Source organism: Sprattus sprattus (genome assembly GCF_963457725.1).
Source record: "Sprattus sprattus genome assembly, chromosome: 4".
NCBI classification, from domain to species: Eukaryota; Metazoa; Chordata; class Actinopteri; order Clupeiformes; family Clupeidae; genus Sprattus; species Sprattus sprattus.
The window spans coordinates 47,360,511-47,486,319 of NC_137923.1; the positions used below are offsets into that span (position 1 = coordinate 47,360,511).

The following is a 125,809-nucleotide window of genomic DNA, read 5'->3' on the forward strand; positions in this document are numbered from 1 at the left end:
CAAGTTTGAAGTCATTCGCATGAAATCTGTAGGAGGAGTTCGATCAGATGCGAGGTATGTAAACAGGCCAAAACGCAGTCAAAACGCACGTTCCACTCAAAATTGCAAACTTCCTGTTGACCTGCTACCATTTCGTCAATACACTTTTTGGTGCGTCTGGGCATGACAAAAAAGTTGGCAGATTCCTTTTTTTGCTATGCCAAACTAACCCCAATGCATAGGGGTATTTGCAGTGTTCTAGGGGGCGCTACAGAGCCATTTTGCCCCGCCCAAAAATTCCAACAACGCAAAAGTTCTTACATTTCCCGGCATAACATCCCTGCCAAATTTGGTGAGTTTTCCAGGAGGTTTCGCACAGAAAAAAATAATAATAATAATAATAAACCTTAGGAAAACAATAGGTCTTCGCTGCCTACAGCAGCTCAGGCCCTAATTAAAACTGCAAGCAGTGATGAGCGGGCCTGAGCACGGCGCTGGTCGATGGCAGACGTGCACCGCACAGCCGTCCGTCAAGCGTGGAGCGAGCCGTGAGAATGCCAAGTACATCGGCACATCACAACAATACAGCGCAAAGAATATAGAAAGTGACGTTCATACCACCAACAGGTGGCGCTATAGGCGATTGACATTATGGGCATATATCTGAGTTCAGAACGGGTCCAGCGTCCACCCTATGATGTTTGGTCAGGATCGGAGAATGTGCAATGTTTCCATCCACCAGCAGGTGGCGCTATAGGTGAGTGGCATTATGGGCATATGTATGCGTTCAGGCCGGGTCCAGCGTCCACCCTATGAAGTTTGGTAAGGATCAGAAAATGTGCAATGTTTCCAACCACCAACAGGTGGCGCTATAGGGTCCAGCTTCAACCCTATGATGTTTGGTCAGGATCGGACAATGCAGGCTGGAATTATAAGTGATTTTGCGTTTTGTGGCGAGCAACGGCGAGTCGTAAAACTTTGAGGCTCTGCCACGCCCACACCTTTGAGAAATTCAAAAATCTGGTAATACAATTTCATCCCCCATGGCTGAAGAGTATCCTGACCAAGTTTGAAGTCATTCCCATGAAATCTGTAGGAGGAGTTCGATCAGATGCGAGGTGTGAAAAGGGCCAAAAACAGGTAAAAACGCCACTTCCACTCAAAATTGCCGACTTCCTGTTGACCTGCCACCATTTTGTCAATACACTTTTTGGTGCGTCTGGGCATGACAAAAAAGTTTGCAAATTCCTTTTTTTGCTATGCCAAACTAACCCCAATGCATAGGGGTATTTGCAGTGTTGTAGGGGGTTGTAGGGGGCGCTACAGAGCCATTTTGCCCCGCCCCGAAATTCTTTGAACGCAAAAGATCTTAGAATTCCTGTTTTTATGTCCCTGCCAAATTTGGTGAGTTTTCCCGGAGGTTTCGCACAGAACAAAAAGAATAATAAACCTTACAATTCCAATAGGTCTTCGCTGCCTACAGCAGCTCAGGCCCTAATAAAACTGCAAGCAGTGATGAGCGGGCCTGAGCACGGCGCTGGTCGATGGCAGACGTGCACCGCACAGCCGTCCGTCAAGCGTGGAGTGAGCCGTGAGAATGCCACGTACATCGGCACATGACAACAATACAGCGCAAAGAATAAAGAAAGTGACGTTTCATACCACCAACAGGTGGCGCTATAGGCGATTGACATTATGGGCATATATCTGAGTTCAGAACGGGTCCAGCGTCCACCCTATGAAGTTTGGTCAGGATCGGAGAATGTGCAATATTTCCATCCACCAACAGGTGGCGCTATAGGCGAGTGGCATTATGGGCATATGTAAGTGTTCAGGCCGGGTCCAGCGTCCACCCTATGAAGTTTGGTCAGGATTGGAAAATGTGCAATGTTTCCAACCACCAACAGGTGGCGCTATAGGGGAGTGGCCTTATGGGCATATGTATGCGTTCAGGCCGGGTCCAGCGTCCACCCTATGCAATTTGGTGAGGATCGGACAATGCAGGTAGGATTTATAAGTGACTTTGTGGTTTTGGCGAGCACTGGCGAGTCGTAAAAGTTTGAGGGTCTGCCACGCGCACACCTTTGAGAAATAAAAAAATTTGGTAATACAATTTCATCCCCCATGGCTGAAGAGTATCCTGACCAAGTTTGAAGTCATTCCCATGAAATCTGTAGGAGGAGTTCGATCAGATGCGAGGTGTGGGAACAGAGTAACGATTCCAACCACCAACAGGTGGCGCTATAGGCGTGTGGCATTATGGGCATATGTCTGCGTTCAGGCCGGGTCCAGTTTCAACCCTATGATGTTTGGTGAGGATCGGACAATGCAGGCTGGAATTATGAGTGACTTTGCGTTTTGTGGCGAGCATCGGCGAGTCGTAAAAGTTTGAGGGTCTGCCACGCCCACATCTTTGAGAAATTCAAAAATCTGGTAATACAATTTCATCCCCCATGGCTGAAGAGTATTCTGACCAAGTTTGAAGGCATTCCCATGAAATCTGTAGGAGGAGTTCGATCAGATGCGAGGTATGTAAACAGGCCAAAACGCAGTGAAAACGCACGTTCCACTCAAAATTGCCAACTTCCTGTTGACCTGCCACCATTTTGTCAATACACTTTTTGTTGCGTCTGGGCATAACAAAAAACTTTGCAGATTCCTTTTTTTGCTATGCCAAAATAACCCCAATGCAGAGGGGTATTTGCAATTTGTAGGGGGCGCTATAGAGCCATTTTGCCCCGCCCGGAAATTCCATCAACGCAAAAGTTCTTACATTTCCCCGCATAACATCCCTGCCAAATTTGGTGAGTTTTCCAGGAGGTTTCGCACAGAAAAAAAAAAAGAAGAAACTATAGAATAACAATAGGTCTTCGCTGCCTACAGCAGCTCAGGCCCTAATAATAAACTAAGGAAAACAATAGGTCTTCGCTGCCTACAGCAGCTCAGGCCCTAATTAAAACTGCAAGCAGTGATGAGAGGGCCATCGCCACACCGACACATCACCTTTGACAAACATAATGGGCATATATGCGAGTTCAGAACGTGTCCAGCGTCCAGCCTATGAAGTTTGGGCAGGATCAAACAATGTGCAATATTTTCAACCACCAACAGGTGGCGCTATAGGCGAGTGGCATTATGGGCATATGTAAGTGTTCAGGCCGGGTCCAGCATCCACCCTATGCAGTTTGGTCAGGATCGGAGAATGTGTAATGTTTCCAACCACCAACAGGTGGCGCTATAGGCGAGTGGCCTTATGGGCATATGTAAGCGTTCAGGCCGGGTCCAGCGTCCACCCTATGCAGTTTGGGGAGGATCGGACAATGCAGGTAGGATTTATAAGTGACTTTGTGGTTTTGGCGAGCATCGGCGAGTCGTAAAAGTTTGAGGGTCTGTCACGCCCACACCTTTGAGAAATTCAAAAATCTGGTAATACAATTTCATCCCCCATGGCTGAAGAGTATCCTGACCAAGTTTGAAGTCATTCCCATTAAATCTGTAGGAGGAGTTCGATCAGATGCGAGGTGTGGGAACAGAAAAACGAGTCGAACCACCAACAGGTGGCGCTATAGGCGTGTGGCACTATGGGCATATGTCTGCGTTCAGGGCGGGTCCAGCTTCAACCCTATGATGTTTGGTGAGGATCGGACAATGCAGGCTGGAATTATGAGTGACTTTGCGTTTTGTGGCGAGCATCGGCGTGTCGTAAAACTTTGAGGGTCTGCCACGCCCACACCTTTGAGAAATTCAAAAATCTGGTAATACAATTTCATCCCCCATGGCTGAAGAGTATCCTCACCAAGTTTGAAGTCATTCCCATGAAATCTGTAGGAGGAGTTCGATCAGATGCGAGGTGCGAAAAGGGCCAAAAACAGGTAAAAACGCACGTTCCGCTCAAAATTGCCAACTTCCTGTTGACCTGCCACCATTTTGTCAAGAGAGTTTTTGGTGCGTCTGGGCATGACAAAAAAGTTTGCAGATTCATTTTTTTGCTATGCCAAACTAACCCCAATGCATAGGGGTATTTGCAGTGTTCTAGGGGGTTCTAGGGGGCGCTACAGAGCCATTTTGCCCCGCCCGGAAATTCCATCAACGCAAAAGTTCTTAGAATTCCTGTTATTATGTCCCTGCCAAATTTGGTGAGTTTTCCATGGAATATCGTCAAGAACAAAAATAATAATGAACATATAGAATCCCAATAGGTCTTCGCTGCCTACAGCAGCTCAGGCCCTAATTAAAACTGCAAGCAGTGATGAGCGGGCCTGAGCACGGCGCTGGTCGATGGCAGACGTGCACCGCACAGCCGTCCGTCAAGCGTGGAGCGAGCCGTGAGAATGCCACGTACATCGGCACATCACAACAATACAGCGCAAAGAATAAAGAAAGTGACGTTTCATACCACCAACAGGTGGCGCTATAGGCGATTGACATTATGGGCATATATCTGAGTTCAGAACGGGTCCAGCGTCCACCCTATGAAGTTTGGTCCGGATCGGAGAATGTGCAATGTTTCCATCCACCAGCAGGTGGCGCTATAGGCGAGTGGCATTATGGGCATATGTATGCGTTCAGGCCGGGTCCAGCGTCCACCCTATGAAGTTTGGTCAGGATCAGAAAATGTGCAATGTTTCCAACCACCAACAGGTGGCGCTATAGGGGAGTGGCCTTATGGGCATATGTATGTGTTCAGGCCGGGTCCAGCGTCCACCCTATGAAGTTAGGTCAGGATCGGACAATGCAGGCAGGATTTTGAAGTGAGTTTGTGGTTTTGGCGAGTAGTGGCGAGTCGATGTTTGAGGGTCTGCCACGCCCACACCTTTCAGATTTTGGACAGTCCCTCTATACAATTTCATCCCCCATGGCTGAAGAGTATCCTGACAAAGTTTGAAGGCGTTTGCATTAAATCTATAGGAGGAGTTCGATCAGATGCGACGTGTGTAAATGGCGAGCAATGGCGAGTCGTAAAAGTTTGAGGGTCTGCCACGCCCACACCTTTGAGAAATTCAAAAATTTGGTAATACAATTTCATCCCCCATGGCTGAAGAGTATCCTGACCAAGTTTGAAGTCATTCCCATTAAATCTGTAGGAGGAGTTCGATCAGATGCGAGGTGTGGGAACAGAGTGACGATTCCAACCACCAACAGGTGGCGCTATAGGCGTGTGGCACTATAGGCATATGTTTGCGTTCAGGCCGGGTCCAGCTTCCACCCTATGACGTTTGGTCAGGATTGGACAATGCAGGCTGGAATTATAAGTGACTTTGCGTTTTGTGGCGAGCATCGGCGAGTCGTAAAAGTTTGAGGGTCTGCCACGCCCACACCTTTGAGAAATTCAAAAATCTGGTAATACAATTTCATCCCCCATGGCTGAAGAGTATTCTGACCAAATTTGAAGTCATTCCCATGAAATCTGTAGGAGGAGTTCGATCAGATGCGAGGTATGCAAACAGGCCAAAACGCAGTCAAAACGCACGTTCCACTCAAAATTGCCAACTTCCTGTTGACCTGCCACCATTTCGTCAATACACTTTTTGGTGCGTCTGGGCATGATAAAGGTGTGTACCGAATTTCGTCGAGCTGTGCCAAACTAACCCCAATGCAACGGGGTATTTGCAATGTTGTAGGGGGCGCTATAGAGCCATTTTGCCCCGCCCCGTTATATCCTTTCCGCCAAAGTTCTTAGAATTCCCTGCATAAAGTTCGTGCCAAATTCGGTGAGTTTTCCATGGAATAACCGCAAGACTAAAAATAATAATTAAAACTGCAAGCAGTGATGAGCGGGCCTGAGCACGGCGCTGGTCGATGGCAGACGTGCACCGCACAGCCGTCCGTCAAGCGTGGAGTGAGCCGTGAGAATGCCACGTACATCGGCACATCACAACAATACAGCGCAAAGAATAAAGAAAGTGACGTTTCATACCACCAACAGGTGGCGCTATAGGCGATTGACATTATGGGCATATATCTGAGTTCAGAACGGGTCCAGCGTCCACCCTATGCAGTTTGGTCAGGATCGGACAATGTGCAATATTTCCAACCACCAACAGGTGGCGCTATAGGCGAGTGGCATTATGGGCATATGTAAGCGTTCAGGGCGGGTCCAGCGTCCACCCTATGCAGTTTGGTCAGGATCGGAGAATGTGTAATGTTTCCAACCACCAACAGGTGGCGCTATAGGCGAGTGGCCTTATGGGCATATGTAAGCGTTCAGGCCGGGTCCAGCGTCCACCCTATGAAGTTTGGTCAGGATCAGAAAATGTGCAATGTTTCCAACCACCAACAGGTGGCGCTATAGAGGAGTTGCCTTATGGGCATATGTATGCGTTCAGGCCGGGTCCAGCGTCCACCCTATGAAGTTTGGTCAGGATTGGACAATGTGCAATGTTTCCAACCACCAACAGGTGGCGCTATAGAGGAGTGGCCTTATGGGCATATGTATGCGTTCAGGCCGGGTCCAGCGTCCACCCTATGCAGTTTGGGGAGGATCGGACAATGCAGGTAGGATTTATAAGTGACTTTGTGGTTTTGGCGGGCACTGGCGAGTCGTAAAAGTTTGAGGGTCTGCCACACCCACACCTTTGAGAAATTCAAAAATCTGGTAATACAATTTCATCCCCCATGGCTGAAGAGTATCCTGACCAAGTTTAAAGTCATTCCCATTAAATCTGTAGGAGGAGTTCGATCAGATGCAAGGTGTGGGAACAGAGTAACGATTCCAACCACCAACAGGTGGCGCTATAGGCGTGTGGCACCATGGGCATATGTCTGCGTTCAGGCCGGGTCCAGCTTCAACCCTATGATGTTTGGTCAGGATCGGACAATGCAGGCTGGAATTATGAGTGACTTTGCGTTTTGTGGCGAGCATCGGCGAGTCGTAAAAGTTTGAGGGACTGCCACGCCCACACCTTTGAGAAATTCAAAAATCTGGTAATACAAATTCATCCCCCATGGCTGAAGAGTATCCTCACCAAGTTTGAAGTCATTCCCATTAAATCTGTAGGAGGAGTTCGATCAGATGCGAGGTGTCTAAAGGGCCAAAAACAGGCCAAAAACAGGTAAAAACGCACGTTCCGCTCAAAATTGCCAACTTCCTGTTGACCTGCCACCATTTCGTCAAGAGACTTTTTGGTGCGTCTGGGCATGACAAAAAAGTTTGCAGATTCATTTTTTTGCTATGCCAAACTAACCCCAATGCATAGGGGTATTTGCAGTGTTGTAGGGGGTTCTAGGGGGCGCTACAGAGCCATTTTGCCCCGCCCCGAAATTCTTTGAACGCAAAAGATCTTAGAATTCCTGTAATTATGTCCCTGCCAAATTCGGTGAGTTTTCCAGGAGGTTTCGCACAGAACAGAAAGAATAATTAAAACTGCAAGCAGTGATGAGCGGGCCTGAGCACGGCGCTGGTCGATGGCAGACGTGCACCGCACAGCCGTCCGTCAAGCGTGGAGTGAGCCGTGAGAATGCCACGTACATCGACACATCACAACAATACAGCGCAAAGAATAAAGAAAGTGACGTTTCATACCACCAACAGGTGGCGCTATAGGCGATTGACATTACGGGCGTATATCTGAGTTCAGAACGGGTCCAGCGTCCAGCCTATGAAGTTTGGTCAGGATCGGACAATGTGCAATATTTCCAACCACCAACAGGTGGCGCTATAGGAGAGTGGCATTATGGGCATATGTAAGTGTTCAGGCCGGGTCCAGCGTCCACCCTATGGAGTTTGGTCAGGATTGGAAAATGTGCAATGTTTCCAACCACCAACAGGTGGCGCTATAGGGGAGTGGCCTTATGGGCATATGTATGCGTTCAGGCCGGGTCCAGCGTCCACCCTATGCAATTTGGTGAGGATCGGACAATGCAGGTAGGATTTATAAGTGACTTTGTGGTTTTGGCGAGCACTGGCGAGTCGTAAAAGTTTGAGGGTCTGCCACGCCCACACCTTTGAGAAATTCAAAAATCTGGTAATACAATTTCATCCCCCATGGCTGAAGAGTATCCTCACCAAGTTTGAAGTCATTCCCATTAAATCTGTAGGAGGAGTTCGATCAGATGCGAGGTGTGGGAACAGAGTGACGATTCCAACCACCAACAGGTGGCGCTATAGGCGTGTGGCATTATGGGCATATGTCTGCGTTCAGGCCGGGTCCAGCTATAACCCTATGACGTTTGGTCAGAATCGGTCAATGCAGGCTGGAGTTATAAGTGACTTTGCGTTTTGTGGCGAGCATCGGCGAGTCGTAAAAGTTTGAGGGTCTGCCACGCCCACACCTTTGAGAAATTCAAAAATCTGGTAATACAAATTCATCCCCCATGGCTGAAGAGTATCCTCACCAAGTTTGAAGTCATTCCCATGAAATCTGTAGGAGGAGTTCGATCAGATGCGAGGTCTGAAAAGGGCCAAAAACAGGTAAAAACGCAACTTCCACTCAAAATTGCCAACTTCCTGTTGACCTGCCACCATTTTGTCAATACACTTTTTGGTGCGTCTGGGCATGACAAAAAAGTTGGCAGATTCCTTTTTTTGCTATGCCAAACTAACCCCAATGCATAGGGGTATTTGCAGTGTTCTAGGGGGCGCTACAGAGCCATTTTGCCCCGCCCAAAAATTCCAACAACGCAAAAGTTCTTAGAAATCGTGTAATTTGTTCCCTTCCAAATTTGGTGAGTTTTCCAGGAGGTTTCGCACAGAAAAAAAAAAATAATTAAAACTGCAAGCAGTGATGAGCGGGCCTGAGCACGGCGCTGGTCGATGGCAGACGTGCACCGCACAGCCGTCCGTCAAGCGTGGAGCGAGCCGTGAGAATGCCACGTACATCGGCACATCACAACAACACAGCGCAAAGAATAAAGAAAGCGACGTTTCATACCACCAACAGGTGGCGCTATAGGCGATTGACATTATGGGCATATATCTGAGTTCAGAACGGGTCCAGGGTCCAGCCTATGAAGTTTGGTCAGGATCGGACAATGTGCAATATTTCCAACCACCAACAGGTGGCGCTATAGGCGAGTGGCATTATGGGCATATGTAAGCGTTCAGGCCGGGTCCAGCGTCCACCCTATGAAGTTTGGTCAGGATCGGAGAATGTGCAATGTTTCCAACCACCAACAGGTGGCGCTATAGGCCAGTGGCCTTATGGGTATATGTAAGTGTTCAGGCCGGGTCCAGCGTCCACCCTATGCAGTTTGGGGAGGATCAGACAATGCAGGTAGGATTTATGAGTGACTTTGTGGTTTTGGCGAGCACTGGCGAGTCGTAAAAGTTTGAGGGTCTGCCACGCCCACACCTTTGAGAAGTTGAACAATCCCTCAAGACAATTTCATCCCCCATGGCTGAAGAGTATTCTGACCAAGTTTGAAGTCATTCCCATGAAATCTGTAGGAGGAGTTCGATCAGATGCGAGGTGTGGGAACAGAGTAACGAGTCCAACCACCAACAGGTGGCGCTATAGGCGTGTGGCACTATGGGCATATGTCTGCGTTCAGGCCGGGTCCAGCTTCAACCCTATGATGTTTGGTGAGGATCGGACAATGCAGGCTGGAATTATGAGTGACTTTGCGTTTTGTGGCGAGCAACGGCGAGTCGTAAAATTTTGAGGGTCTGCCACGCCCACACCTTTGAGAAATTCAAAAATCTGGTAATACAATTTCATCCCCCATGGCTGAAGAGTATCCTCACCAAGTTTGAAGTCATTCCCATGAAATCTGTAGGAGGAGTTCGATCAGATGCGAGGTGTGAAAAGGGCCAAAAACAGGCCAAAAACAGGTAAAAACGCACGTTCCACTCAAAATTGCCGACTTCCTGTTGACCTGCCACCATTTCGTCAATACACTTTTTGGTGCGTCTGGGCATGACAAAAAAGTTTGCAGATTCATTTTTTTGCTATGCCAAACTAACCCCAATGCAGAGGGGTATTTGCAGTGTTGTAGGGGGTTCTAGGGGGCGCTACAGAGCCATTTTGCCCCGCCCGGAAATTCCATCAACGCAAAAGTTCTTAGAATTCGTGTAATTTGTTCCCTTCCAAATTCGGTGAGTTTTCCATGGAATATCGCACAGAATAAAAATAATAATTAAAACTGCAAGCAGTGATGAGCGGGCCTGAGCACGGCGCTGGTCGATGGCAGACGTGCACCGCACAGCCGGTCGTCAAGCGTGGAGCGAGCCGTGAGAATGCCACGTACATCGGCACATCACAACAATACAGCGCAAAGATTAAAGAAAGTGACGTTCATACCACCAACAGGTGGCGCTATAGGCGATTGACATTATGGGCATATATCTGAGTTCAGAACGGGTCCAGCGTCCACCCTATGAAGTTTGGTCAGGATCGGAGAATGTGCAATGTTTCCATCCACCAGCAGGTGGCGCTATAGGTGAGTGGCATTATGGGCATATGTATGCGTTCAGGCCGGGTCCAGCGTCCACCCTATGAAGTTTGGTCAGGATCAGAAAATATGCAATGTTTCCAACCACCAACAGGTGGCGCTATAGGGGAGTGGCCTTATGGGCATATGTATGCGTTCAGGCCGGGTCCAGCGTCCACCCTATGAAGTTTGGTCAGGATCGGACAATGTGCAATGTTTCCAACCACCAACAGGTGGCGCTATAGGGGAGTGGCATAATGGGCATATGTATGCGTTCAGGCCGGGTCCAGCGTCCACCCTATGAAGTTTGGTCAGGATTGGACAATGCAGGCAGGATTTTGAAGTGAGTTTGTGGTTTTGGCGAGTAGTGGCGAGTAGATGTTTGAGGGTCTGCCACGCCCACACCTTTCAGATTTTGGACAATCCCTCTATACAATTTCATCCCCCATGGCTGATGAGTATCCTGACCAAGTTTGAAGGCGTTTACATTAAATCTGTAGGAGGAGTTCAATCAGATGCGACGTGTGTAAATGGCGAGCACTGGCGAGTCGTAAAAGTTTGAGGGTCTGCCACGCCCACACCTTTGAGAAATTCAAAAATCTGGTAATACAATTTCATCCCCCATGGCTGAAGAGTATCCTGACCAAGTTTGAAGTCATTCCCATTAAATCTGTAGGAGGAGTTCGATCAGATGCGAGGTGTGGGAACAGAGTGACGATTCCAACCACCAACAGGTGGCGCTATAGGCGTGTGGCATTATGGGCATATGTCTGCGTTCAGGCCGGGTCCAGCTTCAACCCTATAATGTTTGGTGAGGATCGGACAATGCAGGCTGGAATTATGAGTGACTTTGCGTTTTGTGGCGAGCATCGGCGAGTCGTAAAAGTTTGAGGGACTGCCACGCCCACACCTTTGAGAAATTCAAAAATCTGGTAATACAAATTCATCCCCCATGGCTGAAGAGTATCCTCACCAAGTTTGAAGTCATTCCCATTAAATCTGTAGGAGGAGTTCGATCAGATGCGAGGTGTGAAAAGGGCCAAAAACAGGTAAAAACGCACGTTCCGCTCAAAATTGCCAACTTCCTGTTGACCTGCCAACATTTCGTCAATACACTTTTTGGTGCGTCTGGGCATGACAAAAAAGTTGGCTGAATTATTTTTTTGCTATGCCAAACTAACCCCAATGCATAGGGGTATTTGCAATGTTGTAGGGGGCGCTATAGAGCCATTTTGCCCCGCCCAAAAATTCCATCAACGCAAAAGTTCTTATAATTCCCGGCATAACATCCCTGCCAAATTTGGTGAGTTTTTTCATGGAATATCATTAAGAACGAGTCGTAAAAGTTTGAGGGTCTGCCACGCCCACACCTTTGAGAAATTCAAAAATCTGGTAATACAATTTCATCCCCCATGGCTGAAGAGTATCCTGACCAAGTTTGAAGTCATTCCCATTAAATCTGTAGGAGGAGTTCGATCAGATGCGAGGTCTGGAAACAGAGTGACAATTCCAACCACCAACAGGTGGCGCTATAGGCGTGTGGCACTATAGGCATATGTCTGCGTTCAGGCCGGGTCCAGCTATAACCCTATGACGTTTGGTCAGGATTGGACAATGCAGGCTGGAATTATAAGTGACTTTGCGTTTTGTGGCGAGCATCGGCGAGTCGTAAAAGTTTGAGGGTCTGCCACGCCCACACCTTTGAGAAATTCAAAAATCTGGTGGTAAAATTTCATCCCCCATGGCTGAAGAGTATCCTGACCAAGTTTGAAGGCATTCCCATTAAATCTGTAGGAGGAGTTCGATCAGATGCGAGGTGCGAAAAGGACCAAAAACAGGTAAAAACGCACGTTCCACTCAAAATTGCCAACTTCCTGTTGACCTGCCACCATTTCGTCAATACACTTTTTGGTGCGTCTGGGCATGATAAAGGTGTGTACCGAATTTCGTCGAGCTGTGCCAAAGTAACCCCAATGCAGAGGGGTATTTGCAATGTTGTAGGGGGCGCTATAGAGCCATTTTGCCCCGCCCCGTTATATCCTTTCCGCCAAAGTTCTTAGAATTCCCTGCATAAAGTTCGTGCCAAATTCGGTGAGTTTTCCATGGAATAACCGCAAGAATAAAAATAATAATAAACCTTAGGAAAACAATAGGTCTTCGCTGCCTACAGCAGCTCAGGCCCTAATAAACTATAGAATAACAATAGGTCTTCGCTGCCTACAGCAGCTCAGGCCCTAATAATAAACTATAGAATCCCAATAGGTCTTCGCTGCCTACAGCAGCTCAGGCCCTAATTAAAACTGCAAGCAGTGATGAGCGGGCCTGAGCACGGCGCTGGTCGATGGCAGACATGCACCGCACAGCCGTCCGTCAAGCGTGGAGTGAGCCGTGAGAATGCCACGTACATCGGCACATCACAACAATACAGCGCAAAGAATAAAGAAAGTGACGTTTCATACCACCAACAGGTGGCGCTATAGGCGATTGACATTATGGGCATATATCTGAGTTCAGAACGGGTCCAGCGTCCACCCTATGAAGTTTGGTCAGGATCGGAGAATGTGCAATGTTTCCATCCACCAGCAGGTGGCGCTATAGGCGAGTGGCATTATGGGCACATGTATGCGTTCAGGCCGGGTCCAGCGTCCACCCTATGAAGTTTGGTCAGGATCGGAAAATGTGCAATGTTTCCAACCACCACCAGGTGGCGCTATAGGGGAGTGGCCTTATGGGCATATGTATGCGTTCAGGCCGGGTCCAGCGTCCACCCTATGAAGTTTGGTCAGGATCGGACAATGTGCAATGTTTCCAACCACCAACAGGTGGCGCTATAGGGGAGTGGCATAATGGGCATATGTAAGCGTTCAGGCCGGGTCCAGCGTCCACCCTATGCAATTTGGTGAGGATCAGACAATGCAGTTAGGATTTATAAGTGACTTTGTGGTTTTGGCGAGTAGTGGCAAGTCAATGTTTGAGGGTCTGCCACGCCCACACCTTTCAGATTTTGGACAATCCCTCTATACAATTTCATCCCCCATGGCTGAAGAGTATCCTGACCAAGTTTGAAGGCGTTTCCATTAAATCTGTAGAAGGAGTTCGATCAGATGCGACGTGTGTAAAAGGCGAGCACTGGTGAGTCGTAAAAGTTTGAGGGTCTGCCACGCCCACACCTTTGAGAAATTCAAAAATCTGGTAATACAATTTCATCCCCCATGGCTGAAGAGTATCCTGACCAAGTTTGAGGTCATTCCCATGAAATCTGTAGGAGGAGTTCAATCAGATGCGAGGTCTGGAAACAGAGTGACAATTCCAACCACCAACAGGTGGCGCTATAGGCGTGTGGCATTATAGGCATATGTCTGCGTTCAGGCCGGGTCCAGCCATAACCCTATGAAGTTTGGTCAGGATTGGACAATGCAGGCTGGAATTATAAGTGACTTTGCGTTTTGTGGCGATTCTTTTCGAGTCGTAAAAGTTTGAGGGTCTGCCACGCCCACACCTTTGAGAAATTCAAAAATCTGGTAATACAATTTCATCCCCCATGGCTGAAGAGTATCCTGACCAAGTTTGAAGTCATTCCCATGAAATCTGTAGGAGGAGTTCGATCAGATGCGAGGTGCGAAAAGGGCCAAAAACAGGTAAAATCACAGGTTCCACTCAAAATTGCCAACTTCCTGTTGACCTGCCACCATTTCGTCAATACACTTTTTGCTGCGTCTGGGCATGATAAAGGTGTGTACCGAATTTCGTCGAGCTGTGCCAAACTAACCCCAATGCATAGGGGTATTTGCAATGTTGTAGGGGGCGCTAGAGAGGCATTTTGCCCCGCCCCGTTATATCCTTTCCGCCAAAGTTCTTAGAATTCCCGGCTTAACGTTCCTGCAAAATTCGGTGAGTTTTCCATGGAATATCGCACAGAATAAAAAGAATAATTAAAACTGCAAGCAGTGATGAGCGGGCCTGAGCACGGCGCTGGTCGATGGCAGACGTGCACCGCACAGCCGTCCGTCAAGCGTGGAGTGAGCCGTGAGAATGCCACGTACATCGGCACATCACAACAATACAGCGCAAAGAATAAAGAAAGTGACGTTCATACCACCAACAGGTGGCGCTATAGGCGATTGACATTATGGGCATATATCTGAGTTCAGAACGGGTCCAGCGTCCACCCTATGAAGTTTGGTCAGGATCGGAGAATGTGCAATGTTTCCATCCACCAGCAGGTGGCGCTATAGGTGAGTGGCATTATGGGCATATGTATGCGTTCAGGCCGGGTCCAGCGTCCACCCTATGAAGTTTGGTCAGGATCGGACAATGTGCAATATTTCCAACCACCAACAGGTGGCGCTATAGGGGAGTGGCATAATGGGCATATGTATGCGTTCAGGCCGGTTCCAGCGTCCACCCTATGCAGTTTGGTGAGGATCTGAAAATGCAGGCAGGATTTTGAAGTGAGTTTGTGGTTTTGGCGAGTAGTGGCGAGTCGATGTTTGAGGGTCTGCCACGCCCACACCTTTCAGATTTTGGACAATCCCTCTATACAATTTCATCCCCCATGGCTGAAGAGTATCCTGACCAGGTTTGAAGGCGTTTCCATTAAATCTGTAGGAGGAGTTCGATCAGATGCGACGTGTGGAAATGGCGAGCACTGGCAGGTCGTAAAAGTTTGAGGGTCTGCCACGCCCACACCTTTGAGAAATTCAAAAATCTGGTAATACAATTTCATCCCCCATGGCTGAAGAGTATCCTGACCAAGTTTGAAGTCATTCCCATTAAATCTGTAGGAGGAGTTCGATCAGATGCGAGGTGTGGGAACAGAGTGACGATTCCAACCACCAACAGGTGGCGCTATAGGCGTGTGGCACTATAGGCATTTGTCCGCGTTCAGGCCGGGTCCAGCTTCCACCCTGTGACGTTTGGTCAGGATCGGACAATGCAGGCTGGAATTATACGTGACTTTGCGTTTTGTGGCGAGTATCGGCGAGTCGTAAAAGTTTGAGGGTCTGCCACGCCCACACCTTTGAGAAATTCAAAAATCTGGTAATACAATTTCATCCCCCATGGCTGAAGAGTATTCTGACCAAATTTGAAGTCATTCCCATGAAATCTGTAGGAGGAGTTTGATCAGATGCGAGGTATTTAAACAGGCCAAAACGCAGTCAAAACGCACGTTCCACTCAAAATTGCCAACTTCCTGTTGACCTGCCACCATTTCGTCAATACACTTTTTGGTGCGTCTGGGCATGACAAAAAAGTTGGCTGAATTATTTTTTTGCTATGCCAAACTAACCCCAATGCATAGGGGTATTTGCAATGTTCTAGGGGGCGCTATAGAGCCATTTTGCCCCGCCCAAAAATTCCATCTACGCAAAAGTTCTTATAATTCCCGGCATAACATCCCTGCCAAATTTGGTGAGTTTTCCATGGAATATCATGAAGAACAAGTCGTAAAAGTTTGAGGGTCTGCCACGCCCACACCTTTGAGAAATTCAAAAATTTGGTAATACAATTTCATCCCCCATGGCTGAAGAGTATCCTGACCAAGTTTGAAGTCATTCCCATTAAATCTGTAGGAGGAGTTCGATCAGATGCGAGGTGTGGGAACAGAGTAACGATTCCAACCACCAACAGGTGGCGCTATAGGCGTGTGGCACTATAGGCATATGTCTGCGTTCAGGCCGGGTCTAGCTATAACCCTGTGACGTTTGGTCAGGATCGGACAATGCAAACTGGAGTTATGAGTGACTTTGCGTTTTGTGGCGAGCATCGGCGAGTCGTAAAAGTTTGAGGGACTGCCACGCCCACACCTTTGAGAAATTCAAAAATCTGGTAATACAATTTCATCCCCCATGGCTGAAGAGTATCCTGACCAAGTTTGAAGTCATTCCCATGAAATCTGTAGGAGGAGTTCGATCAGATGCGAGGTATGTAAACAGGCCAAAACGCAGTCAAAACGCACGTTCCACTCAAAATTGCCAACTTCCTGTTGACCTGCCACCATTTCGTCAATACACTTTTTGGTGCGTCTGGGCATGATAAAGGTGTGTACCGAATTTCGTCGAGCTGTGCCAAACTAACCCCAATGCATAGGGGTATTTGCAATGTTGTAGGGGGCGCTATAGAGCCATTTTGCCCCGCCCCGTTATATCCTTTCCGCCAAAGTTCTTAGAATTCGTGTGATTATGTCCCTGCCAAATTTGGTGAGTTTTCCATGGAATATCGTCAAGAAGAAAAAGAATAATAACTCTTACAGTTCCAATAGGTCTTCGCTGCCTACAGCAGCTCAGGCCCTAATTAAAACTGCAAGCAGTGATGAGCGGGCCTGAGCACGGCGCTGGTCGATGGCAGACGTGCACCGCACAGCCGTCCGTCAAGCGTGGAGTGAGCCGTGAGAATGCCACGTACATCGACACATCACAACAATACAGCGCAAAGAATAAAGAAAGTGACGTTTCATACCACCAACAGGTGGCGCTATAGGCGATTGACATTATGGGCATATATCCGAGTTCAGAACGGGTCCAGCGTCCACCCTATGAAGTTTGGTCAGGATCGGACAATGTGCAATATTTCCAACCACCAACAGGTGGCGCTATAGGCGAGTGGCATTATGGGCATATGTAAGCGTTCAGGCTGGGTCCAGCGTCCACCCTATGAAGTTTGGTCAGGATGGGAAAATGTGCAATGTTTCCAACCACCAACAGGTGGCGCTATAGGGGAGTGGCCTTATGGGCATATGTATGCGTTCAGGCCGGGTCCAGCGTCCACCCTATGCAATTTGGTGAGGATCGGACAATGCAGGTAGGATTTATAAGTGACTTTGTGGTTTTGGCGGGCACTGGCGAGTCGTAAAAGTTTGAGGGTCTGCCACGCCCACACCTTTGAGAAATTCAAAAATCTGGTAATACAATTTCATCCCCCATGGCTGAAGAGTATCCTGACCAAGTTTGAAGTCATTCCCATTAAATCTGTAGGAGGAGTTCGATCATATACGAGGTGTGGGAACAGAGTGACGATTCCAACCACCAACAGGTGGCGCTATAGGCGTGTGGCACTATAGGCATATGTCTGCGTTCACGCTGGGTCCAGCTTCAACCCTATGATGTTTGGTCAGGATCGGACAATGCAGACTGGAATTATAAGTGACTTTGCGTTTAATGGCGAGCAACGGCGAGTCGTAAAACTTTGAGGGTCTGCCACGCCCACACCTTTGAGAAATTCAAAAATCTGGTAATACAAATTTATCCCCCATGGCTGAAGAGTATTCTGACCAAGTTTGAAGTCATTCCCATGAAATCTGTAGGAGGAGTTCGATCAGATGCGAGGTGTGAAAAGGGCCCAAAACAGGTAAAAACGCACGTTCCGCTCAAAATTGCCAACTTCCTGTTGACCTGCCACCATTTCGTCAAGAGACTTTTTGGTGCGTCTGGGCATGACAAAAAAGTTTGCAGATTCATTTTTTTCCTATGCCAAACTAACCCCAATGCATAGGGGTATTTGCAATGTTCTAGGGGGCGCTATAGAGCCATTTTGCCCCGCCCAAAAATTCCATCAACGCAAAAGTTCTTATAATTCCCGGCATAACATCCCTGCCAAATTTGGTGAGTTTTCCATGGAATATCATGAAGAACGAGTCGTAAAAGTTTGAGGGTCTGCCACGCCCACACCTTTGAGAAATTAAAAAATTTGGTAATACAATTTCATCCCCCATGGCTGAAGAGTATCCTGACCAAGTTTGAAGTCATTCCCATTAAATCTGTAGGAGGAGTTCGATCAGATGCGAGGTGTGGGAACAGAGTAACGATTCCAACCACCAACAGGTGGCGCTATAGGCGTGTGGCACTATAGGCATATGTCTGCGTTCAGGCTGGGTCCAGCTATAACCCTGTGACGTTTGGTAAGGATCGGACAATGCAAGCTGGAGTTATAAGTGACTTTGCGTTTTGTGGCGAGCATCGGCGAGTCGTAAAAGTTTGAGGGACTGCCACGCCCACACCTTTGAGAAATTCAAAAATCTGGTAATACAATTTCATCCCCCATGGCTGAAGAGTATTCTGACCAAGTTTGAAGTCATTCCCATGAAATCTGTAGGAGGAGTTCGATCAGATGCGAGGTGTGAAAAGGGCCCAAAACAGGTAAAAACGCAACTTCCGCTCAAAATTGCCAACTTCCTGTCGACCTGCCACCATTTCGTCAAGAGACTTTTTGGTGCGTCTGGGCATGACAAAAAAGTTTGCAGATTCATTTTTTTCCTATGCCAAACTAACCCCAATGCATAGGGGTATTTGCAGTGTTCTAGGGGGTTCTAGGGGGCGCTACAGAGCCATTTTGCCCCGCCCCGAAACTCTTTCAACACAAAAGATCTTAGAATTCCTTTAATTATGTCCCTGCCAAATTTGGTGAGTTTTCAAGGAAGTTCTAACAGAAGAGAAAGAATAATAAATTAAAACTGCAAGCAGTGATGAGCGGGCCTGAGCACGGCGCTGGTCGATGGCAGACGTGCACCGCACAGCCGTCCGTCAAGCGTGGAGTGAGCCGTGAGAATGCCACGTACATCGGCACATCACAACAATACAGCCCAAAGAATAAAGAAAGTGACGTTCATACCACCAACAGGTGGCGCTATAGGCGATTGACATTATGGGCATATATCTGAGTTCAGAACGGGTCCAGCGTCCACCCTATGAAGTTTGGTCAGGATTGGAGAATGTGCAATGTTTCCATCCACCAGCAGGTGGCGCTATAGGTGAGTGGCATTATGGGCATATGTATGCGTTCAGGCCGGGTCCAGCGTCCACCCTATGAAGTTTGGTCAGGATCAGAAAATGTGCATTGTTTCCAACCACCAACAGGTGGCGCTATAGGGGAGTGGCCTTATGGGCATATGTATGCGTTCAGGCCGGGTCCAGCGTCCACCCTATGAAGTTTGGTCAGGATCGGACAATGTGCAATGTTTCCAACCACCAACAGGTGGCGCTATAGGGGAGTGGCATAATGGGCATATGTATACGTTCAGGCCGGTTCCAGCGTCCACCCTATGCAGTTTGGTGAGGATCTGACAATGCAGGCAGGATTTTGAAGTGAGTTTGTGGTTTTGGCGAGTAGTGGCGAGTCGATGTTTGAGGGTCTGCCACGCCCACACCTTTCAGATTTTGGACAATCCCTCTATACAATTTCATCCCCCATGGCTGAAGAGTATCCTGACCAAGTTTGAAGGCGTTTCCATTAAATCTGTAGGAGGAGTTCGATCAGATGCGACGTGTGGAAATGGCGAGCACTGGCGAGTCGTAAAAGTTTGAGGGTCTGCCACGCCCACACCTTTGAGAAATTCAAAAATCTGGTAATACAATTTCATCCCCCATGGCTGAAGAGTATCCTGACCAAGTTTGAAGTCATTCCCATGAAATCTGTAGGAGGAGTTCGATCAGATGCGAGGTGTGGGAACAGAGTGACGATTCCAACCACCAACAGGTGGCGCTATAGGCGTGTGGCACTATAGGCATATGTCTGCGTTCAGGTTGGGTCCAGCTTCCACCCTATGACGTTTGGTCAGGATCGGACAATGCAGGCTGGAATTATAAGTGACTTTGCGTTTTGTGGCGAGCATCGGCGAGTCGTAAAAGTTTGAGGGTCTGCCACGCCCACACCTTTGAGAAATTCAAAAATCTGGTAATACAATTTCATCCCCCATGGCTGAAGAGTATTCTGACCAAATTTGAAGTCATTCCCATGAAATCTGTAGGAGGAGTTCGATCAGATGCGAGGTATGTAAACAGGCCAAAACGCAGTCAAAACGCACGTTCCACTCAAAATTGCCAACTTCCTGTTGACCTGCCACCATTTCGTCAATACACTTTTTGGTGCGTCTGGGCATGATAAAGGTGTGTACTGAATTTCGTCGAGCTGTGCCAAACTAACCCCAATGCATAGGGGTATTTGCAATGTTGTAGGGGGCGCTATAGAGCCATTTTGCCCCGCCCCGTTATATCCTTTCCGCCAAAGTTCTTAGAATTCCCGGCATAAAGTTCCTGCCAAATTCGGTGACTTTTCCATGGAATATCGTACAGAACAAAAAAAAGAATCACCAGAAACAGTAGAATAACAATAGGTCTTCGCCTGCCTACAGCAGCTCAGGCCCTAACTATAGAATCCCAATAGGTCTTCGCTGCCTACAGCAGCTCAGGCCCTAATAATAAACTAAGGAAAACAATAGGTCTTCGCTGCCTACAGCAGCTCAGGCCCTAATAATAACTCTTACAGTTCCAATAGGTCTTCGCTGCCTACAGCAGCTCAGGCCCTAATTAAAACTGCAAGCAGTGATGAGCGGGCCTGAGCACGGCGCTGGTCGATGGCAGACGTGCACCGCACAGCCGTCCGTCAAGCGTGGAGCGAGCCGTGAGAATGCCACGTACATCGGCACATCACAACAATACAGCGCAAAGAATAAAGAAAGTGACGTTTCATACCACCAACAGGTGGAGCTATAGGCGATTGACATTATAGGCATATATCTGAGTTCAGAACGGGTCCAGCGTCCACCCTATGAAGTTTGGTCAGGATCGGAGAATGTGCAATTTTTCCATCCACCAGCAGGTGGCGCTATAGGTGAGTGGCATTATGGCCATATGTATGCGTTCAGGCCGGGTCCAGCGTCCACCCTATGAAGTTTGGTAAGGATCAGAAAATGTGCAATGTTTCCAACCACCAACAGGTGGCGCTATAGGGGAGTGGCCTTATGGGCATATGTATGCGTTCAGGCCGGGTCCAGCGTCCACCCTATGAAGTTTGGTCAGGATTGGACAATGCAGGTAGGATTTATAAGTGACTTTGTGGTTTTGGCGGGCACTGGCGAATCGTAAAACTTTGAGGGTCTGCTACGCCCACACCTTTGAGAAATTAAAAAATCTGGTAATACAATTACATCCCCCATGGCTGAAGAGTATCCTGACCAAGTTTGAAGTCATTCCCATTAAATCTGTAGGAGGAGTTCGATCAGATGCGAGGTGTGGGAACAGAGTAACGATTCCAACCACCAACAGGTGGCGCTATAGGCGTGTGGCATTATGGGCATATGTCTGCGTTCAGGCCGGGTCCAGCTTCAACCCTATGATGTTTGGTGAGGATCGGACAATGCAGGCTGGAATTATAAGTGACTTTGCGTTTTGTGGCGAGCATCGGCGAGTCGTAAAAGTTTGAGGGTCTGCCACGCCCACATCTTTGAGAAATTCAAAAATCTGGTAATACAATTTCATCCCCCATGGCTGAAGAGTATCCTGACCAAGTTTGAAGTCATTCCCATGAAATCTGTAGGAGGAGTTCGATCAGATGCGAGGTCTGAAAAGGGCCAAAAACAGGTAAAAACGCACGTTCCGCTCAAAATTGCCGACTTCCTGTTGACCTGCCACCATTTTGTCAATACACTTTTTGGTGCGTCTGGGCATGACAAAAAAGTTTGCAGAATCATTTTTTTGCTATGCCAAACTAACCCCAATGCATAGGGGTATTTGCAGTGTTCTAGGGGGTTCTAGGGGGCGCTACAGAGCCATTTTGCCCCGCCCAAAAATTCCATCAACGCAAAAGTTCTCATAATTCCCGGCATAACATCCCTGCCAAATTTGGTGAGTTTTCCATGGAATATCATGAAGAACGAGTCGTAAAAGTTTGAGGGTCTGCCACGCCCACACCTTTGAGAAATTAAAAAATTTGGTAATACAATTTCATCCCCCATGGCTGAAGAGTATCCTCACCAAGTTTGAAGTCATTCCCATTAAATCTGTAGGAGGAGTTCGATCAGATGCGAGGTGTGGGAACAGAGTAACGATTCCAACCACCAACAGGTGGCGCTATAGGCGTGTGGCACTATAGGTATATGTCTGCGTTCAGGCCGGGTCCAGCTTCAACCCTATGATGTTTGGTGAGGATCGGACAATGCAGGCTGGAATTATGAGTGACTTTGCGTTTTGTGGCGAGCATCGGCGAGTCGTAAAAGTTTGAGGGACTGCCACGCCCACACCTTTGAGAAATTCAAAAATCTGGTAATACAAATTCATCCCCCATGGCTGAAGAGTATCCTCACCAAGTTTGAAGTCATTCCCATTAAATCTGTAGGAGGAGTTCGATCAGATGCGAGTTGTGAAAAGGGCCAAAAACAGGTAAAAACGCATGTTCCGCTCAAAATTGACAACTTCCTGTTGACCTGCCACCATTTCGTCAATACACTTTTTGGTGCGTCTGGGCATGACAAAAAAGTTTGCAGATTCATATTTTTGCTATGCCAAACTAACCCCAATGCATAGGGGTATTTGCAGTGTTGTAGGGGGTTCTAGGGGGCGCTACAGAGCCATTTTGCCCCGCCCGGAAGTTCCATCAACGCAAAAGTTCTTAGAAATCGTGTAATTTGGTCCCTGCCAAATTTGGTGAGTTTTCCATGGAATATCATTAAGAATAAAAATAATTAAAACTGCAAGCAGTGATGAGCGGGCCTGAGCACGGCGCTGGTCGATGGCAGACGTGCACCGCACAGCCGTCCGTCAAGCGTGGAGCGAGCCGTGAGAATGCCACGTACGTCGGCACATCACAACAATACAGCGCAAAGAATAAAGAAAGTGACGTTTCATACCACCAACAGGTGGCGCTATAGGCGATTGACATTATGGGCATATATCTGAGTTCAGAACGGGTCCAGCGTCCACCCTATGAAGTTTGGTCAGGATCGGAGAATGTGCAATGTTTCCATCCACCAGCAGGTGGCGCTATAGGTGAGTGGCATTATGGGCATATGTATGCGTTCAGGCCGGGTCCAGCGTCCACCCTATGAAGTTTGGTCAGGATCAGAAAATGTGCAATGTTTCCAACCACCAACAGGTGGCGCTATAGGGGAGTGGCCTTATAGGCATATGTATGCGTTCAGGCCGGGTCCAGCGTCCACCCTATGAAGTTTGGTCAGGATCGGACAATGTGCAATGTTTCCAACCACCAACAGGTGGCGCTATAGGGGAGTGGCATAATGGGCATATGTAAGCGTTCAGGCCGGGTCCAGCGTCCACCCTATGCGGTTTGGCGAGGATCGGACAATGCAGGTAGGATTTATAAGTGACTTTGTGGTTTTAGCGGGCACTGGCGAGTCGTAAAAGTTTGAGGGTCTGCCACGCGCACACCTTTGAGAAATTCAAAAATCTGGTAATACAATTTCATCCCCCATGGCTGAAGAGTATCCTGACCAAGTTTGAAGTCATTCCCATTAAATCTGTAGGAGGAGTTCGATCAGATGCGAGGTGTGGGAACAGAGTAACGATTCCAACCACCAACAGGTGGCGCTATAGGCGTGTGGCACTATGGGCATATGTCTGCGTTCAGGCCGGGTCAAGCTTCAACCCTATGATGTTTGGTCAGGATCGAACAATGCAGGCTGGAATTATAAGTGACTTTGCGTTTTGTGGCGAGCATCGGCGAGTCGTAAAAGTTTGAGGGTCTGCCACGCCCACACCTTTGAGAAATTCAAAAATCTGGTAATACAATTTCATCCCCCATGGCTGAAGAGTATTCTGACCAAGTTTGAAGTCATTCCCATGAAATCTGTAGGAGGAGTTCGATCAGATGCGAGGTGTGAAAAGGGCCAAAAACAGGTCAAAACGCACGTTCCGCTCAAAATTGCCGACTTCCTGTTGACCTGCCACCATTTCGTCAATACACTTTTTGGTGCGTCTGGGCATGACAAAAAAGTTGGCAGATTCATTTTTTTGCTATGCCAAACTAACCCCAATGCATAGGGGTATTTGCAGTGTTCTAGGGGGTTCTAGGTGGCGCTACAGAGCTATTTTGCCCCGCCCCGAAATTCTTTGAACGCAAAAGTTCTTAGAATTCCTTTAATTATGTCCGTGCCAAATTCGGTGAGTTTTCCATGGAATATCGCACAGAATAAAAAGAATAATTAAAACTGCAAGCAGTGATGAGAGGGCCATCGCCACACCGACACATGACCTTTGACAAACATAATGGGCATATATGCGAGTTCAGAACGGGTCCAGCGTCCAGCCTACGAAGTTTGGGCAGGATCAAACAATGTGCAATATTTCCAACCACCAACAGGTGGCGCTATAGGCGAGTGGCATTATGGACATATGTAAGCGTTCAGGCCGGGTCCAGCGTCCACCCTATGCAGTTTGGTCAGGATCGGAGAATGTGTAATGTTTCCAACCACCAACAGGTGGCGCTATAGGCGAGTGGCCTTATGGGCATATGTAAGCGTTCAGGCCGGGTCCAGCGTCCACCCTATGCAGTTTGGGGAGGATCGGACAATGCAGGTAGGATTTATAAGTGACTTTGTGGTTTTGGCGAGCAGTGGCGAGTCGTAAAAGTTTGAGGGTCTGCCACGCCCACACCTTTCAGATTGTGGACAATCCCTCAATACAATTTCATCCCCCATGGCTGAAGAGTATCCTGACCAAGTTTGAAGGCATTTGCATTAAATCTGTAGGAGTAGGTCGATCAGATGCGACGTGTGTAAATGGCGAGCACTGGCGAGTCGTAAAAGTTTGAGGGTCTGCCACGCCCACACCTTTGAGAAATTCAAAAATCTGGTAATACAATTTCATCCCCCATGGCTGAAGAGTATCCTGACCAAGTTTGAAGTCATTCCCATTAAATCTGTAGGAGGAGTTTGATCAGATGCGAGGTGTGGGAACAGAGTAACGATTCCAACCACCAACAGGTGGCGCTATAGGCGTGTGGCATTATGGGCATATGTCTGCGTTCAGGCCGGGTCCAGCTTCAACCCTATGATGTTTGGTGAGGATCGGACAATGCAGGCTGGAATTATGAGTGACTTTGCGTTTTGTGGCGAGCATCGGCGAGTCGTAAAAGTTTGAGGGAGTGCCACGCCCACACCTTTGAGAAATTCAAAAATCTGGTAATACAAATTCATCCCCCATGGCTGAAGAGTATCCTGACCAAGTTTGAAGTCATTCCCATTAAATCTGTAGGAGGAGTTCGATCAGATGCGATGTGTGAAAAGGGCCAAAAACAGGTAAAAACGCACTTTCCGCGCAAAATTGCCAACTTCCTGTTGACCTGCCACCATTTCGTCAAGAGACTTTTTGGTGCGTCTGGGCATGACAAAAAAGTTTGCAGATTCATAATTTTGCTATGCCAAACTAACCCTAATGCATAGGGGTATTTGCAGTGTTGTAGGGGGTTGTAGGGGGCGCTACAGAGCCATTTTGCCCCGCCCCAAAATTCTTTGAACGCAAAAGATCTTAGAATTCCTGTCATTATGTCCCTGCCAAATTTGGTGAGTTTTCCTGGAGGTTTGGGACAGAACGGAAATAATAATTAAAACTGCAAGCAGTGATGAGCGGGCCTGAGCACGGCGCTGGTCGATGGCGGACGTGCACCGCACAGCCGTCCGTCAAGCGTGGAGCGAGCCGTGAGAATGCCACGTACATCGACACATCACAACAATACAGCGCAAAGAATAAAGAAAGTGACGTTTCATACCACCAACAGGTGGCGCTATAGGCGATTGACATTATGGGCATATATCTGAGTTCAGAACGGGTCCAGCGTCCAGCCTATGAAGTTTGGTCAGGATCGGACAATGTGCAATATTTCCAACCACCAACAGGTGGCGCTATAGGCGAGTGGCATTATGGGCATATGTAAGCGTTCAGGCCGGGTCCAGCGTCCACCCTATGAAGTTTGGTCAGGATCGGAAAATGTGCAATGTTTCCAACCACCAACAGGTGGCGCTATAGGGGAGTGGCCTTATGGGCATATGTATGCGTTCAGGCCGGGTCCAGCGTCCACCCTATGCAATTTGGTGAGGATCGGAAAATGTGCAATGTTTCCAACCACCAACAGGTGGCGCTATAGGCGGGTGGCGTTGTGGGCATATGTAAGCGTTCAGGCCGGGTCCAGCGTCCACCCTATGAAGTTTGGTGAGGATCGGACAATGCAGGTAGGATTTATAAGTGACTTTGTGGTTTTGGCGAGTAGTGGCGAGTCGATGTTTGAGGGTCTGCCACGCCCAGACCTTTCAGATTTTGGACAATCCCTCAATACAATTTCATCCCCCATGGCTGAAGAGTATCCTGACCAAGTTTGAAGGCGTTTCCATTAAATCTGTAGAAGGAGTTCGATCAGATGCGACGTGTGGAAATGGCGAGCACTGGCGAGTCGTAAAAGTTTGAGGGTCTGCCACGCCCACACCTTTGAGAAATTCAAAAATCTGGTAATACAATTTCATCCCCCATGGCTGAAGAGTATCCTGACCAAGTTTGAAGTCATTCCCATTAAATCTGTAGGAGGAGTTCGATCAGATGCGAGGTGTGGGAACAGAAAGACGATTCCAACCACCAACAGGTGGCGCTATAGGCGTGTGGCGCTATAGGCATATGTCTGCGTTCAGGCTGGGTCCAGCTTCCACCCTATGATGTTTGGTCAGGATCGGACAATGCAGGCTGGAGTTATAAGTGACTTTGCGTTTTGTGGCGAGCATCGGCGAGTCGTAAAAGTTTGAGGGTCTGCCACGCCCACACCTTTGAGAAATTCAAAAATCTGGTAATACAATTTTATCCCCCATGGCTGAAGAGTATTCTGACCAAGTTTGAAGTCATTCCCATGAAATCTGTAGGAGGAGTTCGATCTGATGCGAGGTGTGAAAAGGGCCAAAAACAGGTAAAAACGCAACTTCCACTCAAAATTGCCAACTTCCTGTTGACCTGCCACCATTTGGTCAATACAATTTTTGGTGCGCCTGGGCATGATAAAGGTGTGTACCAAATTTCGTCGAGCTGTACCAAACTAACCCCAATGCATAGGGGTATTTGCAATGTTGTAGGGGGCGCTATAGAGCCATTTTGCCCCGCCCCGTTATATCCTTTCCGCCAAAGTTCTTAGAAGTCCCGGCATAAAGTTCCTGCCAAATTCGGTGAGTTTTCCATGGAATAACCGCAAGAATAAAAATAATAATAATTAAAACTGCAAGCAGTGATGAGCGGGCCTGAGCACGGCGCTGGTCGATGGCAGACGTGCACCGCACAGCCGTCCGTCAAGCGTGGAGCGAGCCGTGAGAATGCCACGTACATCGGCACATCACAACAATACAGCGCAAAGAATAAAGAAAGTGACGTTCATATCACCAAGAGGTGGCGCTATAGGCGATTGACATTATGGGCATATAGCTGAGTTCAGAACGGGTCCAGCGTCCACCCTATGAAGTTCGGTCAGGATCGGAGAATGTGCAATGTTTCCATCCACCAGCAGGTGGCGCTATAGGTGAGTGGCATTATGGGCATATGTATGCGTTCAGGCCGGGTCCAGCGTCAACCCTATGAAGTTTGGTCAGGATCAGAAAATGTGCAATGTTTCCAACCACCAACAGGTGGCGCTATAGGGGAGTGGCCTTATATGCATATGTATGCGTTCAGGCCGGGTCCAGCGTCCACCCTATGAAGTTTGGTCAGGATCGGACAATGTGCAATGTTTCCAACCACCAACAGGTGGCGCTCTATGGGAGTGGCATAATGGGCATATGTATGCGTTCAGGCCGGGTCCAGCGTCCACCCTATGCGGTTTGGTGAGGATCGGACAATGCAGGTAGGATTTATGAGTGACTTTGTGGTTTTGGCGAGCACTGGCGAGTCGTAAAAGTTTGAGGGTCTGCCACGCCCAGACCTTTGAGAAATTCAAAAATCTGGTAATACAATTTCATCCCCCATGGCTGAAGACTATCCTGACCAAGTTTGAAGTCATTCCCATGAAATTTGTAGGAGGAGTTTGATCAGATGCGAGGTGTGGGAACAGAGTAACGATTCCAACCACCAACAGGTGGCGCTATAGGCGTGTGGCATTATGGGCATATGTCTGCGTTCAGGCCGGGTCCAGCTTCAACCCTATGATGTTTGGTGAGGATCGGACAATGCAGGCTGGAATTATGAGTGACTTTGCGTTTTGCAGCGAGCATCGGCGAGTCGTAAAAGTTTGAGGGTCTGCCACGCCCACACCTTTGAGAAATTCAAAAATCTGGTAATACAATTTCATCCCCCATGGCTGAAGTATATTCTGACCAAGTTTGAAGTCATTCGCATGAAATCTGTAGGAGGAGTTCGATCAGATGCGAGGTATGTAAACAGGCCAAAACGCAGTCAAAATGCACGTTCCAATCAAAATTGCCAACTTCCTGTTGACCTGCCACCATTTCGTCAATACACTTTTTGGTGCGTCTGGGCATGACAAAAAAGTTGGCAGATTCCTTTTTTTGCTATGCCAAACTAATCCCAATGCATAGGGGTATTTGCAGTGTTCTAGGGGGCGCTACAGAGCCATTTTGCCCCGCCCAAAAATTCCAACAACGCAAAAGTTCTTACATTTCCCGGCATAACATCCCTGCCAAATTTGGTGAGTTTTCCAGGAGGTTTCGCACAGAAAAAAATAATAATAATAATAATAAACCTTAGGAAAACAATAGGTCTTCGCTGCCTACAGCAGCTCAGGCCCTAATTAAAACTGCAAGCAGTGATGAGCGGGCCTGAGCACGGCGCTGGTCGATGGCAGACGTGCACCGCACAGCCGTCCGTCAAGCGTGGAGGGAGCCGTGAGAATGCCACGTACATCGGCACATCACAACAATACAGCGCAAAGAATAAAGAAAGTGACGTTCATACCACCAACAGGTGGCGCTATAGGCGATTGACATTATGGGCATATATCTGAGTTCAGAGCGGGTCCAGCGTCCACCCTATGAAGTTTGGTCAGGATCGGAGAATGTGCAATGTTTCCATCCACCAGCAGGTGGCGCTATAGGCGAGTGGCATTATGGGCATATGTATGCGTTCAGGCCGGGTCCAGCGTCCACCCTATGAAGTTTGGTCAGGATCAGAAAATGTGCAATGTTTCCAACCACCAACAGGTGGCGCTATAGGGGTGTGGCCTTATGGGCATATGTATGCGTTCAGGCCGGGTCCAGCGTCCACCCTATGAAGTTTGGTCAGGATCGGACAATGTGCAATGTTTCCAACCACCAACAGGTGGCGCTATAGGGGAGTGGCATAATGGGCATATGTATGCGTTCAGGCCGGGTCCAGCGTCCACCCTATGCGGTTTGGTGGGGATTGGACAATGCAGGTAGGATTTATGAGTGACTTTGTGGTTTTGGCGAGTAGTGGCGAGTCGCAGTTTGAGGGTCTGCCACGCCCACACCTTTCAGATTGTGGACAATCCCTCAATACAATTTCATCCCCCATGGCTGAAGAGTATCCTGACCAAGTTTGAAGGCATTTGCATTACATCTGTAGGAGTAGGTCGATCAGATGCGACGTGTGTAAATGGCGAGCACTGGCGAGTCGTAAAAGTTTGAGGGTCTGCCACGCCCACAACTTTGAGAAATTCAAAAATCTGGTAATACAATTTCATCCCCCATGGCTGAAGAGTATCCTGACCAAGTTTGAAGTCATTCCCATTAAATCTGTAGGAGGAGTTTGATCAGATGCGAGGTGTGGGAACAGAGTAACGATTCCAACCACCAACAGGTGGCGCTATAGGCGTGTGGCATTATGGGCATATGTCTGCGTTCAGGCCGGGTCCAGCTTCAACCCTATGATGTTTGGTGAGGATCGGACAATGCAGGCTGGAATTATGAGTGACTTTGCGTTTTGTGGCGAGCATCGGCGAGTCGTAAAAGTTTGAGGGAGTGCCACGCCCACACCTTTGAGAAATTCAAAAATCTGGTAATACAAATTCATCCCCCATGGCTGAAGAGTATCCTGACCAAGTTTGAAGTCATTCCCATTAAATCTGTAGGAGGAGTTCGATCAGATGCGATGTGTGAAAAGGGCCAAAAACAGGTAAAAACGCACTTTCCGCGCAAAATTGCCAACTTCCTGTTGACCTGCCACCATTTCGTCAAGAGACTTTTTGGTGCGTCTGGGCATGACAAAAAAGTTTGCAGTTTCATAATTTTGCTATGCCAAACTAACCCTAATGCATAGGGGTATTTGCAGTGTTGTAGGGGGTTGTAGGGGGCGCTACAGAGCCATTTTGCCCCGCCCCAAAATTCTTTGAACGCAAAAGATCTTAGAATTCCTGTCATTATGTCCCTGCCAAATTTGGTGAGTTTTCCTGGAGGTTTGGGACAGAACGGAAATAATAATAACTCTTAGAATCCCAATAGGTCTTCGCTGCCTACAGCAGCTCAGGCCCTAATTAAAACTGCAAGCAGTGATGAGCGGGCCTGAGCACGGCGCTGGTCGATGGCAGACGTGCACCGCACAGACGTCCGTCAAGCGTGGAGCGAGCCGTGAGAATGCCACGTACATCGGCACATCACAACAATACAGCGCAAAGAATAAAGAAAGTGACTTTTCATACCACCAACAGGTGGCGCTATAGGCGATTGACATTATGGGCGTATATCTGAGTTCAGAACGTGTCCAGCGTCCAGCCTATAAAGTTTGGTCAGGATCGGACAATGTGCAATATTTCCAACCACCAACAGGTGGCGCTATAGGCGAGTGGCATTATGGGCATATGTAAGCGTTCAGGCCGGGTCCAGCGTCCACCCTATGAAGTTTCGTCAGGATCGGACAATGTGCAATATTTCCAACCACCAACAGGTGGCGCTATAGGGGAGTGGCCTTATGGGCATATGTATGCGTTCAGGCCGGGTCCAGCGTCCACCCTATGCAGTTTGGGGAGGATCGGACAATGCAGGTAGGATTTATAAGTGACTTTGTGGTTTTGGCGAGCACTGGCGAGTCGTAAAAGTTTGAGGGTCTGCCACGCGCACACCTTTGAGAAATTCAAAAATCTGGTAATACAATTTCATCCCCCATGGCTGAAGAGTATCCTGACCAAGTTTGAAGTCATTCCCATTAAATCTGTAGGAGGAGTTCGATCAGATGCGAGGTGTGGGAACAGAGTAACGATTCCAACCACCAACAGGTGGCGCTATAGGCGTGTGGCACTATGGGCATATGTCTGCGTTCAGGCCGGGTCCAGCTTCAACCCTATGATGTTTGGTCAGGATCGGACAATGCAGGCTGGAATTATAAGTGATTTTGCGTTTTGTGGCGAGCATCGGCAAGTCGTAAAAGTTTGAGGGTCTGCCACGCCCACACCTTTGAGAAATTCAAAAATCTGGTAATACAAATTCATCCCCCATGGCTGAAGAGTATCCTGACCAAGTTTGAAGTCATTCCCATGAAATCTGTAGGAGGAGTTCGATCAGATGCGAGGTGTGAAAAGGGCCAAAAACAGGTAAAAACGCAACTTCCGCTCAAAATTGCCAACTTCCTGTCGACCTGCCACCATTTCGTCAATACACTTTTTGGTGCGTCTGGGCATGACAAAAAAGTTTGCAGAATCATTTTTTTGCTATGCCACACTAACCCCAATGCATAGGGGTATTTGCAGTGTTCTAGGGGGTTCTAGGGGGCGCTACAGAGCCATTTTGCCCCGCCCGAAAATTCTTTGAACGCAAAAGATCTTAGAATTCCCTGTTTAACATCCCTGCCAAATTTGGTGAGTTTTCCATGGAATATCATGAAGAACGAGTCGTAAAAGTTTGAGGGTCTGCCACGCCCACACCTTTGAGAAATTAAAAAATTTGGTAATACAATTTCATCCCCCATGGCTGAAGAGTATCCTCACCAAGTTTGAAGTCATTCCCATTAAATCTGTAGGAGGAGTTCGATCAGATGCGAGGTGTGGGAACAGAGTAACGATTCCAACCACCAACAGGTGGCGCTATAGGCGTGTGGCATTATGGGCATATGTCTGCGTTCAGGCCGGGTCCAGCTTCAACCCTATGATGTTTGGTGAGGATCGGACAATGCAGGCTGGAATTATGAGTGACTTTGCGTTTTGTGGCGAGCATCGGCGAGTCGTAAAAGTTTGAGGGAGTGCCACGCCCACACCTTTGAGAAATTCAAAAATCTGGTAATACAAATTCATCCCCCATGGCTGAAGAGTATCCTGACCAAGTTTGAAGTCATTCCCATGAAATCTGTAGGAGGAGTTCGATCAGATGCGAGGTTTGAAAAGGGCCAAAAACAGGTAAAAACGCACGTTCCGCTCAAAATTGCCAACTTCCTGTTGACCTGCCACCATTTCGTCAATACACTTTTTGGTGCGTCTGGGCATGACAAAAAAGTTGGCAGATTGATTTTTTTGCTATGCCAAACTAACCCCAATGCATAGGGGTATTTGCAGTGTTCTAGGGGGTTCTAGGGGGCGCTACAGAGCCATTTTGCCCCGCCCGGAAATTCCATCAACGCAAAAGTTCTTAGAATTCATGTAATTTTGTCCCTGCCAAATTTGGTGAGTTTTCCATGGAATATCGTCAAGAATAAAATAATAATTAAAACTGCAAGCAGTGATGAGCGGGCCTGAGCACGGCGCTGATCGATGGCAGACGTGCACCGCACAGCCGTCCGTCAAGCGTGGAGCGAGCCGTGAGAATGCCACGTACATCGACACATGACAACAATACAGCGCAAAGAATAAAGAAAGTGACGTTTCATACCACCAACAGGTGGCGCTATAGGCGATTGACATTATGGGCATATATCTGTGTTCAGAACGGGTCCAGCGTCCACCCTATGCAGTTTGGTCAGGATCGGACAATGTGCAATATTTCCAACCACCAACAGGTGGCGCTATAGGCGAGTGGCATTATGGGCATATGTAAGCGTTCAGGGCGGGTCCAGCGTCCACCCTATGCAGTTTGGTCAGGATCGGAGAATGTGTAATGTTTCCAACCACCAACAGGTGGCGCTATAGGCAAGTGGCCTTATGGGCATATGTAAGCGTTCAGGCCGGGTCCAGCGTCCACCCTATGCAGGTTGGTGAGGATCGGACAATGCAGGTAGGATTTATAAGCGACTTTGTGGTTTTGGCGAGCACTGGCGAGTCGTAAAAGTTTGAGGGTCTGCCACGCGCACACCTTTGAGAAATTCAAAAATCTGGTAATACAATTTCATCCCCCATGGCTGAAGAGTATCCTGACCAAGTTTGAAGTCATTCCCATTAAATCTGTAGGAGGAGTTCGATCAGATGCGAGGTGTGGGAACAGAGTAACGATTCCAACCACCAACAGGTGGCGCTATAGGCGTGTGGCACTATGGGCATATGTCTGCGTTCAGGCCGGGTCCAGCTTCAAGCCTATGATGTTTGGTGAGGATCGGACAATGCAGGCTGGAATTATAAGTGACTTTGCGTTTTGTGGCGAGCATCGGCGAGTCGTAAAAGTTTGAGGGTCTGCCACGCCCACACCTTTGAGAAATTCAAAAATCTGGTAATACAATTTCATCCCCCATGGCTGAAGAGTATTCTGACCAAGTTTGAAGTCATTCCCATGAAATCTGTAGGAGGAGTTCGATCAGATGCGAGGTGTGAAAAGGGCCAAAAACAGGTAAAAACGCACGTTCCGCTTAAAATTGCCGACTTCCTGTTGACCTGCCACCATTTCGTCAATGCACTTTTTGGTGCGTCTGGGCATGACAAAAAAGTTGGCAGATTCATTTTTTTGCTATGCCAAACTAACCCCAATGCATAGGGGTATTTGCAGTGTTCTAGGGGGTTCTAGGGGGCGCTACAGAGCCATTTTGCCCCGCCCCGAAATTCTTTGAACGCAAAAGATCTTAGAATTCCTGTAATTATGTCCCTGCCAAATTCGGTGAGTTTTCCAGGAGGTTTCGCACAGAAAAAAATAATAATTAAAACTGCAAGCAGTGATGAGCGGGCCTGAGCACGGCGCTGGTCGATGGCAGACGTGCACCGCACAGCCGTCCGTCAAGCGTGGAGCGAGCCGTGAGAATGCCACGTACATCGGCACATCACAACAATACAGCGCAAAGAATAAAGAAAGTGACGTTCATACCACCAACAGGTGGCGCTATAGGCGATTGACATTATGGGCATATATCTGAGTTCAGAACCGGTCCAGCGTCCACCCTATGAAGTTCGGTCAGGATCGGAGAATGTGCAATGTTTCCATCCACCAGCAGGTGGCGCTATAGGTGAGTGGCATTATGGGCATATGTATGCGTTCAGGCCGGGTCCAGCGTCCACCCTATGAAGTTTGGTCAGGATCAGAAAATGTGCAATGTTTCCAACCACCAACAGGTGGCGCTATAGGGGAGTGGCCTTATGGGCATATGTATGCGTTCAGGCCGGGTCCAGCGTCCACCCTATGAAGTTTGGTCAGGATCGGACAATGTGCAATGTTTCCAACCACCAACAGGTGGCGCTATAGGGGAGTGGCATAATGGGCATATGTAAGCGTTCAGGCCGGGTCCAGCGTCCACCCTATGCAGTTTGGTGAGGATCGGACAATGCAGGTAGGATTTATAAGTGACTTTGTGGTTTTGGCGGGCACTGGCGAGTCGTAAAAGTTTGAGGGTCTGCCACGCGCACACCTTTGAGAAATTCAAAAATCTGGTAATACAATTTCATCCCCCATGGCTGAAGAGTATCCTGACCAAGTTTGAAGTCATTCCCATTAAATCTGTAGGAGGAGTTTGATCAGATGCGAGGTCTGGAAACAGAGTGACCATTCCAACCACCAACAGGTGGCGCTATAGGCGTGTGGCACTATAGGCATATGTCTGCGTTCAGGCCGGGTCCAGCTATAACCCTATGACGTTTGGTCAGGATCGGACAATGCAGGCTGGAATTATAAGTGACTTTGCGTTTTGTGACGAGCATCAGCGAGTCATAAAAGTTTGAGGTTCTGCCACGCCCAGACCTTTGAGAAATTCAAAAATCTGGTAATACAATTTCATCCCCCATGGCTGAAGAGTATTCTGACCAAATTTGAAGTCATTCCCATGAAATCTGTAGGAGGAGTTCGATCAGATGCGAGGTGTGAAAAGGGCCAAAAACAGGTCAAAACGCACGTTCTGCTCAAAATTGCCGACTTCCTGTTGACATGCCACCATTTCGTCAATACACTTTTTGGTGCGTGTGGGCATGACGAAAAAGTTTGCAGATTCATTTTTTTGCTATGCCAAACTAACCCCAATGCATAGGGGTATTTGCAGTGTTCTAGGGGGTTCTAGGGGGCGCTACAGAGCCATTTTGCCCCGCCCGGAAGTTCCATCAACGCAAAAGTTCTTAGAAATCGTGTAATTTGTTCCCTGCCAAATTTGGTGAGTTTTCCATGGAATATCGTCAAGAATAAAAATAATAATAATAAGAATAAATTTACAATAACAATAGGTCTTCGCTGCCTACAGCAGCTCAGGCCCTAATAATAAACCTTAGAATCCCAATAGGTCTTCGCTGCCTACAGCAGCTCAGGCCCTAATTAAAACTGCAAGCAGTGATGAGCGGGCCTGAGCACGGCGCTGGTCGATGGCAGACGTGCACCGCACAGCCGTCCGTCAAGCGTGGAGTGAGCCGTGAGAATGCCACGTACATCGACACATCACAACAATACAGCGCAAAGAATAAAGAAAGTGACGTTTCATACCACCAACAGGTGGCGCTATAGGCGATTGACATTATGGGCATATATCCGAGTTCAGAACGGGTCCAGCGTCCACCCTATGAAGTTTGGTCAGGATCGGACAATGTGCAATATTTCCAACCACCAACAGGTGGCGCTATAGGCGAGTGGCATTATGGGCATATGTAAGCGTTCAGGCCGGGTCCAGCGTCCACCCTATGAAGTTTGGTCAGGATGGGAAAATGTGCAATGTTTCCAACCACCAACAGGTGGCGCTATAGGGGAGTGGCCTTATGGGCATATGTATGCGTTCAGGCCGGGTCCAGCGTCCACCCTATGCAATTTGGTGAGGATCGGACAATGCAGGTAGGATTTATAAGTGACTTTGTGGTTTTGGCGGGCACTGGCGAGTCGTAAAAGTTTGAGGGTCTGCCACGCCCACACCTTTGAGAAATTCAAAAATCTGGTAATACAATTTCATCCCCCATGGCTGAAGAGTATCCTGACCAAGTTTGAAGTCATTCCCATTAAATCTGTAGGAGGAGTTCGATCATATACAAGGTGTGGGAACAGAGTGACGATTCCAACCACCAACAGGTGGCGCTATAGGCGTGTGGCACTATAGGCATATGTCTGCGTTCAGGCTGGGTCCAGCTTCAACCCTATGATGTTTGGTCAGGATCGGACAATGCAGGCTGGAATTATAAGTGACTTTGCGTTTAATGGCGAGCAACGGCGAGTCGTAAAACTTTGAGGGTCTGCCACGCCCACACCTTTGAGAAATTCAAGAATCTGGTAATACAAATTCATCCCCCATGGCTGAAGAGTATTCTGACCAAGTTTGAAGTCATTCCCATGAAATCTGTAGGAGGAGTTCGATCAGATGCGAGGTGTGAAAAGGGCCCAAAACAGGTAAAAACGCAACTTCCGCTCAAAATTGCCAACTTCCTGTCGACCTGCCACCATTTCGTCAAGAGACTTTTTGGTGCGTCTGGGCATGACAAAAAAGTTTGCAGATTCATTTTTTTCCTATGCCAAACTAACCCCAATGCATAGGGGTATTTGCAATGTTCTAGGGGGCGCTATAGAGCCATTTTGCCCCGCCCAAAAATTCCATCAACGCAAAAGTTCTTATAATTCCCAGCATAACATCCCTGCCAAATTTGGTGAGTTTTCCATGGAATATCATGAAGAACGAGTCGTAAAAGTTTGAGGGTCTGCCACGCCCACACCTTTGAGAAATTAAAAAATTTGGTAATACAATTTCATCCCCCATGGCTGAAGAGTATCCTGACCAAGTTTGAAGTCATTCCCATTAAATCTGTAGGAGGAGTTCGATCAGATGCGAGGTGTGGGAACAGAGTAACGATTCCAACCACCAACAGGTGGCGCTATAGGCGTGTGGCACTATAGGCATATGTCTGCGTTCAGGCTGGGTCCAGCTATAACCCTGTGACGTTTGGTAAGGATCGGACAATGCAAGCTGGAGTTATAAGTGACTTTGCGTTTTGTGGCGAGCATCGGCGAGTCGTAAAAGTTTGAGGGACTGCCACGCCCACACCTTTGAGAAATTCAAAAATCTGGTAATACAATTTCATCCCCCATGGCTGAAGAGTATTCTGACCAAGTTTGAAGTCATTCCCATGAAATCTGTAGGAGGAGTTCGATCAGATGCGAGGTGTGAAAAGGGCCCAAAACAGGTAAAAACGCAACTTCCACTCAAAATTGCCAACTTCCTGTCGACCTGCCACCATTTCGTCAAGAGACTTTTTGGTGCGTCTGGGCATGACAAAAAAGTTTGCAGATTCATTTTTTTCCTATGCCAAACTAACCCCAATGCATAGGGGTATTTGCAGTGTTCTAGGGGGCGCTACAGAGCCATTTTGCCCCGCCCCGAAACTCTTTCAACACAAAAGATCTTAGAATTCCTTTAATTATGTCCCTGCCAAATTTGGTGAGTTTTCAAGGAAGTTCTAACAGAAGAGAAAGAATAATAAACTATAGAATCCCAATAGGTCTTCGCTGCCTACAGCAGCTCAGGCCCTAATTAAAACTGCAAGCAGTGATGAGAGGGCCATCGCCACACCGACACATCACCTTTGACAAACATAATGGGCATATATGCGAGTTCAGAATGGGTCTAGCGTCCAGCCTATGAAGTTTGGGCAGGATCAAACAATGTGCAATATTTCCAACCACCAACAGGTGGCGCTATAGGCGAGTGGCATTATGGGCATATGTAAGTGTTCAGGCCGGGTCCAGCGTCCACCCTATGCAGTTTGGTCATGATCGGAGAATGTGTAATGTTTCCAACCACCAACAGGTGGCGCTATAGGCGAGTGGCCTTATGGGCATATGTAAGTGTTCAGGCCGGGTCCAGCGTCCACCCTATGCAGTTTGGGGAGGATCGGACAATGCAGGTAGGATTTAAAAGTGACTTTGTGGTTTTGGCGAGCACTGGCGAGTCGTAAAAGTTTGAGGGTCTGCCACGCGCACACCTTTGAGAAATTCAAAAATCTGGTAATACAATTTCATCCCCCATGGCTGAAGAGTATCCTGACCAAGTTTGAAGTCATTCCCATTAAATCTGTAGGAGGAGTTCGATCAGATGCGAGGTGTGGGAACAGAGTAACGATTCCAACCACCAACAGGTGGCGCTATAGGCGTGTGGCAGTATGGGCATATGTCTGCGTTCAGGCCGGGTCCAGCTTCAACCCTATGATGTTTGGTCAGGATCGGACAATGCAGGCTGGAATTATAAGTGATTTTGCGTTTTGTGGCGAGCATCGGCGAGTCGTAAAAGTTTGAGGGTCTGCCACGCCCACACCTTTGAGAAATTCAAAAATCTGGTAATACAATTTCATCCCCCATGGCTGAAGAGTATTCTGACCAAGTTTGAAGTCATTCCCATGAAATCTGTAGGAGGAGTTCGATCAGATGCGAGGTATGTAAACAGGCCAAAACGCAGTGAAAACGCACGTTCCCCTCAAAATTGCCAACTTCCTGTTGACCTGCCAGCATTTCGTCAATACACTTTTTGGTGCGTCTGGCCATGACAAAAAAGTTGGCTGAATTATTTTTTTGCTATGCCAAAATAACCCCAATGCAGAGGGGTATTTGCAATTTCTAGGGGGCGCTACAGAGCCATTTTGCCCCGCCCGAAAATTCCATCAACGCAAAAGTTCTTATAATTCCCCGCATAACATCACTGCCAAATTTGGTGACTTTTCCATGGAATATCGTCAAGAATAAAAATAATAATAACTCTTAGAATCCCAATAGGTCTTCGCTGCCTACAGCAGCTCAGGCCCTAATAACTCTTAGAATCCCAATAGGTCTTCGCTGCCTACAGCAGCTCAGGCCCTAATAACCAGAATTAAAACTGCAAGCAGTGATGAGCGGGCCTGAGCACGGCGCTGGTCGATGGCAGACGTGCACCGCACAGCCGTTCGTCAAGCGTGGAGCGAGCCGTGAGAATGCCACGTACATCGGCACATCACAACAATACAGCGCAAAGAATAAAGAAAGTGACGTTCATACCACCAACAGGTGGCGCTATAGGCGATTGACATTATGGGCATATATCTGAGTTCAGAACGGGTCCAGCGTCCACCCTATGAAGTTTGGTCAGGATCGGAGAATGTGCAATGTTTCCATCCACCAGCAGGTGGCGCTAAAGGCGAGTGGCATTATGGGCATATGTATGCGTTCAGGCCGGGTCCAGCGTCCACCCTATGAAGTTTGGTCAGGATCAGAAAATGTGCAATGTTTCCAACCACCAACAGGTGGCGCTATAGGGGAGTGGCCTTATGGGCATATGTATGCGTTCAGGCCGGGTCCAGCGTCCACCCTATGAAGTTTGGTCAGGATTGGACAATGCAGGTAGGATTTATAAGTGACTTTGTGGTTTTGGCGGGCACTGGCGAATCGTAAAACTTTGAGGGTCTGCCACGCCCACACCTTTGAGAAATTCAAAAATCTGGTAATACAATTTCATCCCCCATGGCTGAAGAGTATCCTGACCAAGTTGGAAGTCATTCCCATTAAATCTGTAGGAGGAGTTCGATCAGATGCGAGGTGTGGGAACAGAGTAACGATTCCAACCACCAACAGGTGGCGCTATAGGCGTGTGGCATTATGGGCATATGTCTGCGTTCAGGCCGGGTCCAGCTTCAACCCTATGATGTTTGGTGAGGATCGGACAATGCAGGCTGGAATTATAAGTGACTTTGCGTTTTGTGGCGAGCATCGGCGAGTCGTAAAAGTTTGAGGGTCTGCCACGCCCACATCTTTGAGAAATTCAAAAATCTGGTAATACAATTTCATCCCCCATGGCTGAAGAGTATCCTGACCAAGTTTGAAGTCATTCCCATGAAATCTGTAGGAGGAGTTCGATCAGATGCGAGGTCTGAAAAGGGCCAAAAACAGGTAAAAACGCACGTTCCGCTCAAAATTGCCAACTTCCTGTCGACCTGCCACCATTTTGTCAATACACTTTTTGGTGCGTCTGGGCATGACAAAAAAGTTTGCAGAATCATTTTTTTGCTATGCCAAACTAACCCCAATGCATAGGGGTATTTGCAGTGCTCTAGGGGGTTCTAGGGGGCGCTACAGAGCCATTTTGCCCCGCCCAAAAATTCCATCAACGCAAAAGTTCTCATAATTCCCGGCATAACATCCCTGCCAAATTTGGTGAGTTTTCCATGGAATATCATGAAGAACGAGTCGTAAAAGTTTGACGGTCTGCCACGCCCACACCTTTGAGAAATTTAAAAATTTGGTAATACAATTTCATCCCCCATGGCTGAAGAGTATCCTGACCAAGTTTGAAGTCATTCCCATTAAATCTGTAGGAGGAGTTCGATCAGATGCGAGGTGTGGGAACAGAGTAACGATTCCAACCACCAACAGGTGGCGCTATAGGCGTGTGGCACTATAGGCATATGTCTGCGTTCAGGCCGGGTCCAGCTATAACCCTGTGACGTTTGGTCAGGATCGGACAATGCAGGCTGGAGTTATAAGTGACTTTGTGTTTTGTGGCGAGCATCGGCGAGTCGTAAAAGTTTGAGGGACTGCCACGCCCACACCTTTGAGAAATTCAAAAATCTGGTAATACAATTTCATCCCCCATGGCTGAAGAGTATCCTGACCAAGTTTGAAGTCATTCCCATGAAATCTGTAGGAGGAGTTCGATCAGATGCGAGGTGTGAAATGGGCCAAAAACAGGTAAAAACGCACGTTCCGCTCAAAATTGCCAACTTCCTGTTGACCTGCCACCATTTCGTCAAGAGACTTTTTGGTGCGTCTTGGCATGACAAAAAAGTTTGCAGATTCATTTTTTTCCTATGCCAAACTAACCCCAATGCATAGGGGTATTTGCAGTGTTGTAGGGGGTTCTAGGGGGCGCTACAGAGCCATTTTGCCCCGCCCCGAAATTCTTTGAACGCAAAAGATCTTAGAATTCCTGTAGTTATGTCCCTGCCAAATTTGGTGAGTTTTCCAGGAGGTTTCGCAAAGAATAAAAAGAATTAAAACTGCAAGCAGTGATGAGCGGGCCTGAGCACGGCGCTGGTCGATGGCAGACGTGCACCGCACAGCCGTCCGTCAAGCGTGGAGCGAGCCGTGAGAATGCCACGTACATCGGCACATCACAACAATACAGCGCAAAGAATAAAGAAAGCGACGTTCATACCACCAACAGGTGGCGCTATAGGCGATTGACATTATGGGCATATATCTGAGTTCAGAACGGGTCCAGCGTCCACCCTATGAAGTTTGGTCAGGATCGGAGAATGTGCAATGTTTCCATCCACCAGCAGGTGGCGCTATAGGCGAGTGGCATTATGGGCATATGTATGCGTTCAGGCCGGGTCCAGCGTCCACCCTATGAAGTTTGGTCAGGATCAGAAAATGTGCAATGTTTCCAACCACCAACAGGTGGCGCTATAGGGGAGTGGCCTTATGGGCATATGTATGCGTTCAGGCCGGGTCCAGCGTCCACCCTATGAAGTTTGGTCAGGATTGGACAATGCAGGTAGGATTTATAAGTGACTTTGTGGTTTTGGCGGGCACTGGCGAATCGTAAAACTTTGAGGGTCTGCCACGCCCACACCTTTGAGAAATTCAAAAATCTGGTAATACAATTTCATCCCCCATGGCTGAAGAGTATCCTGACCAAGTTTGAAGTCATTCCCATTAAATCTGTAGGAGGAGTTCGATCAGATGCGAGGTGTGGGAACAGAGTAACGATTCCAACCACCAACAGGTGGCGCTATAGGCGTGTGGCATTATGGGCATATGTCTGCGTTCAGGCCGGGTCCAGCTTCAACCCTATGATGTTTGGTGAGGATCGGACAATGCAGGCTGGAATTATAAGTGACTTTGCGTTTTGTGGCGAGCATCGGCGAGTCGTAAAAGTTTGAGGGTCTGCCACGCCCACATCTTTGAGAAATTCAAAAATCTGGTAATACAATTTCATCCCCCATGGCTGAAGAGTATCCTGACCAAGTTTGAAGTCATTCCCATGAAATCTGTAGGAGGAGTTCGATCAGATGCGAGGTCTGAAAAGGGCCAAAAACAGGTAAAAACGCACGTTCCGCTCAAAATTGCCAACTTCCTGTCGACCTGCCACCATTTTGTCAATACACTTTTTGGTGCGTCTGGGCATGACAAAAAAGTTTGCAGAATCATTTTTTTGCTATGCCAAACTAACCCCAATGCATAGGGGTATTTGCAGTGCTCTAGGGGGTTCTAGGGGGCGCTACAGAGCCATTTTGCCCCGCCCAAAAATTCCATCAACGCAAAAGTTCTCATAATTCCCGGCATAACATCCCTGCCAAATTTGGTGAGTTTTCCATGGAATATCATGAAGAACGAGTCGTAAAAGTTTGACGGTCTGCCACGCCCACACCTTTGAGAAATTTAAAAATTTGGTAATACAATTTCATCCCCCATGGCTGAAGAGTATCCTGACCAAGTTTGAAGTCATTCCCATTAAATCTGTAGGAGGAGTTCGATCAGATGCGAGGTGTGGGAACAGAGTAACGATTCCAACCACCAACAGGTGGCGCTATAGGCATGTGGCACTATAGGCATATGTCTGCGTTCAGGCCGGGTCCAGCTATAACCCTGTGACGTTTGGTCAGGATCGGACAATGCAGGCTGGAGTTATAAGTGACTTTGTGTTTTGTGGCGAGCATCGGCGAGTCGTAAAAGTTTGAGGGACTGCCACGCCCACACCTTTGAGAAATTCAAAAATCTGGTAATACAATTTCATCCCCCATGGCTGAAGAGTATCCTGACCAAGTTTGAAGTCATTCCCATTAAATCTGTAGGAGGAGTTCGATCAGATGCGAGGTGTGGGAACAGAGTAACGATTCCAACCACCAACAGGTGGCGCTATAGGCGTGTGGCATTATGGGCATATGTCTGCGTTCAGGCCGGGTCCAGCTTCAACCCTATGATGTTTGGTGAGGATCGGACAATGCAGGCTGGAATTATAAGTGACTTTGCGTTTTGTGGCGAGCATCGGCGAGTCGTAAAAGTTTGAGGGTCTGCCACGCCCACATCTTTGAGAAATTCAAAAATCTGGTAATACAATTTCATCCCCCATGGCTGAAGAGTATCCTGACCAAGTTTGAAGTCATTCCCATGAAATCTGTAGGAGGAGTTCGATCAGATGCGAGGTCTGAAAAGGGCCAAAAACAGGTAAAAACGCACGTTCCGCTCAAAATTGCCAACTTCCTGTCGACCTGCCACCATTTTGTCAATACACTTTTTGGTGCGTCTGGGCATGACAAAAAAGTTTGCAGAATCATTTTTTTGCTATGCCAAACTAACCCCAATGCATAGGGGTATTTGCAGTGCTCTAGGGGGTTCTAGGGGGCGCTACAGAGCCATTTTGCCCCGCCCAAAAATTCCATCAACGCAAAAGTTCTCATAATTCCCGGCATAACATCCCTGCCAAATTTGGTGAGTTTTCCATGGAATATCATGAAGAACGAGTCGTAAAAGTTTGACGGTCTGCCACGCCCACACCTTTGAGAAATTTAAAAATTTGGTAATACAATTTCATCCCCCATGGCTGAAGAGTATCCTGACCAAGTTTGAAGTCATTCCCATTAAATCTGTAGGAGGAGTTCGATCAGATGCGAGGTGTGGGAACAGAGTAACGATTCCAACCACCAACAGGTGGCGCTATAGGCATGTGGCACTATAGGCATATGTCTGCGTTCAGGCCGGGTCCAGCTATAACCCTGTGACGTTTGGTCAGGATCGGACAATGCAGGCTGGAGTTATAAGTGACTTTGTGTTTTGTGGCGAGCATCGGCGAGTCGTAAAAGTTTGAGGGACTGCCACGCCCACACCTTTGAGAAATTCAAAAATCTGGTAATACAATTTCATCCCCCATGGCTGAAGAGTATCCTGACCAAGTTTGAAGTCATTCCCATGAAATCTGTAGGAGGAGTTCGATCAGATGCGAGGTGTGAAATGGGCCAAAAACAGGTAAAAACGCACGTTCCGCTCAAAATTGCCAACTTCCTGTTGACCTGCCACCATTTCGTCAAGAGACTTTTTGGTGCGTCTTGGCATGACAAAAAAGTTTGCAGATTCATTTTTTTCCTATGCCAAACTAACCCCAATGCATAGGGGTATTTGCAGTGTTGTAGGGGGTTCTAGGGGGCGCTACAGAGCCATTTTGCCCCGCCCCGAAATTCTTTGAACGCAAAAGATCTTAGAATTCCTGTAGTTATGTCCCTGCCAAATTTGGTGAGTTTTCCAGGAGGTTTCGCAAAGAATAAAAAGAATAATGAACATGTACAATCCCAATAGGTCTTCGCTGCCTACAGCAGCTCAGGCCCTAATAATGAACATGTACAATCCCAATAGGTCTTCGCTGCCTACAGCAGCTCAGGCCCTAATAAACCATAGAATAACAATAGGTCTTCGCTGCCTACAGCAGCTCAGGCCCTAATAAACCATAGGAAAACAATAGGTCTTCGCTGCCTACAGCAGCTCAGGCCCTAATTATATTTATTCTTAATGTCCCTGGTTACTCCATCGGAATGGAAATAACACAAATGACCGAAATAGCACAAGGGGAAATTCAATTAAGTGCGAGGCCTCTAGTGGACCTCCATGTGGTACCTCTACAAATCTATCCTGTGTGAGTGGTGCTCAGTCAGCTCTCTGTTGTTCTTGAGAAGCAGAGATACGCTGGCTCAAGGGTGGTCTGCCTCATTGCTTCTCTTCATTGCATAAACAATGTTTATGGACCTGAACATATTCACTCTTCTTTTTCTGCTCACCAAGGAATGCAGTAGTCAGGTTTTATGATGTGACTGTTGCTTTTGTAGGAACAATAAGGCTCATATTTTAAATGTATGTATATAAGCAACATTTCTTAGGCTGTAAGCAAACCGTTTATATATGGCAGTTACATACAAAATGACATCTTCTTCCTTGGAAATGCGGAGGCTTCCTATGCAGGCAGTTTGTCAAACTTACAGGATCTTACAAGACTTGAAGAGTCCATGTCAGGGTTAGCGCACTTAGCCGTCAAAGTCCTTAACATGTCACTCGGACAAAATCCAGACAAACCGGAGGATTTCATTGTTCTGTTTCAGTGGAAACCAGGATAAAGAAAGGCCCAATAAAAAATCTGCACTTAAAAAGTTAATGTAATGTAATGGACCATGAAATGGAGTGCTGTACATTCATTTGCTTGTTTGACTGCTTTGGACAGTTGTTATTTAAAACACCAAGGTAGTGGAATTTGTTGAAAAATATTTATGATGTGACAGTTACAAATTGACCAGGATTTACAATGTTTTATATAAAAAAAAGGCACATACAAATGGCAGAATATTAAGACATTCTTGTGATTTACTGAGTGGGCCACAGATATTATCTGTGTATATCAAAGCTAAATAAAACTATGATTAGAAAATAACAGTCGGCCTGAAAGAGAACTGTACACAGCACAAAAGTTGTCATAAAATATTCAAACAAAGCTACATCACATAAGACTTTGTTGAGTTTCATTCGTTGCGGAAAAGCTCTCTGACTTCAAATCATAGCTCCACTTAGCTCTACTTACCCCGGAGAGGACTGGCTGTTTATAAGAAAAATGCCCTTGGACTCATGGACAGTTACAAGCCTTAGTGGTATCAATCAGCCAAAGCCCAGCCTGTGCTTGTTCTCTCCACTAGCAGGTAGACAAATGACATCCTGTCCTGTCTCACCAGCTAGGGAGAGAGGCCCTGGTTTCCCAAGTGTTACGGACTTTATTAATAGGAAAGCTGCAAATCCCTTGTTTAATTTAGACCCTGGGGAGTTGAGTGGAGTAGGTACAATATTTACAGATATTTCACACAGCCATAATGTTAAAATGTGCATCGTGGAGTTCACAAGGACTCAGCTCACCCGTGATAAAAGAAGTGAAGCTAAGATCCTGAAGGCTCTATTAGCTGTCAGTGGACCAACACTGAATGCAAGTATAGGCTATGTGTTAATCTAAGGATCTGCTAAATATTTCAACATTCAATTATTAAACTCCATAATTAACTGTGATACTGGAGTTCATTTTAATGGACAGTGATCTACAGAAGTGCACACAATGATAATATTAGTCACACATACTAAGTAACGAAGTAGCGAAATATTTAAAAATGAGACTGCAGGCCCTGGTTTGGTGGAAAAATGGCTCGTGACAAGCGGTAAAGTGAGCAGTAAATGTGTGATCAAAAGCACTAGTGGGAGAGAGTGGACATATGCCTACGCTCTTAATTTGCATAATACGAGGCAGTTGATGGTTTTAGCATTATTACTCAATACTGGACCGATTTCGAACGCTAATTGTCCTAAGAAAAAGTTTGGACCCAAAAAGATATAAAAATTGAGCCCATTTTGAAAACTCCCAAAGTTTCCTTTAAGTGCGGGTTAAGTGCGGGTCTGATGAGTGTCCCTTGTAAAATAATGTGCACACTTAATTGCTACAATGGAAATAAACTGCTTGTTAAAAACACATTACAATGTTGGAAGCATGCTAAATACATTTATAAAAGTAATACTGCAAGAGGAATTGACCTTGCCAAAAATGGCAGTGTTGTGAATGTCAACCTGAACTTAGGTTCATTACTGGTGTTTAATAGCAACATGTCTTGCAACGAGACCTATTCAAATTCTGACCCTGATTTACAAAACATTCTTTTGATTTATGTAGGAGGTAATGTGAGCAAGAACTAAAAATAGACTTTAAACATGCTATGCGAACACTATCACTCGCATGGTAATTACAAGCACATGAGAACCAAACAAGGCAGTGTAGTGGTAAGTGAAAGATGTAACATTGACTAATTTTGTTGACGGCTGGGCTGTCAAGTAAAGCAATCCCCCCCCCCCACCTGAATACAGTAACATTCTCCCTCGTCTTGTCACATTACTGTCCTTCCTTCTCTCTCTCCAGTGGGTTTTTGCTCCCTCTGTCCATGGACGGTGAGGAAGCGCTGGACCACTGCTGTCCAGTCCACCACATGTTCCACCCGCACCTGTCCACCCTGCCTGAGGGCCAGAGAGGGTCCACCTGCAGAGCACAGAGCATGGCACAACTCACAGCAAGGCATGGTTACAGGTATTAACAGTCAATTTGCATCTAAGTTTGGCACCTAAATTACATGAAATTAGCTTAGCCAAACATGCTAAACGAGGGACAATGTGCCGACCTTTTGTTTACATCCACAATTCAGCTCAGGGTTTTAATTTAATTTTATTTTATTTTTGATTTATTGTCAATGTTATGCCTTTTGGCAAAAAAATTGGGTGCATTTACATTTTAATGTTCATGAATGTACACTGTCCCTCTTGATCAAATAAACAATTTGATTGATTGATTGATTGACTGATTCAGTTCAGTAAATGTACTTTACATGGGAGGAGTTATAACATCTGCAAGAATACAAGTGACAGCTGAAATACTAAAATAACAGAGAGGGGAGGTAGTGCACTTATTCCTGGTTTGATTGGTGTTTGGAAGTGGATGGACGGAGAGTGGGAGCTGTACTTGCCCTCGGGAATGACCTGTGTCCTCCTGTTACCCCGCATCCAGCTGACGGAGGAGTGAGCCAGCATATCAAGCGAGCGGGTGTCAGACAGACCCTCCACATCCTCCTCCTCACACATCAAATCTCGAGCCTCTGCGGAGCATATTTTACCTGCAGATGCACACAACAAACAGTCCATCTTGAAAAAAAAATGCGCGTTCCAAAGCACACTAAGAGGCCAGAGAGGATTATAAATGGTAATGTTTTCACACACTTTGTGTCCTCTGGTATCCTCGGAACATCTATGAGTTATCTGCCAAAAGCCATAAGTCTCTCTGGTGACTCTGCTTCCTGTAATTCTGACTCATTTGTTTTTCTTATTTTGTAATGCATGAGCAACAGGTTTCGTATTCGCTCAGCGGACCCCTCGGCACATCATTTGTATTACATAAGCCCAAGAAGGATTAGCTTTTATCAGCAAAAGTGCGGTTCTGTTTAAATATTTTATGACCAACTCTCACTAATAATTTCAGGGGGATCTAAACATACCACCGTGTTTGCACAGAATCTTGGCGTAGAAGAAGAGGTTGGTGAAGAGATTGAAGGGCGATGGCGTTCCGGACTTGCGGCTCATGTCGCGGATCAGCACGGCCCTGCCGAACTTCCACTGCATGTCCGACTGGGCCTGGATGCGCTGGTAGGTGTCGCTCATCATGGCGATGAGCAGGTTGATCAGCACGATGACCGTCACGACCAGGTAGATGCCAAACGCCAGGCTGGCCACCACGGCTGCGGCAGGGGGAGAGCGGTCCAGGGCAGGCATCGACTCGGGCTCGGTGAGGCCGAAAAGGGCAAAGAACAGTAGCACTGAGACGGTGAGTGGGCTCAGCTCCTGCTCTGAGATCTCAGTGGCATTGTTTGAGTCTACGTCCTGGAGACTTGCCGGATACACCGGCTGGTACACAGCCGTGAGGCTCATGGTAAAGGCCGTGTGGAAGAGCACCAAGATGACAGCGAAGCGGCCCAGGTCCTTCATCAGGTCACGGATGATGATGGCCCAGGGGCCGAATAAGTGGTGAAAGGTCAGGAACTCCAGTAGCTGGATGAAGCCCAGCGTCATGGCAACCGCCAGCAGAACGTTGCGGGCAAACAGGCAGTGCAGGTGGCTGGGTGGCCACCACTGGAGGACAACTGCCAGGAGGTGCAGGAGGATGGCCGTCAGCGAGAAGCCCAGGAGCATGAGGCGGATCCAGGCTAGCCCGGCCCGCTCTCCAGGGTGGGTGAGCTCGGAGACCACCATGCCACAGAGCCAGGCCAGCAGCAGCCACTCTGACCAGCCCGGGACCAGGTGACCGAGAGAGATGGGGTTGATCGGAGGGAAGACTATGGTGATGATGAAGAGGGCCAAGAGAAAGAGATGGGATACCAGGTGGCTCATGAACTTCACAATGGGTATGGTATTGAACCTAATGGGAAAGAGCAAAAAAGGTATTGCTTTTTTTATAGTTTGCCTTTTCCCCCAATACTCACTTTTGCTTAAAAAGTCTCTCTCTCTCTCTCTCTCTCTTAAAATATCTATTCTGATATCTGTTCTTCATTTACAGAATACCAAATCAAGTATGTACTAATCCAAGATGAATGATGAATCAATATGAGATTCTAGACTCTAGAGAGTGTGAAACCTTCTCCAACCTGTGCTTGAGGGGCAGGGAGAGCACCAGCCAGAGTGGGGGGCAGAGCAGCAGTCCGAAGAACAGCAGCAGGATCCTCCAGGAGTCCCACTGCAGGCTGCCGTACCACACCTCCGTCAGGTACTTCTGCACGGCCGGGTGTGACACCACGCCCTTCTGTCGGCACTCGATCAGGCAGTCCAGGACACTGGCCCCACGGTGGTCCACCGCCCGCAGGATGGATCCGGCTCCCCGGGCTCCGACAGCCGAGGCCACGGTGAGCAGGTCGGAGGCCAGGGCCTCGCAGTGCCTCGCTGCCGCCTGAAGGTCCACGGACCGCTCCTTCTCCCGTAGAGCCGCCAAGCCCAGGGCGCGGGACAGGCGCACGGCCGTGTCCAGCGGGGCGGTGGAGTGGAGCACAAGCTCCTCCAGAGCCAGGTTCCCGTTCAGGCGGCCACACACCATCAGGTCAAACACAAACTGGAGGGATGAGAGGACAGTGTGTATGGGGGAATGTAAAATTAGTTCAAGGCTGCCCTCTAGTGGTTTGATATATGTTTGGCACCCACTAGGAATTTCCCTTAAAAAAAAAAATTTGGACATGGACCTAGTTTCTCCAATAAGCCAGAGTTACACAAGCGTTCCTCTCTGAGGCAGGCATTAGACAAAGTTCTGGACTTTATTTTCTTCTTTTGAAATAAAAATCAGTTCAAAAATGAGTTTAGGTCTGGGCCTCAATGTCCACCAAACCAGCCATACAAAACACAAAAAAGAGAGAAAGACTGACAAAGAGAGAGTACAAAAGGAAAGAAATGAGGAGTAAGAGAAAATGTAGACAAAGCATGAGAGATGAATGAAAGACTGCGAAAGAGAGAAAGGAAGAGTGACAGTAGAAAACAATCAATACATGAACTTTACCCTCCTATCTTCTAGTAAGTGTAGCATGTTGTTGTCTCTACACAGCAGGAAGCTGACGGTAGCCTGGTGGTTCTCTCCAGCTGCGTACTGCAGTGGCGTCCGGCCCTGGAGGCACTCGACCCGTGCTGATGCCCCACTCTCCACCAGGAAGCGCACCATGTCCAGGCACCCAGCCTTAGCAGCATAGTGCAAAGGAGTCCAGCCCGTCTGGAAACAAAAATCTGTTAGAATCTAACGGAGCTAACTACTTATTAAGTTTGTTTTATTTGGTCAACTATGTCAAACTAACTACCTTACCTGGCCTAACCCTTGGTGAGTTGCTGAGCAGTTCACTCATACATTTTCTCACTGCCCTTCTCATTAATTTTCTTAGTTAAAAGCTCTTAAATTAGCTTCGCCTGTGATCTACTATTACTCCTGATAGCCTTTAAAAGCAGAATTATAACTAATTAAATCACTTCTGAACATTTCAATAACTCCATCATCATGCCCACCTCGGTGTTCTCTCACCTGGTCTGTGAGGTTGATCTCTGCCCCCTGGCCCAGGAGCACCCTCACCATGGACACGTGTCCGCTGGTGGCGGCCAGGTGGAGGCAGGTGCGTCCACGCTTGTCCCTCAGCTGAAGCAGTGTGCCAGACCGGCTGAGGAGCAGACCCACCACAGCCGTGTGGCCGCTCTGGGCCGCCAGGTGGAGGGGAGTGGCGCCCTGGGGGGGACACACACAGTGTCAACAGTCACACACTAATACTACCGCGGCATCAACAACTGTGTGCTAATGCTTACATGGCGTCAACAGCTGTGTGCTAAATGCTTACATGGCGTCAACAGCTGTGTGCTAATGCTAACATGAGGTCAACAACTGTGTTCTAATGCTAACATGGTGTCAACAGCTACATGCTAATGCTAACAATGAGAGAACAACAGCCCAAGCCTGCTTATGGTGATTTACCTTCCAATAGGATTCTGTTCAAAATCACCAGGCTCTACCAACATTACTTTACTTTCATCATTCATTACATTTATCAGGTACATTTAAGATAGGGGTTGCAACTAAACTGTTGGTCATCATTCTCAAGGAGCGAGGAACGATGTCTATGGCTGTTCCCATACCTCTGGGCTTGAGCATCTTCATTGTACAGTGATGACCTGCTATTGTGTAAGCAAGCTTATGCTACTAAAAATGAGATCACTACATATCTTTGTTTTCTCTGAGCCGATGTAAAGCCATTATTGTGAGTCAAAGGTCAAAAACCTGTACTGAACTGAAGGGCGTGTGTCTGTAGAACCGAATAGAGATGTGATCACAGAGTTGGAACATGCCTGTGTGTCAGTCTCTGTGTCCGCTTGCACTCCGGGAGAGTTGAGCAGCAGCCGCACCACACTCTCATGACCTGACTGAGCAGCCAGATGCAGGGGAGTGTATCCTGACTGAGGGTGAAAACACACATACGCACACACACACACATACACACACACACACACACACACACACACACACACACACACACACACACACACACACACACACACACACACACACACACACACACACACAAACACACACACACATACACGCACGCACACACACACACACACACACACATACACACACACAAACATACATACACGCACACACACACACACACACAAAACTCAGCTGCAATGATCCACTCATGGTGTAGTGCCCAACCAAAATGAACAAAAAAGGTTAACAACACATTCAGTCTGTACTGGCGTTCTGTTACTGTCAGGTAGCTACCATGGATTCAAGGATGGACCAGAGAGGTTATTTGAACGGAAGCTTTAGTATTCATAAGTTGTCTGATATAAGACTTCTGACCTCTGAGGGGAGATGCTGTCTGCGAGCCCCTTCACCACTCCTGAGAGTGCCGTGAGGCCGTTCACTGCGCATGGTGGCAGGCACCTTGGTTAACATCTCTCTCACAAAGTCCACTTGACCAAAACAGGCAGCAACGTGTAGAGCTGTCAACCCTGTCTGGGAACACACACACACACACACAAGCACACAACATAGTGTTTCATTTCATGTGAGAAATGTCAAAATTGCGCACTTTTGAGTCATTTCTAGTAGTCACCTTAGAGCTGCTGATCTTCAGGCAGACATTGTTCTTCAGAACGTCCAGAATGTGAATGTGCCCACTCCTGGCTGCTAAGTGAATGGCTGTCATTCCTTCCTGGAGGTAGAAAGAGTTAAAACAAAAATCTTTCTCAACCATTCCAACCAATGTCTCAGTAACCATCTAAAACCAATAACACAGCTTCATCCTCTGGTTCACGCTGCACTCCAATGCACTCACAGCGTCCTCGTCTGCTGCTGGGGCTCCCGCTTCTAGAAGAACCTTCACGACCTCTGTATGACCCCCAGCCGCAGCCAGATGCAGAGGGCAGGAACCATTGGCCTGATGGGTATGAGGATGGAGAGTGATTAAACAAAGTAACCACCACCACCCCATTCCCTCAGGAAATGTGATATTTTAAAGAAAGTCTCAGAAATCTTCATGACTGTAAGAAGGGTGATATTTAGATTACCTGCCCAAACCATTAAATAGTATAGCATACTGTGGGGCAGAAGTAATGTGACACGTGTCGTTAGCACACTTTTTAGGCGTGATTTCAGTCGCAAAATATATCTATTTTCTGATCGCTAAGCGTTTTATTCCTTTTAATGTCGGTCGGTGCTTGAATGACTAAATGATTGATTGAATGAAGCTGGCATCGTACATTCTGGTTTGAGGGCATTGACATGCTTTGATTTCTTAGGTGATCAGCCACAACATTCAGTACATTCAACAGGAAATGAAAGGCCACAGCATGCGGTGAGTCGCTGTTTGTGCAGTGCTCTCTCATGTACACACATCGACCCCTGCGTATCCTATGACATCATGGAAAGCATGTGTAGATTGATCCCACCTCCTAATCGCCTTCCAGATGACGTCACTGACCTTGTTGTGCAGTGTGCTCACGCCCCCTTGGTTGAACCTCAGCAGCTCCCGGATCACGGCGCCGCTGCCCTTGGCTGCAGCGATGTGGGTGCAGGTGGCCCCCCCCACGTTGGCCAGGGTGGCCAGCTCCGGGCGGTGCTTCAGGAAGAGCTGCACCACCTCTGAGTGGTCATCCTCCGCAGCCAGGTGGAGGGGCGTCTGCCCGTGCTGAAGTGGATGGATGGACGGTAATTCAATTACATTACATTACATTTTTATAGCGACAAAACAATACAATTGTCTCAAGGCGCTTTACAGAGTCCAGTGCCTGAACACCCCTAAGACAGGGGAATTTAATTTGAACACATTTTGAGCACAGAAGCAAATCAATATGCCACAAAGACTGTGCAGAATGCATTATAGATGGCTGGATAGGCATGTTCAGTGAGTACAGTGTGGATCTGAAACTTGAAACTAACAATATCAGTGGCAGTGATGTCAGCTCTCAGCTTCAACAAGCTACTGCAGACGTCTAGTTGTCCACTCATGGCAGCCAGATGGAGAGGAGTCTGTTTGTTCTGGAGGACAGGGGAAAATAGAGTGTGCAATCTGTGAGACGCCCTTCAATCCACAATCAGACTACTTTCAGTATGCTGTAAGAGAGATGATGATGGTAAGGATGTAGTGCTCACTCACTAGGGAAAGAGCGTCTGTGCTGGCCATGTGTGTCTCCACCAGGAGTCGGACCAGATGGGTGGATCCATTTTGGGCAGCTAAGTGCAATGGAGTCAGTCCAAGTTTGGTCTTTGCATTGACAAAGGCCTTATGGGCCAACAGGAGGTCTGCAATGTCTTCATGACCATTCTCAGCTGCCAAATGTAGAGCTGCTTTGCCATCCTGCAGAGACGAGTTACCGTAGTTACCATACCATACATTCTCCTGACGACAAACTAACCATTTCATCAACTTTACATTTACATGTAGTTATTTAGCAGACACTTATCCAAAGCGACGTACAAAGGAGATAACTTTGCTGATGCAGGCAAAAGAAAGCCGAAGCCAGGGGCCATTTGTCTAAAAGCAATGGCATTTTTTGAAGTATTTTTTGATGCTGAGTGGAGCCAACAGCAAGGAAGTATCCATTGAGTAGTCACCTCATCAAAGACGTCTACCCTGGCGTGGTTCTGCAGAAGCATCCTGACCACTTCCAAGTGACCCTGCTCGGCCGCCAGGAGCAGTGGCGACCAGCCATTCTGTCGAGCAGAACCAACAACAGAGAAAGCCTTTGATTTAAGAATTTCCTTATACACAAGGGAGAGGAAGAGAGAGAGAGAGAGAGAGAGAGAGAGAGAGAGAGAGAGAGAGAGAGAGAGAGAGAGAGAGAGAGAGAGAGAGGGGCACAAAGAGAGAGACTAAGAAAAAAGAGGGAAGAGAAAGTGCCAAGAGACAGAAATAGCAAGAGACACTGAGATGAAGAGAGAGAGAAACAGAGGAAGTGCTCAAGTAAAAAAGATGGAAGGAGAGAGAGAGAGAGTGCCACAGACAAACAGAAATAGAGACTGAAACAGCAAGAGAAACAGAGAGGGAGAGAAAGAAAGAAAGAGAATGAGAGACCATCGCAGAATCCTAGAAAGGCCTATTAATCCTGCCGCGAGCTGGCACAGGAAGACTGGGTTTTCCCACAGCTCTCATTAGGCGGCAAGCAGCATAAGGTTCTCATCGGCCAGTCAACTGGCGGAGCTCCGTACCTTGGCGTGCTTGTTGACAGCCATCTGCAGGCAGCTGGCAGTGACGCCACGCAGGATCTCTTGCAGGACAGCAGTGTTTCCCACCCGGGCACAGTAATGCAGGGGAGTCTCCCTTAACTACAGGACCACACAAACACACATCCAGCAGGGGGACTCACTCATGTGTCGTGTACATATACAGTCGATAGGCAAAGCAAGGAAGGCAACATTTGTTTAAAAGAGCACGTTTAAAAACAACACACTGATAAAAGTTCCCTAACTGAAATTATGGAATATATAAGTAATGATAACAAGCTATAACCACGGCATATAAGTAATATATGTAAATGTACTAAACTACTCCTTTACTACAACCCCTCTATCTTCTCTGTGAAGAAGTATCAATGACAAACCCCTTTTGTCGTTGCAGTCACATTGGCATCGAACTCCATGAGGGTTCTGATGATGAGGACGTCCTCCCCGTCGTCATGGGCGCTGTCCTTCCCGAGCTCTGCGGCCAGGTGCAAAGACGTCTCCCCCCTCTGCCAACACACACACATGCTCACATGGCATTACTGACACATTTATTTCACATGTGCTTTAATTATAAGCGTCAAAAGGATTAATGTTATTGTAAGGAAGTGGTCAGAGGGTTTCACAATATGGCAGAACTGCAGATGTTTAATTTTGAAGGTAATAAATGTTTCAAGGGGAAGGTTTATCACAATGCTATAATACTGACAGTATTTCAGGGACTGCTTCTTCTGAGATTCATGGACATCCAAGAGCCACTGTTGGTACTTCTCAAGTACTTCTAAGTATGGTTCACGTGCAGTGGTGGACAGTAACGAAGTACATGTAATTCGTTACTGTAGGCCTAGGCCTACTTAAGTAACATTTCCATATATCTGTACTTTACTCAAGTACATTTATTTGGTAAGACTTTATACTTTTACTTCACTACATTTAAAGCGAAAAGTATTACTTTTCACTTCTTTATATTTACAGAAACACTCGTTCCTTACTCGTTCCTTTTTTATTTTTAATAAAATACCAAAAGGTCAAAGTGTGTCGCGACTATAACCTATCAGCGGCAGCGCCCAGCGCGCGATTATCTGCTGAAGTTAACAACAGGTGTCGTCCTGATTGAAGAATTGCGAAGTCACGCTGGAGCTGGAAGCACAAGGTGGTGTACGTGCTTGTGGTCATTGAGAGTTCTTACTCCTAGAGATTATTAATATTATTTGTCAGGTAAATGGCTGAGGAGCTGACTGCAGCATCATCGGATGAAACAGAAGTTGGTGCCCAACACCCCTGGCCTTATTTAGCCGAATTGTCTGAATTCATCGAAAAGAAAAAAGAGTCCTACTACTTTAAGTGGCGCCTCTGCATTAAGAACACTACGCTGTCGGCATTCAGGAACTCGGCATCAAATTTAAAAAAGCACATCGAGGTATGTTCGCCATTACATGACTACTACTAACAGAGTGGTTATAAATATGCCCCGGTTGATTATATAACATTGAAATACATTACATTAACAGGTGCTTTTATCCAAAGCAATATGCTAGCACCCAAATTATCTGTGGAGATGCTAAGTGCCAGAATAATACAGCCTCCTTCACCAAACGTTAAAGGTACAATATGCAACAATTATGCTTCAGGATTAGGGTTAGGATAAGCAGTTTAACCTTAAAATAACAGCTTAAAAAAAATTGGGGCGCTACAATGACTTTTAATATGGAGAATTGCGTCCGTGCCAATAGCAGGGTCGATAGGCATATAACTGCGTTCTGTAGTTTTGCCTGCCGATGCCCGCCGACCTGACTTTGATTACCTTCTGCCGATCTAGTAAGTAGCTTATTTGCCGTCTTGCTTAGTCTTTTGTTGCACATGATTGATGTTTGACTGTGTAAGGACAGTCGTTGAGTAATTAGTTTGTCATAATGTCAAAGTCAGCACATTTCAAGAGATTTCGTTAGTTTTAGCTGCTAGCATACCTTTAGCGAATAGCTATTAATCCTTAATGCACCTTTATGGGGACACAGTCGAATTCATGGTTGCGTTTTGTTATTGTCTGCGTATACTGTATGGTCTCTTCAAAACTTAGGTAATGTTTCGGCAAATGTCATGTTTATGTTGAATGATTTCTGTAGTTTTTCTTGAGTTTAAACAGTTGTGAATGTGATTGGTATTTGTTATTTGTAAAAACTTCCATTTTACTTTTGAATCTCTGATTTTAAGGTCATGAATGAATGCTATTGACTATTCTGTTTATGACAAGTGAAATTAATGAAAAATAAAATAATGAAACTTGAAGGAATGCTTTTTGTGTTGTTGCTTCAAAACCACTTGGTCTTACTTATAATATAGTTTTGAGTATTTTGGGTTTGATAAGGCAAATGTAAAGCATTGTTCACCTGTTCAAGTAGGGGTTTTGATGTGACAGTTAAAAAAAAAAATACTTTTACTTTTAATACTTAAGTATTTTTGAAGGCAGATACTTTTGTACTTCTACTCAAGTAAAAAAATGAGGTGAATACTTTTACTTTTACTTGAGTAATATTCAATGCAATGTAACTGTACTTTTACTCAAGTACACAATTGGTTTACTTCGTCCACCACTCATGTGTAAGCGATTATCATTGGCACACACACAGAGAGACGCGCACACCCACGCACACCCACACAGACACCCACGCACACACACACAGACAGACACACACACACACACACACAGACACTCACACACACACACAGACACTCACACACATACACAGACACTCACACACACACACACAGACACACACAGACACTCACACACACACAGACACTCACACACACACAGACACTCACACACACACACAGACACTCACACACACACACAGACACTCACACAGACACTCACACACACACACAGACACTCACACACACACACAGACACTCACACACACACACAGACACTCACACACACACACAGACACTCACACACACACACAGACACTCACACACACACACAGACACTCACACACACACACAGACACTCACATACACACACAGACACTCACACACACACACAGACACTCACACAGACACTCACACACACACACAGACACTCACACACACACACAGACACTCACACACACACACAGACACTCACACACACACACAGACACTCACACACACACACAGACACTCACACACACACAGACACACACACACACACAGACACACACACACACACACACAGACACGCGCACAGACACAGACACACACACACACACACACACACACACACTATGCTTTCTGTTTGATCAGTGTGTGACGGTTCCTTAGGTTCCTTAGGGCAGCGGTCTGACCTGGTTCTCCTGCCGGACACAGTGCTGCGCCTCCTCAAGGCTCCTCTCGCTGGTCAGGTACTTCAGGATCTCCTCCACAATGGGAACATGACAGTGACGGACAGCAACATGGAGGGGATTCTCTCCTGCCTACACAGGAGTATTCAGTGGAAATCTTATTATTAGAAAGGACTCACAGGGTGGTTTTAAGAAGGGGTGTGTGTGTGTGTGTGTGTGTGTGTGTGCGCGCGTGTGCGCGCGTGTATGAAAGTCTATTTGCACCTTAGATTTCCATGTCAGGTCACCTCCCTCTTCTATCAGAGCTCTCAGCATCTGAAGGCTCCCATGGCGAGCAGCAACATGCATGGCAGTTTCCCCATTCTGGAAGGGATACAGCCACAGGAACTCTCAAACAGAGGTCAAAGGTCACTGCAGATATCCATTGTGCAGATGATCAGATTCTCAGAGGCTAATAACCCCCCTTGGAGACTATAAGGATTTTCCATGAAATGATGAGCCCCGCAATTTAGCGTGCTTAAGAGGGTTAGATTTTGTCAATAGCATGTCTCTTGAGGTTCTAGACGATTGCGATTTGTGAGATTTGGTTCAAACCCACTGACCTCCTGCTCAGCGTTCACGTCTGCCCCGCTCTTCAGAAGCATCTCGGCCACTTTCTCTCCCTCTTTCACACGGGCAGCAATGTGCAAAGGTGTCTCCTGAGCCTGTGTATGCAGACATACACACACACACACACAAACATACACCGCACACACACACACCACACACACACACACACACACACACACACACACACAAATACGCATGAATCACCTTGAGCTATCAGCAATGGCTTTGTTTCTTACAGTTGCTCTTTGTCTTTTACAATTAGGCTACTTTTTTGAGGGTAAAAAAGGCTGACAGAAACAGAAACTGTTGCACAAGCATAAAGTGAGCGGTAAAGTTGTGATCAAAAGGCACTAAGGCTCACATCTTTGCTGAAATGTTAAATGTTTCAGTGGACATTTTAGCACTTCCTGCGGTGTGGGGGCAGAAGAGGTCAGCTCTATTTTCTATGGAAATAAGAGTTTCAGATGGAAACTAAGTATGTAATTTGTAAGTATGCTATTTTCACTCCTTCCCCCCATAGCATAGGTTACATACATGTGAAAGAATGGTCTTAAGTTTTTAAGCTACTGCAACAGCATATTAGGTTACAGTAATATTGGTTAACTGTGGTATTCCCTGTTAATTAGACTGAACTTTAATCCTCTACTAGGCTTTTTTTACTTAGAATTATCCTGGGAACAAACTGTAGGCTATTTGGTGCAGTTGATGCATCCCAATCCCCAGCAAAAACCAAACAGGAGAGTGAAAGCCTGTTTAGTTAACCTGAAGAGCAGCATTGACAGCTAGCCGACATGGGGAATGCATAAGATATGGGAGGTTTTGAGCCACAAGGTGCGATCAGAAAGACTTGGGCAGTGATAGTTTATGACATTCAAATGTTCCCTGTCAGAGAAGACCATGACGCCACACCTTTATCCAAAATCCAGACATTGGACGGAAGTTGTGTTTATCGCTGGAGTTTAGGCAACCCACTGTTTCTGACAGCCATTTTTGCCCCTCAAAAATAGGGGCCTTAGACTTACAATTGTACCTCCAAATACATGTATGAGCCGGTAGATGCGTAAAACAACCACCATTGTTATGATACACACTAGTATACCCACACTTTAAATCTAATCACAGAGCTCTACCTTGCCACCATTGAGCTGGACCTTGGCCCCAAAGCCCAGCAGCATCTGCACCACCAGGGGCTTGCAGTGTTGCACAGCCACGTGGAGGGCAGTGAGGCCATCTTTAGTGGTGCCGTCCACTTGCGCCCCCTTCAGGAGCAGAGCCTTCACTACAGCAGTGTGACCACGTTTGGCAGCTGCATGCAGACAAACGGCGCCAGACTAAAAAAAAAATGGAAACGGCATAAGAAGGAAGATTATTATCAATTAACTGTCAACATTAAGACCTTAATATATAACACATTTCATTGCAAAAGACTTTATCATTAATTAAGGAAGGTCGCTGTGAGTGAATACCATTATTCCCCAGTATGTTATTCACCTTATTGGGCATATGCAAAGGGACACCTTTCTTCAAGAAGGTCAGGGCAGTTTCCGGATGGCCACACTGAGAGGCAATATACAGCAGAGTGCTGCCATCCTACACAACACACAGCGACACACTAAAAAAGGGCTGTATGCAGTTCACAAAAAAGATACAAATATCACACACACACACACACACACACACACACACACACACATATAAATGATGAATACATAGACACATCATATCAAATAGATCAATATTCTGTTCTGATGCATATTGTTTTGAATAATTTTTTGCGCATTTGAACGACATCATTGATGGTAGAGGTATTTCTACTTTTCAACGCCACAAATGTATTACCTGCACCTGTAACAACTTAATGCTGGAATAATAATGTGTTGAGACTGAGAGAGAAACAGAAAATATCACGCCAGCAGACAGCAATTCTGAGAAGCCCTTGAGGCATAATCAGTTATCTCTGACTACTAGACTGGAGGCCATCCCACACCACCTGGCCTTCTGGACCTTCTGTTCCCTTGGAATGAAAAGCACATTACCCCTGAAGTTGAACGATTAGCCCTGGCAAGGGTGTCTTCCAGCAGAAGACGGAGGCTGCCAATACCTTGGTCCTTGCCAGGACGTTGGACTTGAACTTTTCTGTCAGCACCTCCACGATGTTGGTATGGCCGCGTTCAGCAGCAACATGTAGAGGGGATCTATCCATCTGGAGTGTATGTTTGTGTGTGTGTGTGTGTGTGTGTGTGTGTGTGTGTGTGAGAGAAAGAGAGTGTGTGTGTGTGTGTGTGTGTGTGTGTGTGTGTGTGTGTGTGTGTGTGTGTGCGTGTGTGTGTGTGTGTGAGAGGAGAGAATCGCCAATAGACAGTTAGACAGTCCCAGTTCATTGCCATTCTCACACTCAATCCCCCCCCAGAGATTCATATAACCATGACATAATGATTGACTAAATATGTTCAATACCCATTTCAGTCTCTGTTGAACACCATGATACATTTACATTTCATGTAATGAGTTAAAGGCTACAAACAATGAACTAGATGATGGACTGAATCTATTTATTAGTGGAGAAATGATTGGATGGAGGAAAGAAGGGATGACTGAATGAAGCGAAGAAGAAAGAAATGTCTATGAAGTGTTAATCGGCAAACAACAAAATCCTTATAAAACAGCTTTGATTGATTAGCAGCCATAAGCTGACATCATGTCTGGACTATTCAGGACAACAGTTTTCAGTGGCTAGTTTGTGACTGATCGTGAGGTCTGGTGATAGCAGTTTTAAGTGACAGGCAGCCAAGTTAACGTCAACAGGAGCGAGACACACGATCACTTCATCATGGAAAACTTCGGCAGGGATTGCCAGGACCTGTGTGTCTAGCAGTGATCCCGCGAGGCGGCCCGTGACAAGTAGACTGTTAAATGATCAAACTGGGGCTTATCGAATCAACTATGTCTCAAAACCCGGCGTCACCTCCACACCTCACCTTGTCTGCTATGTTTGGATTGGCCTTGCCCTGGTAGAAGACCTTCAGCGTGGCTTCGTCTCCCTCCCATACGGCGATGTGAAGGGGCGTCTGGCCTTCCTCCTATAGTCAACAGGGGACAGAAGACAATACGACAACAACAACAAAAACAACATCCATTAAGCTTGATCATCTACCAAAGTTTGACATTCAGTCCCTACAGCACATGATGAGCCCATCTTTGATGAGTGGTAATAAATACAAAAAAAACTGGCGATTCATTACATGGTATACTCAGGCCAGGGTTAGAGTTAAGTGCTGGGGGTAGTAACATGTGATAAGATGCACTTACATACAAAGTACAGTATTATTCATTATTTATTATAAGGACACCAAATGCTGAATTTTCATGACTTGCTAACATTTGACGCTAGAAACGAAGCCCTTTCTGGACAGAATTTAATAATGTAGAGTTATTACAGATTTTAAAAAGTTTTCATATAATGCATAAAAAATGGGGTGAATCTCACATTCTGGACATCAATGTTGGCCCCAGACTCCACCAGGATCTTTGCCATCTCTGAATCCTTTCTTCGACAACAGATATGGAGGGCCGAATCTCTATCTCCCTGGTAACATAACAGCCTGTGTTCTGTGCATGTCATCCATGACGCTCAATGATAACTTCAGAGGCCTGTGTTTCTTTTGAAGGGCACCCCAAAACTTCAAGCCAGTGGACGTAATGAAAATAGAAGCTTCAATAAACTTTCATAGCTGTGTTGTGTAATTAGATTACACGCCCCTAGCAATTGCATCAGTTTAAATATCCTTTAAATATGTGGGCAAACAAGACTGTAATGTGTTAATACTGGCTCTCTAACCACAGCACTAAAAAATATTGAGCAGTAAAACCAAAACACAAAGTTGATAAAGATCAGGCATTGTGCCGATCAGCTCTCCAGACATTGTAAAAAGCTGCGATAAAATGGCTCATAGAATTGAATGCTCTCCCGTGTTACTTTACATTGTTTTATTGATTGGATACACAATCCATTTCTAATGGAACACACATATGCACACACGCACCCAGTCCATAACTGGAGCCATTGAATCTTTTAACTTCAACTGCAGTGTCTTATAGGATACATTTAAAGCAATAACTTCATGAAAATGATGATATTGGCCTGTCGTGATCCTTGTGGATACAATACCAACAAAGCCCCTGAAAATCTTTGTCTCATCCACCTAAGATGGAGCGATACCTAAAAATGTCTGATTACCATTTAATCATACTTTATTATGCAATATCCACAAATAACACATTCCCTGTTGCAGGAAATTCATGACTGACTGCTACGGTTGATAACAACTGACAAATATGTCTCTTGTCACCTCTGTGTCATTATGAAATGACACTATTACAATTGGCCTGGTATCTGGGGCGTGTGTAACGATGGGACACCGCTGCCAGCTCTTACACTTCTCTGGGCTCGCAGCTGGGCCTCTGATAACGCTCCAAGCAGCTCCTTAACGATTCCAACATTCCCCGATTCAACGGCCAAAAGAAATGGAATGCAGCCATCCTGAATGTGACAATTACATTGACACACGCACATACACATACACACACACACACACACACACACATACACACACACACGGAAACAATGATATGCTCTTGGCATGTGTGAATGGTTAGTGCCAAGCCAAAAGAACAAAAAAGACAATAATGGCATTCTGTTACTGTCTGGTAGCTGCTGTGGGTTCCAAAACCAATATGAGGATATAAAGAAAGTCCAAGTGCAGATGTAATTACACCATAGGAGGGGAAATATATGCTCCCATTAAACTATCTGATATCTAACTGATAAAACATGTTTCATGACCAATATATATGGCCCTGTTATGTATATTTGCAATATGCCAAAGCTGAAAGTTTATGCTCAGATAAATACCTTATCTGGAAAAAGACGGGCATCCTTGCTTGAGAGTTTGAGAAGTGTGTGGACAGCCCCGTGGGACCCAGTCGGTCGGCAGGCAGCGAAGTGCAGTGGCAACTGGTCTTTAGGCTGCATCAAAATAAAAACATAGTCTTAGTCATAGTTTTTTTACCCTAATGGAAAAAAACAAACTCTGAAACTGAAAGTGTTTTCTGATGAATTATTCTGGCTTTTAATCTTACAGCAAAGAACCCCCTATCACCCATATAGACAGCACCACATTCCATATTACTCCACTTCCATTCAAAAAATGATTCACACGAGGCTTGTTCTTTCGGACAATGAAATGTTCTTAAATTAACCATTTAAGTGTTCTGTCAGGCTTGAGGGGTTACTTCATGGGAACAACCCTATAATATAGTATTATATTATAATACTAAAGGACCATACCAATAAAGAAGGGTGACAGTTAAGTTAAAGAGAAACATCTTAAATTAATTACATTGATAGACTTTGCAGAGCAATTTGTGGTTTAGTGGCACACAGTACTCATGTTATATTCAGCTATTTAGAGGTCTATTATCTTCAAAATTGAATATAGTGGCAATTAAAATGCATTAAAAGAAATTAAATGCATTTGGGATGCACTACATTAGCTGTATATTAATGGGACTGCAAAACCACAATTGCTCTAATCAGAAAGTAATTATCTGCGTTCAAGAGATAGTGTGTTGTACACCATTGTAATAATGCTCCTGACCCAAAAGCCTCTTGGCTGTGATTTTCCCTCCTCTGTTTTTTTGCCTTCAGAATGGGTGAACCCCCAACACCTCCCAAATTTGCTCTTAGATGGCATAAATGATGTCTCTCTCTGTCTTTCTATCTCACTAAGCACTCTCTCACTACTCTCTCTCTCTCTCTCTCTCTCTCTCTCTACACTCTCTCTCCCTCTATCCCTCTCTAGACACACTCCCTCTCTCTTTCTCTCTCTACACACTGGCTCATTACTCTCTCTCTTTTAATGGCATTTTGAGAAGCTTTAGTGGGGGGCATTCTGTTAACCCACTCCTTGCAGTTTCTAGTATTGTTGAAGATACTAAAAGACAGGGTTAGGTTGAGCTAAAAAGCCAAAGTACCATCTGTAAGTACAAATCAAGTCTCTATCCCAGAGCCCGCCAAAACAAAGGTGTCTCAGTAAGCGAAAAGTAAGATATATTCACTATTAAACACTATGCAGAAGCATTAAAAACACATCAGACTTTGTGAAGCACAGAGCAGAGGATCCTGTCAATCAAATCCTAAGTGCGTCATAATGCCTTGGTTTCTCTGCCAAAACTTACATAAATAATGGCAGTTTCAGTTAACATTTGTAAAGTAGAGACATGCTATATGCCAAACCACTGGAATGCCACTCTTCACAGACTCTTCTCAGCAGTTCATATGCTCGCCAATAAAAAGAGACAGAGGTGGAGGTAGAGAGACAGAAGAAGGAACCAGAAATAGAATGGGGTCGTGAGAGGAAGACAATGAAAAAGGATGGGTAGACAAGCAGACAGAATGACAAAAGAAAGAGGGAGAGAGAGAAAAGGAAAGAGAGTTGGAAGGAGAGAGAGAGAGAGAGAGAGTGTGTGTGTGTGTGTGTGTGTGTGTGTGTGTGTGTGTGTGTGTGTGTGTGTGTGTGTGTGTGTGTGTGTGTGTGTGCTTCCTACCCCTCCAGGGATATTGGGGTCTGCCTTTCTTGCCAGAAGTCTCACAATCTCGTCCTTGGAGTGTGCTGCAGCTATATGCAGAGCAGTCCTACCATCCTGTGGGACACAAGAATTTCACACTCTCAGATTTATCTCAATGTGTGAATTGCTTTTCAAGCCTCTCAAAATATGCACCACTGCTCATATTCAAAGTTGATGGCAACTTTATAAAATTAAATAAATGCAGGTATATAACATCTATAAAAAATGAGTAGTGTAATATTGACTTAATCAGTTGAATAAAACAAATCATGGGAGATAGATTTTTGTAAATATACATATCTAATCATATTTCACTGAAACAATGGATTGAGAAGTTTGAGAGCCCTATTGGGGTGCACAGACCGGTACAGCTGCAATTTTTACAAATTCAGAACCAACAGACATTCCAGCAGTGTGACGAGGGTGACGACGCGTGTCACATCCTTTCGATCACCCTCTTTTCAAAACGGACACATAAAATACTGTGGGGGATTTCCACATAGTGGGTGGAGAGAGATTGAAGATTGAAAAAAAGATTGAAGTTCGAAGGCAAATATGAAGCAGGCAATTTTTTTCTGACCACTGTCAAGACGCGTTGTGGTCTATACCCCTCTGATGGAGTGGGATTTCCAATTATTTACAAAGACAGCGTTTTTACCGTGCATTATGGTATTTTAGGCTATGGCAGGGACTGTAACCCCATACTGTGGAACACCACAGAGAAAACAATTTGGACTCCTGGTAATATGGAGCTGAAGAAATTCCACAAACCCCAAAATCATTGCGCAAGGAGAAAAAAAAACTGGTTACCTCAACTGGGACAAGACGGTCTATTGGGACACAATAAGAGCCAAGTCAGGAAGCAAACACAAACACCCCATCAGATTCCAGAGGGAAGAGCCGTTACCATGCCAACGCAGAGATGGAAAGCCGATGGCTCAAGCCGAGAGGGTACAGGCTGAATGTGAGAGCCAAGCATGTGCCGTCCAACTATTACCCCTACTAGCACACAGTTAATTACACACATTACCTACCGAACGAGGCCCCACCAGGACACTGCCAGAGCAAACATGGCCGGGCTCCTTCTCTGAACGGGTCTTAGGTAACAAGCACTTACACTATTTGTCCGGGAAAGCACAGCTGTCAATCTGTCAAGAAGAGCCTGATAGAATACCTTAACTCTGAGGGGTTATGAGTGTGAGTGGAGGGGAACGGGGGTATATGAGGATAGACACGAAAACATCTGACTAGGGTATATTAAGGCTTTTGAAAAGTCGGATTGAGGATTGAGCTGGCGCCCGAGAGGTGAAACTTGCCCTTCCCACAGAATGCATACGTCCCAAACTGGAGTCTCCAGATCTGTTAACGACTAAAGAATTCTCCTCTGCTACCCTCGTTCACACGCCATGCCATTCTCTGCCAGAAGAGCCATAGGAGCTCACAGGGCTTAGTGAAACCTGGGCTCTACCACCCGATGAAAAAAAAAAACGTTTTGGATACCACCTTGCCAGACTCCTGTAAATTCCCCCAGACAGAGAGGTGCATAATGGACACCACACATGCAAATACAGAGGAACAAAGGGGGAGATTTATCATCTCAGCACACAAGCAGGTTTACTTTTGGTTTTAAAGGGGCAATTTATGTTTGTTCTCTTAGGCCAAGGTCGAGCCGTAAATGCTAGCGGGGATTTTTACGACACGCCATGTGGATCTGAATGATTGATAAAGAGCTGTAGTTTTGAATAAGCTCAGCAGTTTATTGACTTGTGAGGATCAGCCCACCTATGATAAATGCATGCGAGTGGTTACATTCAAAAATAAATAAATGATCGCAGGGCCCACATCCAAAGCTTTTGGGGGCTTGCATATCTTAGGAATGGAGGCAAGTAAATGTCTCAATAAGTCAAAGTGAAGTTCTTTCATTGAATTATGTGTTTCAGATGACTTTGAAAAACGATGGCAGGGAAGGCATCCATAGACTTTCAGCCATAAATTAAGAGGAAAATACAATACATCATGAAAAGCCGAAAAGAGGAAAATAGAAAAGGCCTGTTTATTGGAAACAACATTTGAGCTCACTCGAAATAGCCCATCTTTTTAATAGTGGAGATTGTGATGCTAACTGTTATAATGATTCATAATTTTGCGTTTTCCGAGCCGTTAAATTGTATTAATTATTCCTGAATGAGCCATCTGGATCTGCTAGGACCTGTAAAAGGACCTTTTGATAATCTCAAATTGCTGGTAAAAGTCATGGCTGCTGCCACTGAGAATCTGGCACCACTCTTAACAAGGTTGGGTCTCCTTCCAGTTCAACCTCAATTGTGATGCTGTAGCCATATTTGGTGAGCAAGAGGTTAATGGATGCCATGTTGCACTTGAAAGACACATCTGTCCTTCTCCATTTAACACGCTTTCTTAATTTTGGATATGGATGCGTGCATGCGTGCGTGTGCGTTCCTATTTTCTGTTCCCAAGACACAAATGAACCATTTTCAAAAAACTGGGAAATACTTCCCACTGGAAAGAACAGATAGCCTGCCCTCTCTGCGGCCAGGGCATGTTCCAAGTTACGAGATGTCAAACGCTTTAATTTCTTTTGTGGGTAAAAGCAACTGTGTGGATTAAATGGTTTTAATGGCAAATGTGGGGAGACAACACCTGCTGTAAAGCATTATGTCACCACTTTATGGGCATGTTTGGTAGGAGGGTTTCAGGAACTAACGGTGACTGGGCAAATGACTATGACACAAAGGACTGGTCACGGATTACATAGACATATCATAACAGTTCTTTGTAAGGCTCAACATCACTGTATACTGTATGCTGACACATTGAACTTCTCCAAATTTTTGAGATCGTTATGGTCTCTGGAACTTGAAGTAGGAGGAACAGCCAAAACCTTCTTTGTTTCGTCCTTGTCCAAGTATTCACAAAACAGAGGCATCTCAGGGTCTCAGTAGAAAAGGTCAGCCATAAAAAACTAACAACCAACCAAATGCTGCATTCAGACTTCTATTCTCCACATGATGCCCATTGAGGTAATAACCTTTTTCCTACTCCCTCCTCAAGACCCTCGCCCCATAAACAACAACACCAGTCAAGAAGACATCTCTGCAAATAGATTGCACACTAGGGAATACTGAAAGCCTTTCCAGGTTCATCCAATAGCACAAAAATGGCAAAAACCCACATAAGTACTTCCAGGGATAGAGAATAGAAAAGGGCACTCATCTTTTTTCTGACTTTTCTCAATCTTATTTCTGACTCTAGTGTGGATTGGACTGTTTGGAAGGAGTGTAGAATTATTTTTTGATTGAGAAAAAAATTCTTTCCAGGTATTTTCACATTCTGTTGTCATTATGGTGAGTTTTAATTTAAAATGTTTGCTTGTAAAGGAATAGCTTTAGGCCTGACTCACCTTGGTCTTTTCACTGGGGTTGACTCCCATCTCCAGCAACCTCTCCACTACAGCCACACGGTTCTCTTTCACCCCAATTATAAACAGACTTAATCCTGACTCCTAGGCCAGAGAGGCAGATGAAACAGACAGGTAGATATATGTTAACATGGATGTTAACAGTTTTCAAAATAAGATTGCGCAATTGGAAATTATTACAACACCACCCGTAACACATTTCTTCCTAAACATATGAAAGGAACGATTCCAATGGACTGAATGACATCAATTCACTTTTTGTTACTAAGTCTTAAAGTTTTTTGTGATAATGCAAACGAGTGATTCCTGATAAGTCATTAAATATGAGTCTTTAAACACGCAAAACAAACAGAAAATGCAAAACGCTTGCTTACCTCATCTGTCTGGAAGATTTCTGGGTCTCCTTTGTCAAGCGCTTTAATTTTCTGCTCGACCACAATCCATTCTCCCCTGAGAGCGAGCTGCATGAGCCGCTGGCTGGACGAGAGACATCCGGAGTGGACAGAGGAAGTTTCTGACATCTTTGAAAAACACACACTCTTTCAAAGTAGGCTACTTAATGAAACTATAGGCTATGGCAATAAGGCATGGCATCTCCACTACCTCTACAGTTGCACTGCTTTATTGAAGACTGGGGTGTGGGAGAAAAGGCAATGAGTGGTCTCAGCAGGTGAATGCAGACTGCCTTTCAGTGATGCAAATTTGTATCTCTGTAGGAGGCAGCGGAGGGTACGTTCCTTTGAATGTTCCAGGACTATCCAGTAGCGTCTCCCAAACCACTGGGTGAAGTTTTCTAACTCCGCCTTCATCTCTTGTTACCTTGGAAATGTCTGTGTGTAGGGGGGAAAAAGCTGCAACTGCAGAAAAAAACGGTCTAGTTAGCCTGTGAAGCCTGCAGTTTGGCAAGTGGCCTAACCGATGATATTTTAAAGGTAAAGGTAAAGGTCAGGCATATAGACGGTTTTGTCAAAAGACACCCTGCATCCTTCGAACAACGGGATGGAGGCAGTGCATCATAAATCCTTAGTCCCGTTATTAAGTGGTAACACGCAGCCTCCCTTAGCATTTACAAAGAGAACGAATGCTGAGTAACATAACAAAAATGCATTTCAGAGGGGAGAGAAGAAGAAGAAGAAGACAAGGAAGAAAATGAAGAAAAAAGTCTATAGGGTTCATAGTTCCAACAACCTTTTTATTTCGCCCACATTAATCTCTTCTGCAATGGGCTAAATATATAGGCTACATGTGCAGGTCATTCTTATGTTCCCAGGGTTCTGTTCCCAATATTTTATCCTAGGGTCCTGTTCCCAGGGTCAATTACATGGGGACATCGGACCCTGTGAACATAGATACGCTCCCATATCTGTGCAGTAGATTTGATTATAAACAGTTTAAGAGTTATTGATAAATTGTTTAATTTAAGCATTATAAGTGCAACAACGTTTAGCTAGATATAGGATAAGACGCTCAAAACTTTGGCACGAGCCTGGAACCCACCATGGTGGTACCATGGCAACTTCAGAAGTAAACAGAGATCAACTCAACGTGACAAGGGACCTGCGTCTCGTATCATAGCAACTCTAAAAAAAAATACTAAATGAAGACAGCTGGCATGTTAGGTGTAGGGCAGAGATAGTCGTAGATGCACATCTAAATTGGTATTTAAAACGAATATTTCAGCTTAGATATATTTTTGCTGTTTCATGCCGCTAGGTTTTCATATATTTACATAAAGAGAACAGGGCATACGTAAAACAGATTTCAATCATATAAACGTCGTGAAAATTTGAGCGCGCGTTATTTTTTTTCCAGTTTTAGCCGGCACATTTTGAACATAGCTGTATAACCGGAACCTTTTTTTCTTAATCTGTCGCTGCTACACGGAACGTATTAACTTGAGCAAAAACCTAACTCGCATCAAAACACAACACAAGGTAGCTAGGGAGTTAAACGCGTTTTGGCTTGATGGTAAGAAGCTAGGAATATGTTTAAAAATACTTTCCAGAGTGGGTTCTTATCGATTTTGTATAGTATTGGAAGCAAACCTCTGCAAATATGGGACAAGAAGGTAAGAGTCGTCCATTTTCAGTCAAATTTGCAAGCTAATTTATCAGTTAACGTTAGCAGCTTCTGATTCATTTGACGGGTGTTTGGCTTTTTTATACTATCAATAGTGATGGGCGAGCCATGTAAGCAGCAAACTTAACGGTAGCTGGTAAATACTCAAAAGAATTTAGCTGGCTATTTTACGTCAGTCAATTAACACAAAGCTACTGTGGTGTCTTGTTTGTTTGCTGTCCAGGTGTTCTCAGAAGTAACTTTAGCTTGGACTAAGCTTTTATGGATGGGACGTCATGCATCCCTAATGTGTCATCTACTGTTGTCTCAATTAGCTAGCTGGAAAACTGTGTACCAATAGCTAGCTTTAAGCTTAACTACCCAATGGATGTTTGAGCTACCATGACAATAATTTAGCTATAGCAGTGCAGTTGCTTTAAATCGTCGGAGTTGGAGCATGTCGGTCAGCCAAAGTTACTGCTTAACACAGCTTAATGACTGTTTTTGATACATATTAACAGGTGAGGAACGGTCACATTAAAAGAATAACAGACAATGACATTCAGTCTTTGGTTCTTGAAGTTGAAGGAACTAACGTCAGGTATTGTGGCTCAATTTCTCATACGTATTTTTGCCCCACTGCTCCTTGAAACGTTTGTTTTGACACTGTTCCTTCAAGCAATGTTTAAACCCTTTTATTTATTTCTATAGCACAACTTATATAACATGTCCAGCGGATCCCAAAAAGACACTTGGCATCAAGCTTCCCTTTTTGGTTATGATCATCAAGAACCTGAAAAAATACTTCACCTTTGAAGTTCAGGTAGGTTTACACTTTAAGCACACATACCAAAATTGGTCTTGGAAACAGCCATAATATTGCATGCTTAGTTCCTGTTAATAACCATTCTGCTTGATTTCTCATGGTCAAGGTCTTAGATGACAAAAATGTGAGACGGAGATTTCGGGCGAGTAACTACCAAAGTACGACTCGAGTAAAGCCTTTCATCTGCACTATGCCCATGCGACTGGACGACGGCTGGAACCAGATTCAGTTTAACCTCTCAGACTTCACCAGAAGGGCATACGGCACTAATTACATAGAGACGCTTCGTGTACAGGTGAGAAACATGTATACCATTTATTACTTTGATGTGATGTGTGTTTTTTCTGTACTTTTTGTTTTGTTTGGTGGAGGTCCTCCATTAAATGTGTTCTTGCTTGAGTCTGCAGCCCAGGTTCAGCTGCCTCCTCATCCCAAAGATTTAAGTTATTAATAGATCAAGACAAAGGGAACATGAAAGCATTTTCTTTTCACACTGCATACAATGTCCGGATGTATTTTGATGGACTTGAATTTGATGGTGCTTTACTCATAAGTCTCTTTGCTGTGCAGATTCATGCTAACTGCCGCATCAGAAGAGTGTACTTCTCTGACAGGCTGTACTCCGAGGATGAACTCCCAGCCGAATTTAAACTTTACTTACCTGTACAGAACAAAGCAAAGGTAAGCTTAGCAGGATCAGATCATTAGTTATGTGATCAAGTACAAAAACGTACTGTTAACTGTCAGTGAAAATTTGCTCTTAGTTTCCCACTGTTCCTGCAAAAAATAAAGTACAGGCTGAAAAACGGTCAATTAAATTGAACAAACAAAAGTTTTTCCAGGAGTTATATGCCTCTGTGTGCCGTTAGTCTTTCTTTGAACTAGCAAGGTTGGATAAATGTGCTATCACATATGTACAGCAAAGCTCTTTTCAGTATGATATGGATTACAAAGACCAAATTGAATGACATCAACTTTTCTTTTCCATTGCAGCAGTAGAGCAGCTGATCCCCGTCCTCCATTCCAGATGTTCACTGTACTGGTGTTCTGTCTCCCAACACACAGCTGGAATTAGTAGTGCATTTAGTTTTCATTTTTACTTTATTTGATATTATTTTGGAACCATGTGATTTGTCTTGCCCTTTTTTCTTTATGCCTTGCTCTCTGCACAAATAAAATCATTTTATAGGCACCGTATGAACGAGGCTCATGCTCTTGGTATTATTCCCACACAGAAGCACCAAACACTTTTTTCACACTCACACACAAACACGAGAGAGAGAGAGAGCACTGAGACAGTTCCATGGGCAGGATTTTATTTCACTGGTGACGCAGCTGCCAAGGTCTCAGAGCACAGAAATGCACCTGAGTACTGCATTGCATTGCATTGCATTGCATTGTACTTACAAAACCCTCTCCAGAACAAGGAAAAACACAAGAGGACAAAACCCAGACTCACAAGACACACTTGCTTGCATCTCTTTGATTTTCAGGATGGTGTTTTTCGGCTGTCTGAATGTTTAGAGGTTGCTTATACACATCTTTGCATTTGACTGATCAGGTCTACAACAAATGATAAAATGTTTGACAAGATCTGCTTTCACCTAATAGAAAGTTAAATTAAAGAAATGCTCAGGAATAAAATCAGATGAACAAATTAACTGCATCTTAATGAAGTTAAGCCCTAAGTAATCATGGGTATTGTCCCTTTCCATTAAAAACAAGAACGCTATTTCAATAAGCTTAATATGTTTGTCTAAACATCAATGTAAAAACAATAAGAATAATGTGCTTTGTTTGAACTGTGGAAATATATACCAGAATGAATGGCTCATATACTGATGGTATTGATAGCTTATAGTCACAGGTAAGAATTGGCAACAGGTTTGTTTGAAATGCAACTCAACCCTAAGATGCGTGCAGACAGAATTTGACTCAAAGGAAAAACCTCTCTGCCAAAAACATTGAAGCATTTCAACTTGACATCAACCAAAAAAAAATTAAAATCACATGTTAATTGTTCAAAAAGTCACCATTGCTGAATAACACTGCTTTCACTGTGCAAATAAAATAATTCACAATTGAAATTAAAAGTCTTATTGCGCCATGTTCCTTTTAAAAGGAACACCACCACAGCTTTGCAAACTATGCGCATGCATATTGATAAAGTGCAAAGAGCGAACACAATCATATTTCAGAAATCAAACTGATCACACTAATTATAGAAAAATAAATACATATGATTAAATACACACAAAAAGCCACTGGCATACTAGAAACAATCATTAAAGTTTTCAGCATATGAAGCATTGCAATAGGCAACAGCGATCACTCATACAAATACCAGTAGTAGGCAGGTACATTCTGTATATGAGAACACATTTGCATTGATCATTATAGTGCTGGAGTTTCAAGTATGAAAAGGCATTAAAAAAAATGTTCTCGTGCTTTGGTTGGGCAGTGGTGGCGTCAGGACGATTGCACATTATTCCAGCACAACTAGCTCCGACTAGTGCAATGGCAGATAATTGGTCTCGGATGGGGAAGATTCTTCAACTGGAATACAATATTAATTTCTTACAATTCTTTTCCGGACTGAGGCAGTTTCCTCTGGAAAATATTTCCCTTTAAAAATATACTGTTCATATACATTCTGTATTTTCCTAAACGGAGGGAACCACTGTTGCTTATTCAATTCTGTCCAGCCATTTTGTTGGGTTCCCCTTGGGAGTGCATTACATAGTAGTCGTGGACGTACATGAGCACAGCGATAGGCTGGCCAATGATGAGTGAGATCCAGACACAAGCGTTGCCGTAGTTACCCCTCATGTACCGTCCCACAAACCAGGCCAGCGGAACCTGAAACGAAAAAATTTAAATAAAAAAATAAACAGAAGGGGTGGTAGGCAGTCATAAACTAGATGGGTGAGGCAGTGTTTAAAAATAAAACAAATGAATCAAATAGCAATGGCTTCGATCTGATACTCCCACTTCATCTTAAAAATTATGGAGGGTGGTACTCTAAAGTGTCTGGGGAGAAAGAGAGAGGAGTCAGACCTGCGCCATCATGCCCATAAATGCCCACAGACGGAACATCTTCAGAGGCACGCTCACCAAGTACTGCACAGAGAGGGAGAGAAATAGAGAGAGGGGGAGAGAGAGAGAGAGAGAAAACAGTTAAAGCTGGCTGCTCCATCACATTAGCCAGAGATGTATGCAAGAACATTGTGCGTTTCCCTGTGTGTAAAAGCATTTGTGTATTTGCAGATGGGTAAATAGCCAAGATAAACGTCTTATATAAATAATATAATGTGTGTGGATGTCTGCTGGAGTCTATTTCTCTATCTGTTTTCTCTGTGGGTGTACACCTATGCAGCATGTATGGTTGTGCCCATTTGCCTCTGCACATGCTTATGTACGTCAGTGTGTGTGCGTGTGCGCGTCCGACTGTGACTGCTTTACTGGAGCCCCCACAAACCTCATGAAAGAAGGCGGACACCAGGAATACGGCGGTCTGGGCGAGCAGCTTGTTCACACCTCTCCTCAGCATGGGCTTGTAAAAGTGGCTGAGGAGGAAACAACAAACACCCACATAGTAGTAATTATTCTGACAGGAAGGGTGAGAGGACATTACGTCCACAACATGGTCTTTTAACAGACTAGGGAGGAGACCTGAAGGCCCATTAATGGCTTTTGCTTTACAAACTGTGGCCTTGGTTCGTTTTTGCACTTGATACTAATTGGCGATATCTGTTCATGCATTATCTTGTGCTGTGTAAAGGGTATCTGTGCAAGTCCTTAAGCTGCCAACAGTATGTGTCCAAACACTAATCATTTTTCACGCAGTAATGTGACGATCCAGAGGATGTGCTCACCGGAGACACCACTTATGTACTGGAATGTTCCAATTAGACCAGAAATATGTGACAGATTCTGAGTTCCTGCAAGAAAAACATGAATACAAGTGAATGCACATACAGCGTACACACACATACAAATTCACACAAATACAAATTTACACACATACACATCCAAAAGTAGCCAGAAGAAATCCAATGCATCCCATTCCACATTTCCCTTCCGATGACGGCCATTTTTATTCCATACAGCTCTTATCAGCCCCTGTGCAGGCTGACGACAGCAGTGCTTAAGCCAGTGGCTGCTAAATGACTTCCTCTGGACAGTCTCTGTGAAAAACGCCAGACCAGACAAGAGCTGAATTTAGCACTCAGTTAATCCCCAAAGAGAGCCCTTCTGAAAAATAAAGACACAACGTTGGACGAGCTTCATAGAAAAAAAAAAGTTTCTTCTCTCCACCCCCCCCAACCCCCCATCCTCCCACGCCAAGCCAATCTAGGAAATGTCTCTTTCTATCTATCTGAAAGAGACAGAGTAGAAAGTTTGTGATGTCGGAATGACGGTGTGTGCTGGCTTTCCGGAAATGCAACAACAAACTTTGATCAAGCGTCTCGGAACGACTCACGCCACTGAGCCATCAATCATTCTCGGTACCCGGCTAGGCCACGGAATCAGAAGAAAGCCGACAACAAAGACACACGTGCGCACACACACACACACACACACACAAACACACACACACACACACACATACACACACACACACACACACACACACACGCACAGAATAAGCATCACAAAGTCATTACATGAAGATGAATCCTTCATCTTTCGTTATACCCATCGGGACTCATCAACAGCCACAACCAACAGCTCTATACAGGCCATATCAACAGGAAACAGCATAACCATTGTTGCTAGCCAAACATAAACAAGGCTCTGTCACACTTACAGATCCTAAATTGTGTTACATCAAAATGTGTTTTAGGCTGATATGTCAAGGTCAAACAATGACATACTGCTGCTTTAATAATCACAAAATACAATCCCCCAAACAGGTACTTACCACCAGTCCTTGTAAAACTCCCGGTCGCCAAACCGCATCAGCTCAGCTACAAAGTTTGTGGAGGAGTGGAAAAACCAATAGAAAAAGATGAGCCAGATGAAATGATTGGGGACCTGTCGGGGTACACAGAGGAGAGTAGAGGAGAGAAGAGGAGGAGGAGGAGGAGGAGGATGATGGGAGGACAAGAACGCAAGGTGGAGTGAGGAGGAGAGGAGATGAATGAAAGATATCACACTACACAACGTACACGTTTTGCTCTATGCTTCATCACATTTATCTATTCCTATCAGAGACTCACTGCAAGCTTCAGCAGACGTTCCACCATCCTGGAGAAGTCCATGTCCTGTGTGGGAAAAGGAAAAAGCCATGAAGGTTGAAGCTGAACATTCTACCTTCAAATTAGCAAATGCAAAACAAAGAAGCTGATCAGCATCCATTACAGACAAATATCTAGCCATTACATCAACTTTAATACTGTTACTTGATCTTAACCAGCAAATGACAAGTAGCTAATGCAAACCTGAAATGGCTTCATGGAGTTCTGAACAGTAGGCACCATCCACTGCAAAGGACAATACAAGTCAATACAAATTAAAACCACATATTTCAGTTTCCTTATCTTATCTGGAATGCAGTGTAGAGTAATACACACAATGAAGCAGGCAAGGTGAAAATTAGCAACCATTAGGGAGAAATGATTGTCAAAATTGACCAAAGGATGGCGGCGAATCGGATCGCCATACCTGCTGTATCAGTCCCACCAGCAACTGCACGAAGAAAAGCTGTGAAAGGAAGCAAACGTTGAACGAGTTCATTCAAAACATTCCTTTCCAAAAAGACATCAGGCAATGTGTGAAGCGGGACTTATCATCCAGAGATCTCGCTTACCATTTCAAACAGCCTCCTCATGAGGAACCTGATACGTATCCGTGGAGACCGTGGAAAGTTGAGCTCGTAGCACAGTGTCGGAGCGAAAACAAAGTAATACAAATCTAGAAGGGGCGAAATGACCAGGGGAAATGACCAGCCAATAAACTCAACATCAACCATGCAAATTGTTAAGGCTCAACAGACGAGGATTTTTACATATCCGCCATGGGCCTCAGATATCGCTACAATTCCTTTGATAGTGCTGATAGAAATACGTTACCCTAAGATAATGTTTTACCATATAATTTTCACCATATTTACAAAACATGCAGTATAGCAGGCCCTAAATCTTGTATAAAGATTAGAATTTTCACATACTCCTAGACAAAGTAGTGTATGAACCAAGGGCCCCCTAAAATAGATTTGTTATTACGACTGTGTGTGTATTTCAATACTAACTCATTTTAAGTTTTCTGAGCCCCACATACAGTGGGGAAAATAAGTATTTGAACCCCTGCCGACTTCGCAAGTTTGGCCACTTGCAAAGAAATGTGTGATCTAGAATTTTAATGGTAGGTGTATTTTAACAGTGAGAAACAGAATATCAACAAAAAAATCCAGAAAACTGCATTTTATAAGATTTATGACTTTATTTGCATTTAATGCAAAAAATAAGTATTTGAACCCAAGCAAACAGCAAGAATTCTGGCTCCCAATGGCCAGTTATGTGCCCAAAAAGCACACAGATTAGTCCTCATTAGGTCTAACAAGGTATACCTGATCTCAACTGGTGACCTGTATAAAAGAAACCTGTCCAAAGAATCATACTTCACACCTTCAACCTCACCACCATGGGCAAGACCAAAGAGCTGTCCAAGGACGTCAGAGATAAGATTGTAGACCTGCACAAGGCTGGAATGGGCTACAAAACCACCGGCAAGCAGCTTGGTGAGAAGCAGATAACTATTGGTGCGATTATTCATAAATGGAAGCAACACCAAACAACTGTCACCCGCTCTAGGTCTGGGGCTCCATGCAAGATATCCCCTCGTGCGGAATCAGTGATCATTCGAAAGGTGCAGAATAACCCCAGAACTACACAGAGTGAGCTTGTGAATGATCTCAAGGCAGCTGGGACCAGAGTCACCAAGGAAACCATTGGCAACACACCACGCCGTCATTTTTTGAAGTACTGCAGCACTCGCAAGGTCCCCCTGCTCAAGGAAGCGCATGTACAGGGCCATCTGAAGTTTACCATTGCACACTTGAATGATTCTAGGGAGGATTGGGAGACAGAATGTGGTCAGATGATACCAAAATCAAGCTCTTTGGCATCAACTCGACTTGCCGTGTTTGACAGGGGGGGGAATGCTGAATATGACCCCAAGAGTACATCATACCCACCATCAAGCATGGAGGTGGAAACATTATGCTTTGGGGCTGTTTCTCTGCCAAGGGTACAGGACGACTCCACCGCATCAAGGGGACTATGGATGGGGCCATGTAACGTGGAATATTGGGCTTGAACCTCGTTCCCTCATTCCCTCCCATTGAAATCACAACCTTAAAGATTTGGAGAGGATCTGGAAAGAGGAGTGGACCAAAATCCCTCCTGAGATGTTTGTAAACCTGGTGACCAACTACAAGAAACGTCTGACGTCTGTGCTTGCCAATAAGGGTTATTCCACCAAGTACTAAGTCATTTTTGTCAGTCAGTTTTGGGGGTTCAAATACTTATTTTTTGCATCAAATGCAAATAAAGTCATGAATGTTATAAAATGCATTTTCCTGGATTTTTTTGTTGATATTCTGTTTCTCACTGTTAATATACACCTACCATTACAATTATAGATCACACATTTCTTTGCAAGTGGCCAAACTTGTGAAATCGCAAGGGGTTCAAATACTTATTTTCCCCACTGTAGTTGCGTCACTGCTGCTAAAGCTAATGCCATTATTAAAAATTTTACTTCAACCTTCAATCCCATCATGCAGAAATATACTGCAGAGATAGTGAGCATTTGTCCCAACCCAAGTGGTAGTTGTGACTCACTATACAGCACTCTTCAACCGGGAGCCCAAAACTGACTTCTCACATGGCTTCCTCTGTTCACTTAACTACAGAGGCTGAAGCATATAAAACCCCCCGAAAAGGCACAGGCCTTGGCACAGTCAACGTGCCCCTTTATGCCCTGATGGTGACTGTGACCGAAGGCTTGGTGCGCCAAGAAAGCACTGAGAGAATACCCTTCCCTCGACATCAAAACACGTTTCGTATAAATCGCTCCATTTCTTTTTCCATACAAAAAGTTATAGTTTTTCACTGGGTCATGGCTGGAAAGATTGGCTGTGCTTTCTGTGCTTACTCTTTGAGGTAGGGGTGTGTTTGTGTGTGTGTGTCTCTCTCTGTCTCTGTGTGTGTATGTATGTGTGTGTGTGTGTGTGTGTGGGAGAGTATGTGTGTATATAAAAGAGAGTGCACTCCTGACTCCCTGAGCTCCAGAGGTCTACTCACCTCTGTGTGTGAGATTGCCCGGGTAGGTCACCTGAGCGTGGGCTGCCATCCCATTGGGTTTGTGCACAGATGGGCCTGATGAAAGGATAAAAATCAAATAAGACTTGAGCGTTAGTCGGATGAAAATTGAGGCTTTACAGCGGATCAGACTGAACTACAGGGAGACAAACAGAGACAGAAGGGCAGAGTGAATTTAAGTACACTACAATTGATGTGTAAGATGACTTTATGCTTTAAACTTATACTGTGAATGTATGTGGCTTAAGTTTAGCAGGAGGGTTTACCTAAGGCCTCCTTCAGTACAGAGAAGCCACACTGATTATTATCTGGGCTACTTCCAAACATAACTATAAATCTGTGACCTTGATGTTACTGAACACCTCTGTTTCTCTGGTTAAGTAAAAAAAAAAGCCAAGAATGATAGCCATTGAAAAAATGGAAAATAACAGTCCCAAAGACGCATCCTACTGAGGTACTTATTATGTAAATATATGCAATTAGTTTTTTCAACTATATTAACAAGAGTTCATTTACTCTTGTGTCTTATTCATGTTAAAGGCACCTTGACTTGACGTGAGTCCTGTTCTGTTGAAGTAATATTTGGACTGAGCTGCCTGAATTAAATTTGCTACCAGCAGGTGGCAGCACAGCACAGGCTCGAGACTGAAATACCACCCAGGAGAAGATAACAGCGCTGAGGAACTTAAGCTGAGAGGCAGAGTGGGTATGAATGATAGTGTGTGTGCTGTGTTTGTATGTGATCTATGCACACACTGATGAGTGTGCCTGTGTTGCTCTGCATGCCTGTGGGTCTTCATGTGCATATGTGTGTGCGCATAACCTCGCATTTGTGTGTGTGTGTGTGTGTGTGTGTGTGTGGGGGGCGGGGGGTTTGGGGGGGGTGGGATGGGGGGCGGGGGGTTGTGCGCCTCTGCACACTGTTTGCTTGCTCGGGAATGAAAGACTCAATATTTGACTAAACGCTAAAATCTCATTGCGGTAAACAGCGGCGGAGCCAAAGACACGCGGGTCACAGGAGTTAAGCAGGCAGAGGCGCGCACTGAAACTAATTAAACCTCCATCAGCCCCCCCACCCCAGCCAATCCACCCCCTCCGACCCACTAGATCAGCTGCATTTCAAGCAGACTCGATGGGAGTCGTGGGGTAGGATGGTGGCAGGGCAACAACAACATCATCATCAACAACAACAACAACTCATCAGTTCTGCAACGCTCACAACTCTGTGGGTGAAAATGGGCACACATATCTCTCTCCTGACAGCATCAAATGCAGCAGTGGCCTGTAATATATTCCCCTTCACTTGGTAGGCAGGCAGGCAGGCAGATGTCCTGATGTACGTTTGCATAAAATGAGTGGTTGATGTGCAGACAACGCAGTGCTTGGTATAGCTTCAACACCTTTTAGCTTCATTTTAGAAAACATCCTCAGCTGCTTTGTACCTTCTTTACACATACAGAGTCATTAACACAATGTACCCGTTATGTTGCTTCAAGGCTTTCAGGTAAAATGTAGCATTGGGGCTGGCAAGACAATACTTACATGAGCAGCGTATTGTTCTTATATCAGTGTACTGTATTGTTGTAATACCAGTGCATTGTTGTAATATCTTTCATTATTTCATTTATTACATAAGAACACAGTGCCTGAGGAAACTTTGTGTGTGTTTGGTGTGTGTGTGTGTGTGGTGGGGGGGGGGGTTTCGGGGGTGTGGCCAGTGCCATAAACCTCTTTTATGTTCACATCCGGTCCTACATATGTTTTTCACTGATCAAAACAACAACAAACATCTCTTCAGTCAGGGGATAGAGGTCATAAGCACAGTGCTGTGGTTAGTGGCACACACATACGCACGCACGCACGCACGCACGCACGCACACACGCACACACGCACACACGCACACACGCACACACACACAGCGGTGACGGTGATAAGTTTGAGGGCGGAGGCGGGACTCACAGGATTGCGAGCGGGAGAGGGTGCGGGCCTTGGCGTGTCTAATCTCGCGACTCCACATGTTGACGTCCTTGTAGGAGTACAGTTTCAGGAGCAGGATCGTGTAGACGCCTAGGGCAATGATTCCTCCCACTGCAAGACAGGGAAGAGGGTTACACTTCATCTGCATGATTGGGAAGGTGGCGGGAACACACGGACATTATACTGTACATGGAGTGTCTATCAGGTGACTAAGAAGGCACTGGGGAAAGTGGTGAGGATGATGGAAGGTTGAATTCAATGGAATGGTATACAGAGAGTGTATGAGCAACAATAACCTATGGAGAGGTTGAGAGAGCGAGAGAGAGTGTGTGTGTGTGTGTGTGTGTCCCTTGCTGTACCTGGGGTCATGGAGGTAACGGACAACACAGTAGCTGCGGGGAAGATCAAAATGCTAGAAAGATTGATGATGTAGAGGAATGTTCCGGTGCCCTCTGAGATAGTCCCCTGTGGGAAAAGGAGCACGTTTGAAAATGAAGCCACATGACGGCACAGAGAGAACCTCCTCTCTATATTTAATCCACGAAAAAAAACATCAGCAGTCATTCTGCTTGGGAACAAGAAAAGGAACAAGTCGAGAGCTAGTGATGGATGGTTTCCACCCTTTTAGTGAAATTTGGGACTAAGGCGGTGGAAGGGGAGTGTGTGTGTGTGTGTGTGTGTGTGTGTGTGTGTGTGTGTGTGTGTGTGTGTGTGTGTGTGTGTGTGTGTGTGTGTGTGTGTGTGTGTGTGTGTGTGTGTGTGTGTGTGTGTTGTGTTTGTGTGTGTGGTGGTGGGGTGGGGGGGGGGGGGGTGTGGGTAGGGGGTGCATGTTGCTGGTGGGTACGAGGACAGATTAGAAAGATTTCACAGCGCATCCGCCGCATTAGTCACATGCGTTGCACTGTGACACTTACCACAGAAAGCCTCCGCTCCGTGTACAAAGCTGCCATTATGAACACATTGGAGGCTGAAAGAGCAAATAAACAAATTAGACGTGGGTGCTCAACGCTAAAGAAAAAAAGGAAACTGCTACATAACATTAGCTCCATATTGCTCAATTGTGGATGAGGCATGCAGAAATGTGGAAAATTGATGGATTCGGCTTGGAAAGGCACTGCAATTGCCAGTCGAGACGGCCCGGACACCAAGCCTAATCCAAATAAAAAGGAACGGCTAAGATTAAATTATGCCATCAAAAACCTCAAGCTTGGAAGAACAAGAAGAAGAAGAAGAAGAAGAAGAAGAAGAAAAACACCCAGTCACTGAAAGTTTAATAAAAACGTACCAATGATAAGGCACGATGCAGGCCAGCTATAGGGGTCCTTAAGGAACAGGGACACCACCTGGATGGGGTCCACAAGTATCCCGTACCTGTAACAAAAAAAGCGATGGCGTCACAACAATGCACAATGACATGTATAGTTCAAAATCTAAAATAGGCCTAAAATAGAGTCGTCTTGGCCTAAAAGTGACCTTCATGCCCGTCAGCTGTGCCAAAGAGTGGGGTAACGTAGGGAGTGAGCTGGTGAATTAGTGTCTGTGTGCGCACACACACACACACACACACACACACACACACACACACACACACACACACACACACACACACACACACACACACACACACACACACACACACGGCCCACACACACACGGCCCACACAGCATGGTGGCAAAAGCACCATCCCACTCTGATCCTCCTGTATACTTTTTTATCTTGAGTAATATAGCCCTCAGATGACCCCTCAAAGAATGTAGGTCACTTATGTGTCAAGGCAATGAGGACAAACTCAGCCAAGCAGATAAAACAACTCATATGTGCCTATGCACCTTGGCACTTGTCACTTTCAAGCTTGTGTGAGCATTCTACTTACTTGATGAGGTTCTCCAGGAAAAGGCGTGCATTGCTCAGAACCTGTGGGAGACAGCATGGTGTGGGTTAGTGTGGGTTTGCATTAAGTAGAGGGATGGTCTGCCTGCCTGATGACAACAACAACTTCTCCCGCTCGAACATCTACAGAGATATCTCTACCACCGTCCCGGCCGTGGGGAGGCAAACCAAACCAGATCAAAGTCCCCCAATTGAGTCGCATTCCATGTCACTTTATCATCACAGAGAGACAGATAAAGCAAGCGGCTACGACAACAAAAGAAGCTCACCCTGCCAGATCTCTGTCATACGAAAGGCCTGCCCTGAAAGGTTCAATAATCGGCTGCATGGCACATCAGACAGTAAACTGTTCACACAGTTCCTGTTCATAGATTTTAGAAGATTCCATGAAACGGTATCGTCATGTAGTCATCAGAATATTCTCGTTTTTTGTTCTACTTGTCTACACCGTGTCTTCTGGATAAGATCCCCTGAAGAAAAAGAAAATTCCTTGATGTGTGTGACTGCTACGCAGCTCCTCTTGTTGATGCAACTGTTATATTAGCGGATCTGGCGCTCACCTCTCGGCTTCATTCATTTATTCAGGATGTCATACATTCCATTCTCCCTCAACATATTATTTTCCACACAAGCCATATAATTAATCCTTCAAGGCCACAAAAAAATTAATGGAGCCTCCATACTGAAAAGGTTATTATGAGTGTTCGCCTCTGTAAATCCACATAAGATAACTCTGGGAATACTTGCAGGTACTTGATGGAATGGCACATAAAGACCGGTTCATCAGAGGTTTAATAATAATGATGACAACTGAGACTTCAAAACAAGCAAGGCGCCTGCACGTATGTCTCTCATTTAACAGGTCTTCAAGAAACTCCTGTCAAACCCAAAGAAATAAAGAGTGAATGGCAGCACGGGACCTGAAGACATTTCTCAGAGCTTTGGAATTTTTTTTCTTTCTTTTTGCTCTTGAAGGACTGAGTAAGTGCCTTTATGTTTAATTGGCTCAGTCTGAGGCCATGGTGGGTTTATATATTTTTTTCCCCTCTCTTTTTCTCCCTCTCCCTCTCTCTCTCTCTTTCTCTCCCTCTCTCCATCTTGCTCTCTGTGTCCCTCTCTATGCTGCCCTCCCTCTTGGAGGAGCGCCGCCACTGAAGGCAGCCCTCTGAGGCTGCAAGGTTCTGCGCTCCTGGCCTAAGATCTCGGCAACCATTTTCCGCTTGGGTTTCATAATTATTCATTACTGGACACAAAGAATTTTTGAGGATGTTCTGAAGGGAATGCAAGGAGAGGAAGACAGAAAGAGAGAAAAAGAGAGAGGTGGCGGTGGGGAAGGAGGGGTGTGGAGGCAAGGAAAAAAAGGCCCAGTGAGAATGTCAATGTGATCTTGTTTCAAAGCCAGGATTAATACTGGCTTTTGAAATTACAATTTGCTCTCAGTAGCTTTGAAGACGACAGACCAGTGCTCCAGATTCTCTCCAATGTGAGGGGGAAATTGATGTTTATTTTTAGAGGGCATGTCACATTCCCAGCAGTCATCAAAGTAATCCATTTCAAACTTCTTGATTGAGCATTACTGTGCAAAACAGCCCAAAATACCCACTGGATATGCCACTGGCAGAAAAAAAAAAAAAAAAAAAGAGTGTAAAACTTAATGTCCCTCTTTAGAGAGGCAGAAGTGGCAGCAACTCGTAGGCCAGCAAGTGGGAGAGAGTGACACGGTCAACGTGTTTGGAGGCTTTCCCACCATGGCCAGGTCTCTGGCCAAGTCACACGAATTTCCCACTGGCAGCGCCAGAACACCTGGCAAAGCCTGTCTGTAGGGTGCAGAGGTGAGATCCATATAAAGAACAGAGAGCAAGTTTGGGAAAGTGATAAGAAGCCAGGAGCTGATAGCAGGGAGAGATAAAGGGGAGGGGGGGCAATGAAAGGTGCAGTAACACTCTTGTTCAATTAACATAGCTTTATTTATTCTTTAGGCTGGACATGGCTATTAGGTGTAATGATGATTTAATCTAGTAATACCTTTTCACAGGGGACCACAAACAGACAGGGGGAGAGAGAGTGAGGAGGGATTGAGAGCAGAACGAAGAAGTGGAGGCCTGGACAAAGAATGACAGAAAGAGAGAGAGAGAGAGAGAGAGAGAGAGAGAGAGAGAGAGAGATCCTAAAAAAAATGAAATGAGATAGAGGGAAAAAGAGGTAAAGATAGATAAACATGGAAAGAAAGAACGAGAAGAGAGGGAGAGAGAGAAACTTGGCTGCCCTGCACAACTGAATGGAGTAGACAGCCGGTCACACGGCCAAGAATCTACGTCTGTGGTCCAAAGTCCTTCCCTCTCTCCATAAAGCCAGTGTGGGGATTGGAGAGAGAGCTGCTTTATAGCTGATCCCTGGTGTCATGGTGTTAAGTCAGGTTTTGAGATAGGTGAGAGGGTAGGCTATCACCAGTACACATCCTGACGGATTCTCTAATCTTTCTTTTCTGTAGGAGTTGTTTTTTCCCCACCATTCTTGCTTCAGAGGGGTTGTCTCTTCATTTTACCACCCTAGTTCCTGGGTGACGCTCTGTTCTGTTTTGTTTTTAAAATATGTTCTGTTGTTATTTTCATCAATGCTGGGGGTGATGGTTGATCAGTGGTGGCTACACATTAACCTAATCCCATCACTTTGAAACCTTGAAAGTTTCTGTTACGTACAACCCAGACACACTAGGCAGTGATTGAGATCCTTCATGGTTGGGCGAGCCGCAGACATATATTTTTTTTTTTACTATAAATAGCCCTGTGACCTTCAAAGAAGGTTAAAGTAATTAAAGGCACATAAATAAAAGAGGTGGCACACTTTCCTGCCATTCTAGTGTAGTTTTATGTAGATAGTTAGAAATAATTGGCCATTACAATAAAACCTGGTTTCAGATGGCAAAGGAGAATAGTAAAAACAAAACCTAATGCGTTAACCTTCACGAACATCATACCTTACATGTGAATTAACACCCATAAATATCATCACCTAAAACAATGATGTCATTCTGGAGAATGGCCAATAAAGTCACAAGCACCACTATAAATTCAAAGCCCTGGAACCTAACAGGAAAGTTAGCCTTAACACAGTCTGCAGCCTGGTGTCCTTTGTCGAGAGTGAGGCCTCAATGCCAGACCTGTACTTGAGCCAAATGATAAACACAAAAACACCACAGCAAGAGGTTTGGACAGACATGGCCTTGTGACACCAACTCTGGAGACATAAGCCCCCTGTGCCCACAAAAATATCTGAGCCAATCTCGGTCTCCCAGGAGAACAGATGAAGACATGTTTTCTAAGAATTCAATAGAAATGTTTCCTTCTTGTTCTACAGCCTCGAAATACATCTCATGCAGGAGGACATGCGTTCACTGCTGATAAAGGGACAAATTAACCACTTATATTCTATAAGAAGGTATAGTAAAAGAATCTAGCTTACAGTCACAATCAAGCAACAGGTCCAATCAAATACTGTACCTACACTTGTAATGTACACATTTATACACGTATTGTACACATACTGTACTTACTAGCATAACCACACACCAGTTAAGGATCCCCCTGTAATTGCTGTAGCCACTTTCGGAGCTGAGTAGGGACTCCTGGAGGGTGTGACATCTACAAGTAAGCAAAGAGGAACAACACAACAGAATATTCATTATATTACAGAAATACCTCCAAACACAGGGCACTGAGGACATGTTTCTTTCAGAATTTATGATTTCGGCAACCTTGACCTTTATCCACTGATACTTTCAACCCACCAAGGCTGTGCAATTGTGAAACCAAAGGCAAGGGACACAATTGCTTAAGTTGCCTAACCTTACCACATTTTTGAAAGAGGATGGAATTGCAACACACTTAGCCACCAGACTAAATGACATTGTAATATCCTTCTCATTAACACACAAATACTGGTCAAAGAATGACTTGAATGTATGCATTATTTGTGAGCGTCTTACATGACGGTTTTTAAACCACGAAAATGACATCTTGAACAGTAGATGTTCACGAATAATCAACACCCTTTTAGATAAGAATGTTCGCTATACATGTATCGAACTGCCCAATTCAGCAGCATTCAAATATGCAAAGCTTAAAATTCATGTAGGACGCTAACAAATAATGTTCATATTATAATGACAACATAGTACTAGGCTACAATGTTGCAGAATAGCCAGATTTGCAGCCTGTTATTGGTGCCTTCCTAAATTCACATCAGGCACTAGCATGCTAACACCTTGGTGGCACGAAAACATACACTAGAAGGTGATGGAAGACATTGCAATGTTGATGTAGAAGAATGAAGACACTATTACCTGAGCCTTTCTTTGATGGCATCGTTGTAGCTCTTGTCCTTGCGTGGTGTCGTTGATGTGGTCCGCACCTTAAGTGGACTATTTTCATTGTTGACACTGGACGCTTCACCAGAATTACCCGGCTTGCTCCCGTTCGATGGTTTAGAATTCAGGACCGAAGACGCGGTATCAGAAATTGTCGTTCTCCTCCTGCGCGTTAACGGACCCCTCTCATATTTGTCTCCCATTATTCTGTTTAATCTGCATTACGACGACGCATCGCAGGGAAAAGTTTCTCTCAAGTTCCACGTAAACCTGTTTATGGGGCTGATTGAGATCAGAGGTGTAGTGGGTGTGTTCAAAAACGTTGGCGTCGCGCATGTCATAGTCAAATTAGGGTCATGTTCGTAGTGTACAGTCTAAGGAGGAGGCAGGCGTTGGTTGGTGACTGGTTTGTTAAATTATTTAATTTACTTAATTATTCAATACGTTATTTATTAGTACATTATTTTAAAATGCTTGGATGCATATAGCCTAGTCGGATTATGGAAGAATATTATTTCTTAAGTAGGCCCAGTTGCAGCCTAGTTTACTACTTTTCACTCTGGTTCAGCCTGTAGTAAAGTCACCCGTCTACAAGTAGAAATAACAACACCTAAGTAGACTTCTTCTTTCTACCAAATGACACATTCCCTACTGAATAATTCCACAATGCAGCACTGGCATATTTTATAAATGGTTCAGTTTTATGTGTGTACACTGTTTTGTCAAATTCAGCTAATTGTTCCTCTTGGTCCTCTATAGTTGTCTCTTCAGAGTGTGCGCTCAAAAATGCACACAGTCCTTACTCTGTATGGTAAACAAATATAGTGGCTTGGACCGAGCCATACACAATTCCAGCCAACCTTTCGCCAGAATCCCAGACTGTATTTTTAACCAAAGATCAAGAAATCCTTTGTCTGGGAATTCCCCGCCCCTTCACTGCATTTCATTTGCTCAGTTGGTCTGGCAAACTACTCAACAGCGGTCCACTTCACTCACGTAATTGGACACGCCTTTAACCAATCAGACCAACGATACTATACAACGATACAACGATCGGTAATAAAGCAAACACATATTTTTTCTGTATGAATTGTTCCAGGGCAAGTTTCTGTTCTGTTTTCAAAGAAAACTTGCCTTATCGAAGTTTTGCTTCGGCAGCCACCATGTCCAATGTTTAAAAACTCTCTGTGCAGTAGATTTTGTAACGTAGCCGTGGTAAGTTTAAATCCGCCAATGGCGCGCCAGGTAGCCAAAAGCCAGTTTGTGATTGGTCCCAGAGATCCTGAGAATGCTGTAATGAACGGCTGTGCAATCTTTGCCAGACCCACTTCAGAGGCTAAATCAAATTGGCCGGAAGAAGAGGGGCGGGACTTCCCAGACTAAGAAATCCTACCATGGCCCCACAGATAATGGAGACACAATCACAATTAAACAAAATCAGCGTATGCTAGTGAATCACTACAAAGAGACAGTGCAGATGTGTTCCAAAAGAGAGTCACATTATTTTTGTTCATGTAATCAATGATTTACAAACAGGAAATTAATCAGTTTTTGGAGAAAAGTATATCATATTTACAGCTATGTTTGAAGAATATTCCTGTGAATATTCCGGTCTCTGCCTGACTGATCACCTGTTTATATTCCGGTCTCTGCCTGATTGATCACAAGGCTACTGTGATATATAGCCTACTGAGGAGCCTCCTGTTCCTCAGACTATTACAGCTGTATAACCAACCCTACCTTAACCCAAACCTGAATCAGGGGAAAGCTGCTGATTGAATAAACTATGCTAATCTTCCCACTAAAAGTGCTAACGTGCTAACTTTATGTAGGATGACCATATTTAAGCTTGAGAAAAAGAGGACACTTCGTCGCGGGGAGGGGGCGTAGGTTATAGCATACAGATGACCCCCCCACCCCCACCCCGTGTGACGGGGTTTTGCCATCTTTTCCACATGCAGATGTCATGTGCTGTTGTAAACAATGCAACAAGTCACTAGCACATGACATCTGCATTATGTGGCACGGTGGCTCAGGTGCTTGCACTGCTGCCTCACAGCAAGAAGTTCATGGGGCACTGTTGGCTCTAATTTGTATAACTGATTATAAGGAAAAGCTTGTCTGTACATCAAAATGTCAGAATGGCTTAAGGGATCCGTTGATTTTACAGGCAAGTCTATCTGACTCGGCAAGTGAGAACCGATTACATTCGGCAAGTGAGAATTGTGCAACACAAAAGCTCATGGGACTGCCTCAAAACAAACATTAATTTCGCCAAGTGAGCTACTAGTCGCTGTATCGCTGTGGAGACTGCCTCTTCGACAGCTTCTGCAGTCTGCCAGTTGTCACGGTTCGCTATTCACAGTGTTTGGATTCCTACTTGAAAGGGTTTTGAATAAGAATCATTATTTTACCCATCATTTTTCATTATTTTATGTCATTAGGTTCAAACAGAAAGTTTCTGGTCGAGCAGATAGGGGTAGTGAAATTTGCTTTCCTAAAGTTTCAGACACCTATTTTCTGCCTTTTCTGTGAACAGACATTGTGGCAGTTTCTGTATCAGAGTAGTCATTTTATATGTCATGTTGGATTGGGATTAATGATTGATAGCCCTTTCGGTTTCCTTGTCTAATTGGAGACCCAGGTGAATATTCAATGTGAAACCGTCCTCTCTCTCTTCATGCACATCATTGTAAAGAATAAAACCTTGTTCCTGATTGATCATTGCCTTACTGAGTCTCCATCGATCTGTGGTATTGGAAAGGTATAGTCATGCTGACAGTCTATAGAGCAATCCCACCTAAGCAGTAGAGACCGTAGTGGGCCACAGACTACTTACACCATAGAACAAATGGGTCTCCTGCTAAGACATTACTATATATGGTAATAGCTATGTATTTACGCTGTACTTGGATATATGATGAAAGAAAAACAATATAAATTTGACAAAGAGTCGCTTGCCAAACGCCTCACTGAAACAACCCTGTTTGATGGGCCTGGTTTTCGGTCAGTCTGCCAATGCTATTAAGCACATTTAGGCTGCCTATGCAGTGCACCTGGTGGTCTCACTTTTGTGTCATCTGGGAAGGGTGGACAAAAGGCTGTACGAGTTCAGAAAGGGTGTCAGAAGGGTGAAAGAATTAACCAGATTTTAGCATCAGGACCAAGATACATGTACTTTGGGCCAAAAGTTGTACCTCAAGGTGCATTACAAGGGTAACTGGAGTTAAAGTACCTAGTACATAGTCTGCTGGTTGTGTACATTTGCTTTAACCATTAAGACATTAAGACAAGAGGGTGGGGATTTATTTAACTTGCCCCTACCATGAGCAATACACATAGCTAGATACCAGAGAAAAAAAACATCACTGAATATCAAAAGAACAAAGAGTAACAAGCAGGCATCAAAGGATGTATCCCTAGGAAGCAGACACAAGCTTGTGTTCAATAAACTTTGAGTTGTGTCATGAGCAACATCTACATATAGGCCTCGAAAAAATATTAAATTGATGTGTTTAAGAGGAGAAAGATTTTCAAACTAAATTGAATCAATGATTTGAATGAGTGAATGACCTAAACTAATTTCTGTCCATGTTGTATGTCGATACTAATGGAAGTAGCAAACTAATTTGTGGTATTGGAAAATTAAAGTTATACTGGTCTATAAAGCAATCCCACCTAAGCAGTAGAGGCAGTAGAGGGCCAGGAGACTACAAACACCATAGAACAAATGGGCTTCCTGCCAAGACTTTACCATCTATGGTAATAGCTATGTATTTACGCTGCACTTGGATATTATGATGAAAGAAAAACAATATAAATTTGACAAAGAGTTGAGTCGCTTGCCAAACGCCTCACTGAAACGATCCTGATCGATGGGCCTGGTTTTTCGGTCCATCTGTCAACGCTATTAAGCACAATTACATGTACTGTAGGCTGCCTATGCAGTGCACCTGGTGGTCTCATTTTTGTGTCATCTGGGAAGGGTGGACAAAAGGCTGTACGAGTTCAGAAAGGGTGTCAGAAGGGTGAAAGAATCAACCAGATTTGAGCCAAGATACTTGTGCTGTGGGCCAAAAGTTGAACCTTAAGGTGCATTAGGGTAACTGTAGTGAAAGTACCTAGTACATAGCCTGCTGGTTGTGTACATTTACTTAACCATTAAGACATTCCCTCTCCTGGGCCACCAACTCTGCATCACTGGCGAAGAAAGCCCAGCGGCGCCTCTACTTTCTCGGCAAGCTCAAGAGAACAAAGGTCCCATTCCCATCCTGAACACATTCTACCTGGGCACCATTGAAAGCATCCTGTCCAGCTGCATCACTGTGTGGGGCAGTAGCTGCACTGAACACAGCAAGAAAGCACTGCAACGCATAGTGAACACAGCTGGTAAGATCATTGGTGCCCCACTCCCTTCCTTGCAACACATTTACACCACCCGCTTCACCCGGAAAGCTACCTCGATTGCGAGTGACACCAGCCACCCCGCACACAGTCTGTTCAGCCTCCTACACCCTAGAAGAAGGTACAGGAGCCTCCGTTGCCGCACCACCAGACTCAGAAATGGATTCATACACCAAGCGGTCAGGAAGCTAAATTCTCTCCCCTCACTCCCCCCAGCCATATCCTCCATGTCTGACAGAAAGCTGAACCCCCTAACCCCCGCCCTCCCCCCAAAAAATCATTCAGGACTCTGTACTTTTAGCACTTGTTGACGTTTAAGATTGCATTACTTAATTATGAATATTTATGTTTACTTAGTTTTAGGAAATGTGTTGTCTTATATGTTGTGCCTGTGCACCTTTATATGTTTCACCGTGGAAGAGTGGGAAACGTCCAATCGATTCCTTTGTATGTCTTGACTTTGACTTTGACTTTGATTAAGACAAGGGTTTTTATTTCACAACAAATTAATCCACTGTACTTTCACTGTTTGATTTCAGTGTGTGCATGTATGAGAGCCAGGGCTTGCCCCTATTGTGAGCAATACGCAAAGAAGAGTTACAAGCAGGCATCAAAGGATGTATCCCTAGCAGACACAAGCTTGGTCAATAAACTTTGAGTTGTGCCAATGGCCACATCTACATATAGGCCTACAAAAAAAATCAATTGATATATTTAAGAGGAGAACGATTTTCAAACTAAATGTAATCAATGATTTGAATGAGTGAATGACATGAACTAATTTCCGTCCATATTGTATGCCTATACTAATGGAACTATGCTAGCAAACTGTGTAAAATATATTGTCTGTGTCGTATTGATGAACAATGCACCAGCCTAGGCTACTATCTTCCTAGATGTTTAGAACTGTAGGCTGCAAAATGGACCAATAGGCTGATAGAGGACCGCCCTTAGCAAGCATGTTTGGTTAACCCAAAAGTAGTTGCGTGTCAGTTCTGTATGTTTGATGGAAAGAGCCAACCGGCTTTAGCAGCGACGTTGTTATGGCGATACATTTCAGCTTTACTGACACGACATTTTAATACATAGAAAACTTGCCTAAACGCATAGGAATGTACCAGTTTCTAATGTTAAGACAATAAACAATCCGAGGGAAATGAAAAAGGGAAAGAAACACCATCAAGGAAATAATGGGAACGGATCGAGTAGTAATGGAAACGAGAAGAGACACGGGGGTAACTAAATAACAAACGCTAAAATAGCTGACAATGCAATGATCTTAAGAGTTGATCGTTGAACGAAATAATGTATGCAGAAAATGGTTAATCTCGAGTATGGTGAACAGGCTACTTAAATAGCTATGTTGTGTAAAGGCAATTGGTAGCGGCTTTTTGCTAGCTACGTGGACATGGTTATGACAATTGCAGGTGTCAGATTCACATGGCTTTTCTAATTTGCCATATATAATGGCACAATTTCCTGCCAGAACTATTGGAGTCTGAGATAATATTGTAAAAATCAAACAGACATTATAATGATCAACCCTATTTCATTTATAGCCAACAGTTTCAGGAAGTGTGCTTGTGTCCAATAAGGAGCGAGACCAGTTCAACGAACTGTCAAATCAGAGTACTGGGAGGCCAAATCCACACGTAATCGGTGGAAAATTGTGGGCCTAATAGTGCACTTTTTTTTCAACAAGGAAAAGGTCAATGCCATGAAATAATACTACTTACATGGACATTATACTTTCATCGCATGGCTTAGTGCATAATGTATAGGCCACTCAGTCCGTTAAAAGCTTATAGCAAGTGGTGGATATGGATTATAACTCGCCAAATCAATGCTGTCTTTGTTGTTTTAAGACAGTTTCATAGTGGATTTGGCATAAAAGTATTTTAAGTCATAGACGTAACAGTATTAGCCTACTTAAATGTATCTCCTTACAATATTTCACAGATTACATGCATAGGAAGTTTATATCTCAAGCATTTCTCTTGTATTTCTCAACATAGAATATGTGTCCTGGAAGAATAAGAAGCTTTTTGACATACACCAAGCCCTCAACAGTGACCCAGTGGACATTGAGACCCTGCGAAAGGCGGCCGTGAGTGAAGGGGGTCTACTGACAGATGAAATTAGGAGAAAAGTCTGGCCAAAACTCCTCAATGTCAATGTGTACAACCTCCCAGCAAAACCTGGTGAGTTTTCAGTGGAACTCTACTTGATAGGTTTGCACAATTATATTGCAAATATGTATCATTTTATTCAGTGTAGGTATAAAAAAAAGTATAACAAATGTATTCCTTTTACTTTCACAATGACAGCTGTAGATCCTATACATCTGATTGATCATCCTGGAGCTCTTAGCCTAGCCCTATGTGTGTTTCATTTGCTCTGATTAATTCAGGGAGAGATTTCAGGGAGAACCACAAGGACTACAACCAGGTGCTCATGGATGTCAGGAGATCAATGCGTCGGTTTCCTAGAGGTAAGCCTGCTATTGATCTTGGTACCAGTCATCAACCAAGTCATGTGAGTGCAGTCTCTACAACTCTGACGTAATACTTGTGTGCAGTTCTGGCCCTTCATTTGTATACATCCAAGATTGATTTATTTCTGTTCTGATATGGAAAGTAACTGTCTAATAATAAAACAGGAACAGCAAAGTTTCTCATGTCCCTATTCTTGAAAAGCTACAAAAGACTAAAGTTTTCAAATTAAAGGTTTTCAGCATGTGTTGTTTTTGTTTTGTTTGCTAAGTTTTTTTTAATGTTGTTTTCTGAATGGGCTATCCGCTAGTTGCAGTCCTGGCTCCTGGCTAAACTTCATGGGTGCTTGAGCTGGACATTATGTCCACTAAACCTACAGTAAAAAACTCCACTCACCTGTATGCCCTATGTCTCTATTCACACAAGCATGTATAAAGCAAGGCACAAGGAAAGAACTTCCTGATTGGAGGCATTTTTAATTTGCTTTTGTCCTCCAGGAATGCGTGTGGCTGAGAGAGAGGTGTTGCAGGAGCAGCTGATTGACATCATCCTTGATGTTCTGAGGAGAAACCCTCAGCTGCATTACTACCAGGGCTACCACGACATAGTGGTCACCTTCCTGCTGGTGGTCGGGGAGAGGATGGCTATAGCAATAGTGGAGACTCTCTCCAATCACCATCTCAGGTGGGTCCTTAAGCAACAAGATTCATTTTTATATATATTTATTTAGCAAACACCTTTTGACCCCTCGCTTCATTAAAGCATTTGTTGGCAAGCCCAGAAATGGTTTGCAAACAGTAAGCTGTGTGTGTGTGTTTTTTTTTTTTTATCTGTCAAGCACAACAATATCAGTAAGCACAGAAATAGCTCAGTGTAACCACAGAGATGCACTATTTTGATTTAGAGGATGTGAACAGCTCTCATTATCAGCTCTTTCATAATTCATACAGTGTGTAAACAGTATGATGTTTTTTCTTGCAGAATTTCCGTATTGACCTAGGTTTGTCTTTTTGATCCTTTGTAGTGTTAATGTTGAAAGCTCAATTTAATGCTGAATTCATTTAATCTGTGGATTTGTGGTTTCGTTTCATTCGTTTATATTTGCTCTTCTTTATGAACAGGGATTTTATGGACCCTACTATGGACAGCACAAAGCACATCCTAAATTACTTGATGCCAATTCTGGAGCAGGTGGACAGAGAGCTGAATGATTTCATGTTGCGGTAAGACAACGTTTCATTGCAGAAATAATATTGCCCAAAGAACCTTGTGAATAGCAGTCAAAAGGTCTAAGCAAGTTGATAAAGCATCAGGCTACTAATGGACAAGGCCTGGGCCTATATGTGTCCATAGAAAAGTACAATAGTGGTGGTATGGGGTGATATTCCAACCCCAAGTGCTACCCTGCCCTTGAGTGCAAAGGTCGTATGTCCTTTCCTGATAAATTGAAGACAGGCTCTGTTACTGGATGTAACTTGAATACACAGTGGGTTCAATTTGGTTGAGTTGAGGATTGATTTGCAGTGTCGATATGTCAATATTGTCTTGCTGTGGATTACTGCAATTTAGTTTGGACGTAATGTGATCACCTCAATGGGTCCCTCCAATCTACTGCCTGTTTTAGAAGAAGACACTTCCAATGTTCTAATTTCCATTGAAGTCAGTATTTTGTAAGACAGTTCTCCTTTTAACTCCTGGAGGTATCTTACTGCCATGTGAGAAACCAACAGTGATGAAAGATTTACCAATGCATATTCACCCAAAAAAGAAAGACTGGGGCTGTACTTTTTTTGTGCAACTGATTTGCAATGCATCATGGTTAAAGAAAATGTTGCACCATCATCAAAAGCTCTGCAGCTCTCTCCGTCCCAGTCCGAAGCACTTGCTGATTGATACTGTTTCATCAAAGCATTTATTATGAACTGAAATAAATCCTGTTCCTGGAGGTTGGAAAACTTGTTGTTATTCAGCAGCTCCTTGTGATGCCACAAAGGTTCTGCATCTAACAGACCCTTAAATAAACCACACACAGACACCGACACCTGAAGGCGTGCTGATTTGGTTAAGTAAATTGGTGAGGTGCGTCTGGTATATCCGTCCTGTTTGTTTGGTCTGAGGCCAAGACAACTACCTGAGGAGGGCAGTAGAGAGCGTGCTGTGGTGTGAACCTGCATGTCCAAACCCTCTGAATGGAACAGGAGGCGGCAAGCATGCATGCTCATCCAAACTCTTTAAGCAGAGACTCTGGATGGAACGGTTTAGGATTATGTAATATCCAGTTAAGTTAATATCCAGGCAAGTTTGAATGCCATATTATATTTTAATTGGTAGAACATTTTGGTGACATGATCTTTGGGTAAGGTATGCTTTAAGTGTGCTGGATAGAATACACACTTAAGTTCGTATATCTGTTTTCAGCTGTTAATCAGATGAATTATAGACTTCATATGAAAGAACTGTTGACTGTTTTAGTATATCTATACGGAGGCAACACTTGGGCAGCGCAGGGAAACTAAGAGGAGGAGGAGGAAGGTGTCAGATGTAGGACTACTGATTTCCTGTTTCTTTTAGGAGCTATAAGTGTAAAACTGAAAGAAATGGATGTTGGCATGTGTGCGGCTTTGACAGGAGCGCATGATTGTGTGCAATCTAATTGGGGAGCTGTCTCAAGACAGCCGCCCTTGTTTCAAAGCGACTGTCGGCAAGCTGATGTCGTTTTGCATATTCCTGCGTTGCCGCCTGCGTCCCGACATTCTGACGCACACTACCGTGATTGTCACCAGTCTTCTGTTTGGTCTGTGCCTTTATGTTGACGTCCGATATTACATTTGTTATACCTGCGTGTGTTTTAACTTAGTTAAAAGCCTTTTATTTCTCACAGTCCGACTTGATGGACAGGTAAGCATGCGTGCGATTCGGAGAATAAAAACGACTGCAAATGAAGGGAAGAGTCTTGTCTCTTCTGACGAGGTATGCTTATGAAATGTTTGGACCCTCAGCGGTCCATGTGATGCAAAGGAATGGATGCACCGTTTGGTACCTCATATATAATTCATTCAGTGTTTTCAGTTTTTTCACTGTTGCTGTTTCTGGTGCCTGTGTGTGAGTGTTTGGTGTGTGTTTGGTGTGTGTGTGTGTGTGTGTGTGTGTGCGTTTGTGTGTGTGTGTTTGGTGTGTGTGCGTGTGTGTGTTGGCCCGGCCCGGCCAAACAAACAAACCTGTACTATGAGTCAGCTGAAGAGAGAGGCTGTTGCGTGCCACTGGCTTGTTCCCAGCTGTAAAAGCGAGTTATTTTTAATGGTAGCTCATTTAAAATGTAAAGAATAAGAGGCTCTTGATAAATATTAGATATGCACGTCTTGGGAGGGCCCCGTCTAGCCACGGCCCTGGCCCAGGCCCCACAGGTTTAATGGTGTTGCTCGCTTCAGGTGCTGTTGCTTGTCTTACTTTGAAAGCACTTTTCCAGATAAAACCAGGAAGAGGAAGTTGAGTAGTCCTATCGAGCTGCTCAAGCATTTCACGTCTGGAAGCGCGCCGGAACAGGGGTTGCCGGAGCCTGGCCCCGGCGTCAGTCTCGATTTCCGCCCCAAACTTCAGTGGGAGGTATTTTTAGTCACGCAAACAGCCTGATGGGATTGTTGAGATGTTTTTATTTATTTATTTCATTGTTTTGAAAGGGCCTTGAAAGGGACAGGTTGCCGCTTTGTGTTGAGGGGATAAGCAGGCAGAGCTGCTTAGTTCTGTCGCCCAGAGGATGCTTTGAGGTGTAGTTCCTGCAGATTCCTTTGAGTCCCTTTTCTGTTTTTTTTTCCTCTCTAGCTCTCTCTCTTTCTTTCGCTCTCTCTCTCTCGTTCTCTTTTTTTTGTCAGCTGACTCCACAAATGGTCTCTCAAAAGGCCATTTTCAGTTACCAAAATAGAGCGGTATTACTGTGGTCAGGAAAAAAAGGCCACTTAAGTGAACCATGCTTAATGTCTTGCCTAGAGGAGAGGTCTCTCTGGGTGCACTTCATAATTACATCATCAGTGACATCATACTCACACACATGCGACACGCAGAACCTATTTATCATGCAAGACGCTTGTGTTTTTTTTCTTTCTCTCTTGCCTCAAGTGGCATCGTGGGTTAAGCATTGTATGTTGTCGCAATGAAATGTTTATGCTCTAACCATCCTTGTGATGTGTCTTTGTGTGTGTGTGACTGTGTATGTGTGTGTGTGGCTGCAGGGCTGAAGTTGGCACAATCTTTGCACTCAGCTGGCTCATCACTTGGTACGGCCATGTCCTCTCTGACTTTCGGCATGTTCTACGGCTCTATGACTTCTTCCTGGCCTCCCATCCACTGATGGCCATCTACTTTGCAGCTGTGGTGAGTCTCCCTCGTTTTCGTGTACGACACCCTTATCCTCTTCTTCCTCCTTGTCCTCGTCCTCCTCGTCTATTTCCCCCTCTTCATCGCATAATCTGTGATTATGTCTGGCTACACTTAATACTGTGACAATTTTTATGTGTGTGTGTGTGTTTGAGGATTAAAAGAATTATAGCAACACGCCTCAGAGGCAGGTCCAGCCAGGCTCATGGAAAGTTCCATTTATGTTTTTTTTTCCTCTCTTATTGTTTTTATTTTATATTACTAGAGCTTCATTGCACATTTATTTCAGTCTGTCTGAGCATCTTCAGTCGCTGTGTGTGTGTGTGTGTGTGTGTGTGTGTGTGTGTGACCTGGTTTTTCTCATTTGCAGTGGTGAATCACGGCTGTGTGTCTGCCATGACGCAGCCACCCTACCAGTCTCTGTAAACAATGGAGAGAGTCATTTTCTTCCATTAGTTAACAGGCAGTGACTGACAGTGATTATGATTGTGTGCCTGTGAGTCGCAGTCCGATTGGAAGTCCAGTGTATAAATAATCTCTCAAACCACACATTTCAGATTTACATTGACATTTGACAAGCTAAGGGAAATATTGTCCTTCAGTTGAGACTTTTGAATGGCGTGCTTTAGAAAAAAAGAGGAGATGGCTGGCTTGTCAACACACACACACACACACACACACTCAAAGGGGAAAAAGTTCATTATTTTGTCCCCAAAGTAGATTTGTGTGAGTATATAGTGTTGTGTGTATGTGAGCGTATTGCTGTGTTTGCGTGTTTGTGTGTAAGCTTTATTTTTCTGATGCAGGAATCCAGGGCACTTTGTTGTAGCTAGACCAGTTAATTAAACAACTCTAATGAACTCACCAGAGGTTTGTGTGGAGAACTGGCTGTGTTTGTGCTAGATTACTTTAAATGGCCCCTTTCTTCTCCCTCCATAAGCCTATCCCCCCTGCTCGATACGCCGCGCAAACCAAAGGGGGCCAGGGCCGTTTGAAGTCGGGATAACAAAGTAGCCAGGAAATGTAGTTCATCCTGCCTCTTAAGTTGCTAAAGCAGGGGGCCTTAACTCCTTCAGGAAGACTTGGCCCGAAACCAAAGGGAGGCTCTTCACCAGGAGTGTGTCTGTCTCTGATTTTCACCTGAGGCCGGCAGGAGGGAGGGGGGTTATTTGTAATAATTTATTTTCTAATTTTTTTTATTGCCAAAGCTAGGTCTGAGTGTTGCGGTTAGTCACTTGAATGAATAATTTAAGCTGGAGTCATGTATGGTGCCCATGCGTACATTACTGTGTGTGTGTGTGTGTGTGTGTGTGTGTGTGTGTGTGTGTGTGTGTGTCAGCATCACCGAGCACCCTGGGATTTGAACCGGTGACTCTCAGTGGTGCGCTCAGGGTGCCCGTGCTGCTGTGCGAGTTAGTCTACAGTATTAAGTTGCTCTTCAGAAAACCGATAAGTGATTTGGCCAGACAGTGCTAGTGAAGGAGCTTGTTCAAAGCATCTAAGAGCCTGCTCACACCTGACATTAACATGGGTTTTGGGTGACTCGGTCACAAGTGGAAAGCTCTAAGTACGTCAGTTCACACCTTAGAATGCGGTTCAAATTTTAGAATTAGATTAGAAATACAACTAGAATGCTTCTCCACATGCATCTCGAGTGACCACTTGGGATTGGATCTCACTTTCCTGGTCTGTATGCAAATAGACATGTACATCGTTTCCAAATGCATGACGAGTTTTGAACTCTGCCATGCGAGTCAACATAACAATGAAACCTGAACATCAACCCGGGGTCCAAAGTATTCACTTGATATGCGAACCATTCCGATTCAACATTAATATCGTGCAGTTTAAAACCAATCTTTGCACAGCACTAATCTTTATATAGGCTATCTACACTTCTGTTAACTAAATTAAGGCTGGTGTTGTGATCCTCTGGTATTCAAGCACAGTTAAACTCATTTTTGCTTCTTCTCGCTTTTCAGCTATGGATAGCTAAAGTAAGTTAAGGATTTTTGTTGTAACTTCAATATTGAATAGACAGTGCAAGTTATTTTTTTTAACCCTATGAGCAACTACAAAGCACAGGGAGAACAGCAGGAACAACGAGTTAGCTAGCTAGCGTTAGCTAACAAGGTAAGAGAACAGCCTTTCTCAAGTCGTTGGCTACCTCAAGATAACACTATTTTGTTGTTGTTGTTGTATTTGTTGATATTGCATTGCTTTTGAATAGCGTAAATTGTTCTAGAAAATCTTGATGTTTGACAGAAGTTTAGCCAGCTGGCTAGAGGGAAGGCGGTGGGGTTAGTCGAGTTCACTTGTCAATCATTAGGCTTACTTGGTGCATTATTGGTTATTGAAATCAACTTTTCTCTTGTATCCAAGATGTTTGAGGCGCTCGTTACACATCTCTTTGAAATTGTCAGGCCAGAACACATTTGTGTACACGCTGCTAAAAGACCAAACCATCTCCGAATCGGGCGGAGTTAATAACTTAATGTAACTTCATTATTGTTCCTCAATTTTAAGTCGCTTTGTATAAAAGCTCCTGCCAAATAAAAAAATGTAACTCTAACTTGTGTGTGTGTGTGTGTGTGTGTGTGTGTGTGTGTGTGTGTGTGGCTGGGCTTCAGATTGTGTTGCATCGGGAGAAGGAGGTGAAGAACAGCGAGTGTGACATGGCCATGGTCCACCACCTCCTCTCCAAAATCCCGCAGAACCTGCCCTACGAGGAGCTCATTAACCATGCACAGAGCCTCTTCGCCCGCTACCCACCCTCCCTGCTGGCCAAGAGTGCCGCCCTGCAGTCCCGGAAGAGGTGAGTGACACCCCCCTTCCCCCTTTGGTTTGAGCCACTATATTTCCCATTTACAGAGCCAGGGCTGAATATGAACACTGAAGTTTTGAGAGCACACATACAGCGGACTTGCATGGGGAACGACCGGCAGCAATTTACTGCATTTGACAAAAAGTGCATTTGATTAGACTCGCTGACTGCACCTGAAGCTCTCTATGTTCTAACATAGAGCGTTCCACTTCAGCCCAGCTGCCTAGCACTGGAGGTCCAGCTTCACTTCCGCTACGCTAGGGTTAGCTGTTACACTAGTCCGTGCAACAAGAAAGAATGCTTTTACAAACAAATGTCCCATTGTGTCAACATGGGTGCAGTCTAAATTTAACCTTTCTGCCATTCAGTTGATCCTTCCCCGCGTGTCCAGCAGATGGGGCTGTTGAGTGTGAAATCTCCTTGCCCCCCCCCTGCCCCCCTCCCCAGTCTTTTGGGGGTGTATGGAGGGGAGAGGTGGGGGGTCTATTGTGAAGTGACGGGCATTAAATCTCCGGCTGTCCACAGTGAGGCCCATTGTATCTAAATGCTGGCTGTCAGGCAGGAGATTGAGTTTGTAGATGGCGATTTCAAGGCGCAGGTAGAAGCTGGACTTTTATGATGTTATCACCAGCAGCAGGAGGTAATGAATACCTTTTACCATCCGCTTGTGGTTGAAGAGGTGATATTTGTTTCCTCCATTCATGTCTGTCTCTCTCTCTCTCTTTCTCAATCTCTCTCCGCATGGTTGGGAAGGTAAGGAGGGGGATACAAATCAAGCCATCTGCACAGGAATCTGGAGCTGCTTTTAGATCTGTGTTATGTGTCAGGTTAGCCTAGTGTAGGAGCTCTGTGCAGAATCCTGGAGCAGAAGATGTTCATTTTCTTCTTTCTTTCCCTTTTTTTGTGTGGTTTATCATCCATATTAAAAACAGCGCAGAAAGAGAGGTGCCAATCTTCTTGAGCCCATGTCCAATAAATAAACCTGATCTCTGGATAATTATGTCTGCCTGGTTTTTGCATAGTCCCAGCCCCCTCACCACCTTCACCCCCCACACCCCCCCTTCAGCCACCCTCCCCACCCCCACCCCTTCTCCTTGAGCATCTGTGGCCCTTCCTCGAGGGAGCAGGGAGAGTAGGGTAGGGGACTGTTGGCGGGCGGGGGCGGCAGAGCGATGTCGCTCCATTGTTCTTTTTGGGTCTGGCGGTGAAATGGGCATGCTCTGGAGCGTACACACTCACCTCTGACCCTCGCCGCCATTGTCCCAGCTGACCCTGGCATGTGTCGTAATGAGGGGAATGAAGTGGACTGCCACACACACCACACACACACTACACACACACACACACACACACAGTTTTGACCCCCAAATGTTCTTCATTCACACATCTCCCCACGCCACCCCACCTCAGTCATGCTAAGGGCTTTGTTCCTGAATTACGCTCAATGTCAAACGCTGTCTCCTTTCCCTTTTTTCTTTTTTTTTTCAGGAGGGAGTTTTTCAAGTGGTTTTCTTTTTGTTGTTGTTGCCGTGCCGATTTCTCTAGCTCAGCCATTTTGGCTCGCCTGGTGTGTGCGCGCCAGCCTGTTGCAAGCCTTTTCAGCTGCCACTGTACAGCAGCATACAACATGCATCAGGGGATTAAAAAACACCACCAGAATCACACACCTTCTGAGTGAGAAAAGGGGAAAAAAAGCCTCTGATTTTTTTTATCCTTTCTCGCATACTGCAGCAGCCCCCACCTGTAAGGTGTGTGTGTGTTAGACTTTCTTTTTGTGTGTGTGCGCGCAACCTCATGCAGAGGATGAATGTGATAACACCTTCTCTTAAAACTCAAGGGTGTGTGTGCGTGTGTTTGTGGAATGCAGAGAGTGAATTTAAGGTGGGGGCACACTCTTCGCGCATGGATCACACTCAAAGCACCCAGACACTGGCGCACACATACACACACACACACACACACACACACACACACACACACACACATAACCACCGTGTGTAGCAGTCCTTCAGTACAGCACGCCAGCGTTTCTTTGAGACCACTTCCAAAAAGGTTCCACTCCTATTTCTTTTATACGGAAGCCAATTGAGATTGAGTCCCCCCCCAGCACAGTCGTGGTGTTTTGGCAGCAAGACAAATGCTGTATTGCCTGAAGGTCATTACCTTTTTCAGTGCGTCTGGTGTCTGTGTGTGTGTGTGTGTGTGTGTGTGTGTGTGTGTGTGTGTGTGTGTGTGTGTGTATGCATGTGTGCGAGTGATTCAAATTGCTTCTGCTGCTTAAAAAAGATGGAGAGGCAGATTTGGTTGAATACTAAACTCTATTGACTCCCTCATTTTCATAGATTCAGGGCTATGTTCCACAGTCACCGGGGTTGGACCTAAAGCTCCTACCTACACGCACACGCAGGAAGTGATAAAGCCGTTAAGAGGTTTTGAAATGTCTCTCTCTCCGTCTCTCTCTATCTCTCTCTCATGGAGGAGTCCGAGGATGCTGACTCAGCAGGGGCTGAGAGGCTCTCCTCTCAGATGCACCCGACAGACGGTCCTCAGAGACATCAGAGAGCGAGGACAGAAGGAGGGAGAGACGGAGAGAGAGAAAGAAGGATGGAGGGACAGAGACCGACAGAAAGAGAGAGAAGGAGGGGTAAAGTGGGAGAGAATGAAGAAGAAAGAGAGAGACAGAGAGGAAGGAATAGAAAGAAAGGGAATGATGGTTAGAGAAGGAGAGGTAGAAGGACAGAGAGAAAGAAGGAGGAGTAAATGGTGTGAGATGACGGGAAAGAAGGAGGGAGGTGGAGGTAAAGATTAGCAGACAGGGGGAGAGGTTGAGTGACTGACAGGGTGGAAGAGAAATGGAGAGAGAGAGTTCCCATGAGCCAGACGAGTAAACAGGGAGAGAGGATTCATATTTGCACCTGTTACCGTGCCGGGCTTGGAAGTCAACGTGGCGCTGGCCTGATTTAGATTTTTTTCTAGCTTCTTCTTCTTCTCGCCCCCCCCCCCCCTCCTCTCCTGCCACTAGAAATGTCAAGTGTGTCTCTCCCGCCACTTGCCATGCAAATCTAATGCGCGTGTGTATGTGTGTGTGTGTCTGTGTGTGTGAGAGAGGGGGGTGGGGTGGGGTGGGGTGGTTGGAGCCTGAGGGGACTGGGTTGAACTCTATGCTAACAGACTGTAGGCTGGGAAATGGTCTGTGCTCCCTGTCTGTCTGTGTTTTTTGTTTGTCTGTGTGCATCTCTGTATGTGTGTGATGTCTACATATATATGTGTGTGTGTGTGTGTGTGTGTGTGTGTGTGTGTGAGGGATATGGCTGCAGGACTAAACGTGTTTATGCTTGACCGGTGACATAGCTCATCTGATTAAAGGGCAGTGTATGGAGTGGGCTGGCGTATCGGGGTGTGTGTAGGACATACAGAATGACTGACGTGCTCCTCATTGGATTGCAATGGTGGAACTGATGATGTTGTTGATGCTGCAGTCACTGTAGAGACAGGAAGATGGGTCCAGCCAATGTCCTGCCAATTCTAACAAGGTTACTATAGTTTTCCATTTTTTCATTTTTGTTTTGATAATATGTTTGTATTCAATCTAAATTTACATTTAGTCTTGTTTTGTTTCTCCAGCGGTTTCATTAGTTTCAGTTTAGTTTTTATTTCATGGACTCGTTTGTCATTTTAGGTTAGTTTTAGTAATTATAGTTAAGGACAAAAGTTGACAAAAATAAGTGTGGCGTGAAGAATATCTGCTAATCATTGAAGATATTAACATTTGAAGACTTGACTAACATACAGTACTGTGCAAAAGTTTTAGGCAGGTGTGAAAAAATGCTGTAAACTAAGAATGCTTTCAAAAATGGAAGTGTTAACAGTTTATTTTCATCAATTCTTCATAAATTAACAAAATGCAGTGAAGGAACAGAAGAAAATTCTAAATTAAATCAATATTTGGTGTGACCACCCTTTGCCTTCAAAATAGCATCAATTCTTCCAGATACACTTGCGCAGTTTTTGAAGGAACACGGCTGGTAAATTGTTCCAAACATCTTAGAGAACTAACCACAGATCTTTTGTGGATGTAGGCTTCCTAAAATTCTTCTGTCTCTTCATGTAAACCCAGACAGACTCGATGATGTAGAGATTAGGGCTCTGTGGGGGTCATACCATCACTTGCAGGACTTTCTGTTCTTCTTTAAGCTGAAGATAGTTGTTAATGACATTGGCTGTATGTTTGGGGTTATGTTCCTGCTGCAGAATACATTTGGTGCCAATCATACGCCTCCCTGATGGTATTGCATGATGGATTAGTATCTGCCTGTATTTCTCAGCATTGAGGACACCATTCATCCTGACCAAATCTCCAACTCCACTTGCAGAAATGCAGCCCCAAACTGGAAAGGAACCTCTACCATGCTTCACTGTTGCCTGCAGACTCTCATTATTGTACCTCTCTCCAGCCTCCAGCGAACAAACTGCCTTCTTCTACAGCCAAATATTTCTAATTTTGACTCATCAGTCCAGAGCACCTTCTGCCATGTTTCTGCACCCTAGTTTCTATGTTTACGTGCTTAGTTCAGTCACTTGGCCTTGTTTCCTTGTCGGGGTAGAGCTTTTTGGCTGCAACTCTTCCATGAAGACCACTTCTGGCCAGACTTCCCCGGACAGTAAATGTCTGTACCTGGGTACCACTGGTTTCTGCCAGTTCTGAGCTGATGCCACTGCTTGAAATCTTCCGATTTCGAAGGTAAATAAGCTTGATGTGTTTTTCATCAGCTGCATTAAGTTTCCTTGGCTGAACACTGCGTCTACGATCCTCAACGTCTTCTTCAAAAGAGCTGGAACTGCACATTTTGAAACCCCTGTCTGCTTTGAAATCTTTGTCTGGGAGAGACCCTGCTGATGCAGTATAACTACGTTGTGTCTTGTTGCTGTGCTCAGTCTTACCATGTAAATGGGTAAAAAATAAACATTTATTGTTTACATTTTTCAAAGCATTCTTAGTTCATAGCATTTTTTCACACCTGCCTAAAACTTTTGCACAGTACTGTATATAATAGGCTACATTTGTTTCAAAGCTTGATAAAGATATGGTCTGCGATTTGATCTCAGTTTCGTGAAAGGTTATTGATACTTCAGGTAAACAATACGACATGGGTCAACCCTACCAATACAGTACAACCAAAATCCCCTAAAGAACTTGCAAAACATGTAACATGTTAAACATATTAAAAACATTACAATCATCACTTACATTCTGTCTTGCTGCATCTTTTCCCATGGATAATGTTAATTCTCGTATTTAAAGGCAAACTTTAAGATTTGGGGGATGTTTCCTTTTAATTCTGCGCCACAGATGCACAAATACCATGCATTTGCTCGTACCGCTATTCACTATTGACATATTTGACGACTTCTCTTGATAATAACTTCTACTACTACTTTCATTAGTGAGTGAGTGTAGATCCTGACACTCTATATCGCCTCCTTAAGGTCGTCTGCTACAGCTACACACTTTACACCGAATTTTGGGTACCTTGGATATGACGTCTGCCGTCTTGATTGAAAGGATAACTACAATCATTTTTTGTTTGTTCTTATTAAATTAGTTTTATTGTAGCAGTCATTATTCGTTTCATTTAGTTTTACTTTTACATTTTCTCTGGGTAAACATCTTTGTGTGCGTGTGTGTGTCACAGACATACACAGTCACACACACACAGACATACACAGACATACACACACACACACGCAGACACATGCAGTCACACACTCACACACACATGCACAAACACACGCGCCCACACACACACATGCATGCATGAGTGAGCAGAGCGCTTGCCAGCGGCGGCGTGACAGAACTGCCAGGGCAATAGCTGGCGCTTGTGGGTCACGGGGACAGTAGGACTACGCAAATGCAGCTGAATCATAAGCCTGCAAGACACACACACACACACACACACACACACACGCAAACATGACTGCACACACACACACACACACACACACATGCAACACAGATTCAAATGTAAAGCTTCACACCCAGAAGATATAGACATTCAGATAAATAAACAGACATGCACACACACAAGCATATCTGTACAGCATTTCACTGCCATCAATCGTATACTTAGCACGTCAACAAACTACACAAATCCAAACAGTTAAGTGCATGCTCTTACAATATGGTTGCAGACAAATAGGACACACAAACACGTTGCACTGCAGGCAGCTACACACAAACACGTTGCACTGCAGGCAGCTACACACACACACACACATACACACATGCAAACATGACTGCGCGCACACACACACACACACACACACACACACACACACACACACACACACAAACACACATACACACATACAGACACAAAGAGAGAGAGAGGGGTCAGCTAGGCTGACAGCACAAAGGCACAGACTCTGCTCCCAGTCCCTGTGCGTGCCAGAGGAACAGTTACAAAACCCTGCTGTCTGTTTTCAACAGTTCTCTGACCTGTTTCGCAATGCCCTGGCCTACAGTAGAGTGTGATGCAACCTTCCTCAGAGCCTGTGTGTGTTTGTTTGTTTGTGTGTCTGTGTGTGTGTGTGTGTCTGTGTCTGTGTGTATGTGTGTCGATATGTCGGTGTGCGCATGCGTGTTTCTTTTTTTAAAATGTATTTTAATTTTTTATATATTTATTTTGTCAGGCGAGTGACACGAATTAACCTGGAGGGGGGACAGCAACGCATCAGCACTTTCCAAAATGATGCGTCATCCTGTAACAGAGCGAGAACTGAAGGGGGGTAGGGAGATGGAGAGAGAGAGAAAATTAGGTAGGGAGAGAGAGAGGGATGGAGAGGATGGAAAGAGACTTACGTCTTCCGGCACCAGTCTGTCTACCCACACTCCCAGGCATCAAAGGGAGTCTGTCGGTAAAGCCAGCACAGGCTGCAGCTTTAGAAGCGGACAGGGAAGCTCCAAAGGACAAGGGAAAGTTCCAGAAAGGTGACCACCCGTTCTTTCTCCTCCTCACTCTTGACAGAAGCGGTGGAGGTGTGTTTACGGCTGTAACTCGTCACCAACAACCCTCTGCACACACACACACACACACACGCACCCACACAACACACTAAAGCCCCTGGCTTTCCTGCACATCTCTGAGTGACGGAAGCAGCAGGGGGTCCACGCGGCTCTGAGGCGGGCGCTACATCCTCGTCACCACCACCACCGCGGTGGCTGCATCAGCGGTAGCCAGCAGCTTCATCAGCAGGAGAAGGGGCCCGGCCTCTCGGGTGCTAAGCTGTTAAAGTGAAAGTTTAAAAGTTAATTGCTCTGCTGCTACCTGTCAGCTATTTTCAGCTTTGGAGCATTAGCCGCCGCTCTGCTAATGAGAGCTGGAGAGGGCGAAGCAAATGTCTCGTTTTCACCAAGAAAGGAATGAAGTCTTAAAGACATTGAGCCCCAAAGTAAATGCCGGCAGAACAATCTAGAGAAAACATCCCCCCCCCCCCCCCCCCCCCTCAACTTGTTTCCATCGAGAGCTGTTTTTGTGTGTTTGTGTGTGCATGTGTGACAGTGTGTGTGTGTGGGTTTGTGTATGTGTGTATGCGATGCGGTTCATAATCTGAGAGGAAAATGTTTTCACATTTTATGTAGCGCGATGTTTACTATTCTTCCAGAGGGACGATAATGAAATGGAAGTGAATATTTTATGATTTTTTAATGATGTTTTTCTCCAAACTGTTGAAAGAAAAGCGGGGCCTGCCGTCCGCCGGCGGGGGCAATGGGCTGGTGGGCTCGCTGCTAATTGGGTGGGAGAAGTCTGGAAATGGGGAAGGAGTGCGGAGAAGTGTGATGTGTCCTCCGAGACCAGAGGGCAAAGCCCACCCACTGCCCTCACAATGGACAGTCAACACAGACTATGCCCTCTCTCTCTCTGTCTCTTTTTCTCTCTGTCTCTCCCTCTCTCTCTCTGTCTCTCTTACTCTCTCTCTCTTGCTTTCTCTCACTGTCTTCCTCTTGTTCTCCTTCATTCTGTCTCTCTCTGTCTCTCTCACTTACTCTCTCGCTGTCTTCCTCTTGTTCGCTCTCGTTCTGTCTCTCTCTCTGGCTCAACACAATTTGTGTGCTGAATGGGCTTTGTACAAGGATTTCTCTTTCCTTCACTGCTTTCTTCCCTCGTTTAGTTTTTGCCTTCCTTCCTTTCGCTTCTTATTTCTTCGCTCCCTTCGAGAGATTAACTGCATTTTCAACTTGGCCCTGTTCTTTAACCAGTTACATCATCCTGCTGTCTTACAGAAAACTCCAAATATGGGCTATGACTAGCTGCCTGTCTCCATATACGAATGTAGAGATCTCCATCTCTCTCTCTTTCTCTCTCTCTCGTTTTGTCTTCCTCAGGATTCCCTTTATCCATGATTCTGTGACTCAGTCTTGCTCAAAACCGCAGTGCATAGTTCAGTTTATGTCTTCCCCTTTCTTTCTCACGGTAATGTACTCAGTCTAAACACCTCACTCACTTTAAGTTACATACTCTATCTCCTATTTAGGGCAAAGAGTAAAAGCTCTAACCTAAAAAAATTATAATTCAAACACTGTAACGCTATGTTAAGGTATTGTAATTGATTTCAATTACAGCAAAAGATGGAGCCATCAGTCTCAAACCAAGGCCTTCTCTTGTGACATGGTGTCGATCAAATACAGTGATTTATTATATTATATATATGATGTTATTATATTATATTATTATTATTATATTATATTATTGTGGATCACTGTGTGTGTAATTTCTTTGTGCACGTAATGTATTTGCTGTAAAACACTTTGAGCTGCATTCTTTTGCATAAAAGGTGCTATTTAAATAAAGTGTATTATTATTATTATAACACTGCCTTCAATGGCATACCTACGGCTGCCTCTGACCCCTGACCCCTGACCATGTCTTGTTTACCCTCTACTCTCTTTGCCTCTTCCAGCATTGCCATCAGCACCTTCCAGGACTTCCAGCTGACCACCTTTCAGCAGCGGCCCGACTCCGTCCTGCGGCGCCAGGTCAACGATCACCTGGCCTCACCCGACTCCGCAGCAACACCCACCGCTGCAAACCAGCTCGTCAAGATGGCCGTGTGGGGCATCTCGGCGACCCTGGGGGCCGCGGCTTTGGCGGTGGCCCAGACGGCTCTCGAATGGGGCCCCGACTTCCTCCTCCAGCTCTTCTAGAGAAAAAAAAAAACACACACACTACAATCACCAGACCCCAACTAACCCCAAAACCCCCAAACCCCTTAGTCGTTGTGCCAAACCTGGGGTACCAGTCCTCTGCAACATCTTGCCATTAGTGACTTTTGGGTAATTGCCCGATTTCTCAAACTCCAACTTATTTATTTCCAAAGTGATTTTTAAAAACCTAGACTTTCACCCCCTTATTATTTGTCCTAGGAGTAAATGGACTGAAGATTAGTTTTGCTTATGATGCACAGGTTCCTGTGGTGGACCATAAGCATTTTGTCTGAGCAGACTAACCTACCCCAGAAGCTGATTCATTTACAGCAGCGCCTGGGATTGCGGATGATTAAAACAGGCATCCTTGTTTTTCTTCTCTCCAGCTTTTACACCTTCAGTCAAAAGTGAGAGAGAAAAAACACTCAGGCCAAATACCAAGGCTGTCCAGTGGCTGCCTGCAGTCTACAGAGAGCACCCTGTGTGTGTGTGTGTGTGTGTGTGTGTGTGTGTGTGTGTGTGTGTGTTTGTGTGTTTGTGTGTGTATGACTTTGTGTATCTTTGTGTGTGTGTGTGTGTTGGAGTACAAGAAAAGATCTGTAAAAAGAATATACCTTTTTGAGAAGAGGAAAAGGCATTGTTATCCATTAATACTTCATGAAGCACCACGTTCTCCATCCTGTGTGTCATACGTGTACATCCCATGCCCACCTGGACACCTAAGGATGGTCTCGATCCTTCCTTAAAGCTTGAACTTTGAAACCAGCTTAATTTATAAACTGTCTCACCTGCTGTGGATGAACGTAGAAGAAGAACAAAAAAAGTAGGAAGAACAGTCCAGGACTCAGACAAGTCGAGTCGGTCCAGGTCTCACTCCACGGGCCCTGGGCTTCCTGCACAGCGTCCAGGGGTCTTAGCTTGAGCGCTAACGCTAACCTGTGGGGTGAAGAGGAATGAGGGCCGACTGCCGTCTGATCCAGTGCCTTGAGTGTGATTGCTGATGAGCAGCTGTTAGTCTGTCACACTGTGCCAACATGTAATTCGCTTCGTAATCACCACTGCCAGTAGAAAAACCATGAAACACGCAAGCACACACACACACACACACACACACGCTCTCCTCCCCTGCCTCTTTTCTCCTCTTTGCTTTTCCTTGTTACCTCGAGCTATGTCAGGAAAGCACAGGCCATCTTAATTTAATGTGAAATTAATTTGCGCCCAAGGCTATTGGCAGGATTTTGGGCCAAACACCAAAGAAGGGATTTTATCGGCCGACAAATCAAGACATCAAGAGCTTTTCAAAATATGAATACTAGTGCACAGCATGTATCTTGGCTGTTTGTACATTCATTTATTTGTATTATTATTTGAACATAGAATTGCACCCACTCTAATGATCTGTATGATTAAAAGAAATAAGCCGTAATACATATAGAAATGTGTAGATAATTTGAAGGGGGATGCTAAAATAGAATTGTATTATATTTTAAAATAGAAATAGAAACCTGTAGAAATGCCATCTTGTGAAGAAGACACTATAGTATGCAGCCTAGATTGTGTCCAGCTCAACTTAGCCATTAATGATGGGAAAATGGGCAACCATGAAGAAGACTGTATTCAACGGTAATTACGAGAAGGCTGTTGGCCTTTCAAAAACATCGCACCGGTTTGAGATAGGGATAGATTGGTTCTCTGGCCAAGCCAAGTGAAGGTCTTGCTGGCACCTGCAACGGATTCGGCTCCAGTTGGAAACGTTTAGCGCGGAAACGCTGCTCTTTTGATCAGTGCTTCTCACTCTCTCCTCGTCTGCTTTGAGGCTGATCGGCTGTCCAACTGTTTACCTCCGAGGCCGCCGTCTGAAGGCAATTGTGCAAGCAACTTTTTTTTTCTTTCTTTCGTTTTTTTTTTAATTGAAAAGCTCAAGCACTTTTTCTGCCAAGGAGAACTTCAACTTTTAATGGATCCCTGGCAGGGGTTGCGTTTGCCGGGAAAAGGCTTTGCAAAGTAACAGGTTGAAATGTCACCACCTGCTCCACTCCGAAACGTGATAGCTGCTGCGCTACCTCTCCCTTCCGCCTGATGCCTTTGCTGCACTGTAACACGCACCAACGTAATAACTTCCCACCAACGTAATACAAAAGTGTGCATTTTAGACGTAATAGCCCGGCCAACGTAATAATTTCCTGCCAACGTAATAATTCTTGCTTCCTGCCAACCTTATTTTCACCGATATTGTTATTATCAAGTCTTACTGTAGGGACAGGTAGCAGGTAGCCTGGCCATTACCAGCCTGTGACTCCATTTCATTCATTCTGGCAAAACGCTATGCATGTTCGTTTCCGAGATGAGCGGGTGCTTAGCTTGAGGTTTAAAATCATTGGAGTTCCCTTAACCAATCAGCAACGTTTAGTAAGCATTCGGTAGATTAAACTCTTCCCAAAGCCAGTTGGGAGAAGAGCTACGACGTCCTTTCCAATCATAAAACTTACAAGAAAATACTCTTGTTCTCCTTTTAATTTTCTGATGTTCTCGAGAGTTGAGACAACTTTTCCGATAGCTTTTCGTGTCTTTTCCTCCAAGGCGAGTTTTGCGTCACAGCTCTGAACTGTTCGCTGATTGGTCCTACAGGATTTTGAGTCCTGGAGACGATTGTCAACGGGGTTGGGCCAGACTGAGTATGCGCTTGAAATCAATTCAGGCGGAAATACGTAGGCTGGTGTCACCAGGCTAGGTAGCAGGCGTTGAAAGACTAAAACGCTGCAGTCCCACACGGAAAAGACATTTGCACAAAGGCGCTACTCACACACACAAACACACACACACACACACACACACACACACACACACACACACACACACACGAATGTGACACATATGAAAGTGACAATGATAGTTTATGTTTCTCATAGTGGTCTATTAGTCTATCAGTGATCTATCAGTACATAGCAGGGACATGTTTTATAAGTGTGTTCACAGTTATAGTCTACACTTTTGACACAAGAAGGAACACAATGAAAGATTTAGTCTGCATTTAATTGCAACTGTTATTCACACAAACAAATCCAGCAAAAGGACTTTCTTGATAAACACACAAATTTACGTTGGCAGGAGGCAAGAATTATTACGTTGGCAGGAAATTATTACGTTGGCCGGGCTATTACGTCTGAAATGCACACTTTTTTATTACGTTGGCAGGGTTATTACGTGGTGGGAAGTTATTACGTTGGTGGGTGTTACACTGCACATCAAAGCCGAAGCGTATTTGTGATTGTTTTTTAGGTTAAAACGCAGTGTTGGAACACAGTCCTTGTAAATGCACTCATTACGGTGTACTGTAAAATAGGACGTTGCCATAGGATGCTGTAAACTTGTTTATTTATTTTATTGATAGTTTGTTGCAATAGGAATCAGCCTCGCATCAGCATATACCAGATGCCTTGTCCATCTCTTGAGAGAGGTCTCAGAGAATGTCAGTTAGATACATTGTATTTTTAGATTGAAATGTCACTATATTTTGAATGCAAATAAGAGGTGAATTTTTTTGCAGAGGACATGCAGAGAAATAAACAAACACTTTGAGGAGAGAAGTCTAGTCTTTGTGCCTTTGTTTTCTTGTCCTCCTTGAGCTGCCAGGCATGACCTTGAAGGACCCACGGTGTGTTGTGTGTTTGTCTTTGTAACAAGCTGTTGTGTGTGCCGATGAATGATTTAGGCCATGTTGGAGTGCTTCCCAGAGGGAGAGTGTTTGGGGGACGAACCCAGGTAAGGGTGTGTGTGTGTGTGCCTGTGCAGGGTTGGGGTAGGGGTGGGGGGGGGGGGGGGTTGAGGGAGGGAGGAAGGGGGGAGCTGTCATCCCAGAGAGACTCTCCACATCTGTCGCTAATCCAGGGGGGGTTAGGTGAGGGTGCCTCTCTCCTTTTTCCCAAGGAAATTACAAACGTTTTAGTCAAGGACTCCGGGGCCCATGTGGGCGACAACAGAAGTGGCTCATGGGTATTAAGGAAGTTCGAGGGAATGGGAGGGGAAGGGGGAGGGGAGGGAGAAGTGCAACAGTGATGGTGGCAGATGCTCCACAAGGTCCCCCCCCCCCTCACACACACACACACCCTTGCACCCTGGCAGCACTCCTGAGCCCTGACCCTGCTCATTCCCCATTCCACACACACACAACACTCAACACACACACACACACTCACTTGACACTTGCCTGCACCAAAGAAAGGGAACAGAGTGTGAGTGCCGCAGGGGAGGAGCGGATGCCAAGCCATCGCATTCACCCGTCGCAGCAGGGATGGACACGCGGACGGCCCAGAGGCGGACGACCACAGCGCCGCCACCCACCCGTGCACTTCTGTGCGCCCTGCCAGCCTCGGTCGAGCTCAGGTGAAGGAAGAGAGCGTCCCTCCTCCGGTGCTGCCAGCGCAACAGTGAGAGCCAGCCCGGCATCCGGGGCAGGGAAGATATCATGTTTTATGCATATTGTCATGCTTAAAGTGTTGTGACTGCATGGCCTCTCTGTTTTTATCAGAAATAAATAAGTGAATATGAGCCTAACCCAAACCTGCCACCCCCCCTCCCCCCATCCTCTCGACCAGCCGTAGACCCTGAGCAAGCCCACCCTTGAACGCCAGCGAACCGTGGTGTCAGCCGCAGACTCCAGCAGCCTGCTCATTCCGCATGCTAAATGTTTATGTGGCAAGTCAAAACTCGAAACAGAGAAATGGGAGAAACACTTTTCCCAAGTAGCTATGTGTGTGTGTTTATGTGTATGTGTGTGTGAGTGTGTGTTTGGGATGAATTCCCCTTTGAATGGCAGCCGTCTACAGAAGGCCAGTTAATTGGCCCAACCACATGGCATGCTGCTGGGCACAAGCCGTGCCGGCAGGGTTTTGTCCGAGATCTCACGGCGGACATTCCCTGTGGGAAACGCATGCCGAGAAAGTAGAGACGAAGAGAGAGAGAGAGAGAGAGAGAAAGCAGGAGATGTGCGGGGGAGTGGAATTAGAGAGGAAATGAGAGACTAAGGGGAAGGGTAAAAGGTCGCCGTGTGGAGGGAGGCCAGAGGCGGGGGCCCCCTCCTTGGAGCCACCAAGGCCCTCTTACCCCAGCTACACATGGGGCGTGGGGGGGGGGAGGGGGGGCGCGGTGGGGTGGTTTGTGCTGGGTGCCCCTTGACGTTTCCACGCGCTCATCCCCTCCATCCCTCCATCCCTGGATGACAAAGGTGAAGATTAATATTCATGCACCGGAGATCCGCCCCCTCGTCCGTGGGAGGCCACACGGGGCCCGAGCCTCTGCCGCACTAAGCCTTGGCCGGGTTAATTGACTAGTCCCGCATCTCGGCGCCTGGCTGTCGGTCAGCGAGTGTTAAAGTATTAATAATGAAAAATGACGGGCCGAGTGTTTCCTCACGCAGGTAGGAAATGAGCTGGCCCTTAATTAGGCCCCTGAGCTCCTTAAAGTCTGTAATGAGCTTTTTCCGAGCCGACTGTCACCGGGCCAGGCCCCGCGACTGCCCGCCGCCGGACTGCAGGGCTGCCAAGTCGCGGTAAAGGAGAAAGAGAGGTTGAAGTTAAAAAAAAAATGTTAAAGATGCTTCTACTTATGGGAAGGAAAAAGGGAGACGGGATGACCTTGCCATTTGCTCGTGTTTCCCTGAAAGGGCATTGTTGTTCATGTGTAGACACCTCCATGGGAGAATGATGCAAATTGGTCCTTCTCTTGTGAAATTTGGTGTTTTACACGGTGTCCTGGGAAATTGCGAGTGTGGTGCATATGTACGGTTCGAGATGACTGTGTTAGACAGAGCAACTCACCGTGCCAATGTTCCGCGGATGGAGTGGTATGGAACGCCTCAGACCCAGAAGCGAGTCTTCTTAAAATGTCTGCCTTTCCTTGTCGCATACATTTATGTATGAGTGACATACAGCGAAGGCCATAAACCACTACACACGGCCACTGACACGGAACGCGGGACAAACCGCGGCACTCCATTATGAAGGCGCCGCACGTACGCGCTGGCACGTCGCCAGCGGTTTGACGCGACCAGCCATGCATCCACAACCACATGTCTCACAAACAAAACTACCGCCACGGAAAATGGAGATGCAACTCTAAAGCCTCAGGGAGGGTCTGGCCAAAAAAAAAAAAAAAAACGAAGTTCTATTGGACCGAGAAGTGGAACATGTCCACTTAATCTGATATGCTTGTACGTTTTTTGATACCAATTTTCTTGATGATGTTTACGAATGTAGAAATTCTTTCAAATTATTTGCCTGAGCCTGATACCCTTGCAGGTTGTGGGTTGTTGTTTGCGGATGGCCTGCTGGGCGTAATGATAGGGTGTCACCCTTTCGTAAGTGCTGAGTCATTCGAGTCAGTCGAGGACGGACAGGGGAGAGGAGATGGAGTTCTCGTGACAGCGCAGGATGTTATTATGAGTGACATCGAGGCACCCTTCCATCTGTGTAGTAATTTGTTCCTTCAGCCAATCCATATAATGTACTCCGGGACGAAAATGCCTGCTAGGCAAGTCTACCGTAATGACAATAATAACAATCTTGTCAGAAGTATCAGCAGACACAGAGGGGAAAAAAGAGAAAGGGAGAAAGATGCTGACTGCTGCAGAACTGAAGCCATTCTGATCACGGCGTCAAGGAAATGAGCAGGCTTGTTCTTAGATGGTGGCGCTGAAATGAACATCCCCACCCTCCGTGCTGGCCTATATATACATTATCACTGCCTTTGGAAGGATAATATTCCGAGCGTTCGATAGGTCTGCAATGCAAAGGAGAGTGGGGAAGTAAGCTACACACACTCACACACACACACACAGACCGAAATCCATTATCGAGACATCTCTGATAATGGGATTACGTGCGCACCCCTCCACCCCACCCACCCCCTCCACACACATACATGCACACACACACACATAGACCCTGCCAGTGCCAATGTCTGGTAAAGTGGCTGTAATTGCCTAATAATCAGTCCTCATCATTATCGCCGCTGCACCGAAGCTTTCCTCTCCAGCGCCTCGCCAGCCACTCAATAAAGAGGGAGAGCGGGTGCTGCCCGGAGTCGCTGTCCTCTTCCAGCTCATTGGCATTCGGAGCAGGGGCCCGGAGGCAGGTCCATAGGCCCCGAGGCTAGGACCCGCAGACCGAGGGCCGGGTGTGGAGGGAGGACGGAGGCGAGGGTGGTGGTGGTGGGGTCTGGTGTCGGCCGTCGCTTTTAGCAAGAGGGGGTCACCTGGGGTCAGGAACAGGTGGCGATGCGCATGTAGGCGGCGCGGGGCCGGCCGGCGCCCCATGGCCGCAGGGTGTGTGTATGTGGGGGTGGGGGTGAGGGGAGAGAGCCCCAACATGTGTTGCCATCTGGTCCAGGTTTACTCAGCTCTACGGGGGCCACTTTTCACTTTTTTTTTTTTTCAGTGCTTGTGTGTGATACACAGAGAGAGAGAGAGTGTGTGTTTGTGTGTGAGTGTTTGTGTGTGTGTGATGGAGAGAGGGAGTGTGTGTGTGTGTGTGTGTGTGTGTGTGTGCAATAGAGAGAGGGAGTGCACGTGCCTGTGTGTCTGTGTGTGTGAAATAGTGGGTATGTTTATGCAAAACAGACTGTGTGTGTGTGTGTAGTGGGGTTAGGCTGTCCCACTGTATGTTTCTCTGTGAGATGTGGCAGCAGCCTTGTGAGAGAGGTGAGGGAGAAGGAACGCCAGGGACCTGTCACACTCAGTCTGTCAGTAGAGGTACATCATGGCTGGAGAGAGAGAGTGAGAGAGAGAGAGAGAGAGAGAGAGAGAGAGAGAGAGAAAGAGAGATTAGGAGTGAGGGGGGTAGAGAGAGAGAACGAAAGAGGGCCACTGACCAACAGCTGTCAAACAGAAGGGGGTGAGTGTGTATGTTTGTGGTACCACTGTCTTTGAGATTTTTACACAATGTGTGTGTGTATCCGTATCCCTTGCAGTTTTCAGGTGCGTGTGTGCTGTATCTGCTCTGTGCTTAATGCTAGCTGTTCAGAATGTGTGTGTGTGTGTGTGTGTGTGTGTGTGTGTGTGTGTGTGTGTGTGTGTGTGTGTGTGTGTGTGTGTGTGTGTGTGTGTGTGTGTGTTTGCGTTACCTCTGGCTGTGTTCAGATGTGTGGATTCGACGGTGTCTCTGCTCCATGACTGCGAGTCAGACAGCCTGAGAAGACGACTGGCATATGGTGAGGCAGCATTGGGAGATTGCTAATCAGCAGAGTTTCATTAGCTTTGACTGTAATGGCCTCTGTCTGGTGAATTACAATGCATAATGCATCACAGAGCTGCGATAGTGCCGTGGCAAAAACTTTCCTGGCAAATCAAAGCCCTTCTTCTTCTCCTCTTGCTTCCCTCGTTCTCTCTCCCTCTCACTCCTCCATTCCCCCTCACTCCCATGACTCTCCTCCATCTCGGACTATGTTTCTTCCATCCCTTTCTTCTACCACTCCTTCTATCTTTCCTCTACCTCTCTCTCTATCGTTCTCTCCTCACATCTCTCTCTCCTCTATCTCTTATCTTAGTCTATCCCTGTCTTTTTCTGGCTCCTACATCCCAACCTCTTTCCTCCACTGTCTGTCTGCCCCCCTCCCTTCCTTCCCCTGCTTTCTCTCTCTTTATTTCCCCATCTATTTATCCTCTCTCTCCTCCTGCCAGAACAGAGTCCAGCTGTAACCCATCCATCAGAACCTCCGCTGGGTCGCTGGGCCACCTGAGTGTGGTCAGTCCTTGGCCTGTACAGGTAGGCAAGCTGGAAGAGTCTTAGCCCATTTGGCAGAGAGCTGATTGGGAAACTATAGCAGAAAGGGAGATGGCACAGGGCTGGAGTCTCATTTGTTAGAAGACAGCATTTTTTGTGGTAAGCAAGTAATCCATTTTTTGTTTTCTAGTTACAGTCCAGAAATGCTCGAGGTAATGACTTGTTCAGTTACTTGCCCCCCCCCCCCCCCCCAACACACACACACATACACACATACACCCCCACAAAGCAGAAGAGATCTGAGGAGAACACGGAACTCAAATTAAAATCAATTTAAATCCATTCCATCCTGTGTCCCGACACACCAGCCTCCATTTTCATCTTGAACGTAAGTGTGTCAGAGACTACTCCTCGGCTCCATCCCCTTTGCTCTAGTAATCATTCACCAATTCCCAGAAACCTCTGGGAGACTCCTTCCAGGAGTTGATTAGGCCCGCCCATCGTGATACTAACACACTTCTGTGAAATGTAATAATCACACTTCTCACACCGCAGCAGCAGCAGCAGCCTCTGTCAAGCGACCTCCATTACAGCCCCACGCAGCACATCCATCAAGACACGTGAATGCCTCTGCTGCTGACCGCCTGACCTCTGAGCAGACGAGGGCAGCACACTTGTGTGTGCGGATGATGGCTGGGAGTCTGGTAAAATGGTTAAGTGTAATAGTGCACCTGTGTAATGGCACTCTGAGTATCAGAACAACTGATTGCAGGGATCAATAATCTGTTGTGGTTGGGTCGTCCCCCCCTTTCCCTTCCTACCTCCTTGCTTACAAAGCCTGTGATCGAAACCGATGACATTGATCTAGCATGTGTAAACAATGCAGAGGCCGTTAGCGTCAGTGAAAAACAATTACGTAAAAACCACATTATGGGGTCCGAATTGTTGCACGCAAAGCAATACGCTATAATGAACCATAATAACAGCAAAACAGTCCCAGCTGTACCGAAGCCGAGCCGAGAGCTAAGAGGGCAGCAATTCCGATTTCCACGGCGAGCCCTGCAGGGGACGTGGGCTGCAGGTGTTGACTACTCTCACTCCCTCTAATCATTCAGTGGAGATTCAGAGGTCTAGCTGTAAACATTAACCCTTTGAATGCAACTACAAACCCAACCCCCCATGTCTTGCATCCAGCATCTACCACTGAGACTCCTGTGTTGGGGTGGGGGGGGGGGGGGGGGGGTGGTGCGGGGGGCATGGCCTGGCGATGGTGCGTAATTGTTTAGCGTTCACATTCACACTTGCGCCCCCCTCCCCACCCACACCCCACGCCTTCCCCCCTCTAGCAGGGCGCCACTATTAACCTCATCGCTAAGGGAAACGACCTCAATTCCATCTGTGATTGATACCTAACACTACCCGTAGTGATGCTGTCGGGATGGGGGCTTGTGTTTTGGGGGGAAGGATAGTTAATGTAATATGCCAGCATTTGAGTGCATTTGTGTGTGTGTTTGTGTGTGTGTGTGTGTGCGTGCATCCGCCTGTGTGTTTGTGAGCGTGTGGTTGGGTCAGGTTGTATCTTGTTGAGAGGACAGTGCAGTGTGCATATGCTTGTTTGTGTGTGTGTGTGTGTGTGTGCATGTAGGTGTGTGTGTGTGTGTGTGTGTGTGTGTGTGTGCATGTAGGTGTGTGTGTGTGTGTATGTGTGTGTGCATGTAGGTGTATGTGTGTGTGTGTGAGTGTGTGTGTGTGTGTGTGTGTGTGTGTGTGTGTGTGTGTGTGTGTGTGTGCACGTAAGTGTGTGAGTGTGACTTGGTGAAGGGAGGCGCATGGGGGTCTCTCTTCCTCGAGTAAGCGGCTGGTGTTAGCGTGCGAGTGAGCAGATGTGTTATTAACGGGGGTTAAATTGGGATTTGTAATGTGGGGAGGGCTCTGTGGTTCCCTGACTTGCCATGGTCTCACATGCATGTGCGCATCAGCAACAGTAGCGGGCAAAATATTTATATACAAATGATCGCCTACATTCAAATAATAAATCCCACAGATTATATTTTATATATCCTTGAAATAATTTTATAGACGTTAAAAAGGAGAGCTATGGTTGATATGATCTCTGAATGTGGCAGTGTGCAACACCACAGCTGATGGCAATTAAATCTTCATGGAAGCGCATCATGTATCGGTATTAAAAATAGGAATGGTGGTGTTCGGCTTCCAATAAAGGAGAGAATAATAATACAGAAGGAAAATTATGAGAATGAACCAGCCTTTTTAATGATTACATTGAAATGGATTTAATTTGTCTTCCACAATATTACATTTCACAGATGCCACATAATGAAGTTATAGTTAGGTAATGATCAGACTACCTTGCATGACCTAGCCCTGGTGTAATTTGTGTTGCTCTGATATTCTGATTAAACCATGCAAGTGAACTTTACAGTTACATTTGAACTTGAGCTTGCCAGCAAGCATAATGTAAAAGATAGCCAGCTTGGCAAGACTTGACACAGCCTGTTGCTAACTATCTTGCATTAACATCTTATAACATTGAGCAAAATCGACACATAGGCTGTAGTTTAAGGAGATTATCAGACAGATTTATGAAGCAAAATCAGGTCTGCATATCAGATGTTAACCTATTTCTCTCCCTACCTCCCCATCTTTTTATCTCTGCAATCCACACCGTCTGATTGACAAAATATGGGGTTAAACTGCAAGGTGGCTTTTTTTTCAAATTGCTCAATTTTATACACTCTACCAGTTACATACCAGTAGCTGCAATTAATCTATAGTTAGACATAATGGTAGGAGTGAAAACGTGTTTTCGTCGTTATTGAGACCGACAAGTTTGAAAATATATTGTTGAAGATGGACGCAGCAAGGTTTGAAAGTCCCCCAATGACGATGAATAGCGTATGTGTCGAGGCTGATCCCCAGACAGCCCAGGCCCAATTCAAGCTGGTTATTACAGCTCTGCTACGTGGGGTTGTGCGGTTGGCAGGGCGTCCAGCTGTGGGATGTCATTACAGGCCCAGCAGCCTTCAGACATAGCCATATTTATCAAAGGTCTTCCCCGCCGCGTGCGTTTCCCTGTTTCACTCAGCATGGCGCGCTTGTCTCACTGGGCCTCAAACTGCCTCGGAGGGAGGTGATGGGCTGTGTCTCTGGCCAGCTCCGACTAGGGAGGTCCCTGCATGCTATTTCTGATGTCAGTGGCGTTTGAGAAAAAAAAAACGGAAACTGAGCTGAGCTTGAGAAATCCGCAGATGTGTAAACTGATCTATAAACACCTGAAACAACAAGAGAGAAGTCTACTTGCCAAACAACAGTCAGTTTTAATACCTTAAAATGCTCTTGAAATGATCAATCACCGGGGTACTTTTCATCGACCTCTAGCGTGTGTGCCACCGTGTTAATATGATGTCACAGTGTTGCCCATTCATTTTGTGCCGGAAAATTCAAGGACTCCCATTTTTCTCTCCACACTTGCACTTAACAAATTAAAGGAGTTGTCAAAGGAGCTACGTGTAAAGGACTCAAAGGAGCCATGCCAGTAGCCATAGCTGATTAAAGGAACCGTGCCAGTAACCATAGCTGATTTAAAGGAGGTGTCTGAGGCTGCTGAAAAAGCAAGCCAAGTAGCCGTAGCTGAGGTGTCCACAGACTACTTGGCAACATGTGAATTTACCTTTATTAAGTGAAGAAGCCTGTTGTCGGAAGATTTTTGAGTGCCTAAAGTGGCCAGGGTTTGTATCCCATTTTGTTGTTTTACCCTAATCCGGGTTCATAATCTTGGGGGGATTCTCCCACCCCCAATCCCTTTCCATCTCCTAATCTGGGTTACCACCCACCACCCCTCCACCCCTGCCCCTGGATAGCCTTTGGCGTGCCATGGTATAATGAGAGTGATGTTTAGATAATTACGATAATTACACAGTGCATCGTTTAGACACCGAGATACCTGTAAAACCTTTTCAAGGTGTATCTGTTGTTGTCCCTGGTATTGACATGTGTCCTAACCCATTGTGGGGGTGGGTCTGTGATGCCAGACACAACAATTGAGCCCATTCAAGATGTTGTGGGTCTAATTTAACGAAACATTGATAAAGGAGGGTGCCCTTGACAACCCAAGTGAAATGCTCACAAAACAGGCATCTTTATTGTTATTGATTGAAGTATTGTTAAATATCGTTATGATGGTTGTAGTGCACCTTGTCGTTACAACACTATGCTGTTGGGCATGAGTATCTGCATGTGACAGAGAGAGTTTGGCTGCTGTGGGAAGTCCCCAACCAATAAAGGAATTTAACATATTTTCTTGTGTATAACTAAACCTACATACCACCCTTTCTTTCCATGTTCTAGTGGGTAAGATCAGGTCCTAAAATCCTGAATTTTACTTGAGGAGATGGGTCTATGATAAATAGTAACCATAAACCTACTTATTGCCAAAATTATGTCCTCTCTTGTAGTGGTTCTTCTCCTCTCTTCTCTTCTCCTGTGAATCCACTCTTCATTTCTCTTTTCTTCTCCTGTGAATCTTCTCATCCTTCAGTGATCTAAGGGCCACTGCTGGCTACTTGGGTACCTTAGGCAGAATTGGTTTGTGGCAGCACCATCACCAACACCACCGTTATCACCACAAACACATACAAACACTAGATCCAGGATGTGTCCTATCAGCATTATGCATCCGACAGGCTAGTTTTCCAGTATTTTAAGAATTATTGTCACACACTCCTGCAAGTGCTTCACAAACCAGCGTCTTTCTGTTTTTCTTCCTTTTCCTCTTCTCTGCACTCGACTCTTTGTGTTTTGTAAATTGTAATCTACTCTGTTCTTTTCATTTCCATCAGCTGATCTGCTGGCACGAAGCTTGTCAGGCGCAATGATAACAAACCACAGGAAGATGGGAGAGGGGGCATTTGCAAAAATATGTGTGTATTTTATAGCCTCTGCTTTAATAGTATCTATATTAGCTGTGTTTCATCTTAAATGTAGATACATTGTTATTAATATTATTGGCAATCAGTTGTCTAATTATTTTTCTATTTTGTGTGTGTCCTATGCACAGTACATGACCTACGTGTATGTAAAGATGACCCTGATTGATCCGTCTACTGTATATACCTAAATACCAGTGTACAAGGTGCATCCACCTTCAGAGGCCTTTTCTCCTCATGACCATGACCAATCCAATGAGATTTCCACTGGGTTGGGACTTCAAA

At 45.5% G+C, this 125,809-nt stretch overlaps 4 protein-coding genes across 4 annotated transcripts; 2 read left to right on the forward strand and 2 right to left on the reverse strand.

Annotated features, from left to right (window-relative positions):
• Positions 1 to 47,226: 47,226 nt before the first annotated feature.
• Positions 47,227 to 69,643, reverse strand: trpn1 (transient receptor potential cation channel, subfamily N, member 1; the record flags this gene model as incomplete). The annotated part of the gene is made up of 29 exons (XM_080836340.1): positions 47,227 to 47,375; positions 47,797 to 48,003; positions 48,382 to 49,298; positions 49,525 to 49,982; positions 50,421 to 50,627; positions 50,931 to 51,128; positions 51,743 to 51,850; positions 52,263 to 52,418; positions 52,519 to 52,617; positions 52,741 to 52,842; positions 53,386 to 53,592; positions 53,844 to 53,942; positions 54,061 to 54,261; positions 54,519 to 54,617; positions 55,113 to 55,229; positions 55,505 to 55,633; positions 58,451 to 58,579; positions 58,712 to 58,810; positions 59,050 to 59,151; positions 60,187 to 60,387; positions 60,548 to 60,646; positions 61,158 to 61,259; positions 62,035 to 62,136; positions 62,544 to 62,642; positions 63,492 to 63,596; positions 63,969 to 64,082; positions 65,663 to 65,758; positions 69,105 to 69,206; positions 69,497 to 69,643. 29 exons carry the CDS (start codon positions 69,641 to 69,643, stop codon positions 47,227 to 47,229), a joined length of 4,950 nt encoding a protein of 1,649 aa, XP_080692466.1.
• A 1,396-nt stretch (positions 69,644 to 71,039) lies between these two features.
• cfap20 (cilia and flagella associated protein 20) lies at positions 71,040 to 73,203 on the forward strand. Its single transcript, XM_080838169.1, has 6 exons — positions 71,040 to 71,190; positions 71,702 to 71,781; positions 71,892 to 72,003; positions 72,113 to 72,301; positions 72,577 to 72,687; positions 73,000 to 73,203. The coding sequence occupies exons 1-6, from the start codon at positions 71,107 to 71,109 to the stop codon at positions 73,003 to 73,005; spliced, it is 582 nt and encodes a 193-aa protein (XP_080694295.1). The 5' UTR covers positions 71,040 to 71,106; the 3' UTR covers positions 73,006 to 73,203.
• Positions 73,204 to 73,318: 115 nt separating this feature from the next.
• Positions 73,319 to 88,812, reverse strand: dgat1a (diacylglycerol O-acyltransferase 1a). The gene is made up of 17 exons (XM_080836460.1): positions 88,545 to 88,812; positions 87,756 to 87,843; positions 84,186 to 84,226; positions 83,597 to 83,682; positions 83,226 to 83,278; positions 82,671 to 82,776; positions 82,294 to 82,422; positions 80,316 to 80,390; positions 77,819 to 77,922; positions 77,674 to 77,712; positions 77,451 to 77,492; positions 77,229 to 77,273; positions 76,931 to 77,043; positions 75,882 to 75,947; positions 75,485 to 75,572; positions 75,064 to 75,126; positions 73,319 to 74,865 (listed from the first exon to the last, which is right to left on the reverse strand). The coding sequence occupies exons 1-17, from the start codon at positions 88,769 to 88,771 to the stop codon at positions 74,698 to 74,700; spliced, it is 1,533 nt and encodes a 510-aa protein (XP_080692586.1). The 5' UTR covers positions 88,772 to 88,812; the 3' UTR covers positions 73,319 to 74,697.
• Positions 88,813 to 93,993: 5,181 nt separating this feature from the next.
• On the forward strand, positions 93,994 to 115,392 carry LOC308363304 (TBC1 domain family member 20). The gene is made up of 8 exons (XM_080836117.1): positions 93,994 to 94,207; positions 94,988 to 95,173; positions 95,383 to 95,463; positions 95,962 to 96,148; positions 96,586 to 96,687; positions 99,691 to 99,832; positions 102,466 to 102,650; positions 111,618 to 115,392. Exons 1-8 carry the CDS (start codon positions 94,129 to 94,131, stop codon positions 111,859 to 111,861), a joined length of 1,206 nt encoding a protein of 401 aa, XP_080692243.1. The 5' UTR covers positions 93,994 to 94,128; the 3' UTR covers positions 111,862 to 115,392.
• The last annotated feature ends 10,417 nt before the right edge of the window (positions 115,393 to 125,809 follow it).

Bases quoted from the DNA above. Each gene is read 5' to 3' on its own strand.
- dgat1a (XM_080836460.1), bottom strand. From the start codon at position 88,771: ATGGGAGACAAATATGAGAGGGGTCCGTTAACGCGCAGGAGGAGAACG. The intron at 77,713-77,818 runs GTAAGCGAGATC...TTCCTTTCACAG, and splicing joins TGAGGAGGCTGTTTGAAATG to CTTTTCTTCGTGCAGTTGCT. The intron at 77,044-77,228 runs GTGAGTCTCTGA...GTACCCCGACAG, and splicing joins AACGTCTGCTGAAGCTTGCA to GTCCCCAATCATTTCATCTG.
- cfap20 (XM_080838169.1), top strand. From the start codon at position 71,107: ATGTTTAAAAATACTTTCCAGAGTGGGTTCTTATCGATTTTGTATAGT. The intron at 71,191-71,701 runs GTAAGAGTCGTC...ACATATTAACAG, and splicing joins TGCAAATATGGGACAAGAAG to GTGAGGAACGGTCACATTAA. The intron at 71,782-71,891 runs GTATTGTGGCTC...TTATTTCTATAG, and splicing joins GTTGAAGGAACTAACGTCAG to CACAACTTATATAACATGTC.
- LOC308363304 (XM_080836117.1), top strand. From the start codon at position 94,129: ATGAAAAAGGGAAAGAAACACCATCAAGGAAATAATGGGAACGGATCG. The intron at 94,208-94,987 runs GTAACTAAATAA...TTCTCAACATAG, and splicing joins AAACGAGAAGAGACACGGGG to AATATGTGTCCTGGAAGAAT. The intron at 95,464-95,961 runs GTAAGCCTGCTA...TTTGTCCTCCAG, and splicing joins AATGCGTCGGTTTCCTAGAG to GAATGCGTGTGGCTGAGAGA.